This window comes from Anastrepha obliqua, chromosome 2 (assembly GCF_027943255.1).
Source record: "Anastrepha obliqua isolate idAnaObli1 chromosome 2, idAnaObli1_1.0, whole genome shotgun sequence".
Taxonomy (NCBI): domain Eukaryota; kingdom Metazoa; phylum Arthropoda; class Insecta; order Diptera; family Tephritidae; genus Anastrepha; species Anastrepha obliqua.
In genome coordinates this window covers 57,262,541-57,406,719 of record NC_072893.1, presented here as the reverse complement: position 1 = coordinate 57,406,719, position 144,179 = coordinate 57,262,541, and the positions used below count along the sequence as shown (strand labels likewise).

The following is a 144,179-nucleotide window of genomic DNA, read 5'->3' as shown; positions in this document are numbered from 1 at the left end:
TTTTTTTTTAATTTTGCTAAAGTCAAGTCAAAACATGATGTATTAATGGTATGTTTTTATTTTCGTAAAATAAAGCAATTGACTAGAAAAAAAAATTATTGAAAATCATAATTCTTTCGGGTCTCTGACTACCCCTAACACCTTAATACTCTTCGGGCAGATGAAACACTAATATATATTTAAAACTGTTCACTATTTCACCTTTCACTTTTGAAGCAGTTATCTTTGCACCTTTCTTCAGAAGCCTTATAATACAGCGCTTTTCCTTATCTGTTAATTTACAAGGACGTCTTGCTCTTGGCTTTAAGGTTATAATTCCGGTATTTTCCTAGTTTCGAATCACTGATGTCCATGTTCTGTTTATTGTTGTCTTTATTTGTCGATAGTTTTAGCCCGCCGAAGGGCAACCGCTATTAGGAAAAAAAACTTTTTCTTAATTTTGCTGTTGCATGCAGGGTAATTCGAACGCACTCCCGAATGGTAGTCCAGCACCAAGCCATTCGGGTACGGTGGTAATTTATTAGACTAAATAAATATGCAATAAAAAAATATAACATCAGGTTGTTCAATATTCTACAACTCTTCGTAACTGGTTTTTTGTCCCTGTGGCATCACAAAAGGCGAGAAGCTTATTTGTGGCTTACTAAGGACTACTGCTTCAGCCTGCTCTAGCCCATTTCTATGAAGATTTCATTCACAGTGCGCCAGCTCCATTTCTAGTCAAACTATTTACTCAAACGTAATTCTGACTATGACCCAAATCGGTTTTTAAATAAGAATATCCAGAATAGCTACTTTTATAGTCTAGTTCGCAGTAGTCACTTGGTCGATTTGACAGTCTTTAGGTTACGAAGAAATTAAAAAAAAAAGAAATTTTCAAATTGTTTTAATGTATTTCGCTTTTCTTTGCATATTAATTTGTTACATACAAAAGCTGCTCGTATATATTGTAAAAATTACTTTTGTTATTCCACGGAGTACGAAAAAAATATCGGTCCATACAACTTTAATTCTCGTCACTTTTCACCAAAAAATGATGGATGACTAGCAACCAGCTGATCTACGCAGCCGATAACAGCAAACAGTAGAACATCACAAACAACAATGAAAGCCGGCTTTCCAGAGGCTGTGTGAATGTAGACAAAGAAGATTTAGATTCGTTGATATATCGCAGTAATAAATGGAGAATGGCCTGGCATGTAGAAAAAATTTCGCTGCTGGGCAAAAGGAAATAAGCGAAAAAAACAAAAAAAAAAAGAAAACGAAAGAAAACAAATGTGGGGATAGAAAACAAAAGCTCTGAAAAGCGGCAAGAAATGTAAGAATTCATTTTTTTTTCTAAGCTTCAGATAAATAAAAATTGCCATCATTCATCATCACATAAGATGTTTTCTCTTTAAAGCAGGCAATTTGGCGTTAAGACACACACATACATACACAGATATATTGGATTGTATGAATGTGGTGCCTTAACGCTAATCTTGTTAATAACAAGTGCACTAATTCAGACCACAGTAATGGCGTTTAGGGTAGTGGAGGCAGCACTGAAGTGAGCGTCTAGCGGCGGCAATAAGTAGCCCAAGGCCACGAAGTCAACAAAACAAAGTAAAAAAAAAAAACTGAAAGCAGAAAAAAAATCACAAAAGCGCAAAGGCTAAATATTTTTGTGATAAGAATGCAGAACGAAAAACAGCAGTGTTTGAAATAAGTGTATATGGGTGAGCACAACAGTAGGTCCTTCGCGAATTTTTGCGGGTGTGGCTCGAGGCGCCTCTGCAAATGCAACATTCAAATAAATGTATAATACGCACAAATTTCAAAGTTTTGCAAAGTTTTTTTGCGGATTTACTTACAAACATATTTCTTTTATGGCAAACAAAGCTTTACCGTAATATTTTATAGCATTTGTGCAAGACAAATTTATGCTTCAACCTAAAAGTTGTAGTGGGTGCAGGTGTATAAATTTTCTTGTTCATATATTCGTGTTTTCATGGTTTTGTGTTTGGTCCCTTTTTCCCTGGCTACTAAGAAATTTCTTTGCTATACAATTTATTTGCTGACTTTTCAAACTTTTGTACTGCTGTTTTGTATACAACTTTTCTTGCCCCCAATAAAAAGGCGTTGAAAATTAAGTCGAGCTTCAGTGCGTTTGATAACTTGAGCATTCGCAACTGGCGGAAATCTTTGCTGTTTCTCTTAATGATCTTCTTAATATACTTCGCTCCACATTTGTGTGGTGAGCATTCTTCCTTGAAGTGTGAAAGTCAACTTAATTTATGTAAAGCCAAGATTACCGTGTCGTAATTTATGACTGCTAACGTTGGACACTTGATGACCAAACAAATTTATGACTAGCGTTTCTTCAAGGTTGGTTGGTTGGTTGCTTTTACTTGGTGGAAGAATATAAAAGAAAAAGAAAAAAAAATGTCGGTTTAAAATGACATAGTTCGCTTAAGGGAATGGAGATGTTTACTTGAGTGTGCGAGTTCCATTAAACAGTTAGTAGCAATTAGGGCACATATTTTTAAGGAAATAAAAACATTTCACATTTGTTTTGCTATTTAAGTTCCAGATCAGATTCAGCTTGGCTAAGTACTTCGTAAGGGATGTAAGATCCAATTATGTCATATATATATACATATGTATATATGAATTTAGAAATCTAGGACTCTTTAAAGGAATCTGAGGCTCTTTTAAGCTACAAAATAAAAAAGTCAAGTACAACAATTTGACCAGTTTTCATTACTTTTATTTGGTTTTCTTTTAATTTTCAATAATTTTCTATCAAAATATATTTCAATCTACAACATATAACATCTTAGTCAGAGCTTAAAGCTTGGCAGAAGAGTCATAAAAATTCGAAAAATTTTCATTAAAATTTCAAACGTTTTAAACAGAATCTAAAAAATCTGGGTACTCAGTTTTATAGTCCATTTAGTTTTAGTATCTTAAAATGCATGTTTGAAGTAGCTCAAAAATCTTATTAATTTTTCATCATTTTTTTTCGAGATAGTGCTGCTCATTTTCTCAATATAAAAATAACTTCGGTCATTCCTTGTATGGAAAAAATGCGCAACCCCGTATCAAAAATCCAAGCGCGGCTCATGGATTTTAAGGCTTATGCAAAGATATAGGAATTGTAGATATGCAAAACAGGGCGAGGGGGCGTATTGCATGGTTAATTCTTCTTCAAACTGCCCTGGTTGGTTAGAATCCAACTAGCGCTTCCGCACCATTTTGTTGACACATCCTCGTTACCAACTTGTTTAACAGTTATTTACAGCAAGACTATATCCAGTCTGTGCGGTTTAGGAACCTTATTAGGTTGTTGACGTCTAAGTCAGACAGTTGCTCGAGACTCTCGAACAGCGGTTTGCCCAGGGTTTACATTCTGTCCTTCCATAGGGCAGGGCATTCACAGAGGAAATGGGGGATTGTTTCTCTGGTTGTTTACAACTATGACAGTATGTGTTGTGAGGGAAGCTGGCAAGGCTTGTTCTCCGATAGGCCAGAAGCCAGTTATGACTGCCGTTAGTCTACAGGCGTGCCGTCGTTTCATGTTTATCACTGCCGACGATTGCTTATGTGTGAGGTGATAATTTCGAGATTTGTTCAAGATTAATACAATTTTTAAAGTTCTTTTTCGGTGCTTTTTAAAACTTTTTCAATTTTTTAGGATGAAATATACTTTTTAAATTTTTTTTTAAATAATAAAATTTTTTGTCAAATTTGTTTGACGATGTTTTTATTTTTATCAGGCTTGAAAACAATATATTTTTTTCATAGTTTTTTTATAAATTGACGAGAATATGCTGAGTAATCCTTAAAAGTTTGATTACAGGATTTTTGAAGTGAAATATCTTTGGTTTTTTTTAGCATTTTTAAAATTCTTTAGGATAAAATTCTTAGATTTTTTTTATATGTAATTTTTTTTCTTACAAACTCTTGAGACATTGATTTTTAATAATTTAAAAAAAGGGCTCCCTATATATTTTTGTTAGTATGCTTTCCGTTAAAAGGTAATTCCAGAAAGTTTCATAATAGGATTCCGATCATTTTTTGAGTCATATAGCTAACCAGTGAAAAGCTAGTGAAAAATCAGTGCAAAATACTGCTCTAGCGAAGTCTTAGCATTCGTAATTGTATATTGCGCCCATTTGAAATCGAAGCATCACGCATAGTACTCGTAGTAAGCAGATACAGAAAAAATAAGAAAAAAAATCTCAAAAATGCTGAATAAAAAAATTAAGTTTTATGTCAAAAAATTAAACATTTGTTTCTTTAAATGTCAAGAAGCATCGAAGATATTTCACTTTAAAAAACTATATACAAAATTTTCATTACTAAGCAAATCTCAAAATTACAAACTTTTTCGAAAATTTTTTCAGTTTACTTCTTATTATAAATAAGCCAATTAAAAAACCGAATGTTCAAACACGTTTTAAATACTTGGATTACTCGACACTCAATCAATTTCTACCAGAGTGGGCCCGTACTTGAAGATTTATCACTTTCGCAATGATTTTTATATTGTTCAAATCGCGTTAAAGCCAGGGCAATAACGAACATTCAGATTAATGGAGGTAATGTAATTTGAGAATTAAGATATCTTAACGAGACTTTGAGGTGTACATATATACTTTTCATCGGTCGAGTAGAAGGCTATTTTAGTTAGGATTATCCAATTTTTATCAAATATGCGCTATGCGATTGAAGAAGTTCGGCTCCTTATTGATAATAAACTTGATGATCTTTTTTGAGTGCAGATTTGTGCTACCCTTAAAATTTTGCTAATTCGAGAAAATGTGATAGTCGATTGGCGCGATATAGCCTCCTAACCAAACTCTCGGAGCATCTGGCGCGATGTTAAATATTTTTTAATGGCCTGGCGATGTCAAGAGGAATCACAATACTCTTCATATTAACTAATTCTAACAGGTTCTGGTCTTAATTGGGAAAATTTTCCATAGTCGAGATCCAAATTATTGTTTGGTATTTCCAATCCTTTTCAATTCAGATGTATGTAGTAGTAGGCTCATTATCATGAGTGCCGTTACGATAAGCTTCTAAAATTAGTTATATAAATCTTACCTAACTTTGGCTTATAAATTTCTGTTTAGTCCGAAATTAGTTACATATTTACTTGTTTTTATCATTATAAATAATTGAGCCTGCCCTGAAGCAACTCATATAAATGCACAAAAAATTTGTTAATACTCACTTAGCCGCAGCCACATTCGCCGAATGCCAAATACTTTGCTATACAAATTTTTCGTAATACAAAAGCTCTTGAACCAGAAGCTGACAAAACGAAAGACAAATTATTTTTCCTACTTCACAAAATATCCTTTTCCCTATAGCTGGGTCCTTCGGATTGATAAATAGCTATTCTGGCAATTACTGCTGCTTACTTATAAATTCTTTTGTTTTTGCTTATCTTTCAAATGCATAACATTTCGCTTTGTTTTTATATTTTGTCAACTCATTTGCATATTCATTCTTCCAGATTTCCTCGCTTTGACGCTATAATTAAATGCTCGAATTAATTTATTGTTTGTTTGCGCTTTTCACAAAATGCCAGCTTGCGCATTTTTGGTTTTTTGCGTCGTTTTATGAATTTCTCATTGTCTAGCGGGAGTAACCGAGTGTGTGAGGGTGAGTGTGAGTAGATGACAACAGCTTCAACACTTCGGGTGTGGATGCTTCGGAAGCATTGAAGCCTTAAAAATAATCAAATGTTATTAATGATGTTGGTGATGAAAATAGAAAATAGAAAGTCGACAATTTTGTAAGGCGAATGGGAATTAGAGTGGAAATTTTTTCTACATGTATGCATACTTGTATGCACGTAATTAGAAGTATGGCAGTTGATGTTAAATTAATTTTTAATAAACAGGTTTATTTTCGGATGAATATTTGTCTAACGCTAATCACTCTAAAGTAAACAGAACTTTTGTTAAGGAAGTACGTATGTATTTCTAGTAGAGTCTTCGTCTGACAATTCCTTGTGTACGTAAAGTAGATATTTTAGTACAGACATTTTACTAAGGTAAAGTTAAAATTACACGATATTTGAAAAAATTAAAATTGAAGTTGGTGGATCCATATGCAAAGAGTGATGCTTAGAAAAGAACGATGATGGGATAGGAATGGAGTGCAGTACAAATTTCTGATCGTTTTCCATTAGATGCCTTTAGTGGCCCATATTCCACCTTGTGCACTCATATTTGCCCTAACCCCAAGGCATATTAATTCGTACTATTACGATTTCTTCTCATATACTTAGTCTTGCCATAAATTCTGTGACAAATTGTACAATGCAGACAAATTCGTAGAAAAAGGTTCCGATTTTTGCTTTTGTTCGTATGCATTGTCTACGCATAAATTATACTCAGTTTCGTGGCAAATTTCGCTTGTTAACAATGGAGTGGGGAACTAAGGAAAATCGCATAGCAGTGATTGCATTGCAAAAGTGTTATGAATTGCTGAAAAAAAACTTAATATTTCGAGAATGTTTGCACGATCAATCATTTTTCTCAAACGTCCGAAGTAAAAGACAGAGTGGTGGTCCTTGCGTGGCTTAACCCAATGCAACCATAAAAGCCGCTCGATAAACAATTTGTAGAAATCCCCTTCGAAGGCAGAAAATCTTGTCCATTGAAATGAATGCATCGACCAGATCCATGTCAAGACTAAATAGAGATGATCACCACATGAAAACCTTCTCTTGCTCAACTGCTCATTTTTTGACAACGCGTTTGAAGAAAATTAGACTCGACAGATGCAAGAGAAGAGACGGGGGCAGGCGGTCAACGGCTATGCAAATATTCCCTTCACATATGAGAAAATTTTCGCTGTTGAAGAAGTTTTTAATAAGCAAAACGGTGAAATCTATGCTAGAACTTCTAAAGGCGAAAAAACTGTTATCCTAAGAGTTCAGCGTGGACACCATCAAGCCTCCGTAATGGTTTGATGGGGAGTGTCCTGTAAAGGAGTTACATCTCTTAATTTCTGCGGAGGATGTCTTAGAAGGTGTGGTGAAGCAGTTGAGTTGTTCTCTATTTAATGAAGACCTTTGGATCTTCCAGCAAGATTCCGCTCCAGCCCATAAGGCAAAAACCAGTCAGCAGTGGCTAAGAAACAATATTCCTGGGTTCATAGCCGCAGATGATTGACCGCCTGGAAGTCCACATCTGAATCCACTGGACTACAGTTTGTGACCAGAATGGGAGAACATGGTCTGTCGAAGACCTCACAGAAATTTGGAGAGTTTCAAACAATCTTTGGTTCGAGCAGCGGCGTCAATATCCATGGAAACCGTGCGTGTGCTATAGCTGAATGTCCTAATCGTTTGAAGGCTTGTCTAAAAGTAAACGGTGACCATTTCGAATGCGAACTATTTTTTTTTAATATTGCCATGATTAAATAAAACTTACTTCATTAAAAAAGTTGTTATAATTTCATATCTATAACGGACTTAACTTGTAACAGCACTTGTGGCAGAACTAAGTACATATTTCAAACTCATTGTAAGCCTCTTCTTCACAAATATATTCCATAGAATATATAATTCTATGAAGAGTGGTAGAATTAACACCAAGAAAATTAGCATTCCAACTTTACGCAGCTTTTGGGGTTTTATCATTAGTTTTTATGTGTTACTACCTAAAAAACTTTACAAAGAAAGCGATCATAATTAGTACGTACGGCTGGTTTAAATTTAAATAATTATTTAGTATGTCATTCCACCGATAACTGCTTTGCATTAGTTTTTTATTCAAGACACCAGTTTCCCGCACTCTTCGAATGCAATGGAGTTCCTAATTCAATTTTTGCTGGAAAATTGTAATTTTTGCAAATGGCGTCGTATATCAATCATTTTTGACACTTGTGAACTAGACAGCTGTAGTATGCAAATATATAAGCAAGAGATAAATAAAGATTTACATTTCTCAAAATCATTGTTATTTGGTAAAAAAGTTATTCAAACGCAAAATTGGATGATCAATTTGCACCACATTGTATATAAAAATAAATAAAATGAAATAAACTTAGCCTGTGACTATGAAGACTCGATGGAGTCGGGATATGAATTTTTGTTATTTGGTTGTATGTGGCCAGGCACCGTCTTACTGGCAGATATATTTATTCATACGAAGCATTTGTACATACGGACTAAGTTAGTTTTCAATAAATTTGTTATTTATTCAAGCTAAATGAATGAGTGCCGTAGGAGTCGACGACAATACCAAATGCAACGAAGTTGCCCCCATTTCTAGCGATGAAAATTTAGTCACAGCTGAAATAGTGATCCGCTTATTAAGCCCGAACGATCACCAAGCTCTGATTCACGTCTTTGAAGTTTTGTTTGTTTATTTGGTGAGATTGAAAGGGAGTCATTCATCATGATCTGCTCCAATCGAAATAAACACTCCACTCGCAGCTTCAAGAATGATAGATTACAAGAGCGCACCATAGAAAATAAGAAAGGTGTAACTTCACACTGGTTTAGTTGCGTGAGAGAAATGTGAAAATGTCGTCTTGAGTGCAAGAAGGAGAAGAAATTACATAAACAACCCTCGAGCAAATTTCACAAGTGTGCCATCACCCACACCTAGATTCTGCCAAATTCAATGAGAGCGGAACAACTGAAAGGCGGTGTCAATAGACTAGCTGATTTGTTTTTCTTTACAATAGGACGCCAGAACAACATAAAATGAAGGAAAGCCCTTCCATTCGCACCAGCGTCGTATGATTCTAACTTCAATTGCATGTCGGCTGGTCAACGCAGTTAGTCCTTTTCTGTTTTTTTTCGCGACATTCTAATGTACAAAACGTTGGTCTAGTGCCATCACTTTTAATGAATGCTCCGTCCTTGTTTGGATCTCTACTGCCGACCAATGCCCTACTCAATGTCATCAAATATTTGGCTATGTTTGGTATTTTGAAGTCCAAAAAGAACTATTTGTTAAATATAAACTTCTCTTGTAAAATCAAGTGCCTCCTATGTAATTTCCCTTGTCATTGTAATATAAAGTAAAAGCAAAGATAAGAAGCAAAACTAATTTTTTGGTATGAAAAAAAAAACAGAAAACGACAAAAAAAATTCTCAAAAATCAGCTATATGAAATATTGTGGAAGGTTTTTAGACTTCCTCGTTTCAAAATTCAAATCGTGCAAGCGTTTAAATCGAAGGATTAAATTGCGTAAAAATTTCCACGAGTCAATATTACAGCGATAGTTTGGGAGTCCCATAAACACTATCTTTTAGAGTCATTTTCATTTAAATGGAAGTGTAAATAAGAAACAATTGCCGTTATTACTCACCTAAGTACAGAATCCACCAAGCCACTTTGCGTACCCCAAATTTACGATTTGGTGTCCAGTGGACCATATTTTTTTGAAAATCGTCGAGGGCAAACAATTTCTGTAGACAATGCCCCTTAACGGCTCATGATGAACGATTATTTTCTGCCAATAATGAGAGAACATCCTTATTTCCGTATACAAACATGTTTTCAGCAAGATGTCGCCACGTCGCACACGTCTAGAGGGATCATTGCGTTACTGCTTGATTTCTTACCTAACAAACTTATAAGCCGTTTCGGTGACATATGCCGGCCACCTTCCCCCCAATGGACTTTTCCTGTGGGGGACCTCAAAAGTAAAGTCTATGAAGCTAACCCAGCGACCATCTCAGCATAAAAAAAACATCCTTCGCGAGGTTAATGATATCCCGACATCACTTCTTCAGCGAGTGGCGAAGGAATGGAAGGCAGATTCCAAGAGTGTATCCGTCGGTCAATATTTGAGGGAAATAATTCAACAACATTTCTTTCAACAATTTATTTATTTCTTAATTCAACAAAAAAAATCGACTAGTCTTCTTTGTAATAGTTATTGAAATAAACTTTTATCAGTAGTAATTTTTTTCAGTTTGGCTTTTAATTGCTCATTCTGCCACCTGGCACGCTGTATAAACTTTAGATATCCGTGCTAAATAAAAATGTTAGCATTGGCTTAAAAAAGTAAATATCGTACAAATGCTATTGAAAGCGAGACCGAAACTAATCAGTGTACCCATTTTGTTATCATTTTTGGGTAATATTTAATCCTATACGCAGACATTTGATTTTTTTTTTATGTCTAAAAATAAACACTTGGCCAATTTTGGTCAAAATTGCTTGGGTGAGATTGAGCGCAGCCGTGCATAATAAAATTGATATTAAAAATGCGATATCAAATCCGATTTACGTTTAAAATGAGGCAATTTCCTTACTCGGGATGTATTTTGTGCTTCAGAGATTTTTCCCTCGTTTTAAATAACTTGGTTATTTAAGACTTTATTAATATTGCGAGATTTTTCGTTTATTATTCGCATATTTGTTGATTTTATCGCAGACTGACCGCCACATTTTCCAGCTCCCAAAGTTAGCTTCATAAATTATGTGTTTATTTACGGTAAGAAGTCATCGGTAATAAATGGAGTATGCAATACTTATTAGTGTGTGTATGTGTACATATGTTTGAATTTAAGTATAGAAGTATGTGTGTGGGCTAGTGTGTATATGAGAGTGAATCTTTATACATACATATACAATCAATAATATGTATTAAGACGTCTACTTAATCTTTACTGTCCAACAAAATTGCTAACAATACGGCAAATGACCTATTTCCGTTGCAACAACAACGACAATACATTGAAGTCCCTTCGCTAGTGCAACAAACATAATTTTTTGGAGATCTACTATTAAAAATTGCCACACCCACATACACAAACGTCCATGTGTACCAACTGTATACTCGTAGGCCAGTTTCATTTTTGGTTTTTGTTGTCAATTCTCGTTCCCTGGGCCCGGTCATTTGATGGTTTGGATTTTTATTGTTTTGGCTGGCTATGCTCATCGATCATGACTAACAGTGGCAATAATTTGATTTTTTCCCTCAGATTTGTGTTGGTTTTACAACAACTTGCCATGGTCCGTTTGGTATGAAATAAATTGGACATACGTATGTATGTATGGCATGTATATATGCATGTATGCGTGCGAGGCATGAGAGTATGTGCTGTCTGGCTATAAAGTGTATGCGGGGCATTCTTCAACAAACTGAGTACATTTGGATGATAATTATCGATACATTTTTGATTTGAATGTTTAATTTTTTTTATATAACGGAAGAAAGAGATACGAATTCGAGAACTTTCTTATTATGTTTTGGAAACTAGAGAGGTTGAAAACTTTGGAAATATTGTGATTATTGGTAAAAATGTATATTTCGAAATCTCATTTGGGGCTTGAAAATTATTTAATAATAAAATAAATAATATTATAAGGAACTATTACATTAACAAATGCATTACTTAAATCCATTTTTAACAATTGCCGCACTTCGCATTAGGTTTCTAGAATAGTCATAGTATTTCCGATTTTCTATTAAAAACATACTTTTAATTAATCGAAAAGTTTCTGATACCATTGGAAAATAATTACCTTATCTACATAGATAAAGCTTGATTAAAGTTTTTTTAAGTTTATTTAATTTGCAGCTTTTCCAACTTCAAAATATCAAGTGTGTCATAATATACAAAAAAAAAAATTAATAGACAGAAAGTACCACCAGCTCTTCTCTCACGCTACGTAAAAAAATTAACACTTCAGGTATTCACAGTTGTCGTAATATGTCATCAAGCCATTTTTTAATATCTGGGTAAGGCTTTCTCAAGTGGGCCACCAAATTACCAAAGTGAATATTTTGCGACGAAATTCAGCCAGGACTGAGTTCTATCATCCAGAAGCACACTCAGAAAATTTTGTTGTAAAATTCTAAATAGTTTTTTTTATTAACTATCGAATTTTTTTGCAGCAGAATTTCCCATCCGGCATTTTCCAAATAATTTTTGACTGGTCGCCCATTCTGGCCATTTTTCGGCTATTGATTGCTTCAAACGTATCAATTGTTGTCGGTATAGCTCTCCCGTGATCGTCTGGCCCGATTTTAACAGCTCATAGTACAGCACACCCTTCTGATCCCATTAAATACAGAGCATTACCTTCAAACTATGAATATTCGGCTTTGGTGTCGATTTGGCTTATTGGGTTGTCGTAATGAATCCACTTTTCATTTTTCATCGCCAGTGACAATACGTTGCAAAAACGATTTCTTTTTGTGGCGAATAAACAACATTTCAGACGCGCAAAATCGTCTCTCAACGTCTCTCGGCTTCAATTCGTGTGGCACCCAATTTCCTTGTTTGTGAATGTATCCGGCTGCTTATAAACGTTTAGAAATGGCTTGTTGAGTGACGTCCAATATTTTCCAAGTTCTTCTTGATGTTGAAATGGATCTTCATCGAGTAATGCCTCCAATTCTTCGTCTTGAAACTTTTGTTTACTAATATTCTCTGTGATATATCAAATTTGGCGTGCTTTAACATAGAACAGCTGTCACTGTTAAAATATTGACTACATAAATAGATATGAGGTTAGTAACAAATACGAAATGAATTAGTTGTACACCCGATATATTTTCGGTGTAACCATCAGAGGCGTCTTTGATTCTCCCATCATTTCATTTCGGCTGTTAAAACGCCAAAAAAATCACAAGGATCCATATCAGGTAAATTTGATGGCTGTTGGATGGTATTTGTGTCGTTATTGGAGCGACGGTGCGCTATCATGTTGCAAAATCCATTGCTTCATAAACAAGTTCCATAATGACCAAATAATAATCTGACCTTCCGGACAAAATTCCTGCTATACAATACCGTTGTAATTAGAAAAAACCGTGGGCATCGCTTTGTTTTTTGACTGAAAATGTCGAGGTTGTTTTGATCTTGGTTGAATCGTTCAATCGGAGCTCTCCACTCACTTATAACCGCATCGTACTCATAACCCTATTCTAATCCCCACTAATGTTGGGCTTGATGAGTTTTGGGTCGGATTCAGCCTTGAAAATGAAGACTTTAACGATATTAACTCCTTTTTTGACTGATTCTTTGGTAGCAACTTTGCAGCAACACGGCGCAAACCCAAATCATAGACTACAATGTCCTGATCGAGTCCTAAGCAATGTCCAAGTCCTTGGCCAGCTCTCTGATGGCTTAATGGTTAAATTGCAGTGATCGATCAACTTTTCTTTCGCTTTATTGATGTTTTCATCAGTTTCCGATGTCGACGGCTTGCCACAGAACTCAAATCTTGCTCCTGGGTCAAGATGGTATATTTAGGCGGCGAAAAGGCAGCGCTGGCTATAGTTTCTAGTCTCCTAAACATTAATTGAAACGTCAACAACTTACCGGCGCAAGACAATACGACAACGACACCTTGTGACTCAAGTCATAGATGAAAATATACACATAACAGGTGGCGCTAAAGTAATCCTCCTATCAGAAAATGCTATAAATTTTGCGATTGGCCCCTAATGTCAGTTCTGTTTTGACATTTGTGTAGTAAACACATGCGAAATACACGCTAATAAACAATGTTACGCTACACTGCTCCAAAACGCGGAATATTGCTGACTATTTATTTGACCAATAATCGGTCGGTGACTTTGGCACAACGTGAATTTCGTCGGAGATTTCCTCGCCGTCCAACACCTACTGGTGAAACACTGCGACGTTTAGCCACTCGCCTCGAAGAGACTGGCACAACACGGGATGCTGCCAGGCGTGGCAGACCCCAGAGTAGCCGTTCTGGAGAGAATATTGCTGCTGCAGCCGAGGATGTCATGGAAGCGCCGTCGACATCGACCAGACGACGTGCCACGCAAATGGGTATCAGTCGACGGTCTTTACAGCGAATTTTGGTACAAGATTTGAAGATGTTTCCGTACAAAGTCCAGACGATGCATCAGCTGTTAGCTGTTGACCACCAATCGCGTCTAACATACGCTCAAGCCATCCTTAATCACCACCAAGAGGAAGATGATTTTTCATCAAAAATAATCATGAGTGATGAGGCCCATTTCCATCTTAGCGGGTACGTAAATAAGCAAAATTTACGCTTCTGCGGCACTGAAAATCCGCGTATAACCCACGAAGAGCCATTACAACCGTTCAAAGTCACTGTATGGTGTGTTGTTTTCGCTGGAGGAGTCATCGGACCTTTTTTCTTCGAAGACGTCGCGGGCCAAACGGTTACTGTGAATGGTGAGCGCCACAGAGCAATGATCAACGAGTTCTTTTTGCCGCAACTTGATGAATTGGGATTGGAAAACATGTGGTTCTAACAGGACGGTGCAACGGCACACACTGCACGTGCCACAACCGATATGCTGAAGTATGCATTTCCCGGGCGCCTAATCTCCCGTTTTGGCGATTTGCACTGGTCAGCAAGATCACCTGATTTGACCGCTCCAGACTTCTTTTTGTGGGGCTTTTTGAAGTCGTGGGTTTATGTCAACAAGCCTCAGACTCTTGCAGCTCTTAAAGACAATATCCGTCAAGAATGTAAGGACCTATCGCCGGAAGTTTTGGCTAAAGTGATGGAAAATGCCATAAAAAGGGCTCAAATGGCAATCAACTGTGGCGGCGGCCATTTACATGACATCATATTCTCGACTTGATGTAAAAAAAAATTAAAATACCAAATAAAAATAATCCACAAGAAGAATCAAAGTTTTTCATTTTTTTTTTAATTACAGCCGAAAAACATCGCAAGGTTACTTTTGCGCCACCTTGTATATTCTCTACTGAGCGACTTAATGTCAAGTGATCCAGGTATGATATTTTGGATATTGTCGTAAATTTTCCAGAAAATTGGTTCTAATATTTGTAGGCTGAGTATAGTAAGAAAGAAGAAAAGAAACAATTTTGGAAACATTTATAATTTTGAGATTTATTCAATGTAGAAAATTTTGCTACCGAGTTTTTCGAAGTGAAATATAATATTTTCGGTTCTTTTTAACACTTGAAAAATCGAAGTTATTTTACTTTATAGACCTTTCTGCCAAAATTTTCAAAATCACATAAATCTCAAACTAATATTAAAAAAAAAGACTATTTCAGTTTGCTACTTATAATACTCGAGCCTACAAATAAACATATTTTTAGAAGGATTACCGACCATGTTTACAATACTTGGATCATTATCATCATCATTCCTTAGTCTCTCCATTGCGGTTTATAGGGCCAAAGTAAAATTTTTCCATTTTATATGATTCCCGGATAAATTTTTCACTTGCTGCCAGGTCATTGTTTTGTTTACGGCCAAGCCATCTCCATTTTCGTTCTCTTACTTCAGTTGCGATTGGTTTTTGACGACATCGTCGATGCAATTCGGTGTTAGATATCCAGTTGTCTGCCCACCAGATACGTAGAATGCGTCTCAAGCAGTGGTTCACGAACACTTAGATCTTCTGCACAAATTTATCGGGCAAGCAGTAACTCTGTTTTGTAAAAGAATGACCCATGCATGCAAAGTTGCTGGCCTGACTGTTGTTTCCTGCCTATGACTTGTTTGCCTGCTACAGGCTACACTTTCGTTGTTGCTGGAAACAGCTTCTTCTTTGTACGATATGTTATATGTTTTATATCGGCAGCTGGCGCTTACTTGAATATATGTATTGTGTATGTATGTATGCATGAATGACTTTGCATGTATGTATTTGTAAATGGCTGGTCTCCTCATCAACTGCCTGGCTGATTGGCTTTTTGCTTCCAACTTTTTCTTTTGCATTACGGGCAGCATCCACAATTTCTCATGCTGTTATTGTTGCGGACGTTATTGTAATCGTGGCCATAATTTATTATAACAGTAATGATTATGAGTTTTTGAAGTTGTTAAATTTGATGCTTTCCCGACTGCGAAATATAATATCACGTGAATATAGTATATGTGCCTTACGTATGTATGTATGGACGTTTATCTCCAATATACATTTTCTTAGCTTGTCATTTGTGAATGCAGACAGCTGCCTACTTTACTGCTGGTGACATATGTAATTGATTGTACATTAATTTAGTCTTATGCTACCCAATCCATAAAGCAGTTTCAAATGTAACAAAGAGTGCATGTGTTGAGGATAACTTTATTACGATATAAGGGGAGTTAAAGGCTGGTAATGTTAGCAGTTGACTAATCTAAATTCTTACGCAAATTATAGGAATGATGAAGCAGATTGTCGCAAAATGAGATACTTCTTATTTTGTTGTTTGGTTTCCCTCTGGGAGTAGCATCGCCATCAGCGCTGACTTGAGTTCCAGCCTTTGAGGTACAAGTACTTGAAAGAGCAGTTAACCCAACCAGCGCATTGTCAATAAAATCAGCACAAGCGTTGAAGGAATTACGTATACGTTGGCTGTATTTCTAGATATTGCAAATGCATTCGACAGTGTTTGACAAAAATATTTGCTGCGAGAATTGGAATTAGTTCTGCCCCACAGCTATTTTCTCATTCTTAAAGCTATATTGAAAGGAGATTCTATGTTAAAATCTGCTTACATAAAAGAAATGAAAGCTGGAGTATCTCAACACAGTAATCTTGATCCTCTGCAGTATCTGTTGTATATAGCTGATATCCCAACTACAAATAATGTGGTTGCCGTAGCTGAATAATTTGGTACGAGACTACTACTCGGAATTCAGAGAGAACGTATGTTCGAATCTCGGTGAAACACCAAAGTAAAGAAAAAGTGTTTTCTAATAGCCGTCGCCTCTCGGCAGGCAATGAAAAAGCTCCTCATAAAAAAAATATCTGCCGTTCGGAGTCGGCTTTAAACTGTAGGTCCCTCCATTTCTGGAACAACACCAAGACGTACTGCTCTACTAGTTGCCAATAAAAACCTTCAAGAGGCAACTAGAAATCTGCAAATACTTTTAAACTCAATGCTTGAGTAGACAAACAGATGGAAAATTCAAATTAATACAGATAAAACGGTCCAAGTAAATTTGCGGAAATACCGCAAGACTTTTTTGACAACCTTATATAATCTTTTTAGTTACACGGACCAGAAAAAACTTGTAGGAAAAGAGGGGAATTCTCTCTGTTGATAAGATTTAATAAAAAAAATTTCGTCTCACTTTTCGTTTTACACAAGTCTACTTTTGAAATATCTGCTAAGATACAGGTGAATGCCTATGCGTGCAAATGGGCGTCCTTAGTGACCCAAAAAGTAGTGAAATACTTACGTATTCAACTTGACGGCAGGCTTACTTTCTGGGCCCAGATAAGGCAAGCTGCTACCAAAGCAGGAAAGGTCACGGGTATGCTAAGTATATTAATGACAAACATGGGCGGGCCAACATAGAGAAAAATAAAGCTAATTAAGTAGTAAGTAAATAGTGCTAAACTGCAATTGTCTCAGGCGCAGCAATTTTTGTCAGCAGCGGGCAGATACCCGTCGACTTCATGAACCGGGAAGGAATGCATGCGTGGGACTCCATAAACAAACACGCCATTACTAGCGTCGTGGAATGGAGATGTCAAACCATACTGCGGTGGCAAAGCCTATGGAACATTGAACTGAGTGGCAGATGGACGGCGAAACTTATTCCATCAATTGACAAATGGGCCCAAAAGAACCTCGGGAAAGTGAACTACTTCTTAACTCAGTTTCTGTCGGGCCATGGATACTTCCGGAGATACCTATACCGCATAGGCAAGGTAACCGATACCAAATGCATATATTGCAAAGCGCTGAGCGATGACGCTGAACACACGTTTTTTAGTTGTAACAGATGGGTCGCGGAAAGAAATGCTCTGAGGGAGCAGATTGGTGACACCGCCCCGAGCAACATAATCAGCAAAATGCTCGAACGCTGGGACAGCTGGAACGCGGTAAAGAAATATATCGAGAACGCACTACGAAAAAAAAGCATGAAAGCTGACTACAAATATGGTGAACCCAGACGGGGGGGAATAGAATTGGTTTTTTATGGATGTCGTTCTGGGCCCTCGCGAGTAATATAGAAAACAGTCCCAAAAGGGTGTCTCACTAGAAAGAGAGGAGGGATCGTTTTAGTGGCCATACCACACGACGCAATACACGACGATCGCTGTAAGTGCGAAGGTGCTTTGAACCCTACTTCACCCACAAAAAAAATGCCTATGCGTGAGATAAAACCAACTAGTGTCACGCGGTGTCACAAAATTAAATGACTGCGCACGTCAATTATATTTTAAACTTGTAAACTAGACAGTTGCAGTGAACAAATATACAAGCAATAATCTGTAAATTAACTGACTGCTGTCACTCATCAGCAATGTTCTGAGATCAGACCTTTAAGCCGACAATAATTACCCTTACACATTTCAATCACCTAATCTAATGCTAATGGATGTTTAATTAATACGCCAGATTGAGAACTTGTTTAAAAAAAGTTTCCTTTTCAGACTTTTCTCTATAACATTTGGCAAGAAGCCGTGTGCTCTCAACATATAAGGCGTTTGGCTGGAAGATTATAAATACTCGGCTATAATTTGGTCGCCATATGCGAATAAGATGAAGTGAACGAAGTTAAAAGCATGCATAAAAGTCTCTACTACCAGAGCTAGACCTCAACAGAGACTTACCAGCAACCGGGCGCCTGTCAGACATGTGATAAATTCTATCTTAAAACGAACGAACATCTATCTTACCAGTTTAAGCTCTTAATTCTTCTTCTTGATTGGCGCGATGACCGCTTATGCCACTTGTGCCGAGTTTAACAAAGCGCACTAGTAATTTTTTTCTTGTGCTAACCGGAGCCAGTTGGACACATCGTGTGAAGTCAAGTCCTTCTCCACCTGATCTTTCAAATGTAGAGAAGGCCTTTCACCACTACCACCAGCTAGTACCGCATCGAATACTTTCAGAGCCGGAGCGTTTGTATCCATTCGGATGACATGACCCAGCCAACGCAGCCACTGACTTGTTGCTGGCATTACTCACCGTCGTCCACGTGCAAAGGTCCAAAAATCTACCGCAGAATCTCCTAATTAACCAGAATATACACCAATATGCCACGTATATGTACGATATATGGAAAAGAGCAGTTCTAACTACTCCATCTAGAAAAACTCATCTAAAGAACTCTTAATTTTGCCTCCGCCCAGTTAAGGCACCAAGTTTCCTAAGCATGTCACTGCGTGACCTTAATAAACCTAAAAATCTGTTGATTTCTATTAATATATTGATGGCGTCATTATGGTCAAAAACCATTCAGAGTGAGTTTCAGCTCTCCCTTTGAAAAGCCCTCTTTGCGGTAGAAAATGCAGACAAATTTTGCTTCATCGTTTTGAATAAATTTGGCGCATTATGACATCAAGAAACCACCAGAACATTTTTTTACATAATTTAAAATATTATATTAAAATATTCCCGTCCTTCTTCCTTCTTTCTTCAAGGTGAATACATTTTCGAGGTCGATTACAGTAATTGCATCTAACAAAATAATTCGACACAATTTCACATTACGGAACACAATTTCACTTACTTTTAATTTTGAGTCGCAGAGGTATCAAAGGTTGACCGCATTGGTAAGTGATGACTACAAAAATGCATATTACTTCAGGCAAAACCTTTATAAAGGCAACAAAAATTGTAGCAAAATAAGAACACAATTATTATCCCTCACTATTTCTCTTGGCTTTTAGGTTTTTTTTATGTGATTTCTGTCGCTTTTTTGTGTTGATTTTAGAAATTTCCCCTTATCTTTTCCTCCCTTTGAAACGTAAGTAGTGCAGCTGCTTTTCCTCAAAGTGTTGTACAATATCGCTATAGTGCCCTGTAGAAAACTGTTTTGGTCAAAGTCGGCAAAGGAGTGAGAAATTTTAAATTCATAATGATTTAGTGGTGTAGGCAAGGAGGAATTGGAAAGGTAGAAAAGTATCTATGTTTTTTACAAAGACGTATTGGCTAGCATAATTTTGTATTATATAAATGTATGACCCGACACACCTACAATGACATAAGCTTTCGTCTGGCTTATGAATTAGGGTGATATATAATACCTATGTCAGAAGCGTCGACGAAGATCGGAAGCATTGAGGAAGAACTTGTAGAATACAGGATGTCCGGTGACAGAAATAGGAATTAAAAGCTAAATTAAACAAAAGTTGTTACTGATAAACGTTTATTTCAATAATTATTACAGAGAAGACAGAGAAGACGATTTTTTCCCCCTGAATATTTGACTTTTACTTCGTATACACACTCTTCCTGACTATGCCAGCGTGTTCCAGGCAGAACTTTTAGCAATCAGAGACACATGCAAATCACTAAAGCTCTATAAGGAAGTTGGTGCAAGAATAGCTATATTCTCAGACAGTCAAGCAGCTATAAAGGCCTTAGACTCCAACTACATTTCATCCAAACTGGTCTTACAGTGTAGAGAGGAGCTGGAATTGCTTAGCCATTGGCTTAAAATCACTCTATAGGTTCCCGGTCATAGGAACATACGGCGTATTGAGATAGCGGATGAGCTAGCAAGAAAAGGTTCGACACTCGACTTAGCGGAGGCGGTGGTAGTCTCCACCCCACTGAATACATTAAAAGCATCCATTGCTTCACACTATTTTGCTTTAGCCGAAAGAAGATGGAAGCAAATAACTACATGTATTACAACAAAAAACACACGGCCGTCATACAAAATCCAAAGGACGAATCACCTGTTAGGATGTTATCGGCCAAACATATCACGCATCACTGCAACCTTTACAGGTCATTGGAAAGTAGAGAGCATGCAGCCAGACTCAACCTCCCCTTCAACCCCATCTGCAGAAGCTGTATAGCGAAAGGGGCGAAGGAAAGTCTTTTCCAATATTTATGTGAATGTCCGGGGCTAGCCAGGGCCCGACTCCGCTCCTTCACTAATTAGGAGTATTTCAGTGGAAATATTCAACCACTTCAACAACAACAACATTCTTGCATTTCGGCCTCCGTACTCCGTGCCACTCGCTGAAGAAGTTATGTTGGGATGTCATTAACGGGAACCAATGGGCAGAGGTTGCGTCCAATGCCTTGAAATAAAATAGAGCTCATAATTGTTTTCTGGCTAATCTGAAAGCTAGTGCTTGGCGTAGCACGAGTACCTCTATAGTGTGTCCACGTTGAAATATTTCGTAGGACTTGGAAAGGTATTAACTAAGGAAGAAAAAATAATGTCGGCATATAGCCTTAATAGTATGCCGCTAGAGGAAATCCAAGCCAATGGGTAAGAAAGTATCAGCCCCATGAAACGTTTCTAATATTAATTTTGTTTTTCATAGAACACTTTTTGTAATGATTGCCTTTTTTTATGGTAATTGAAAAGATACATTTAAACTAAGACTTCCATCCCAAAGAACTTGTACTCGAATTTTATTATAGAAAAAAAAACCATTAGGTGCCAAAAATCATTCCATCTTTTGAATGCTCGAAAACTCTCTTGCGTGAGCCAATACGTGAGAAATTGCATTGCCTTAGTGCATAATGATTCTTTGTCCAATGTTAGTTTTCCTAACCTCTCCGAAAATTTCTGACAAACTTCTAGGTTGTGTACTGTTTGGGATTGACTGTTTAGGGTTTTTCTAGGTGTGAAGTTGCGAAATAACTAGATTTTCATAAAAACAGGCTGCCTTGAGGTGCCCCTCCACGAACAACTTTTGTTGGATTAAGTTATAAACCACCGCCGTTGCATTGCCTTAATATTTCTTTACCCCAATGGGCTCGAGTTCTTTTTTGGGCAATTATCAAATTATTTGGTATCTACCACAAATGCTCTTCACAACCAAATGCTCTTGCAATCTTGAATATATGCTAATCCCAATTATGCTCAAGATGGCTGTATCTCACGATATGTCACATGACGATCTTACGTTATTAGATGGCGCACAGCATCGATTGTTTCTGGTACCAACCAATCACTTTGGGGTGGTCTTCACGAAGCTCAAGGATCGACGCCCACGTTGCCCCCACGGCTAAGAGGGCTAAGTGTTTCAACACCAAAAGTCGAAGTAAGTTAAACAATCAATCCTGTCTCGATAATCCACATCTAAAATTGCAATAAATCGTCGCACTAAAATTTTCACGAGTGTATTGGATCTATTGAGCGAAATGAATTTTCCAACTCACTGAGAGAAGAAAAAATATAGATCGTAAGTGAAAACATTATTTGCAGATTTATGCTAAAAGATATCAAACTTTTTAATAAAAGAATCGAGTTACTGCTCATCACACGTAGTGTTGCAAAAGCGACGAACGTATTGAAATACTTGATAATTTGACTTGGAATAGCTTTGAACCATTTTCAAAGTTTTTTGACGTGCTAAATCTGAATATGGAGCTTTGTATAGCCCTATCACGTCAGGTTTTTGATATATTCCTAACATATTAGAGGATAATATTATATGGAATATTTTCTTAAGCTCGTTTCAGCGACTCAACGCACAACTTTTTCATTTTAAATCCATTTTGCTAAAAAATGTTTATTTGCCTAAGAGATACGTTTGCTGGTGCTTTCCATTTCAATTTAACCAGGCTATTCGGGTCAGGTTCTTCGATTTCGATGTAACTCAAATATGTTGCTCTCTGGTCAAAATAACGAGACACGTATTTTTTTGTTCGCCCGAAAAATTTTTTTTCAAGATTTATCGGCAATTTTGTTTTTCGGCTCAAAATCGATTTTTTTTAATAATATAAGAAAATTGTTTTTTTAAATGCTCATAACTTAGTCAAAAATGAACCGATTTTAGTGATTCTGGGTTCAAAATGATCGTCATTACTTACACGAATGACTTCCTGTAGAAACTATTGCAAAAAAGTAGTTGAAGAATTTTTATTTTTGCAAAAAACAAAAAGTGCGAAACAGGGTTTTTACTCAAAAATTCATTACTCAAAAACAACTCATTTTAGCTACTGGGCATTCAGCTCAATTGAAGTTTGAGGTGTTCTCTTGGTTTGGAAAAAGTTAAAAAAAAAAAAATACACTTTTTGAAATATTGAATTTCGAAAAAGTTTCGAATCTTTTTTGTGTTTGCAAAATAAAAAATTTTCAACTACGGTTTTGCAATAGTTTCTACAGGAAGTCATTCGTGTAAGTAATGGCGATCATTTTGAACCCAAGTTATGGGCATTTAAAAAAAAAATTTTCTTATACCTATAATTAAAAAAATCGATTTTAAGCCGAAAAACAAAATTGCCGATAAATCTTGGAAAAAAATTTTTTCAGCCGAACAAAAAAATACGTGTCTCATTATTTTGACCAGAGAGCAACATATTTGAGTTACATCGAAATCGAAGAACATGACCCGAATAGCCCGGTTGAATTGAAATGGAAAGCATCTGCTGAATTTACAACACTTTGCTAAGTTGGCAGTATGAGAATCTTATTACTGAGGCGATTTCGAAGAAACTCACGCAACAGAAATTACTCTAAACATGTTTCCTGACGTCAATTATCGATTTATATGGTTATTCGATAATTTGATTCATTATATGATTTATTTTTTCTCAGCAAGAAGTGATAATTGTTTTTTGGTAACGCGTTGCTTCAATTATCTTTGGAGCGACCCACAAGTTTTAATATTTATATCAATGGCGATTTCAGTACAAAGAGTTGTTTTTGAATCGTTGCAGACATCACTACATAAAGCAATGAATCAAGATTTCAATTAAGTGTTATGTAGGAAACTCTGCACAGCTAAATACTATACCCAATGCTTTGGTCGAGTTGTGTTTAGTATCAAAGACGATAATACCCTGACCTTTTTAAGTGTAGGGAGAAGATGGCAGTTTGGCAAAATAAATCGCATATTAAGATTTTTGACTTTACAACACTACAAGCATAGCTCTTTCAGACAAATTTTCAAAATAGTATCTACTGTGCTTTCATAAAACAAAGGCACATAGATATTCCATGAGCTCCTAGAAACTTCACATACAAACTTTTCTAGGACATCACCGTTGGCAATTAAGATAAGACGTTCAGATAAGATGGCGCAAAATTAATAATCAAATTTTGTTTTTAAATACCTTTTTTTTCTCTAAAAAACAAAAAAAACGATTTCGAGTGAAAGAAAACTTTAAGTCGACATTTACGCACTCCACTGCTTCTCTGTTTCTATACTGGAACTATCTAGTTCACAAGTGAGAAATATTATATGATTGACGTTCGACGCCATTTGCAAGAATTATAAATCTTCCCATAGGGTGATTAATTTAGCGCCAACGTACAAATAGTGATATTCTTCTTACGTTGCAACTGGCTTTTCTACTGACTCACTTCTCACTCACTCACATTTCCTACAGATTCACTTAAAATTTTTATCCACTTCTCCACGTATCCGGCTCTCTGTCTAACTAACTTGCCCAGCCGTTTGTCCATCGTCTCACAATCTTCCGTGTGGCAACTTGACAGCTGTAAGTCGTTGTCACTTGACATTAATTCAAAATGCTCGCCACCAACATTATGACGAATGAGTAAATGGAACAGACGGATGCAAGGATGCGCCAAATGCTGAATAAAATTTCTTTGCATAAACGACTGTCACGCCTGGTGAAGGTAAAATTAGAATAAATGTGTATGAATAGCCAAGCATAAGGATTAGTTGAGCAGGTGGCAAAGAGTGGATACATTGTAAGAAAAATAAGCAAAAACAAAAAAAAAAATGGGAAAAAACAGCAACAAATAAAAGTAAAAACTAAATGAAATAAAGAGGTGGGAAATGGTTTTTCTGGGAACTATAGCAGCTGCCAGAAAAGTAAAAGAAAGAAATGAAATCAGAATAGTGGAAAATTCAATTGTGCACAGATAATTGTGTAAGCGTGTGTGTGATAGCTTAGCCGTTAGAGCATAAGATGTGTAATCGTATGTGTAAGGTGAACAGAAGAGAATGAGTAAATGAAAAATGTTGGATTAAAATTAGAAAGCATTAAATATTGTGGCGCTTAAGCATTTGTGAATTTCAAGGACTTTTTTTAATGCAAGATTATTTGCTTAAGCGTATAAATTATGGGACTTATTAAGTTTTGACAGAAAATTTATTATAGCTTATAGTTGGATCAAATAAATGAATAAGCTTTAGCAGCTCTGATAAATTGTTGGCTTGTATTATATATTAGGTGTGGTGGCAGAGAGATGACATAGGGTGATTTTATCAAAGTCACTAGCGGGTTGGAATTATGGAGGCCCACTTTTTTGGGTGGTCAAAAAAATGAGAAATAACGTTTAACTTATCAGTCTGAGTTAATAATAATGTTTAGGAATATGAAATAAAATTTTAGAAAACATAGAACATTTGAACTCATTTTTGTTCCTCATAGTAAACATTTTTGACACTTTATTTGACAAGTACCAGAAATGTGCTGTTATGGAAGGAGTTCTCTCTATGGATTTGTTTAATTTATGGGTTTCAAAAACTTCATGCGTTGATTTTTTTTCCTTTGTTCATATATCCTTTGGCACAAGATGATAATAGCACAATTTCAAGTAAAGCTTCGTTGAAACTGTGACAGTTTTATTGGGAATAACTGAGAATGAAATAGTGCAGGTTGTGTCGCGCGATCTTATTTTGTAAGTTCAGATTTAGCAAAATAACCTGGTCTAGTTAAGCAGAATAATTTAAATAAAGAAGTCTGAGTTGGTGTATCTAAATTTTTTTTAGTGGGAAATATCATAATCACCACGAGCATAAACTTTAAATAGTTTGATCTGTACTTCCAACTTTTTGTTGGAACACGTTAATTTCCGAGGAGGATTAAGCGAATTTGTAAAAACTTTCACTGATAAATAGAGGAACTTACTTGACCAGCAATGTGACCTCTGCATTTTGAAAAAATACCGTTCAGGTGGCGCTGGTCTCGAAGTATATATAAAAATGTTATTAATGCTCCATTTGGTATGATAATTAATACATATAAGGTGCGCAAAATTAGTCATCCATTTTTACTAATTAAAAAAAAAATGATTTTAAGTGATTGAGATCTTTATTTTGACTTTTAAGCACTCCATTGCTTGTCTGTTTGTAAATTATATATGTATATATAATTGGCGCGCACACCCTTTTTGGGTGTTTGGCTGAGCTCCTCCTCCTATTTGTGGTATGCGCGTTGATGTTGTTCCACAAATGGAGGGGCCTACAGTTTCATGAGGAGCTTTTTTTCATGGCAGAATTACACTCGGAGGCTTGCCATTGCCTGCCGAGGGGCGACCGCTATTAGACAAATGTTTTTATTAATTTTGCTTTCACCGAGATTCGAACCAACGATTTCTCTGTGAATTCCGAATGGTAATCACGCATTTTTTCCTAATTGCATATACATATATTTATGGTTTATTTTTGCTCAAATTCCGAATGTATCTAAGCAGCACTTGATGCGTACCATCATCTCGGAGATGAACTGTGTTAAACAAAAATACTAGAGATGGTTAATAGAACCTTCAGATGTATTCGGCAAAGTGATTAAACCATGAAAGGTGTTACGACCCATTTACGTTGAAATTTTAGGCAGATTTTAATATAGGGTTGCCAATATTCGACGGACCCACCTGGCAACCCTGTATCTTTTGACAGAGACGTCAGATCGCTTAATGACATACCGCGTTGGAAGCGTCAGTCCAAGCAAATTTTTACCATGGAACAGTACACGCCACGCGAGCGCTCCTAAACTGTTGAAATTTACATTCAACAAAAGAAGTCAATTGTGAAAACTCAACGTGCGTATAAAAAATTAAATAATGTGAAAAATGCGCCTTCTAAGAACACCATTAAACGTTTTTTTAAAAGGTTTTCGACTGGTAATGCTCTTTCTAATCCAAAGAGGCCAAATCAAAACCGACCAGGGCGTCGCCAAGGACATCCCAAAATCGCCGTTCTCAGCAGTTGGGCATTGCTCGGACCACTTTACAACGAATTATCCGCATTGATTTGCATTATTCCCGTATAAGATTCAGTTGACGCAAAGATTGTTGCCTGCGTACAAACCTCGTCGATTGGAATGGGCCCAAAGAGTCATCGAAATCCGTCGGGTCCGTCGAATATGGGCAATCCTGTAGTTTTACTATGACCAGCAAAGCTGGGTGGGATAAGAGCCTGTCGGGATTCTGGACGTATATGTAAAAATCTCTTCCTCCATGCTTTGAAGTAAAGATGGAAATAAATATTGGTTTGGGGAATAAATTCGTAGCGTTTTGTATCGAATACTTTAACGAAAAATAATAATTATGTTACAATAATTATATCGCCGTTGCTGTTTACAACCTCTTCCTACCTCTCGACCAATTTGTTGTTGCCGTTCCGCCAAACAACGCCTGGTCTGGTGCCAAAGAAGTTGTTGAGCCAGTTTTTAAGCACCTCTTCCTTATCGGAGGTAACACCCTTCATATGGTTTGAGATGCAGAGCGAGAAAGATGGTAATCGGTGGGCGCAAGTCTGGAGAATACGTCGGTTGCTGAAGGACCTCCTATTCGAGCTCTTGTGCAACATGGGACATGGCGTTGCCGTAATGGAGTATGTTTTGACCATGTCGATCGGGTATTTTCAGTCGAACAGCCTCATGTAGGCGGTGGACAATGTAGAGCTGCTTGTTGACCGCGCATTACCCAGTGCACCATGCCGTCGCAGTTCTATCAAACACATTTCATGATCTTCTTTGAAGGAAGATTCGGCTTGACTCCTTTTTCAATTCGTTTTTGCCGAGATATTGTACATTTCTTCCATATAAAAGGCTTTAAAACATAGGCTTAATATTCGTATGGAAGAAAATGCTCAACTTCGCATGCAAAAATAAAAAAAAATTTATATACATATATCAAAAACCAATGTGATTTTTGAGCGACTCCAAACTTTAATCTTAATATTTTGAAAATAAACAGTCAGAATCACATTAATTTCTTGAAGTTTTCTAGAGATTCTAGGATTCTTTTCTAAAGGGCAGAAAATTTTGATGAACATTTTTTAATATAGTGTAGAGTATATTCTTAACATCTAACTTCGGAATCGAATCTAACTTCCATTAAAAAAACGGGGTAGATTATTTTACCTTCATTAGGTACACCCATACTATTTTTTTAGCAGTGACCTCAATTCACAAGAAATCAAAGGTCAGATATTTCTTTTTTAATGAACACAAATGTTGTTGGTATTCACTTAGTTTTACCCGCTCACACATCAAACTAGTACCCCTTAAGTCTCAATCTTCTTTAAGCACTTGATTGCGGAAGCGGAAATTACGACATGTGACCTCATTTACCGCTAGGTCAGGGAAATGACAAGAAAAGTCAAAGCGCACATACTCATACAAACGTATAAATATTCCTCACTGGTTCGTATTTGTACAAGCGTCTATACGTACGTGTGCGTAATGAGCTTTTGTAGCTACATTTCCTGTTTTTCCAGCAACTACAGTTACTACATTTCCAGTTTTCTTTGAACTCGTGAGTAGCTGCATTTCGAGAGGTCTCTAGTTTTGCGTAATTGTTTTTTCTTTTTCCGAGTAACTTCAGTAAGTCAATTTGCACTCTTTGATTAGTTGGCTCAATGGCTGTGCATTCAGCTTAAGTCAAGTTGCTACTTATACTCACATATACAGGGGTACCAGGAAAGTTGTCGTAGATTCTTCAGGACGTTATGATGTAGATAATTTTTGATTAATTTGTTAATAGGCCCTTTTCCATGATATTCGATTTTACAGATTATTAAAAAAATATACATTTTTACTCAATATAATTCATTCTCCATATGACCGCCCTTATTCCTAATACTAATTCTTTTAGTTATATTACCTATATTCAATTATGCCACGTACTAAGCAGAAAGTGATAGGGATCAGTATTTCGTTGAACTATTTGCTGAGTCTATTGAATTACAAGCCTCACTTGGCGGAAAGTTTTCAGGTGAAAGCAACGATAAAGTTATCGAGTAAGATTCCGGTAGCGAGTATGCTTACGACTCATAAAACTGGTACAACTCACTATTTTAACAAACAAATGGTTTTTTGGCAGCTTTTTACCCGCACTACCAAGATATGTTTACTTGCTACTTGCTATCGCTTGGCAAAATGAAGAGTTCTTAAAATTATTCTCCGAATATTATAACATACCCATTTGGGTAGCCAAAAAGGCAGATTGGTTTTTAAAATAATTTGTAGAATAGTTTCCACACAAAGATTTTTTCTTCATAATGTCAAGTAGGAAGTACTTCCTGAAAAATGTTTAATTAAAAAACGCAGTCATTTTTGGTGCTGGGTTTGGTTCGAATTTTATTGATGAGACTGCTTTTACATATTCGACTTTATTGTGAAAGAAAAATAAAGTTTGCTTCAATTGCTGGTTAAGAAACTCTTAGAAGGTACACCCACATTTATTTATCGTTTTCATTGCCTGAAGTGGCCGCCGTGGTTGAATCATTGATGTGCGACTACCATTTGGAAGTGCCTAGGGTTGAATCTCCGTGCATTAACTACCAAATGAACGAAAACGTTTTTTCTAATAGTGGTCGCTCCTTGACAACGGCAAATATCCGAGAGTATTTCTGTCAAGAAAAAGCTCCTTATAAAAAATTTGCCGTTCGGAGGCGGCTTGAAACTGTAGGCCCGTCCATTTGTGGAACATCATCAAGACGCACGCTACAAGTAGGATAATGAGCCTAGCCAAATACCCAAAAAATGGTTAAGCGCCGTTTATACATTCTGTCAAAAAAGTACCGGGAATTGTTCAATAAAACGTAAAATAATTGTTTAATCATCAAAATTTATTTTGACACCTTCAAAATAGGCTCCATTCGAGGGGGCAATACACATATGCCAACGATTAGTACAGGCATCGAAGCACCTGTTAAATGCGTTTGAAGTGATCTTCTTCAGCTCCTTCAGTGAATTCTCCTTAATGGAGAAAGCGGCGTCCGCGGAGTGGCAATTTAAGTTTTGGGAAAAATTCATAGGGTGAATACGATGGTTGTTCGATGATATGAGCCCTGTGAGACGGTGCGTTATCACGGTGCAATATCCGTGAGCTTTCTTTCCACAAGTTAGGCCGTTTCTTACGCTCATTCTCTCTCAAACGTCGCATAACCTCCACATAATTTTCTTTATTTACCGTAGAACCATTTGGAAAGAATTTGGAGTGCATAGCACCATGATAATCAAAGAAAACGAGTAGCATGACTTTCACTGTTGACCGACTTTGACGTGGTTTTTTGGCTTTCGGTTCATGAGGATAACGCCATTTAGCCGCTTGTTGGCTGGTCTGCATGGGTCCGAATTCACTTACTCAAGCATGTCTTCTGCTGCCTTCTCCCGATGAAGCACCATTTTCTTGGCTTTGTCAACGTTTTCATCCGTTGCAGACGTTGATGGGCGACCAGATCGGAGTAAATCTTTCACGACTTCTCAGACCCCTGCAAAAACCTTATACCACTCGTAGACCCGTGATTTTAATAAAGCAGACTAGTCATAGGCTTTCTGCAACATTTTTAACGATTCAGCATACGAAATCCCGTTGAAAAAACAAACTTTAAGACAAATTCTTTGCTCGATATTTTTATCCATAGAGAAAATCGCAGAGCACACCTGCGATTGACTAACTACATGACAAAAACAATATAATTGACAGATCACGCTCAAACTCTGCGACACTATAGAGGACAGTTGTACCAACATTGAAGCAAAAAAAAATGTAACGCGCGATTTTTAAATCAACAATTCGCGATGTTTGTTTGACAGAATATATATATAGAGGATAGATGAAGATGATGAAGATTTCAGTAGGGATGATGAGTTCGAAGACCCGAACTACAACCTGGAAGAAATCTGACCGGTTAAAGAAAAAATAATATTGTAGCATGAATGCGGGAAATAAACGAAAGGTCTGACTTATTTATTCTAACAGCTGATTCGCCAAGAAATATTAGTTTAATTGACTTCGTTCCAAGTTATCGTCCTTGGAAATTGCTAGCCCTTCTGATATCTCTTCTTCTGGTGGATTTTCAGGAGCAAGTATTTCAGGAGCAAGTAAAATCGGACAACTTCCTTTCCATACAAGATAAATGTGATTTGCAGATTTTGAAGCTGTTTCGAATAATGCAAACGAATTTTTCATAATACTATGGCGAAAACAAAATGAAGTATTGCACGTGGGTGAAATAACATTCCGAAGAAATTCTAATCTAGCAGCAGACATCAAGCAGCGTGAAATACCAAGCATCATTAAATTTTCTGTAACTTTTTTAAAAAGGTCATAGTTTCTTTTATTGAGAAAATTTCAACAACCTGTTCAAGGTCGATGATGAGGCCATATACAAGTACATTGGCATTGGCAATATCCCAATTTGGAAAGTTACTGGTAGAAAAATACTTGTAAAAATTTTTTTGCCAATAAAAAGTATTAGTATTTGGTTGATGAAAGTAAGATAATGAAAAAGGTCAATCAGAATGTGATCCACTTTTTCGAATCCAATCAACAAGGGATTTGATTCATTTACGTGAGAGATGTGTTCAGAAAATAAGGTAAATTTTCAAATTTCGCGGCTACGTACATTCGACTTTCGGCACTCATCTCGAAGATATGTTCATTGTTTTACCAATATAGGATGTTTAGTTTGTTTGTGAGAGGCTTAAATAAGATAAGTGTTTTGTGTGTTCGGCGATTTTCTGCTATTGAAAAAACTAGATCAAGGAACTTGCACCAAATTTTGTGTAAAAAATGGAATTAAGTGCTCAAAAATACCTGAAATGCTGACAGTGAGATACGGTGAGAGTACTTTGACTCAAGTGGTACAAGCTTTTCACAGAAGGTCGAGAAGATGTGAATTATGACGCTCGCTCTGGACGCCCCAGCACATCAACAACCGATGCAAATTTTGAGAAAGTGAAGAAAATTGTTGTGGAGAATCGGCGAATCACAATTAGAGAAGTTGCAGAGGAATATCGGAATATCGGTTGGCTCATGCCATGCAATCTTTTCGTAAATTTTGGACGAGAAGCGTTTGGCAGCGAGGTTCGTTCCAAAATTGCTGACTTTTGATTAAAAACTCAACGCTGCCTCGCTCAAGAATTGTTGAATGACGTCAACGATGATCCAGATTTGCTTAAAAGGGTCATAATTGATGACGAATCATAGGTACATATATGATTATGACATCGAAACAAAAGCCCAATCGTAACAATGGGTGAGTCCAGGAGAGCTCAGACCCAAGCTCGATCGAATGTCAAGGTTTTGCTCTCTGTTTTCTTCGAATACCATAGCATAGTGCATCAGGAGTTCTTACCACAAGTTCGTGCGGTAAATAAGGAGTATTACCTTGAAGTTATGCACCGTTTGCGTCAAGCCATACAAAAAAAAAAAAACGCCTGGAATTGTGGAAAAAAATGCATGGTTTGTGAGCGATTATTTGCCAATGTTGTTCTACTTTTAGTCCAAACTATTCCAGATTTTGTGAATCATATACTTTTCCCTGTCAATTTCTACACATCGCTACCTTTATTAGGGTCCTTCCGTGTCAGAGGTAGTAGTAGTGTAGTTTAGGCACGACACGAGCCATTCAAATCCCGAAGGGTAAAATTCCTTTGAATTAAGTCGTCAAGGATAAAGAAAGAGGCTACTAAGTCGAGGACATGGACAACTCTTATGGAGTTAATATGAGCACGGAAGATGAGTTACGGAAGAAAAGTAAAACTGTACAATCGGCATCAACTTATTTTGGAGTTCGGGAGTTTAAAAGAACAAACGAAAACAAGCAGTATGATAAAGTAACACGCTACCATTGAAAAGTAAAACAACAACTAGATTTCGATTTTCCGAAGATTGAAATGGTATGCAACCGGAGATTTTTCGGTCCCTCTTTCACTAAAAAGAAATTATCATGCTTTTCCTTTTCTTCCTTGCTTGTTAAAGGTTAAGTATTTCGAACGACTCTCCTGGTAACTCTGTGCTCTAGTCTCCAACTCATACCTTTGGCTATAAAAGGAGAATTCAATACCTATAATTCCACTTTGATGAAGAAACTTTGAATTCTGTAGCAGCTGCACAAACTTCCGTTGTCATTTTAAAGGCAGCCAATTGTTATACAAACAGACGCATGCTCGATTGGATAGCCATATGTAAATATGTATGAAATGTCTATGTCTACTTTCATATAGACCCCTATATTGATTTGTGTAAGTATACTTAAAGGCTCACCAGCCTGTAGCCGCATAGCCATCAACAAAGTGAATATTTTCTCAAGCGCACGTACGATTGGTAAATTGTCATTTTGATATTTTTGTGAATTGCACTAACAGAAGAAAAATTGCAAAGAATTCTTTCAATCACTTAAAATGTTGGTCTCCACTTTCACATATGTCACATATGTGTGTATGAACGAGTGCATCCCTTACAAAGTAGACACACTTCTACATTGTAATTGCCATAAGCCTCGTTAGTGTGAATTGGTTTATTGCAATCAGTTGCACTTTGAAATGAACATGTGGCAGACAAATGGCCAGAAATGCAGGGAGCACAAATTTTCTCACTTTTTTATATCGGCATCCGACTTTTCGAAGTAAGTGTACTTAAATAAGTTTAACTTTTCCACTTGTCACTTGCATCATTTGGCAATCAGAGATGAGCGGAATTCTGAAGAAAATCTTGTTAACACAGAAATAATATTTTTAGGAACTCTGTATTAGCTTCAAAAAGACAAGGTCTCTTAACAAATTACGGAAGAGGTATTCATGGTCGAAGAGGTTAAACTTAATTTAGCTCTTTCTTATAAGTTACAGTATTTTACAAGATGGTGTCAGTTTCCGGAAATCAAGTTCACTGGTGCATGGTATGCGAGTGACCCTGATACATGAGGTGTGGTTATGTAATAATATAACAAGGCAGGCGCTGTAAAATATTTTATTTGGATTTGATGCTTATTCGTTTGCCCGTCGCTTGCGAAAAAAATATGAGGGTCTTATTTCAACAACACAAAGCAATTTTATCCTCAAAAAATACAACAACGCGATATTTCGGAATTCCTGCCCATACATTTGACACACAATTTGGGTATCAAACGGAAGAGGTTTAAGAAGATTTTCGTTTCAATATATTTTTGGCGAAGGGTGCCTGTTTGACAATTAAATTTGAATGAATTATATCCAAGTGATCTGAAATATTTTAACATTGGTGTCAAAAGTAATAGTTTCAGGAAAGCTGAAGAAATCACTCGTCCGGATAAATCTTACTTTACAATTTGCTTTATTGCTAAAAGTCCTCTCTTGTAACAAATAAAAATTTATGAGTTCAGTAATTTGGTAACCGAAACAATATACTTGTACCTCAGAAATTATATTAGTTGGTACAACGTGTTTAGACATAAAATTTTAACATACGGATGGAATGTAATTAAATTCCTTGTTTGACTAATTAGTAAAATTTTTGTGTTCATTTATTTATATATCTAACAATTTAGAAAGTTCACACAAAAACTTTACAAAATATCGGTTTTCTCATACTCGAGGAATTGGAAGAGTACATTCCAATAAATTTTAAGGACTCATTTGCTATTATCGTTAGGTTCATTAGTTTCATCTCGAACGAAAATAAAACAAGGAAACTAATCATAAATGGGTTTCAATTTAAGTACTAAGCAATACATTCTTGGTTATAACGTATTACATTGAACTCTTTGCATCAAAATGGAGTGGAAGTAACCCATTACACTGCGTTACAAAAACGAACTTTTTTTCTGTCCTATGAACCAAATATACTTTTTCGGAAAGGGAAGAAAAAAAAAAAAATACACGTGTATCGGCGATTTTCACGTACACGTCAGAATTTTTTTTTTATGTATAAAATATAGAGCTCGTAGTCCGCCTGTGTGAAAAACTTTGGATCAATTTTTAACCCTTTTTCCGTGATCCAACCGCGCTGAATTTCTGCAGGCAGACTCGTGGAAATGTTTTTATTATGTAAAATTAAAAAAAAAAAATTGTATCAATTCTCAGATTTTCTTGAATTTTTTTTTTCTAAAAAAAAAATTTTTTTCTAAATTTTCGGCATAACTTGAAGGTACTCCAAATTTTTAAACAACTTATTAACCTTTAATTTATTGTTAAATACAACACACTCTGTGCTGTTTGTGTGTTTGTTACAGTTCCGGAAGTTCCGATCATCTGACAGTTGCGCTACTAGGAGACGTATACTTTGACAATTGTTTTAAGTTCTGTATATTTCATCTTACGAAAAATGCAGTGCCCGACTCGAAATAACTTTTGTTACGTTTGTGGCTTATGCGCACCAAGTAAAAATTTTTAAAGTATTACGAAAACAGTGGTTAATTCGTTTCAGAAAATATTCAAGACTGCTTATGTTCCTTACTTGTGGTATACTCCGGAAGTCGTGTGCGACTATTGCTATAGAAATTTATGCAAGTTTACTGATGGAAGGTCAACAATAAAGTACTCTGTACCAACAATTTGGCTACCACGTACGGAGCGCTGTAGTGAACTGTGCTACTTTTGCGTAACTTTTACTTAAACTAAAGGGTACTAATACTTTCGCCGCAACAAAATTCGCTACGCTAATGTACCTATAACACTGGGGAACAGTCATTTTGCGGCAGGGTTGGTTTAAGTCAATTCTGTGTGAGACTAGTGTGCTGAATACTAGAAAAATTTTAGATTTCTCAAATTGACTCTAGTTTTTGAGATAAAGACTGTTATCTATTTCAGGGATAAAAATCGATTTTTTTTTTTGCATGTTATTGTAGTAAAACATTTCAAAAATACCGTGTTAAAATTTTAAGTCAATCCGAGCAAAACTTTTTAAGTTATAGAGCATAAAGCCGAGCTGCCTCAAACATCTGCCGAGATAACTTAAAACTTTAAACGCGGTTTTCTCGAAGCTTTTTTTTTTAAGTGCGTAGTCATTGGCATTTGAAAACTACTCAATCGATCCTTTTGAAATTTTGCACACATATTTTACTTATAAAAAACCTCCCCCCAACGTTTTTTTTTCGCCATTTTTTTTTTATATTAAGGTGGTTTTACACCTACAAAATGGCGGCATTTTTTCGTCAAAAATCACTTTTTACTTCAAACGACTACCAAATGGCTGAAAATGAAAATAAATCGTCAAAATAAACGTTGGGGGGAAGTTTAACTCATACTTTAACTAAATTATTCGATTTTTTTGATTTCAGATGATTCTACGCTGAGATATGCTGACTACTGCAAAATGTATTTTTGAAAAGACATCTACGTAAATGTGCTCTCATTCGCTCATTTTGCAATATTTTTACATGAAAATTTTATCAAATATTCTTGAAATGTTACTATATAATATGCAACAACTTTTAATAAACTGACTTGAACCGTTTCGCTACAATAAATTCATGAAAAAAGTGTTTTTTTTAGCGTTTATCCCTTACCCCCCCCCTCAGGAGTATGGTAGGTGGTAGGTTGTTTTCACAAACTCTGTGATCTGTTTTCTTTGCTTTTGCGAACAAAATTTGCCACATATATAACAAAAACTGTTGCAATCGTTAACACAAGGTTTTCGTGACGAACTCATATTTTCGAGACAACAATTTCCTTAAAACTGAAAAATGACACTAACTGATAACTTCTGAGTCTAACAGCAAATAATTGAAAGTGTTGTACCTAAATATGCAAACAGATAACGAAACCGTAGTTAGGTTTAATCAAATTAGTGCAAATGTAGGACGGCACTTTAAATTTTTTTAGTAATTTTTAATTTTGCGTTTATCTCAGGAACCAGAGTCAATTCAAAAAATGTAATTTCATACTCAATATATATAATACAAGTGCTAATGAAAACCATTAACAAAATTATTGCCGCAGATTTTTTTTTTTTTTTGTTGCCCTGTGTAATCGGTTATTCCAGAGGTTCTGTACTCACCAGAAGAACGTATAGCGGCTTCAATGGAGATTTTTGATGTAACACCAATAATGCTATCAACATTTCTTGCATCGAATGCGAGATGCGGGGAACCAGAAGTATCGGAATTTGTACCAACACCCAGTGAACTTGGGACTGCAGTGCCGCATTTAGTAACGCAAGCTGACTTCAATGACCTTGTACGAGAAGGAAATTTGTCAAAGAGAACAGCCGAATTCTTTGCATCACGCTTTAAGCAGTGGAATATAGTGGCGGCTGATTTTAAAATAACAGCCGCTCGTGATCGACGTAGCAGTATTCCATATGACGAACTTTTTAAATTGCACGAAGATCGGGGAAAAAACCTGGCTTATTGTTGTGATATTGATTCGATGTTTGAAAAAATTGGTTACCCTCATATTTCAGAGGAGTGGCGACTTTTCATCGATGCATCGGTCAACAGCCTTAAAGTAGTGCTGCTTCATATCGGTAACAAACATCCAGCTGTCCCGATCGCATATGCCACCAACCTCAAAGAAACATACGAAGGCATGGAATTAATATTACAGCTGATAAACTACCAAGAGCATAATTGGAAAATATGCTGCGATCTAAAAGTGGTCGGATTACTCATGGGTGTTAAACGTGGATTTCCAATCCACCAGTGGTTTTTGTGTACATGGGAAGGTCGCAAAAGAGATCAGCGTTACACTGAACTTAAGTGGAAGCCGCGAACATGCTACAAAGTAGGCGTAGAAAGTATAGAAAATCTACCATTAGTGCAGCCATTTCAAATCATTTTGCCATCACTACAAATTAAGCTCGGTGTCGTATCAAATTTTGTTAAAAAACTGGATCGTGAGGTAGAGGCGATTGCAAGTTTGCGCAATATTTTTCCGAAACTGAGCGGCGCAAAGATTCATGTAGGTATTTTTTTTACGAAAGCTTTTAGTAACTTTATTTTTTTAATGATGTGTATAATTTAAGGTGTTTTCAGTGGTCCGCAGATAAAAAAAATAGTTGCAAGTTATGAATTTTCATCAAACTTGAATGCTACCGAACAACGTGCATGGAAAGGCACAGTTGCCGTTATTGAGCAGTTTCTTGGCAACAAACAAGCTGACAATTATAAAAATATTGTTGCAGAAATGATTTCGGCATATGGCGAAATGGGCATATTAATGTTTCTTTAATTCCCTGGTCATTTAGGAGCTTGTAGCGATGCACATGGTGAAAGGTTCCATCAGGACATTGCGGCTATTGAAAAGCGCTTTAAAGGACAAGACATTACGCATATGCTTGGCGAATACTGTTGGTCTTTTTGTCACGATACTGACACAAATGCTTACAAACGCAAAAATAAAAGGCCTAAGTTCCTTTAGAAGCATTAAAATTTTTAATGTAACAATTTTTAATTTTAATATAATAAAATTAATAAAAAAAATCGGGGTTTTATATCTCTATTGCAATGCGGAGTGAAATACCTTTCTTTTGATACCCACATCGGTATATCTCATGCAATTTTTTTTTAAATTTCGAACAGATGGCAACCCTGTGAAACATTGTCAGTGGCAACACCTAGGTGAAAAGTCTAGAAATGTGATACACTATCTGTGTGCCCAATTTCATTCAAATCCGTTAAGCTAATCCTGAGATCGTGTGGCTATACAGATATGCATACAAGAATTGCTCGTTTAAAGTTATAAGATACAAAAAAAAAAAAATTGTGACGTGTACATGAAAATCGCCAATGCACGTGTATTTTTATTTTTTATCCCCTTTCCGAAAAAGTATATTTGGTTCATAGGACAGAATATGTGTAACGCGGTGTTATTTTTAATTTTTATTTTGCGAAATTGACATTTTTGACGACGGGAATGATTTTGTGAGGTGCATTTTTAACATCAAAAATGCTTGAACAGAGTCGACGAAACCAAAATTGCTGTTGTAGTATCGGCCCCATAAACACCATTCACAATTTCAGTGGCGTGGTTTACATTTTCGCCTATATCAAAGAAAAGGAGTAAAATGTACCGAATTTTCTATTTGTTGAGTTTCACTGTTCACATCCTGAAACTCACAACTGAATAGAGTAAAAATGAAAACAACAAAATAATTTTTTAGTGTGAAATGTCACTTTGACAACGAGTATGAACTTTAATTTCTTTTATCCATACTTTACGAGATACCGATCACTACAGCCATCTATCGACAAAATAACGGATTTTTTTTTCCCAAACTAATATCATCAATTAATATTTTCGTTTTATTTTTTAGTTTTAGGAATATTGTTTTGTTCTCTGTAGACTGTTTTATTTATATTTTTTAATATAATTGTACATGCCCATAATAACCTTGTCTTAAAAAGTAAAAGAAATTTGTTTTTTTTTAATTGGTATCCGGTACAGGACAAAACGGAGTATGGAGTCTCAGCACTGTGCGTCTTGTTTGCAGGGTTGATTACTGCCGCTTCATTAGGTAAGCTTCCCGGAACTTCTGCGGGTATTTTTACACAAGACTTTGCTTCAACCACAGGCTTTCTATTACCTCATTTATTGTGTATGTGGACAGGAATCTGTATCTATATTTGCTTTCTAAGAATAATATTATTGACTGTTGAAGTTCCAAGGGACTAAATTTTCAATAAGTAGTTTTAAATACTTATAAACTCTCTAGAGTTTTGAAATAGATAACAAAAAAGTAGATGTACCCGGCAATTAAAAAAAATATTTCTTAATTCTTTGCCAAGACAAATATATTTTACAATAATGTCTTTTGAAAAATGTAGCTTTAAGTATTCATTAAATTTGTTATGAATTTTTTCAAAGAACAAAAAAAAAATGTATGTATTATATATATGGCAAAGCTGTAGATATGTAGCAGTATATACCGAAATTTCATTCTTCTTGATATTTTACAATAAAACAGATAGTTGAAATTCTTCCTCTGAAATAAAGGTGACCGAATTGGTTCCCCTGCTTACGTTTTCCTCTTCGAGATTTTCAAGTTATTTAAAAAATAAAATTGATGAGAAAATGAAAATCTGGGTATACCGCATTACTACATAAAATCAATGTATTCATGTGCGTATGAAATTTTGCCTTGATGCAAAGAAGAAATAATTTTAATCGCACGGTGCTATCAGTCTTGCCTTTCTCTTCACTAGAAATTCGTTATCCTATACACATCATAATTTTATGCATGTGCAGTCAACGAGATTTTTCGTTGAACATTTTATGAAAGTTATCAATTACGACTGACTTGCCCTGCATTTGGTCACTGGTATATGTGCCTAAGGGGTGATTTTTTAAGAGCTATAGGAAAGTTTTTCAAAAAAACACACGTAAAATTCAGAAAAATGCATGAAATTTTTATTTAAATCGATAGTACAGTCCATATAATTTAATGTTTGAAGATTATTTCATGCAAATGTTGACCGCGACTGCGCTTCAAATGGTCCATCCGCTTAGTCCAATTTGGCATACTCTTTCCAATGTTTCGGCCGGTATCTCACATATAAATGCTTTAATGTTGTCTTCCAATGCGTTAATTGAAACAGACTTGTCTGAACGTGAAATAAAATGTTCACCGAACTCGCCTCTCAACAAGTTCATTGTTACGCGTGCTGTGTGGCATGTGGCACCGTCATGTCATACAAGTCAAGCTCTTGCATTTTGGACAAAAAAAAGTTGGATATCATTTCACGGTAGTGCTCACCATACCTCCAGCCCATAAACCGCACCAAAATGTGACCTTTCTGGATACATTTTTTCGATAAGAAAGTGGATTTTCGGCCAACTTTCCAAGAGCCCATTCACCAAAAATTCTGCATTGCAGTAGGTCGTTCGGCTTCAACTCTTGCACCAACTGTATTCTGAAAGGCTACACACCTAAATTTCGCAAAATTTTCGACTTTGTTGAGTAACAGAGGCCCAATTGCTGCGAACGCTGACTAATCGATAATTGATGGTCATCATTAACACTGGCCGATACAGCTGCGATATTTTCTTCAGTTCGCACTCTACGTAAGCGTGTTAGTGGTTTGATGTCCAATAATGTTAATTTGGTTCTAAATTTAGTCACAATAGCTCGAATAGCCTCAGTGGGTCGATCAAACTGACCATAAAATGGAAGAAGCGCGCGATAAACTTTCATAACAGAACACGAACAAAACTGATACACTTTCTCCACTGTAATATAATATTAATATGATTTTCCAACAATCAGTGCCCCATATAACAAAATCAAACTGTGCTAAGAAAAAAAATTTTTTTTTTCCAAATCGTAGTATTTGCGGTTATTTCCTTGAAAAAATATAACATTTAACGCCAAAAAAACTATATGAAAATATTTAAAAAAATGCTCTTTATTTGCAGAAAATTACGAACACACACTTGCACACATGCCCACGAGGGCTTGATGTGTGAATGTGAACTTGATTGCATAAATACCTTTACGGGTATTAAATTTCGTCTCAAGGGATTACAAACAACTTGGCAGGCATGCTGAGCTGCTGACAAATCCCTGCTGCATTACTAGGGCGAATATTCAATGCCTTTTATTGATTGCACCAGGCAGACAAAGCGACAGCACACATCCCGGTGGACTTGTGTCGCAAAACAATCAATTTCAAATGTCAACCGACAAATAGCCGAGTGCAGGTGAACTAATTCAATGATGACCCAAGACTTGGTTGTCACCATTAGTGGTGAAGTGTATTGAACTTTTCGGTTCAGTAAGAAATGCAGTGATACATAATAAATGCCAGCGCTGCGGTAAATCAAAGTCAGGAGCAGAAAGTGCGGTAAATACAAATTGAGGCAAATAGATTTACTATGCAAATGCAGATAGCCTTGTAATTTCATACTAGTTTATTTACAATTCACGTGTGTTTGTGTACATATATAATATATATATACTTGAATATATATACATATGTATACAAATATGATTAATCAAGTTGGCGCTGTTCTCTTACAGCCAAATATATCGTGCGTTCGCTAAGCAAGTTTTACCACATTTATAAAGGCTATGTGATTTACACTATGAAACTCAGGTGTCTAGATTTCTCCATACTTTTAAAAGCAATATACTTTGCTAGGGTTTCTTGTAGTAGTAAGTGTTATTTACTATGAAAATTTATGACAAATGAAGAAATTGATCGACAACGTCAGTGTGCCTTGTGTAATTACCGGATACCAATTTCATTGAAAATAGAGTATATGCATGCAGTAACTTCATGATATATTTCATTCTGCTTTTTGCTGCTTAGTAGTCCCACGCAAGGGCTACGACGCTAGTGCTAACTTAGGTCAGTGTCGTTCGAAACTTTCCCGTAAACGCAACCAAACAAAAATGAGTGAGAAGTATGCTAAGCGTTTTGAGACGGTATTTTTATGCACGCATTCGAAAGGGCCGAAATTATCTTACGCCGCGGCTGCAAAAATTATTAAAAAACCAAAAAAGTTTGTTGTGATTTGGAATCAGCGGTATAAGGTGTACAAAAATGTTGATGACTTTCCCGAGCGCGGCTTGAAGCGAGTGGCGACAAAAAAGCAGGATAAAGTGATCGGCCAACTTTTTAAGCGGGACCCTTCTTGCTAAAAAGCGAATAGATGTGAGTATCAACACCATCGAACATCGACTCAAGGAGGAGAACATATCCTACCGTCCCACATCATCAAAACCACTGCCCTCAGAAAAACACATTAAGAAACAACAAAATAAGAAAATGGCGTCACAGTATTAGACTGGCCTTCCCAGTCCCCAAACGCCAACCCCATTGAAACTGTGTGGGGAATTATGAAAACGTATCTTGCCCAAAGGCCAGTCCACGATTTAAGGCAACTCGTGCGTCAAGTTCGCAAAATCTGTGCCTCTTTGTCGACGAGCTACGCAGAAAAGCTGGTTCAAAGCATGAAGAAGATGCCAGGCTATACTCGACAACGATGAAGCCTACACGGCTTATTGAGGGACTCGTAGTTTTGTACATTCTTTCATGTAACAAAAATGTTATATATATATCTTTTATGCTTCATGAATAATCGCGGTTACTTTTTTGCAACATAGACTTTACAGTAAAGAGTAGTGATAGGATAGCGGAAAGCAATTAGTGACGATAACTGACCAATAGAAATTTGGATGAACGTCACGAGACATACTATTGGGTTGGGGAATAAGTTCGTAGCATTTTTATATTTTCTCTTATTTTACAACTGCTTGTTTAATTTTGGCAAAGGGTAAGTATTCCTTCGACAGAACTGTTTATGCTCTACAAAACTATCTAAATTGTATTTTTGAGTCATTTAATCTTTTATTAGTTTTGAGGCTTGCAAATGCAATACCCTGGAGACAAAAATCAAGATTTTCGACACCAGCTCTTCCTTGCTTTTCATCGAGATCAAAAGGCTGTCGAAGCAGCCAGGGCATTTGCGACGTGTCTGGAGAAAGTGTCATAAACGATACAGCACAGAAGTGGAAAGTTCAAAAGCGGCGACTGAACTGTGCGTTCGTGTCGGAGAACCTGTCGTGAGTTGGTGGAAAAATGAACTGCGATCATAAACGGTTCTCAGTCACCTTCATTCAATGAGATATACAAAAAAATTGGTAACCTGGGTGCCTCTTGAGCTCAATGAATAAAACAAAGAAGGCCGACTTCAAATTGCTTCTCAACATCTCACCCGCCATCGAGCAATACGCGGTCAAAAACAGGGCTTTTTGTACCAAATTGTCACGAGAGATGGGAAACGGTGCCTATACATCAATATTAAGCAAGGGAAGAAGTGGGTGGCTCCAGGACATACGAAAAAGATGAGAGTCAAGCCGGATCTTCATCCAAAGAAAATCATGATATGTGTTTGAAAGAATGTGTTAGAAAAAAAGGTGTTTGCCATTTATTGTTTCAAGTACGGAGATGCGAACCTGCACACTTCCGAATGGTAGGCACCCATCAACTGGCTACGGCAGCCGAAGCAAACTGTGTACATACAATAATAATAATAATAATAATATTTATCATGATTCTCGTTAATTTTGCAATCTCTGTTTCCATGTGGCATGTAATTACATTAAAAATAATTATTTACAAATAGTAATAACAGTAAGAGGTAATAGAATATAAAATACTTGTCTCTGTAAAACAACCACAACTTTGTATTCTCAACATGATTCATAAGCTGCTGCCATTGAGAAATACTCCGCCTGTCGGCCTGTCTTCAAATCTACGTGCAATCACAGCAGTTACCGTCGGTCTGTCATCAACGCAGTATAGTGCTGAGCATAGATGACACGCCTCCTTCAGACGAATTTCAGCACCGCTGTGCAGGCATAAGTTACGTATTCTCCACTGTCCCTTCCGCTTGGTTCCCATTGTAACGGCTGATGTCATTTTGTTGGCTCCAATGTTCGTGTCGACTGCTATTTACATCCTGTTTTGCTTTTTCTTCCTCCTCTCCTCACCCCTTTTCTACACCACACATTGTTGCGTACTGAATATCCTACAACTCTCGTTGCCAGGCTCTGAATAGCACTTCGTGCATTTCAACATTTCCTGGTTAACTACTGCTCCCTCCCCCATTTCTTCCAATGTACTGTTCACAAGAATTGCCTGCATTATTTGTCTTCATATGTTTTGGGTATGTATGGATGTACGCAGTGTATGCAATTCGAAATGCGCTAGAAGGCCAAACTATGTAATAGCCTGTTATTCTTTTTCCCCTCCGCTGCTCTATCATACATTGCAAAAATACAAAAGGCGAAGAAAATTTACCTTACATGCAAAAATTGGACGCTGCATTTTTATTTGTCCAATAACGTAGTGATGGCTAGCTCTTATTGTGGTATGCTATGTTGCTTTTTTGTTGCAAGTTTTCTGCAACAATTCATTGTGTTGTTGTCATGAGCAAATATGCATTTGGAGGTGCTTTGAATGGTAGTTGACAAAGAGTGCATTTAGCAATCTTGGTAACCATAGATATGTCAGTCTCTTTAGCGCGTGTGTATGTATGCATGTGGGTGCACACATAAATATGGTCGTACTATGAATATTCATGCCAATCTTAAATTCAGCGCACACAATCGAGTTTTCATGTCTTTCTAGCACACAAATGCATATTCGAATTTCACTTAAGATATTTTATTGCAAATTAGTAGTAGTACACAGTGAAAGGACACAGAAGGACATAACATAGCAAATATGTATGCCCAAATGCGAAAAGGTCAATGAATAAATCAAGTGTTCGATTGTTTGAGTGTCCTATTATTTGAGTGGTAAAGTGTCGATTTGTTGTTTTTCAAAGGCAAGCCCCTTATTCAACAATGACATTGAAAGCCATTGAATAGATTGAAAAACAAAAAATACATTCTGGTACACACAAATGTACTCGTATACGAAGCAAGGCTTTCAAAGAGAAAGATTATTCGCCTAAAACTTGTTTACGGAGTATGAGGGCAATTTTAAAATGAAATAAAATAATATTAATAAAAATAAAATTAAACAAAAATATAATAAAAAATATTAAATCAAATGAAAAAAGATAAAATAAATATAAATAGGAGATAAACTAAGGTAAAATAAAAAACATTTAATAAAATTATTGTATTATTCATACAAAATTATTGTATTAAAAAGCAAACAAAATTTAATTAAAATAGAACACGATAAAATAATTATAAAATACTATAAATTAAAAACAAAACTAGTTAACAATAAAAAAGTATTCATTAAATAAAATTAAAAAAAACTACAAAAAAATAAAATACAATAGAATGTACTAAACTACGCAACAATAAAACAAACTACTAAGAAAAAAATAAAAAACAAAGCCAATTAAATAAAATAAAACGAAATAAATTAAAATGCGAAAAATTAATAAAAAACAAACATAGTACATAAAATCAAATAATATAAGAAATAAAATGAAAAATTTATTTGTTATAAAATTAAAGGAAAAAAAATAATAGAATTAAATCACATGAAATATTGTAAAATTAAATAATTATAAATAAAATACTATAAAATAATATGTTATTGTATAAAAATAATTAAATAAAACAAAAAAAGTTGAAAATCATAAAAAAGGGTGGTTAAATTTTAAGGGCTGATGTTAAGTGTGAACCACACCTAAACGTCAAGTTTTTTTCTGCATCTCATTTGACATTTTTCAATTTTAGATTAATTCAATTTGAATCATAGAAAGATACATAATCGAGCGACGCGTTAAAGTTATTCAGGCTTATTATGAAAACCATCGTTCAAATCTAAATGCTTATCGCGCACTTCGTGATTTTGTCGGTCAATTTAATCGTCCAAATGTGCGGACAATCGGAAAAATTGTGAAATAGTTTGAGCAAACTGGTTCTGTAGGAGATGTGAAAACACCAGTGCATGCACCTACCGCTCGTCCTGCTGAAAATATTGCTGCTGTTCGAATGTGGACGATATGTGGTTTCAACAGAACGGTGCCACTTGTCACACAGCTAACGAAACAATGGTTCACGTCGCGGCGATGTCAATTGGCGGCCAAGATCATCGTACGTCGATAAGCCAGCAACAATGAAAGAGCTAAAGGATGAGATAATTCGGCACATTAACGACATATAACCTCAATTATGCCTCAGCGTTATCGGATGGAGGAGTGCCGCCGAGGCCGCAGCTGCCATTTGGCCAATATTTTGTTTTATACGTAATTGAGCCATACCAATATTATCATAATAAAGAGAAATGACAATAATTTCCTAAAAAAATTGTATTTTATTCAAAATTAACACCGGCTTTTAAAACTTCACCACCCTTTAGAAAGAACGAAATAAATGTAAAAATATTTAAATAATAAATGAAATAAAATAAAACAAAATACTATAAAAACAATAAAAAAATTAAACGTAATAAAAAATAACTGAAAAATTAAATAAAGTAAAGCAGAATATAAGTTAAAAGTATAGTAAAAGAAAAAAGATGAAAAAATTCTATAAAATAAAGAGAAATATAATAAAATGAAATAAATATAAATTAAAATACTGCAAAGAAATTAAATAATAAATATAATATAATAGTAACACGTTTAAATAATTAAAAGGGTTAAATAAAAAACAAAAAATAAAAACTAAATAAACAATAAAATAAAAAACGAAAAAAAGCATTAAAAAAAATCACACATAAAAACAGGAGCGAAAAAATGCAATGCAGAAATATTCAAAATACCGTAAAATAAATAAATTAATTGAAACCATATAAAAAATTGTTAAAACATAAAAAAATACGATAGAAACAGAACGCTTAAGGTGATGGGAATTCCCCGCCATTCAATTTCCAAACTCATTGCGGTGTTCACTGGTCACTCAATGATCGGTACTCATACAGAGAAACTTGAAATTCCGTACAACCCCTATTGCAGAAATTGTGGGGATCCTATAGAGAAAGAGACTATTGAGCACTTCCTTTGCAAATGTCCGGCTCTGGCGGCTAGGCGTTTGAGATTCCTTAGCGTGCCGTTTGGGGATGGCTTGAGGAAATTCTCCAGCCTAGATCCCTTTTCTCTCCTCCACTACATCAACAGCACTGGATGGCTGTAGATGATTTTCTCTTCTCTAAATTTTTTCGCAGGTAGCGGTCCACATTATGGCATCAGAACGGCACGTAAGTACTACTTGAAGTGTACCTGGGGTACTCTTGCCATCTAATCTACCTAACTACTTATAAAAAAAAATTAAATTAAGTAAAATAAAATCAAACATAGTAAACAGGAATTTATAAAAAACAAGATGCAGTACATAAAATAAATAAAATGCAAAAAAATTTAAAATACCTTAAATAAATTAATAAAATTATGTAATTTAAGAAATTTTTAAAACATATCACAAAAAAAAGCCACGCTTCTCTAATCTACTGTTTTTTTGTTTATATTTTGTTGTGGTTGGTTTTGTTCCATTTTTCCATGATGTACAGTTTGCTTCAAAGTAATTTCCGTGGTTATCTATGCTAGTGCAAGGAAACCTCGCGAGGGTTGACATGAGTCCTCATGGGAGTTTGTGTTCAGAGCCAGAATCAGGCACTAGTCAGAAGTTGTCTCAACTGAGCCTGTACAAATAAACTTATTGGTGACATAGCAGCAAACATACTTGGAGACCTGCCAGGGTTTTAGCGAGACAGAGGCGATTCCGGCATTAGCTTATCAGCCATTTCGGGGAGGTGTCACCCTTCTGTACTGAGGTGACAGACTACTACTTTCACTAGCCCTTAGACTGTTTAATACGAATAATTTTTCCAGTATACGATAATCAGGATCTTACTGGTCTCGATCCTGATGAGCTTTACAGCCCTACCGCTCGAGAATCTTAGGGTATAAGAGGCCTTTTAAGCCGGGCCCCTACTTCTCCGGTCAGATTTTTGTCGCCTCTTACGACAGGCATGCCTTACCGCGGGTGTAATCTTTTAACCGATCCGCAGGGTGGAAGCATAAAGCTGTGGAACAGCACGAAAAAATACACCACAAACATTAGAGGAGCTCGATTAACAACAAAATATGTGATGGCAGTTATAAATACATATTTATATAAAAACTAAAATGAAATTTAATAAACGTAAATAGAGAACAAAATAAAACAAAAAATAAATATATAAAAAGGAAATAACATTTTTTTGTGAGATAAAATAAATTTAAGAACCTAAGAAAAATTATTCAATAAAAGGAAGTATTTCTTAAAATAATGTATTTCTTTAAAGCACTCGTTATAACGGATCTAACACAATTTTTTCTCTTTTTTCTTTCTGAAATAAATTTTTTCTAACACAATTTTGTACACCCTTTCGCATCATGAAGTTTACAGTCTTTGTGAGCAAATAAATAAGTCGACTTCTTTGTAATAACCTTACGTACATTTTCTTTCAGCACATTTTCTTCGTTACTCAAAGAAACATCACATTTTTGCCAGCTTTTTAAATCACTGTTAAATGATGGATTAACAGCTTTGCCCGTTTCAAATGGCAACTTACTTCATACAAGAGTACGACCTGTTGCAATTACAAAACCATTCAGGAACCAGTTTAAATTCTAAGAAAGCTTAAATTTTCCCAAAAAATTTACTCTATTTTATTATCCCTGCTTCTCCTCACCGACAATTCATATATTCTTATACGCCATCACTTCTGTGGCTCAACCAACTATTAACTTCTCATTTCAAATATTCGGATGCCATCCAATGCCAAAGCTCTCAAAACAAACTGCTGCCTACATTTTATCCTGCTGCAACCTTCAACTTTCAAATACTCATTCATTATATGTATTGCAGCACTTGCCTCATTGTTATTGCTATATTTTTAGTCCCTCTTCGTCATAGTTTATTATTCGTTGCGACTGGTCAAGCATGCATTTGACGTATGTCTAAAGAGCCTTAAACGGAATTGGAAATATGTGTTGGTATCTACATAAGGGTGTGTTTGCCAAAAACGACCATCAAATATTGAAGAAATTAAATTTGGATTTGGTTTTCCTCTTAAATACGATTGATCGACCACCCGCCCACTAACGTTAAGCATTAAAGTTAATAAATGAAAACTTATATAGGCTACGAAGATACGTAGTACGTAATCATGCGGCCTTTTATTTTTAAGATTTCCTTATTCTCCATATTTTTGCCTTTTCGTCATTGATGCGTAAAAATGTCAGTAGTGAATAATTGTTGAATTTGAGCTTTTCCTTGAGCAGATGATTGTAAAACTTTGCAATTGGAAAGCTTCGCAGACACGAGAAAATATTATTATAAATGCTTAACTTTAAATCATTTTTAGAAGAAAATCATATGAAATTTATATATTGCTTTTACTTATAAATGTCCGTTTGAATAACTATTTAATAGGCCGGGTCGATTTGTGGGGAGGCAAAAAAAAAGCTCTGTGAAAATCATATTCTAGGGATCAAAATAAGAAACTTTGCCGAAGGAACCATACCTCTAAAACGAACTCTGATGTCCCCCAATTTGGGTCGAACTTTTTAGTTTCTTTTCTCATGTAAGGGCCAAAAATGGTGATATTTTGAAATGATTGTATGGGGAACCCCCCAGAGGAGATCCAGGGGGTATGCCACTGGCATGGGTGGACCGGCCGTCCAAAGTTAGTGGGGATCGGTCATACATTTGGACTCGATTGGAGCACTCTAAATGGGTCAAAGTGGGATTTTTCGTTCGACCCAAATTGGGGCACATCAGAATCCGTTTTAAAGGTATGGTTCCTTCGGCAAAGTTTCTTATTTTGATCCCTAGAATACAATTTTCACAGAGCAATGAGTGATTTTTAAATCGACTCGCCCTACTGTTTATGTAGTATCAGTTTTTCGTATTTTTTTAAGTGCACCTGAATTCCCTCTGACTAAAAGAGGTTATCAAAAATAGTAACATATAGAATATATAAGGTTGGCCAAAAAGTCTTGCGGTATTTCCGCAAGCTTGTCTTTGCAAGCGCTTAGTTCTAGTTGTATTCGTCGCATCGGTTCACGCTAGAGCTTTTTGGAAAGCTCTTTTCACGTGCTAACACGTGTTTGATTAATTGTTGTTTGCTTTTAGTCGCTCGTGAGTTATAGCGTCGCAAACATGGAGCAAAATAAAGAGAAAATACGGCATATTTTACAGTACTACTACGATAAAGGCAAAAATGCATCTCATGCTGCCAATAAAATTTGTGCAGTTTATGGACCCGATACAGTTTCCATTTCCAGTGCACAACGATGGTTCCAACCTTTTCGTTCTGGTGCAGAGGTGATCGAAGATGCGCCCCGGTCCGGAAGGCCTGTCGTCGAAAATTGCGATAAAATCGCTGAATTGATCGAAAGAGACCGGCATAGTAGCATCCGTAGCATCGGCCAAGAGCTGGTCATGAGTCATCAAACCGTTATAAACCATTTGAAGAAGCTTGGATTCAAAAAGAAGCTCGATGTGTGGGTGCCATACGACTTGACGCAAAAAACATTTTTGCCCGTATGGATGCACGCGAATCGCTTCCGAATCGCAACAAAATCGACCCGTTTTTGAAGCGGATGGTGACTGGCGATGAAAAGTGGGTCACTTACGACAACGTGAAGCGCAAACGGTCGTGGTCGAAAAGCGGTGAAGCTGCCCAGACGGTGGCCAAGCCTGGATTGACGGCCAGGAAGGTTCTTATGTGTGTTTGGTGGGATTGGCAGGGAATCATCCACTATGAGCTGCTCCCCTATGGCCAAACGCTCAATTCGGACCTGTACTGCCAACAACTGGACCGCTTGAATGCAGCACTCATGCAGAAGAGGCCATCTTTGATCAACAAAGGCCGAATTGTCTTCTATCAGGACAACGCAAGGCCACACACATCTTTGGTGACGCGCCAGAAGCTCCGGGAGCTCGGATGAGAGGTTCTTTTGCATCCACCGTATAGTTCGTATCTCGCACCAAGTGATTACCACCAATTTCTGTCCATGGCGAACGAGCTTGGTAGTCGGAAGTTGTCCACAAGAGAGTCCTGTGAAAATTGGCTCTCCGAGTTTTTTGACGATAGGGAAGCGAGCTTCTATAAGAGGGGCATTATGAAGTTGGCATCTCGTTGGGAACTCGTCATCGAACAAAACGGCGCATATTTGACTTAAATCGCATTATTATAACTAATTTTATGAACAATTGAAAATTCAATAAAAATACCGCAAGACTTTTTTGACAACCTTATATTTGTAGTCGCTTAGTAAACTTCTTGAATTGTTGCCTATTAGTCTATGCCTCACACCTGTACATATTGACAACATTAAAGTGTCCCTCTGCGAATTTAATAAATCCATTTTAAGGCTGATTTGTTTATACCTACGTATAGAGTCAAAATGTTAACAGGGATTTTTACAGTTTTTATCTGTTTGTTATCCAAGGGTATTTCCCAAATATGGGAGATTACTTTACATTGGATATATTTAAAAAAAATGATATATTATTATAAAAATTATATTTATTTGGAAGCATAAAAAGACTTCTTACTGATGTCGAAATGTCAGGTAAAGTAAAAATTTTGTAATGCTTTCCATTAGATGGCTTTTGTGAGCCATATACGGTATACTTTTTGTGTTATTCATCAATGACAGCAATCGCTATTTCATTTGCTAATTTTTTGTTATATGCTGATGACTTAAGAATATTTTCAGTTATAAATTAAACAACAAGCGTATGCAGATTTGAAGTAGATATAGATTTATTTGTTATATGGTACCAAATATCTCCTCTTTATATAGGTGATCAATTTGTAGGTATCGGATTTTAAATTGAAATAAAACAACAAAAATTTTAATTGATTAGACAATCTTTATCATTTTTGTGTAGAACCATTATGACATTTATTTTTCAAAAATAGTCTCTTTCAAATATTGACCGCAACTGCGCCGTAATTCGGCTATCTGCGCACACCAATTTTGAATGCCTCGCTGGAGGACTTCGGTCGGTATCTCGGGCATAACTTTAGTGATGTGGGCTTCCACTGCATCAATCGAAGCTGGTTCATTCACAAAGGTGGCTTGGACTTTAAATACCTCCACAGCTAAAAGTCAAAAGTTGTGATTTCACACGATGTTGATGGCTAATCCAGGACGAGAGATAAATTGTTCACCGGAACGACGACGCGGTAAATCCATTGCTTCACGGACTGTATGGCAAGTAGCGCCAACGTTTTGGGACCAAATAAGCTCTCGGGTTTAAATTTCTGGAATCAAAAAATCAGAGCGCGATAGCGTTCGCCATTCACTGTTTAAAGAAGTATGGGCCGATGATTCCTCCACCCATAGGCTGCACTAAACGACTGTTTTCACTAAATCTAATGGATGTTCTTGAATGGTTTCGGGCCCAAATATAGCAATTTTGCTAATTGGTGTATCCATTAAACCAAAAATGGGCTTCATCGCTAACGGTTATGTACATCATAAGTCGGCCTGAGCGAAATCCTCGACTGAGGGCGCGATGAACACTTTTTACAGAGGAGATTTTCGTAATAAAATTATACGATTTGTAAACGTTGTTGTGGTGTAAGTCTTTCCATCATGAAATGTCACTGAATACTGAAAAAAATTATTTATTTAGTTTGTCAGTAGTTAGTTTGTTATATCAAAAAATGCTATGATGTTACTATTTCCAAAATCCCTATAATCTTTCATTCTTCTTACAGCATATCTAATATTGTACTTCAATCTCTTGAATAATCTAAATATTTAGGTGCAATTTTCACAGTCGGTTTTCATTTAATAGTTATGCTATTAATTTTATTATATTAAAATCATATTCTCTCTTAGGCTTTGTACGACGGAATAGTTCAAATTTTACCCTTATACTCTGAAATTGCTAAATACTATAGACATATAGGCCACAAAATAAATAAATAATTGGTGCGTACACTTCTGTTAGGCGTTTGGCCGAGCTTTTCCTCCTATTTGTGGCATACGTTTTGATGTTGTTCGTCAAATGGAGGGAGCTACAGTTTTAGCCAACTCCGAGCGGCAGATATTTTTTATCAAAATGCACTCGGAGGTTTGCCATTGCCTACCAAGGGGCGAAAAGTATTAGAAAATACTTTTTCATTTTGTAGTTTCAGGTGCGGTGCTACGCACTCCCAACTTATTTGGCTACGGTCGCCGCCATACTTGAAGGCGATACCATACCTTAATAACCGAAGGTGTACAAAAGGTGTCTCTGAAACCTCTACTAGGACCAGTAAAATTTTCTTACACATTACGTTTGCTATTGATCAACTTGAATCCCTTAGAAAGTATTAAAGGCTACATTGATTAACAATTTTTGCTTTAAAGTAATAATTTTCTTACACCTCCCTTCTTCGTAACGCTCTTTGCTTTTAGGTATTTAAATAAGTTTAATAAAAATTATGGTTGTATTGCTCCTATTGAACCTGTTCTTCGTAATTTTAATGGGATATAAATTGTAGGATTACTCTGAAATTATCTTTTCTTGATTTGTTGAAAAATAAATAGATAAATGGGATTTGATTTGATTTAAAACTAGTGAGCCAGACATGCGTTCCAGTGTTCTAAAATTAAGGGTAGTGGAAAGAAAATTCGTTGCCCATTTCACTATCACAATGGACAAGATAAAAAGTAAGAGCAGGCTAACAAAAATATTTGTTTAATTTATTGGTCCAAAACAATATTGAATGCTACAGCAAAGCGTAGATTCCAACGATCCGGATATGGTGGGCGAATCGTCAAACATTTTGACCAAATTATGAAAATCGTGCAGTTGGACCAGCACCATTATGTTTATTCCATTGGTGAGGAATTGAAAATTAGTTTGCGAAGCATTTGTTGCGAAAAAACGTTGAACAATTTTTACTCTACCCAATACCACAACACAGACTGACTAGAATGATTAGACTGACGAGAACGATTAGAAAAGGAGGACATACATAAAATGAACATAGGGTTCTAGTTAAGCAAAACACAATTAAAAACAAAATTGACTGATTAATTTGCGTCACATCCAATTTTATTTCAGCTAAAATATTATTATATATTTAAAATAAAATTCACTCTGTATTTAACACTTACTATTTTTCTCAAAATTTTTCTCAGATTTATCGCTATTGCTAATACTTCACCTTTGATTGCGGTGAGTAAGAATTGCGACAAATCTGATCTGATGTATCAACCTAAGCGCCTAGAACTGGACCACAAGTTTTATGAACGATCCTTTTTACATGCACACAAAATGGTGTTCGAAAGGTACTTAGAATTGATCGCCTTAAATAGGATTGTCAAAAAAAAAAAAATATATATATATATAGAAGCTAGATGTTCAACATTGTTGGCTCGTTATTGGCAGTTAAAGTAGAAAATTCGTCTATTCTTAATTTTAGACCACGAAAGAAGCCATCACATATGGCTATAATAGTCAGCGAATTTCTGGCGAAGAACTCAACAAATATTACTGAGCAACCATCGATCGCCGTAACCAAATGCGTTGGTGCATGACTAACATGCGGAAGTGCACAGGTGGGAGTGTATTTCTGCCGCGAAAAACCTCCTCATAAAAAACTGTCTGTTATTTGGTAGTTGAGGTATTCGTGATTGGATTACCCGCTTGCTTAAAAAATGGAATTCGTTGCCATACATTAAATAAATAAGAGGGAGCCTACTTTGAAGGCGATGTAATAAATTTGAATGCATAGTTTGTGGTTTAGTTAGCAAGCCCCCCCATGCCTTTTGGGTAGTATGTATGTGTGTAAAATGTTTTTTATAAAATATGTGCACAACACAACTCTAACTTAGATTAAATCAACATTAAATTATTTAGGTATTTAAGTATCCAGTGGATTTAAAATTATTCTAAAAAAAATTATTTTAATTGATTGCGCAAATTCCGGTGGTAATCGCAGAAAATTAAAATATGGGCTTTTGTGGCAAAAAAGTAATTAAATTATGAATTATACATGCACGCACTTAAATATATTTGCGGGGTATTCTTTCACAAACCGAACCTTTTTCTAAGCGATTGATTTGATTAAAAATCTTTTTATGTGTTCCGTAGCGTAAAAGAAAGATACATCTTTTACATTTCTTTTTTTATGATATATTTTAGAAAATAGAGCGGACCCAAATACATAAGTTTCGGCTTGAATATAATTTCAAAGAAATTCATGTACTTGGTCCATTGGAGCTAAAAACTTTTTTATTTCATTTGGAAGCTAACTAGAATAATTTTTGTTTCAAACAAATGTTTTTATTAAATTTTAATAAGGACATTTTTGATTAGTATAAAAAATAGTTTCATTATTATGAACAATTTTTTATTATTATTATCAAATTATATGCTATGTACTCGAGCTTTAAGAAGAGAGATTTTAGTACAACCATCATACTCCTCATCCGATTTTCGATCAAAAACGCACTAATTTTTCATATAAATACATATTTTTTAGGCTAGTTAATATAAAATAAAGTAGCTTTAATATAAAATGAAAATAACTTGGATTTTTTTGAATTTCTGAAAATTAGTCTGTAAGCCAAAAATCCTGAGATTTTCAAAATTTTACAAAATAAATAAAAAATGGGAAATAGGAATGCGCAGAAGTCCAACAAACATTTGACAATGCCTGCTTGCGCAAAATTTTAAAAATCTAGGGCCCTGTGTTATTTCAAAAAGGAGTTGCTAATTCGATCAACGAACTCCCAAAATCGAACTCATCATCAAACTCAGACGATTTGGCTAGATAGACTTCACTTTGCTTAAAGGTGCTGGCGAAGTATGCAAGGCTGCTTTATGGCGGAGTCCGCAAGGTGTAAGCAGCCGTGAAAGACCAATAGCCTCCTAGTGACGAATGGTTGATACGGGCTTATCAAACTCACATACAACCTGGAATTCATTAAAATAACTTGCTCACAATCGAAATGACTTTAATACTTTTATACTTATATGTATAGGTATATGTAAATATATATCATACTTATATATTGGCGGCCGCCGTAGCCGAATGTGTTGATGCGTGACTACCATTCGGAATTCAGAGAGATTGTAGGTTCAAAACTCGGTGAAAGATCAAAATGAAGATACGTTTTTTCTAATAGCGGTCGCCCTTCGGCGGGCAATGGATAACCTCTGCTTCTCATAAAAATATCTGCCGTTCGGAGTCGGCTTGAAATTGAAGGTCTCTCCATTTGCTGCAGCAACATCAAGACGCACGCCACAAATAGGAGGAGGAGCTCGGCCAAACTCTTATATACAGGTATGTCCTACACCTACGAAAAAGGCAAATCCGAACTAACACATTTATTCAGCTCATTTAATAGTCCCTTAAACGAACCCTTTTAGTCATGATTGGAGAGAGTTTTTGGTAAATCGAGAGTAACATCATCAAAACATATCGAAACACTTATCTTGCAGCTCCTGCTGACCCAAATTCTTGGGAATGATATAATTAAAGTCATCAGTTTTGAAAACAGGTTTAACTTTCACATGAATTAGACAACCAAGATAACCATAGCGCATCTCTGTCTTTGAGAGGGATCTGATGATGTAGTGATGAACTTGAAGACAAAGGAAAGGTATCTGTGTTGGCATATTTGGCCGCAAAATAAAGCTGTCGGTGCCGGCGAAAATTTTTCCTAGCATCATCCAAACAGTAGTGTATGCTCATCAGTCTACGTGCGGGGATATATCTGCAGAGTAACTTCTGTAATGAACACATTGTCATGGTTAAGATGCATTCAATACATGCATTACTATTTGAGGTTAAGTTCTAATTAAACTGGACTTGCTTAAAAGAACTAAACTCTCCAAAGGCACGCAATCGTATTCAGCTACTATGAAACTCAAGCCATAAGGGCATGGATGGGAACTAGGTAGCTATTGGTCGCTGTGGGCACCAAAACCCACTTCGCTAGCACGGAATATTGCCTTGTGACTCTTTTAGTTTCTGCATGATGAGAATGTGAATATGTCACATCGATAAGGAGAAGTGAACATCTCGGGCTGGAAGGTTGGGAAAGCTGGTATGAGCAAGATTACATGCTCAGCTCAGCAGAGTCACATCATAGATTGAAAAAATGGGTCTGGCTGAAATACTGTGAGAAGTCGGGGACACAATGTACCTAGAGGACGAAGTGCATTCATCTCCTTCATACTTGTATGTATCCATCTTTCTCTTCTTTTTCATATAGAAAGAGTAAGAATTTCTGCTTATTAAAAATGTGTAGGTAAATTTTCGATGCAAAACTGTGTAGTTAGGAAAAGAATGTCCCACTTACATAACTATGAACTACAGCTTCAATTAAAAACCGCAATAATAAAAGTGAAAGCAACTGCATTAAATGAGTACACCTGGAAAAAAATAGTCTTAGTCAAGTTTATAATAAAAAAAATAAACAACCACTTTCAATGCAGCAAAAATTTAATCTCATGACCGGAATGTAAAAATGTATCCCGTTAGTTTCGGAAATATTGTATTGCTTTGAGTTTTGCTCGCAAATTTAAATTATGTGCTTAATAATTCTTTACCTGTATTCTGGTGCAATTCCCCTTTTTGAATATATTGTTAGCTTGCCTATTTTGCTGACTATTGCCTGCGGTAATCGATGTAATTAATATTATATTTTTCAACACTAAAAAAATAATGCATAAAAACGTATTTGACTGATATTAACATTTTATACGCTAATAAACTTTAAAGTAATTAATGCATTTGCAAGCGTAATGAAGTCCAATTTACATACGCAGATAGTTCTATTTTATTTTTTTCATCACTATCCGCTGAAAAATTTACACAAAAAATGAATAAATTATTAAACCCATACCCACAGCCTACGAAAAAATTATAACACATTAACATTCTGCCCAGCTTTAACTATTACTTTTTCACTTGATTTATTTTTTACAAAAAACACAATACAGTTTTTATCAAACACCATAAAAACCTCAGTTAAAAACTTTGTGGTACATGATGTATAAAAATTCGATAAATTTTCATCAATATTTCAAAATTTTTAACCATATTTTTTCAAATATATTTAGATACGCAGTTTCATGGTTTATTAAATTTTTGTAAATTCTCACTTTTTTTAATTATTTCTCTTTTTTTAATTATTTTTTTATTTAAAAAAATCTGCATCTGTTGTAAGGTGGTATTTGCAACACCGTCTGGAAAAAAAACTATAAAAAATCAACGGGTTTTTTCAGCAACTTCAATTATCACTCCTTACACTAGAATCTAATGAACTTCAAAACTGCATACCAAATATTTATTTTGAGAAATTTTAATTAAAAATCCAGGTATTATGTTATGAAGTTTGTATTAAAAGCAGTAGTTGTTTGAAATTTGGATTTAGATATACAGGGTTTGATTGAAAAGTAATGAGCCTTATTTTTTTAAGCAGTTTTATTAAACCTTTTGGCTTATACAACCAATATTCTTCAAAATAGGACCCTTGAGCGTCAGTACACCGCTGGTAGCGGTCCTTCCACTGCAGGAAACATTTTTTAAACTCATCCGCCGGAATCTCGTTCAATTCGGCTGACACAGTTTTTTGGATCGCCTCGATGGAGTCGAAACGCCTCCCCGTTAGCTTTCTTTTTAGGCACGGGAACAAGAAGAAGTCCGGAGGGGACAGGTCTGGGTTGTAGGAGTGGGGAAGCACCGGCTGAGGGTGGGGGAGCACCGGACCCCCCATCTTGGCCAAAGCAGAGGTGCATTGTCGTGATGAAGGGTCCAATTGTTGACGAGGTCGGGCCGAACCCAGGCGGAGCGGTTTTTCAGCCGAAGGAGCACTTCTTTGTAAAATGCCGCATTTACAGTGCTTTCTGGAGGTACAAACTCCTTGTGGACGATGCCCCGAGAGTCGAAAAAGATGATTAGCATGGTTTTGACCTTGGATTTCGACATGCGCCTCCCGGCCTTCCTTGAACGACTTGTGCCACCGTTTTACCTGGGCATTGGACAGAGATTGGTCCCCGTAAGCCTCCTTGAGTAGCCCAATGGTTTCGGTACTCGTTTTGCTTAGCTTTACGCAAAATTTGATCGAGTAACGTTGCTCCAACGATCGCTGCATTTTCGCCACTGCAAAATCCTAACACACTTTTAAAACAGCTTTCACGCGCGGAGCGATGTTGACTGCACCGCTGTGGTCAGCGAACTAGGACCGGTTTCTAGTGGAAGGGGAAGGTCTAACGATCATTTTCCTCCACCAACTGATTCGGTTGATCGCTTGGCAGACGCTCCGCGTGGGAAGAGAAATATTTCAAACAAGTAGAGAGAATAATGTGTTATAGTTTTCTCGCGGGCTGTAACTGTCTCTCGCTTTTATCATCAGTGTCAGCCAATTCACCGTCTAGGTCATGTGATTTGGCCCATATGAACTACAGGGCCCGGCACTCGAAGTGTAACCAATTAAAAAGCCCATAAATTTAGTTTGAAAAACTACTTTATTTAATTAAAAAAAAAGGGGAAATAATACAAAATTAAGAATCCATTTACTTTTGCTCGATATGACCACCTTTTGTCTTGACTATGGCATTGAGACGGTCCAGAAACGAATTGCAAGCTGCCCGAATGTGACTTGCAGGTACTTTGGCCCACTCGTGGACATTGAATTTTTTCAACGCCTCGACACTGGTGAATTTTTTTACGCGGACCTTGTTCTCCAAAATGGCCTGAAGAGAATAATCCATCGGATTCGCGTCTGGTGAATTTGAGAGAAATTGTGTGGACGTTATGAAGTTAGCAACCATTCTTGGTTTACTCGAGCTCCAAGTCCTGTTGAAACGTCCATGGCTTACGACCGACATGATTGTCTGCCCACAGTTTAAAATCAACCTCCAGAATACTTTCCCGATAATATTTCATGTTTACCTTGACACCAGGTTACCCATCTACGGTTACAGCGGCCCAAACCATTACCTGTGGTGGGTGCTGCCTCCTGGTGGCCAATCAATGACTCAAATTCTCGTATAAATGGTCGGTCAAATGAATCCTATCAAGTTTACGAATTGCTCTACTTGAAAAATTTTCTCGTCAGAAAACACAATGTTCGGAAATTGACCGCTTTTGCCTAAGCGAAGCAACTCCTTCGCTCTCTCAAGTCTGACTTGGTGCTGCTTCGGTGTGAGATCATGCGGTTTTTGGATCTTGTAAGGCTTGACTTGAAGATCATATTTAAGTATGCGGCGGATGCTATGGTCAGATAATTTCAGTTCTTTCGCCATTTGATTGGCACTACGTCGGGGATTTCGCTCAAGTCGCTTATTCACTTTTGAACCATTTCACGTGACGTTGCAGTCTTTTATGACGACCTCCATGACATTTTGCGAGGCTACCAGTATCATTGTAACGAGTGATGGTGCGATAAACAAAAACTTTATTTACCAAGGTGCTCAAGTTTACGAGCAATCGCCGGTTGTGATTTTCTGGCCAAATATAATGCAATTACGTTTGAGTGCCGGACCTTGTACTTTTTGTGGGGTGACTTAGAAACCAATGCTAGGCGCATTAGGCTTATATGACTTTTGAATGTTTTTTATATAAAGTAATCCAGTATTTATGCAAATTAGTAATCTGCAGTATTCCAATTATTCTGATAGGAATTGCCTTATTGGTCAAATTGGTTTATTTGAAGGCCTGGATTATACCCGAGAAGGAAACTAAAAAATTTTAAAAAAGAATTACAATTTTCAGATTTATTCAGTGTGTACACTTTTTTCACGAATGTCAAACAATTATTTTTCCCAAATGTTTTTTCAAAATATTTCCAGTTTAATTCCTTCTATATTCAAACAAAACAATAACAAAACTTATGACCATAATCAAAATATTTTATGAAGAGCTTAACTACTTTGACTATAAAAGCTCACTGGGAGCCCAGAATAAGATGTGCCTCCTTTTTTTTCGTAATTACTCCAATCTGTTTGCTAATAAGCCAATTCTTTGGCCACACTCTCTCTAAGATATCTTGATTTTTGTTCGCCATTTGCAGCTTATTAGACACCCTAAGTCTTGGATCACTCTTCGCTATCAGTTTTTCAAGTTAATCCCTATATCTGTAACTGTCAGGATTATCTGATGGTGGTGTGCATTGTAGCATAACATTATCAAAATTCAATTAGGTTAGGCCTACGCAAGAGCTAGACTCTTGGGCGAGAAAAACAATTTTCGTCCCTTGTGATACATTGATCCTGTAAAGATGCAAGGAAGAATATGGGTGCGGGTTATGCGTGGGCATTGAAAAATGTCCCAACGATTCAAAAGGTGACATTTTTCTGGCGGGCAATATCTGTACCCGGTACATCCGCAGGAGTAAGAAAAATGTGACAACCAAGATATCTGAATTTCAGCCCAGCGAGCCCAGCGAGAGTGGGATAGCCGAAGAAAGTGTTGGGATTAGTCCACCTCATCTTACAGACAATTATTGCAGAAAAGGCTCGAAGTACTGAGGCTGAGTACTTACACAATGCTCGCTGAGTGAACTAGAGGCCTACCTTTCTAAGAGCAAAACTCACGGGATCGCTTTACGGTACTCCATTGCTTTCAGTATGCTGGGAAAGTACCTCGCATATGCAATCCCACAATGTCTTCGTTCAGAAATTCCCGAAATGAGGGTGACGTCAAAGTATTCCGTAATTTCCAGAACCGTAACTAGCACTTGGCATTCAGAGTCTAACAAATATTTATTTTCCTGGCAGTAGTTACACAAATTAGCAATCATAAGTTAGCTCCCTCTTTCATTACGTCTACTTTCGCTTGGAAAACGCTGCAGGGGTCAGGTAACACCAACCCTTCTGCTCAACTTCGCGCCATCCGCGATCATGTTTACCATGGCCCGCCTACAAGTGCTGCACCTCGCCCAATTCAATAAAAAAGAGAATAGTTTTACACTTGAAGTTGTTCGCCACCCAGCCGATTAACCATCCACTGAAATCCACCCAAATCGGAGGCACCAAAGATAATTTATTCGCTAATTGCAAGGAAAACTCATATAGTAATTATAAATTATGTGAACAGCGTAAAATTAAAATTAATTACTGGCTTAATGCTTTCTGGAAAAGCGTGGGAAGAGAAATGTAGGAGAGCCAGAGGATAACAATAAATTCAGTGCGAAAATATTATTTATATCAGCAATTGCTTTGTGAAAACGGTTATGTCGATTTGAAAAAATAAATTTGTTTATAATAAAAATTGTATACAATTGTAACAGCCGTCTATCATAATTGAGTACACATACATACACATGTGTGCATTCTCTTTAGTCACGTCTGCCCTGTGTATTGTTGCTGGTGTAAACGATTCTGGAATTTACTGGCGGCACAATTTATGAGAATTTTATAGAATTTTTATTGGAATTTTAATTATAGAATAAAAACTTAAATTTACTTATATTAATAATAGTAATTGGGATTTACGTGGGCTACATCTGCGACAGAGAAAAATGTTTAAGCTGTAAATAATACTAAGAGACTTAAGTGAGTCCGCCACAGGCTAAAGTTTCATGCAATTAATTTTGTATAACTTTTATTAATTTTATACGAGATATATAAATGTATTGTAGAAATTTATAAGATATGTTAAACTAGTGTAAAGTCTGACAGATAATGATATCTATGACAAATGTATAGTTCCAATAAACAAGGTTTTCAAAAGCGACATTGGCTAGGTTAGATTGAAGCGCTTGTCCACTGTAGGACGCACTCAGGCTCATGTCGCGTGGGGGAACTAGCCCTTATCTCTCCTAAAACCAATGTGTGCTCTTCAAAAATTTTGTAAGATCCTTAATTTTGACAGAGCCGAGGTCTTCTAATTCATTTAAAGGATTGTGCACCCAAAATGGCAAATCTACGCCTCGGTAGAGCCGGACAGCGACACAGAAGGTGCGGGATCGTCTCTTCCTCTTGCTCGTCTAGACAACTTCTGCAGAAGTCATGTGTTTGCACACCCATTCTCTGGGCGTGCCTACCGATTACGCAGTGCCCCGTAATAACTGAGGAACCCATGTTATCATTAAGTGAAATGACTCAGCCATCTCGTTAAGAGATGCACGACATTTCATGGCTACTTTGGAGGTTGTTGACTGTGTTGTGAGGGATTTTATCGCCGCCTGGCTATCAGTGAAAATATGGATAGCATCTCCTTCCAGGTATCGCACCACACTGTACCAGTAGATGCTCAGAATATACACCTCCGCCTACCCTGCCCTCAAGATTTGAGCCATCTGTGTATACATGGAAAGACTCGCCCTGTCTTACCACGTCCCGTTCCTACTCTTCCCTCGAGGGTAGGTGGGTCGTGAACGTTGTAGTAGCAAGTATAGGCGGGACTGTATAGTCCACCTGTCCGGGAAGCCCCAACGTGCCATCCAGGATTTTATCGTGGCCATAGTCTGTATTTGACCACTTACTTAAAGTGCTCAGTCTTATTGCTGCACTGCGTGCAATGTACTTTGTCTGCAGGTTTAAAGCGACAAACTCGTACAGAATTTTGTACGAAAATCAATGCCAAATCTTAAATATCTGTGTGTTCTTGCAGCATGAAACCACCATTGAAGGTTTACGTTTATATCAAAGTAAAATTCATAAATAGGAGCAAAATGTATGGCAGTTTTAGTCGATGGTGATGAATTAATGTTTCCAATTCTTCAATCGGTCAGAGAAATCGTACCACCCGATAGATTACAGCAACTTTTTGCCAAGTTTTTAATATTTAATAGCCTTTTTTTATTTTACTCATTTTTCTTTTACGAAAATATAGTTTATTCGGCTAAAAAAAATTATATAAATTCAAATTTATGTTTAAACTAAAAAAAGCAAATCATTAAATACCCATAAAATTTGCACACTGTTTTATAAGAATTTTTAGGAAAATTTTATCATATATTTTATAAAATATTGTTCATTCTCCTTCAAAAATTATAAAAGTCTAAGTTTCCAATTAAATTAAAAAAAAGCAACTCAACAAATACTCATCAAATTTTCAAGCCCTTTTATAAGAATTTTTGGGAAGGTTTTATATTTTATAAAATATAGTTAATTCTTCTTCAAAATCATACACATCCAAGTTTCTACTTAAATAAAAAAAAAAACAGTAATTCAACAAATTTTCATCAAAATTTCGCACTTTTTATAAGAATTTTTAGGAAAATTTCTGGTACTTAGTTTTATAGCCTATTGAATTTTTATTTAAGAAAAATCCATTTTGAAGGGTCTCAACTGACTTTTGACGACTGCTTTTGTTAACTCTGTTGGGGGGTTTCTTTTACAATAACAAAAAAAAAAATATCAAGCAATCGATATGTGAAGGAAATGCACATTACCATCATTAGAAATCAACGACATTTTTCAGAATCTTTATATATATATTTGGCGCTACACCCTTTTTGGGTGTTTGGTAAAGCTCCTCCTCCTATTTGTGGTGTGCGTCTTGATGTTGTTCCACAAATGGAGGGACCTTCAGTTTCAAGCCGACTCCGAACGGCAGATATTTTTATGAGGAGCTTTTTCATGGCAGAAATACACTCGGAGGTTTGCCATTGCCTGCCGAGAGGCGACCGTTATTAGAAAAATGTTTTTCTTAATTTTGGTGTTTTCACCGATATTCGAGCCACCGTTCTCTCTGTGAATTCCGAAGGTAGTCACGCACCAACCCATTCGGCTACGGCGGCCGAATCTTTATTGTACTAAATTTCAATGAGTTATGAAACTACATACCCGAAATGTTTCTAAAAATTCTGATTAAGGATCAAATTATCTTATATTGGTGTGAAACTGTTTAATCATCATTGGGACGAAAATTAGTTATACAAATCAGTGACGACCAATGTTAGCGACCATTTCTAAGGACCTAAAGAGAGAGGAGGGTGTTTCTACTTTAAGAACTCGTTTAATTCTTGTGCACTGCCTTTTCACTTCGATTGTTTACAATTCTTTATCCATCTAGTTTTATCAATGAAATGGTCAATTATGTATATATGGAAAGTACTCAAGCTTGGCCGCCAAAAAATGATTGTGATGCTTTTGAATGGTATCTGGTATTCAGTATAGTGCTAAATGTCAGAATAAATTGCATCATAATATAAATATACACACGAATTTTCTTAAGGGTACAGCAAAGTAGTACGAGATTTATTAATCATAAGCGAAGTTCTAAACACTCGAGAAGAAAATCCTCCTGTGTAGGTAACCAACAATTTCACTCCACTCAAAATCACTCCAGTGCATAATATAAATAAGTACTCAGCTCAACTGAACACCGCTATTTCGTGATGTGATGCAAGTACCATATGAATATTACACTTTGAATAAAAATATGTTTATATGTATGCACGTATGCCCATAGTAATTTCTTGACTCGCTAACTGATCATCTCCTTCGATATGATTTCACGTTTATACTCAACAACTGCACTGCTCCAGCTGCCGACTTGAGTGAATATACACTTGCGCCTTGCAGCCAAGTGTTTATTTTTCTTGCACTGAGTGGCGTCGCAACAGCAACTGACAGGCATAAGCAATGCAAAGTATGTACGCAAGCATGCAGATGACGATCCGTATACGTACAAGTAGTATTTATGTTTTCATTGGGGCTATACTCGGCAGTCGCAATGTGCACGGCGCAGCCACAGCCACAAACGAAATAATAGCGCAGTGATTAATTCCGGAAAAAAAATAATAATAAAAACAAACACCGAAAACACGAAACACGGAAAATAAATATTTTTCTCTTAACGAAAAAAGAAAAATTAAAACAAATCAGCAAAAAGTAGAATGGAAATTTTAAAAATATGAATTTATATGTATATTTGTCGCTTTCGCATGGAGTTTGCATAAGTTTAGTACAGAAGAAAAGATTACATACTAGCTACGGTTTGCCGGTACAACGTGGCGTATGAGTGCAGAAATTTACAAGTGTTTTCCAAATTTTTAGCGTTCCAAGGTTTTCGCTTTCATTTGGCCTAGTTCGTTGCTACTTCCATTTTCCGCATTTATGCGGATATTTTTGTTTTGTTTTTGTGCTTTTCTTGTTTTCGTTTTCTTTGTATTGGCGGTGTTGTTGTCGTCGTTTGCGTTTGCGGTCGCTTGTCGTCGCGGTCTTAGCGGCGCTATTTTCTATTCTCCACTTTTCAGTTTCAGCGAAACGGATAAATCGTCAACTTGGACCGGTAAAGAGCGGGCGTGCGTACGATTGCAAATTTTAAATTAAATATATTTACATATATATAAGTACATATGTGTATGCAAATATCTATATGTGAATAAGAATAATAATTCGATAATTTGTGTAAGCTCCTATATTTCCGAATTTTCTGCTAAAAAGTGAAAAAAGAGTTTGAGAAAGTGAGTGGAAAATGCAAGGAAAATATTAAAAAAAGAATAATTGGCAAAAAATTTGTTCGCTAGCCATATAAAAACAACAGCACGTATTCATCATGCATTTATACGTGTTTTTTTAATTTTTTTATTTTTTTTCTTGTGCATCTCTCTGTGTTTGCTGGCTTGTTAGCACATTACTGCATTGTTGCATTGTCATTGATTTGGTTGTAAATCAAATTTGATTCACACCCGCTCTTCATTAGTTTGTGTTCGTGAATACAAATATTTACACATGGCTGATACCTATACGCCCGTTTGAAAGTCTGATTGTGAAGTTTGCTTTCGTTGTTGAAATTTAAAATCAATTATCTAAGTGGTTTTTTTTTCTGTCTTTTTTTTTGTTTATCTGCTGAGTACACTTGTGTTGTGGTTTTGCCGATTTGTTTTTCTGTGCTATACAAATTATACGTTGAAGTTTTTGCTGAGTGAATTTTTAATTGAAAAGCCATTTTTCAATGCTTCAAACAGAGTGCGCGGCTACAAATAAGAGCAAGTTTGTTGGTAAGTGGGCATAATTCGTTTTTTCGTTTATTAATAGATTTGTTTATATTCATATTTCTATTAATGAGAGTAGGTTCGGATTTTATTTTGAACTGCTGTTTCTAGAAATGTGCAAAAATATATTATAGAAAATGTGGACCACCTGGCAGGTTTCTTTTAACATCACATGGAAATAGCGGCTGCCATCAGTTATTTTGCGCTCCAAAAAGTTGCAGAATCTCGCTATGAAGACTATATGGCGCGCTAATGGGTCGCTTATTATTATTGAAACATATTTTTAGATATTGAAAACTTACATTCTCTATTCCAAAGAAGTTTCCAAAGCCTTTTGTGAATGCAATGGAAACAACCAGGTGTAAATTTGGTGTGTAATATTTTTGTCAATGGATATATTGATCTTGTGCTTCAAAATATATATTTCTTTCATGTTTTTTTAAGTTACGAGAAAGCTGCATTTCATTATAAAACTATGGCAAATGGACTAAAGGGCAAGTTTTGACAATTTATTTACTTTTCATTTCATTTTAATAATTTTTTATGAAAATTCACTTTATTCTCCTACAAAAACCATACATATTAAAGTTTCAAACTCTGTACAAATTTAACAAAAAAAAAACACAAAGGGAATTTTCACAAAAATTTTGGGTGTGCAGTTTTATAGCACATTGAGTTTTAGTAAAAGGAGGTGAAGTTGGAGTGACTAAAAACGTGTAGCTTTTTCACTATACGTTTTTTACGGGAGGACTTGTGCAATTTCTTCATACAGCAAATGCTCAGTATTTGTTTGGTATGCTTGCAAAAGAAAAGACTGAATACCGCCAGCAAGTCAAATTATAAAGAATCAGCGCGATATTTGAACCACTTCAAACACTCTTTTTGTTATAACAAAATTCATTAGACTATAAAGCTGCGTACTTGAAATTCTTCTGCAAATTCTGAGTAAAATTTAAATTGTGAATACATTAAATTTAAAATGTGAATATTTTATGGAAATTCGTGAACTTTTCCTTAAATTTGCATAATGTTTGAAACCTAGATTTATATGGTTCTTTAGGATAATGAAGTAAATTTTCATGAAAGATTATTAAAAGTAAATAAGGAACGAATAAATAATCAAAACAAAAAACACAATAAGTCACTGTGCTATAGTCTGTGCTATAGTTACTCGATGATGATGCTTCCTTTCATCGCCAAAAGCAGTTTAACCAAATGGTGCCAGATCAGTTGAGTGAAGCGAAAAGTGCAAGAAATAATTGTCTCTTTTTTCAGAGATTCGTTTTGAACTTATGACTCCTAACATGGTTGATTAACACGCAAAAGTTAGCAGCTGCTAATTTCACTAGAACTGAACTTATGTAGTCCTAAGACTAGTAAAGAAATATAATACGATTTATAATTTTTTAAGGGAAACTGTAAGTCTATTTATTTAATTTTTTCAGACGATTTCTTATTGATAAGGAAATTATGCGCGTCATAGTGCTCCGACTGGCGCCAAAAATAGGAAAATATATCGTCAAGAATATCATCAAATTAAGTATTATTTAAAAAGAAATGTATGAAGTATGAAAATTATGTTAATATTCCCTGTTAATAACATTTTGTCTTGAAATGGTTTTAGTTAAAAAAAAAAAAACACTTTGATTTGTAACTGAGAAAAGTTTGTAGGAGAAGTGGTTTATTTCAACCACTTCGACGAGAATTGAATGAAACGCCTCGTATACAATGATATGATTCCGTTCGATTATTTGGATGTCTTATAACCAAAGAAACTCGACTTGGCTGACGAAATCAGACAGTAAGCGTTTGCGGCCGCCGTAGCCATATCGGTTGGTGCGTGACTACCATTCAGAATTCACAGAGTGAACGTAGGTTCGAATCTCGGTGAAACACCAAAATTAAGAAAAACATTTTTCTAAGAGCAGTCGCCCCTCGGCAGGTGATGGGAAACCTCCGAGCGTATTTATGCCATGAAAAAACTCCTTAGGGAAAAATGACTTAAAGTTTTAAATTTTTTTTATTTTTGTCTGCACTGGTATCACAAAGGACGAATTTGAAATTTTTAGCCTTACCTAGTAAAGTTTTTATTTTATTTTTTTAATAGTTTTATTATTTTTTCGGCTGTTCCTCAAGAAAGCATTTTGGGCTCATTGGTTTTCGTTTACTTTATTAACCCTCCGGTGGACTGGCCAGACTGGCTTTTTCATTTTTAATATATTTCTGAATCGAGTTTAACATATATCTACTATAGCTAACGACTTGAACTTGCAGGTATTTTCCTAAAATTTAATTTTCTATTGATTTATAGATATAACCTTTTATAAAGTATCTTCGAACAAGACAAAAAAGGCCAGACCCGGGTGGCTAACCGAAAGTTTTTAAAAAAGTGTTCAACCGACGGTTAACGATGCAAGCCATTATTTTTATTATATGAATTTTTTGCTTTATACTGATGATTTAAAAATCTTTTGTTTCATAAAAATTTGAGCGACAACATAAATTTCAATATTATATCTTAATAAGCTGCGGCTTTAATGCACGAAAAATCATTTTGTTTTGAATATTAAGAAATGCTTCAAAATCTCTTTTGCTAAAATTCATAATTTATTGTTGACTCGTTAAAATATATGTAACTTTGAAACTGTTGATGAAATAAAGATCTGTATATTATCTTTTAATCGAACTTTACATTTAATAGTCATATTGACAATTTTTTATAGGAAATCTTAGGCTACCTTAGGCTATGTTAAGCGGACTTGTGTGCATTTTTCTGAGTCGCTTACCTTAACTTCAATACACGTCTTTCGTACGTTCCAATTTGGAAAGGGTACATTCGTTTCGAGACCATATTGCGTTAATAGTACTAAACGTATTGAGCGCGTTCAGAGAGTTTCTTAAATTAGCTTGGCGATAGTTGAATGTTTCTGAGCCTGCGCTCTTTATAACTATTGCTTCTTTTTAATAAGCCTAAGACCTTGGAAGCCAGGAGATCTGTACTTTCACGGTCTTAAATGCTTGATTTTGCTTGTGGCTCTTTAGGTTGTACTTTTTTATTAGACCGGATCAATTTTAATATTCCTAGAACCTTCGTGTTTTTTGCCTTTTTATCAAGGTAATTGGAAACTTGTATTAAATGAGATCCCGAATTCCATATTAATTGATTTTGTGATAAACAAAGATAAGTTCGATATTATTTTGAACTTTTATTTTTAATTCTTTATTTTTCTAAGGTCAACTTTAGTGCTCAGATAACCGCTTAAGCGATTTTTGGCGGATTGAATAAAACCGACGCCGGTTCGAAATAACAAGTGAAGCTATGTCCTTCTCCATCTGGTATTTCCAACACAGAAAAGATCTCTCTCTTTCTCTGCTATTACCAGCTGGAACCGCATCGAATACTTTCAGAGCCGGAGCGTTTTTATTCGTTAGGACGATGTGACGTAGTCAACGCAGTCGCTGGATCTTTATTCGCTGCACTACGTCTAGAAAGAGGGAATATTTTATAAAAAATCGCAAATTCAAAAATTTATCGAGCAGTCATTTTCAAAAGAATTGATTAAAATTTTAAATATTTTTTTTAAATTTTAAAATCGAATATATCTTGAAGACGCTTAAGTGGTTATATAACCAAATTAATCAGAAGTGACCTAAATAACAATGCCCTGGGATGATATTTTTTTACAAAAAAATGTTTTTTATAAGGGGAATAAAATATATTTATAATAACAAAAAAGTAATAATAAAATTAATAATATATTGCCTTGAGATTTTGAAACACTATCTACAAATACAAATAGTAGTAGCTCAAATATTTAAAATGCGGCGCGCGTGAAATTTTTTTTCTTAAAAATGCATGTGGTAACTCTTTTATGCTACTTGCGAAAGGCAGATGATAAGTACTCCTCACTCCATTACACCCCAACAGCTGAACTTCATTCGAAGGCTGAATATTCGCTACCGATTGCGGGCAGATATTGAAAAAAAAAAAAACATTTCATCAGTCAATTCACATCAGTGGAGCTGTGATGGGGGTCCAACCTCCAGTTTAACAGCGGCCATGAGATTCCTTCCAGCAGCGAGCTTCAATGTACACATACATATGCACATACACACACATGCACATATTTGTATTCATATAATATAAAAAACAAACCACAGACTAATTTTCTGACATAAGGAGGTTGTTGCACAAAATATAATTTCCGTGTATCCATAACATGCATTCAAATGTGAGTGTATTTTTATACACACACATACACCATATTTGTACATGTGTTGCTGTGTACCTTGATCATATGCATTTTTTCTCATCCAACCATTTTTTGCGACATAAAAAATATATAAAAATTTTATATCAATTCTTAATTCATAAGCCACAAAGCAAACAGATGGTAGCAATATGTATGACTTTTTATTTGCATACAAAATATTTAAAAATGAGCTGAAAACCACATGCCTGCAAATATGTTTACCCGCATATGCAGCAAGAAAATAAAGAAAAAAATATAGATTATGCAATGCTTGCGATTCTGGCTGCAGTTGATTGAAAAATAATCATATGAATATTGAGTATTTCACTTCATTCATTTATTGCAATTAATTTATTTTTGAGAAGGTATGTCTACTGGCGTACATAATCCTTCAGGGCCCAGCTTCTTCTTCAAGTTGTGGTGTGCGTTGATTTGGCCGTACATTTTTATGGTTCCCTAGCCTAATGCATTAACACCGATAATAATGCCAGCAAACATAGAATCTCTCTTACCAATAAGTGCCACATTGGACTAAGTAGGCAAATGACTAGTAAAGTCCTCTCTCGACGAACAAAACTAACACTCACAAGACTCTCATCATGCCCGTCCTCACTTATGGCGTAGAAACGTGGAACGATGACAACATCCGATGAAGCGACGCTTGGAGTGTTTGAGAGAAAAAATCTGCGCAAGATTTTTGGACTTTTACGCATTGGCGGCGGCGAATATCGCTGGCGATGGAACAATGAGCTGTATGAGCTTTACGACGTCATAGACATAGCGCAGCGAATAAAGATCCAGCGGTTTCGTTGGTTGGGCCATATCGTCCGAATCGATACAAACGCTCCGGCTCTAAAAGTATTCCAAAAGTTAAAAAAAACAACAATTAAATTTTTTCAACAAACAATTTTTTTTTTTCAAAAATATGTTTTATCCTAAAAAATAAAAATATCATATATTAGTTGTAAATAAATAGATACATGCAATATAGCTTAAGGGTTGGTTCGTGACCACCATTCGGAAGTGCACAGGTTCGAAACCTTGAACGTGAAATACCAATAGAAAAAGGTTTTTTAATAACGGTCACTCCTCGGCTGGTAATGACAAACTTCCGAGCGTATTTCTGCACTGAAAAAGCTTCTTATAAAAATCATCTGCCGGCATAAAACAATAAGCCTCTCCGAGATGCATACCTGAAATAGGAGGAGGAGCTCGGCCAAACATCCAAAATAAGTGTAGTGCGTTCCACCCGAACAATTTGTAAGGCTTTTTCTGGAGAGGAGAATCATTTTCTGTGAGCCGGGGGACATTGCTTTACTAGCAACTAGAGGCATGTGTCAAGCAGGGGGGCCCTTATCCTGGAACTTTAATGTTAACGCATTATTTTTAAACCTACAAAGTACCAGCTATCAGGTAATAGCATTTTCTGGTTCCAGACAGGCTACTTCTGAAAGCTCTCAGCCTCGTGGGTATATGTTCTGAATAAATTGGGCTCAGATGATTAGAACACTAAAACAGAAATGGTATATTACTTTTTACTAATTTTTGCAAAAGTAAAATACCGCTATGTGATTCCTGATAGAAAGCTAATATAGAACCGAAATTTGGAAGATCGTTCCAGAAATGCCGTCTCCATCACACACCTCTATATATCGGTGACATTGCACTCATATCATCGGAAAAACATTTTCTTGTTCCAGATGAGTTACATCTGGATGCCCTCAACTCCGTGGCACATATTGGAAATAAAATGGTCTGAGATGATTGACCTACTAAAACTAAAATTGTACCTTTTACTACCTACATGCCAGTTACCTTACTTAAATGGGTTTCGGGAGAACTCACTACCGATATAAAATACCTTGATGGGTTCTTGATATGAAGTTAAACTGAAAAGGCACGATAGAGTCTGAAGTCACACACAGTAAACTAATTGTAGACATCAGTAGTGAAACTCATTTTCTGAGAGTAACTGATGGCTCAAAGCAAGTTGATAAGCTTGACGGAGAGATCTAAAGGGCTTTCACTGTATCTTGGTTAGTCCACCGTAACTTATTCAGATATTCAGGCGAGTAGAAAAACCCTGTATTGCAATAAATAGTACCTCGTGGAAGGTAGCTATGAAGCGCAGAACTCCTTGAATCAGTTAGTTGTAAAGTATCGCTTGACTGTAATATTATGGGTCCTCGAACAAAGCGATATCCCTTCAAATCGGGCCGCTAACAAGGAGATTGATGGCTGCTTACGGTGAGCTCTGTATAGTAGATTGACTTTCAGTGAACAGGCTAATAGATAAGGCAGGTAATTAACGAGTTGGATGCTAGAGCAAATTTGGTCAAGATTTTATGAAAAAAAATCTAAATCGCTAATCTACAAGCACTGCATTGCTGTCTAATAAGTAATGAGCTTCTCCATGAATTCTTATGTTGCACCAGCAAAGTTAAGGAGGAGGTGGAGAGCGTTGTACACTATCTTTAATTATCTTTCTTATCTACGCTGACGATTTAGCAATCGCGGTTAAAACCAAATATCCGCACGCTCATGAATATTCTGGGCTCTAACATGGCCACGCTTGATAACTGGATAGAGAATAGGGGACCCGGAATAAGAAAACTGAACTAATTCTCTTTACATTCTCTTGCAAAGGAATCTCCACACTCTTGAAAATTATATATATATTTATATTCTCTTGCAAAGGAATCTTTCTTTACAAGAGAATGTTAAATATATACCTAGGAAACTTACGTAGCCATCAACTCAAAAGGAAAGTTATAAGAAATTGCTGAGCAAGGTCCTAATAAAGCGCTCGAGGTGCTAGTCAGCTTACTTATCCTAAACCTGGTAGGAAAATATAATACGTGGCCGCCGCGCTTCGACTTAACAGTGTGGGACTATGGAAGACCCGGCGGTTCGACCATTCTCCTATACTACATACTATGAGTAGTTATACCCAAGAAATCGACTACTCTTTCCCAAAACCAATCTACAACAGCCTCTTCAAGTCTAACATCCCGTCAAGACGAGAATGGTAAAAGGGGAAATTAATTTCTACACGGATGGATACAATCTAGAAAATAAAGTAGGTTATGGAGGTTTTTCAAAAGAATTAAGTTTAGAATCATCGGCCCGACTTCCGGACTACTGTAGCTTATATCAGGCATAAAGGAGCTAACTGTGTACCTTAACACACACACCGTAACAAGAACTACGATGAATATCTTCTCGGACAGCCAGGCGACCATCAAGTCAATAGAGGCATAACTATACTAAGATCAAAGGTTGCTCAGGAATGATAAAAATTAAGAATAAAATATAATATTCTTCAGGAGGCCAATAGGCTATGGAGAGAAGAAAATATGTGTGTTACATCCCGGCTAATTCGGCCGCAAATATATAAGAGAAGCTCAGGATAGTTACTTAACCTCTCAAGAGAAAAAATCTCCAAGGTCGTGGCTTGTGTCACCAGTCATTGGCTGTTAGTTATGCACTCTTCTAGACAAGGAATATTTTCGCAGAAGTTGTAGAGACGAGGAAGAGAAAGAATACCATTTTGACTCTCTTACGGAACTATCCAGTGTTGGGATAAAACCTATCTTACGCTTGCACTTACCATCCAATGGCGACGCGTAAGAGTAGTATTTATTCCGAAACCAGGAAATGATGACTGATATTTTATTTACCGATGGATCCAAGAATGAAATAGAGTCTGGAGTCGGATGGTACTTAAACGATAGTAATAAGTATCACTATGCTATGGGGGAAATGGAAACTGTTTTCCAAACGGACATTTTTGCTATCCTGAAAGTAGCCGAATAGATAATCAAGAGGAGATTGAACGGGAAGCAGGTTGGAGTCTTCAGTAATAGTCAAGTTGCGTTGAAAGCCCCGGAGAACGCGAAGCAAACCTTGAAGATTATTCGAGAATGTAAGAAGAAGTTTAATTCTGTCGCAAAAAAAAAAACTTTATTTTCGGTAAACCAAGACTTTACATATATTGCCGTGTGTTTCGGATCATTATCCTGTTGGAAGACCCAACGCACCGGCATTTCCCACTCAGCATATGGCAGCATTACGTCTTCCAAAATATTTTTGTAGCCATAGCGGTCCATAATTCCATTAATTTTATGTAATGGTCCAACTCCATTTGCAGAAAAGCGGTCCCACACCATTATATTGCCTCCACCATGCTTAACCGTTTTCTTGCAATAACGAGGATCATACCGTTTATTCACTGGTCTTCTCACATAAGACATTCCATCACTACCTATCAAGTTAAATTTTGACTCATCGCTGAAAAGGACTGTTTTCCATTTGCTGATCGGCCAATTTAGATGCTCCTTGGCAAATTTCAAACGCTTTGCCTTGTTCTTCATTGAAATCATAGGTTTGTGTGCCGGACGGCAACCTCGCAGTGAAGCTTTTAAAAGGCGTCTACGCACACTTCTCGTGGATATTTGCAAATTTAAGTCTTTTATTATTTGTCTTCGAACAATTTCAGGATTCTTTTTTGCCAGTTGTACTATCAGGTTGTCTGTCCTTTGGCTGATTTTGCGTGTGCGCCCTCCTCGGTGAATAACAGCAACCTCTTTTCTTGTAACAAACCTTTTAATTATTCGCGAAATCGTACTTTTTTGTATGCTGTATTTTGCAGATATGCCTTTCTGTGTCTTTCCTGTCTGAAAATCTGCAATAATTCTCTTCCGAAGTTCAATTCAAAATTTGTCTCTAGCCATTATCAAAACCGCGAAACTTTATTTAAATAAACACACTAATTTATTTGCAGGAACGGTTGATATTATATTATATGCAGTATACAAGCTATTTTGAGTGACAGATAAACCAAAGACAACGAATAAAGTAATATACCGTTACAATAGTGTTAGTTAAACTATTTTGAAGAGTTGCATTTGTTTTGTCGGTGCTCTTTTAGGATTGATGTAAAAATGGGAGTCTATCTTCTTTAAGGGAACAAATACTTTTCGTTTGAAAACGTAGAATAAAAATATACATTCGAAACTAATATAATTTCCCATTAAATCAACATTCTGCAAATTTTAATGATAAAATATGTACACATTTTCGCAAATAGGATGTTAGTTGCATATGATATGGCTACCACTGTACCTTTGTCTCACTTTCTATTTTTCCTATCTCTTTCTCTGATAATTTTCTCCTTTCCTCTTTGACTATCTACCCTCTTTCTAGAGCTCTAAATATAATGGGCGTTTTAGCCTGAGTATTTTAGGAGCCATCTATGGTGTTCCTTGGCTCGAACTATTCATATTTTAATTTCAATCTTACGCTTGAGGAGTCTAACTGGCTCCAGGCATACTAACAGTAAGGTTTCCGTGTTACATAGTGGCACCACAACGGACCTACATGGTCTAAGTGAGTTTGGTTACTCTGAGCCGACTGCACCGAAAACTTAACCTGACCCTACTTCTTTCTTAAGATACCTCTTACCGTATTTTCTAGGCTTACTAGGTATTACGGGAACTCATAACCCATGTACATATGCTCGAAATCTTTTGTACGAGCAGTCCACTGAGTGATTGCCTTAGTTATCATGATAAGGAATTCGCACAACAAAGATATTTTTTCATTTCTCTTTGCGTGACTAGTCCCATGATCTACTGCATAATCTTTCTTTAAATAATTTACTTTAAACTCTCTTACACATATTTATGCACATATATTCATATATTTATTTATTCTCAGTAGGGACAAACAAATAAAAGAGCTATGAAAGACTCATTACGGTTTCACCATTAAATCAAATTTTCTTTAATTTATTTTCATTCTCTTTTCCTACATATTTTTGCCATTCTACATATGTATGCACATATACATATGTGCATTTCTGCCAATTTCTTTATAAATATTTACACCGCGTTGTCATAAATAATTAAAATTAAATGCGCCAGCTGCAATGAATTCAGCAGCTTATTACTTTAAATAATCATTAATCCTTATGAAACACCAAAGCGAATACAAAACTGTAATACTCGTATATACGCACAAGTACGCATAAATATGCCAGAGTAGGCACGCACTCACATACATATAAGTATACGAGTATACAAATGAATGGCTGACCGAAAAATTACTTTTTTGCCTACATATCGAAGTGTATATTTGGTAATTTTATGAGAATAAATATACAAATAAATATAAAATAAATAATAAAATAATAGAATAAATATACAACTATGCATATAAATATATATGTATACTATGCATACAAAGTAATTAACTTGATCTTGAACTTGAATTGATTGATTTTAAAATAATGACCACCTCATGTGTTTTCGTTTTGGGTTTATTTTTTTATTTGAGATGGTTTAAAGAGGCGAAATTTTTGTAGGTATTTTACGAGGAATGTCTGCAGTATTTTATGTTCAAGTGCTTGGGTTTTCAGCCACTCATCCACTTGTTGCCTCGACCAAATTTTGGTTGAAGTAATTTTGAATATATTTGCTTATATGCAGGTATATAATAAAAATGTTTATTTTATATTTAATGAATGCTTAGAGGAAATAAACTATAATTAAAAACAAAAAAAGAAGAAGTCCTAATTCTATTGGAGCAGAATATTTTATACCCAACGCTTACTTTTGGTAATAACCAAGTGCCGTTTGCTGAGTTTATTCCAAAGGGATTTTTTCACATTCCAGCAAAAAGCCTTTCTTATTTTTTTCATAAATATTTTGCCACCAAATGTTTAAAATTTTGTGATTCAGAAGGTTTCATATTTATTGCGAATTATATCATTTCTCTTTCTTGTGATGATCTATGATGCTGCCCTTACTTTGAAATAAATACAATTACTTGGGATCAGCTAAAAAAAAGTGGAGTTCTCTGGGAAGCAGTCAAAGGTTGAGGTTGGGTAGGAAAAAAAACCAAGACATCGCCTTTTCTGCCAATGGATTTATAAAATCCTAAAATTTACTCAGATACCTTGAAAGTTCCATGAAAATTCCCCAAGTAGTTTATGGAGTTCTGAGTATATAAAGAGACACACAGTCATTCATTTCTCGTAAACCCAACTTTATCCCCTATTACGTACCTAAAAGTGGAACTTTCTTTAACTTTTCACTGAACCAAGTTTTTAATCAATTCAAGCTTTTATTATTAATTCCAATAAAACAGCGCTAGTCTTATTCACTCGACAAACGAAACTGGAAGGTCTTAATCTTCTAGTGCTTTGATGCGTGTACGCAAGTATTTCCGTGGAAGTCAAATATTTAGAGGTAACTCTGTATATGAAGCTGACATGGAAGGCAAATATGAAAGTTGTTTGGACGGTGTCGTAAGAAATGATGTCTGATATCTGCCAGGATTTTCTGGATATACATACCTAGCTTTAACCAGACCAATCGTCATACATTCCGAAGAAAAATGATGGGGCAGATCTATGGTCAAAACCACGATTTCTGTGTTAAACGGACGACAAAGAAGAGTATGGTATGTCTTGGCACTACGGCCGACTTGAGTGAAACTTCAGGATCGGCTCTTAGTTCTGTGTGGGATTTATTAACTCTGAACTTAAGGTAGGGTATTATCAATGAGAACGATGTGCCGACTGCATTTTTATCGATTGTGGTACGACGGTAGGAGCTTTGGACACAGACAGTTGTTTAAAAGGTTGCCGGAGCAGTGCTCTCTATTTTTGGCACCTAACGGCAAACTGATACATTAGAAGAAAATATGTCCTTAATTTGCCTGCAAGCGAGCAATGGAGATATCCGGGCACTTACTTAAGATTGAAAATGCTACTGGAGCGGGAGAGCAATTTTAAAGGCTTACTTGGGAAGCGTGGAAAGAACTTTTCCAGATAGACTTCAGCAAACGGGAAACGGGATGACATTTGGACAGTAACAGTAGATGCTTTGCTGCTTTAAGATTTCTTAATCGGGAGTTTTTGCAATACTTAAAATAGCAGACTGGATAATTGGCGGATAATGGTGGCGAATTTAAACCTGAGTTTGTAGTGAAAGGTCTAGGCAGGTCTAAAGGCCTTAGAAATCGCTTGAACTTCTTCAAAAATAGTTCAGGAATGTAAATAGATACTAAACTGCATTGCAAGTTGGTGTTTAAAGCAACGAATTGGCTGATGAGTTGGCAAATTGCGATTTCTACGAGAATTTGACCGGTGCCAATTTTAGGACCAAGAATGGTGGCAACAATTGGGTATGTTAAAACTCTTAGTAATAAGTCTCATAAGAACCTTTGGTACTGTACTGACATCTTCAAAACAACAAAGTGCTTCGTGATGTGAGGGTGGTAAACTTCCCGATGAAAAGTAAGCTATGAGCCCTAGTAGCCCTACTTATGGGCCAGAATTGATGGTGGCGATACATCGCCACCATAGACATCAACGACAATTCACTGTGTACAGCCGAATTGAAGGATGAAGCTTAGGGCGGGTCGATTTAAAAATCGCTCATTGCTCTGTGAAAATCGTATTCTAGGGATCAAAATAAGAAACTTTGCCGAAAGAACCATACCTCTAAAACGAATTCTGATGTCCCCCAATTTGGGTCGAACGAAAAATCCCACTTTGACCCATTTAGAGTGCTCCAATCGAGTCCAAATGTATGGCCGACCCCCACTAACTTTGGACGGCCGATCCACCCATGCCAGTGGCACACCCCCTGGATCTCCCCTGGGGGGTTCCCCATACAATCATTTCAAAATATCACCATTTTTGGCCTTTACATGAGAAAAGAAACTAAGAAGTTCGACCCAAATTGGGTGACATCAGAATTCGTTTTAGAGGTATGGTTCCTTCGGCAAAGTTTCTTATTGTGATCTCTAGAATATGATTTTGACAGAGCAATGCGCGATTTTTTTGCCTCCCCAAAAATCGACCAGGCCTAATGAAGCTAGTATAAAGCATTTTCTCTGCCGCTGTCCGGGTTTCGCATGAAGTAGAAGTAAATTTTTGAGTCGGATGTAATGAGAATGGACATTCCATTTCGCTCGACGTAATTCTAATATTCATAAAAAGTGTAGGAAGTTTGCTTAAAAATAATGAATTCCCACCTCATCGGTTCCTTGCTTTTCCATTCCACACCTTCGTCAAAATTCTGTGCAGACTAGTTATTGTATATCGGCTAATGATTTGAAGTATGTGATCGACGTATATTTCAATATTCATATTAGCTATGTAAAGTTCTCTGTTGAAGGCTTTGTAAGAAGTAATGCATCAATATTTTTCGATCCGAATGTATCGAAGTTACCGTATGCTTCATTTTCATTCGGTCAAGTCCTGAGTATGCGGTTTTTAGTTGGAGGCTGTATTATCAGATGCCAGAAATAGGATTAAGTGTGTATAAAAAATGTTTTCTTAAGATTGCCGCCCAGAGCCTGCGTACTTAGTGCCTTGTGGTATAACTGGCAAAATTTGGCTAGGATATCAACAAAAGGGTATAATAGTACCACTCGATCACTTTGAGAAATTTGTCTCAGAGTTTTATCAACGATCTCTACAGCAATAGGGAATTCACCTCGTATTGCTTATTAAGTTGCAATTGCGTAGAAGCAGGGCTCTAGCACGTTGCAGGCCCACTTCATCGGATACTAGGACAATTTGGCAACCATCTCATCTAATGATCGGTATAATTAAGAATACGATGAAAAAGGTAATCAAAAAATCTTTAATTTCTACCACAATAGGCCTCGGTGGTCATTTAGAGAAGTCTTTCTTTTTAGGAGAAGGACCCGTTAAGAAGCCTAACTTAACTTGTATTTATGAAGTAATACCAAATATTCGGCATGCGCTACTCTGCTGTTAATGTAAAGTATAAAAGAAAAAGTACTATACAACTCAAAAATCATTAGGTTTAGAAATCAAAGAATATTTTTCATCTCTGCTTTGCCTGCTTATTCCGTTTAGTGAAGTTTAGCACACAGCGAAAATATTAGTGCAATAAGAATTATTTGAGAAATGTTTGTTTGGCTGCAAAATTTTAAGAGGAGTAGGAAATAATTGATAAATTTGATTTATACAGGGTGAGAGTAAACATTTGAAGGACTCGGAGCGAGAAAAAAAGTGTTCCAATTGTTTGAGGAATTTCAGATTTGTTTCAGTTTGGAAATTAATTTTATGATTTTGTAACATATTTTGACTCAAAGACACATCATTTTTGGAAATTTATGCAATTTATGTCCTTTCAGGAGATGCTAGCTTGAAAATGCAAAAAAATCCTATTCAAATCTGAGCATTCTTTGCATAGTAACATACCTAATCGCATTCCCGCACACATATTTTGTGCCTCTATTTGATAAGACGTACAGATGTGTATCTATGTCTATGTATATGATCGGTTGTCTAAATAGCCTAAAACTTTTAAATCTCGTTTTGTTAGTCTGAGAGGTCATCTTCATTTAGTGACAGTCTAAACTGACGAATAAAGCCCATGCCCAAGGCTGGGACGCCTTTCGCTGTACCTTCTACGGCTGACAGCCACGCCAGAACGCTGGCCAGGTAACTGAAGAAACTGCGAGATTCAGTTAAGTTGAAAAGTAGATAGCACCTTCTATACATATAGATGCCCCGTTTTAATGATGCAGCGAAATTTCGTCCTCGGATTTCATGAAATTCGAAGCTTTGCAGGATCACTCCATTGAATTTTTTGCATTGGGTATAAATTTAAATATAAAAATAGTGCATTGTATGGACAGCTGGCAATGTTCCAAAAATATGTCGTGTGTTTGTTTGTGAATCGGTTTGCACATTTTGAATGAATATATAGTCTTCTATAAAACATAGGAATACGAACAACAACACTTGTAAAAATTGAATGCAGAAACACTCAGGAATTTTAACCAGTTGACAAAATTGCTTTAACAAGGGGTCGTAAAAATACTGAGTACAAATAATTTCCAATGAAAACAAGGTATTTGTGCTTTTGGGCATGTATACAATTTTAAAACTAAAGGGTGATTTTTTAAGAGCTATAGCAAAGTTTTTCAAAAAAACACACGTAAAATTCAGAAAAATTCATTTTTTTTTTTATTTTATTGATAGTACAGTCCATATAATTAAATGTTTGAAGATTATTTCATGCAAATGTTGACCGCGACTGCGCTTCAAATGGTCCATCCGCTTAGTCCAATTTTGGCATACTCTTTCCAATGTTTCGGCCGGTATTTCACATATAAATGCTTTAATGTTGTCTTCCAATTCGTTAATTGAAGCAGGCTTGCCTGAATAGACATGAGCCTTAATATGGCCCCACAAAAAATAAGCTAAAATCTAAAATAAAAAAAATAATCTAAAATTATATCGCACGATCTGGGTGGCCAATTCACAGGTCCCGAACGTGAAATAAAATGTTTACCGAACTCGCCTCTCAACAAGTCCATTGTTACGCGTGCTGTGTGGCATGTGGCACCGTCTTGCTGAAACCACATGTCATGCAAGTCAAGCTCTTGCATTTTGGGCAAAAAGAAGTTGGATATCATTTCACGGTAGCGCTCACCATTCACAGTTACGTTACGATTCGCAGCACCTTTGAAGAAGTACGGTCCAATGATACCTCCAGCCCATAAACCGCACCAAACTGTGACCTTTTCTGGATACATTGGTAGCTCTTGCAATTCTTCTGGCTGATCTTCACTCCAAAATCGACAATTCTGCTTATTTACAATACGTACCCATTGATCCAAAAATGAGCTTCGTCGCTGAACACAATTTTTCGATAAAAAAGTGGATCTTCGGCCAACTTTCCAAGAGCCCATTCACCAAAAATTCTGCGTTGCGGTAGGTCGTTCTGCTGCAATTCTTGCAGCAGCTGTATTTTGAAAGGCTTCACACCTAAATCCTTTCGCAAAATTTTCCACGTTGTTGAGTAACAGAGGCCCAATTGCTGCGAACCACGACTAATCGATAATTGAAGGTCATCATTAACACTGGCCGATACAGTTGCGATACTTTTTTCAGTTTGCACTCTACGTAAGCATGTTGGTGGTTTGATGTCCAATAATGTTAATTTGGTTCTAAATTTAGCCAGAATAGCTCGAATAGCCGCTTCAGTGGGTCGATTAAACTGACCATAAAATGGAAGAAGTGGGCGATAAACTTTCTTAACAGAGCACGCATTTTTATTATAAAATTCAATGATTTGCAAGCGTTGTTCGTTTGTAAGACGATTCATGGTTAAATTATAGACCAAACTGAAGATGTTTGACAGTGAAACAAAACACGAAACGTGCGTCAGCTGTTTAAACCAACTGTTTAAAAAGATACTAGCTAAAAAATCACATGTTATTAATAAAATAAATAAAAAGCAAATCTGACGGCAGATCTTTTCAAAATATAGGTGCGCAACTAGGTTATCGCTGTTTTCCTAATGAAAATACAACTTTGTTCTGAGAAAAGAGTTACAAGTGAATCATTTTTTCAAGTGAATCACTTTTTCCATTTTTCTAGTAGATCTTGTACACCGTCGCGGTAAAACTGTTCATATTTTCATCCACGGATCAAGCCATTTTTTGATGTCTTCATATGAATGGAACTGCTGGTAAGCTAGACCATGTGCCATCGATCGGAACAGATGTTAATCGGATGACGCAATATCTGGAAAAAGTGCCGGGTGGGGTAGGATTTCCCATTTCAGTGTTTCCAGGTAGGTTTCAACGGGTTTGGCAGCGTGAGGCAAACGTTGTCTTGCTGTAGAATCAATTTTTCATGCCTCTTTGCGTATTGCGGCCGCTTCTCGTGCAGTGCTCGGCTCGATCGTATCAATTGAAGTCGATACCGATCCCCAGTGATGATTTCGCTTGGTTTTAATAGTTCATAATAAGTAGCCCCAACTTGGTCCCACCAAATACATAGCATAATCTTCGCAGCGTGATCATTCGGCCGAGGTGATGACGTAGAAGAATAACCGGACAGTCCCCATGACTTTCTTTTCTTTGGATTGCTGTAATGAATCCATTTTTCATCACCCATCACGATGCGATGAAGAAAACCCTTCCTTTTTTGCCGCTGGAGCAGTTGTTCACAGGCGAAAAAGCAACGTTCAACATCCATTGGTTTTAAATCATAAGGAACCCAAGTCCCCTGTTCTGAATCATTCCCAAAGCATACAATCGGTTGGAAATAGATTGGTGGGTAACTGTTAATACTGAAGCAACCTCTTCTTGCGTTTGACACAGATCCTCATTGAGCAATGCCTCCAATTCAGCGTCTTTGAAGGTTTTTGGCCCTCCTTCACGCGAACGGTCGTAAACACTAAATTCACCGTCTTTGAAAAGAAAGAATCAATCGCGGCACGTTGTCTCACTTAAAGCAACATCTCCGTAAATTTTTTATAGCTCTAGATGCGCTTCAGCTGCCGTTTTTTTCGAATGAAAGAGGTAAATGAACACTTGCCGCAAATGAAGATTATTCGGCACAAAATCATTTTCACACATCTAAAAGTATGTGATACCAAGACAAAATCACTTATTCAGTTTGTTTACCATATATCTAAGCTTGGTTTATGACGTTTAGGTTATTTTAGAATCGACTAGCAAACACTGCAATAGATGCCCAATTGACAAACTTAGTTGCACACCAATAGGTAAAAAACAAATTCCAAATATAAAAAACAAATAGATAAAAAACAAATTCCAAAAAACGTAACTCTTTCCGAAAAAAACAAAAAAGATTTTGTTTTAGAACAAAATATATTTTGCAAAATTTTCTTTGTTTGGGACAAAAGTACGATTTTGTTGTAAAATATTTTTCCGGAAATAATTTCTTTTTTTGTTCAAAGTGTTTGAAATTATATACCTACATATATTCTACAGGAAAAGAATTAAAAAAACGGAAGATATTTTACAGACTATAAAAAACTCTATGCCAAAATTAACCATTAACAAATAACACTTAAAATAATACCGGGAATATTTTTCCCTGCTAAACTTCTGACCTACAAGTGTTAATTCTGGTCAAATAAATTTTTTTTTAAAAACTGATTTGTGTAAAAATTAAAAAAAAATACTTCAAAAATAATGCATTATAAAAGATTCACATCATTTAATATGCTATTTAGTATATTTTTATTTAATACTAACATTTTGTGCGTTTTCACAATCAGTTCTCAAATTGAATAAAAAACACACAGTTCTTGGTAAATTTTTGGACTTTCAGTCAAAATCGCTTGACCTTTTCACACTACAGATGCACAGATTTTTTAACCATCTTATTTTTCATCCCCAATACATCGAAAATGGGCGTGTAGCGAAAAAATTTAACATTACTGCATTTGTGGATACACAGTAAGATTAGCGGAAAATACAGTAAATTTATAAGCAGGTGTCAAAAAAGAAGCTGAGGGTGACAGAAAAAAAGCCTTTTTTAATTATAATGTGCGTACCCAGTATTACTTTACTACATTAGAATACGTAAACCGTGTGGCAAAAACCTTGTCAATTAGTTTAATTCATGTTGTTGTAAATTTTCTGCAACCTCATTTCTGTGAAGAGTAGTAAGCACTGAAAACCATAATCACTGGTTTGAGAAGAAATTTAATTTCCACCTTTGATTTTACCCATTTGAAATATTTTCTTGGCATTGAGGGCTTAAATTGGTATCCGAAACAAACATAATTTCACTTTTCACACTTCAGTGGATTTCAATTGGGCATACGTACACTTTCACTAATCAATACATTTAGATATTCGTACATAAATATGCTGGAATTTATGGTGGTAATCTCCTTTGAAATATCTAAGATATGTTAATCCAACAAATTGTGGCATGTATGTACGTGTATAACAATTGCGACGAATGCAATGCAGGTAAACAAACACAAAAACAAAAGCTCATTGAACTAATAGTGATAAATTCTATTTTAAAATTTACAGCTCTCCATGGAACAGTGAGTGTGTTGGACTATTAGCTGAAGCTGGTGGTGTGTGCGGCAATTACCAGAGACTATATTTAGCTTTGGCGGCGGATTGTTTAAACAATAGTTGTTGTTGTGGCGTTTTGTTTGGAAAATTGTAGCATTTTCGGTTTTTTGTTATATGGTGGAAAAAGGTATTGAAAATTTACACGATATAAAACAAGGAAATTATAAATTTAATAATACATACCAATATTCTGCGGTAGTCTGAAAGCATGCGCTAGTATGTATGTGCATGTGAAAGCGTATGTTTGTGAGAATTCATCAAAACAGGGTCGGCTGGGGGACTACATTTGGGTAAATACACTTATCCATGAGCCCAATGAACCTTTGGTGTATTTAGTAAAGCGGGCATGTATGTGTGCATTAGGGATGTGAATTTTTAAAGACTTTTTTAATCCCGGGATATGCGGGATCCCGTTACTGTAGTCTCGGGATGCCGGAACCCGTTTCGCGATTATTCATTATTTTGCAACAACTTAATTTCAAAAAAAATGCATCAATATTGTTTGAGAAGCTTCCAACGATATAATAAATAATAAATACCTACTCGTACTTTCCCTTAAGTGGACACGTAAGGGACTGGGAGTCGATTCCCATCGACTTTTTTATTATTTCCATTTCAGCGCAAAGTGCAATCAGGTTAAAGGAGATTGATTCGCCGTGTGCAAGTAACATTCCTCAGATCGGGTTTCAGGACATAGGAACAAAGAGCGATATGAAATTGACCTCCTACCCGATCATCGGCATCCCCTTGATAGTTGTTGAAGGGGAACTGCACAAATTATTTTTAAGGAAAACGCAGAAAAGATGGTGCTCCAGTTCTTCATGTGCTATTTAGAAAACCCTTTGGCCCCAGTACAATATACGAAGGACTCAGAAAGTCCTTTGGACTCTTCGCCATTCAACTTCCAAACTCGTAGCTGTTTTTACCGGTCACTGGTCGATCGGCACACAAGTGGAAAAGCTAGGGTTACCATTTAACACCCCTTTCAGAAGCTGTGGGGACCTTTCAGAGAAGAGACTGTAGAGCACTTTCTTTGTAAATGTCCGGATTTGGTAGCTAGATGATTGAGGTCACTGGACGCTCCTTTCTTCAACAGACTGGGGCAGTGTGCCAACATGAATCCAATCTATCTCCTCCATTATATCAACATCCCTGGCTGGCTGTAGATATCTGTCTGTGGGAGGTCTCATAATAGTATCTAAACAGCGCTTTAGTGCTACTTGAGGAGTGCCACACTGGCACTTCAACCATTTCCCCTACCTACCTACCTACCCATGGGAGGTGTCCATTTATGCGAAATATGCTCTCTTAACGTCAGAAACGAGAGCCAAAGTTTATAATTTCGTCCTCAAATAGTATTTAATGGAATAATGGCTTTGTATATAACCAGATCTTTTAAAAAAAATATTTTGAAAACCTTTTTAAAAAATAAGAATGTGACAGAGGATGAATTTTAAAATTCAACCGAATGTTCGCAAGAATTTCCCTTGAATATTTTCCCAATGTTCTTCATCCACAATGTTAAAAGCGGTGGTAATTTGTGCGTTGTATGGCAACCTGCACCATCTATTTGAAACCAAATGTCATCGATGTTTAGCTGAATAATTTTTAGAAACCAAAATTCAGTGCTCGTCATTCATCGTATCTGCAGCTTTACTCAGCTATCAAACCATAGTTATCGATATCAGGAGCTCTAATTCAGCTAAAAAAAAACATGGGATAAAGGGCTAAGGATTGAACCTTGTGAGAATCGACCTATTATCTCTACGTGCGCTAGATTTTGCCTGTTTGTTTTCTATTCAATAAATAAGCATCAGCAAGATCAGCAAGAGTCTGCCTATCGATCTTATCAATTTCCTTGCGTTTAGTAATATTTTAGCGTGTACATATTATAGAATTTACACATCTCGAAAATCTCAGGAACGTTGACAAAAAAGATTGGTATCCCGGGATTGATATCTTTAGTATGTGTATATATGTATATGCTTGTAATGTTTCTCAAAATTGCCGGCTACAGTCATTAATATTCCAACTATATCAAAATAAATAAAAGCTTAATAAAGTACAGGGTGATCCAAACAGCGCTTGGAACTTAACTTAATTCGATTATAAATAGCAGGTGGTAGTGTCCAGCGCTCTTGTTAAATTAAATGAAATGGTTACTTATAATTATTACTCTTACGAAGGCAAAACAAAATGAAATGAAACGAGCGACGCGTCGTTTTGCCTTTATATTTTCAATCGGTGTTTTTTCAGTTGAGCAGAGAAAACGGAAGAGTTGGCTTTTTTGTTGGCAAACATGGCATTTCGTGACTGAATTAGCATAAGCTCATACTGTCAACCTATTTTTCCAATACATATTCGTAATTCTTGTCATTCATACCGCCAATAACATCTTCGAATCCATAAATACTTATATATGTATTTCGACTCCTAAATCGTCTCATTTAACCTTATCAGTGACTCATAAAATTGGTTTACAAACAACTCATAATTCTTTTACTAAATAATCAGATCCAACTCCATTGTAAAATGGCTCGCTGAGCTCAAAAATCCACATACGTTTAAAGATCCACCTTTTTCCCTTTATCCGTTATTTGGCAATATTTAGAAAAGTCAGGTTAGTATTGTTTTTTTTTGCTGTAAACAAGCTTAATATCGAATGGAGTCAAAGAGCAGGCTCTATGCGGCTCGATGACATCACCGTTGCACGGTAAAACTCGACTGTAACGGCGTTTTTTTACATATTTTCCATATAAATATAACGGAACAATGGTTCATGCTAAAAATGTGTAAAAAATGTCAACCCTTGTCGACTTCCAAATGAGAGCTTTTCTGACGCATCACACATTATTTTAGGAGTCAAAGTCAAATAAAATTGGCGGCTCTAACTCCAAACGTTGATTGAGCCACCCCCTCCTATAGGTCGTAACATTTTCTTTTCCCCTATTTCTTTGCAGTCAAATGAAAAAGATTTTTTTTAAATATTCCGAAAATAATTTCCTTTATATTTACGTAATAGGGTTGTCGCTACACTCGTCTTTAAGAACATTAATTCATCATTAGCTTAAGGACATTATTATTTATGTAATTTGTTATCAATTTGGTTAAATGGCAAGATGTCCAGAACATGAATGTTTCCAAGATATTTTATTATAAATATTAGTAAAACAAATTTTCTTTTGCTTATACCCACTTTTGTTTTAATTTTATTGTAGTTTAAGGGTGAATTAATAAAAATCATTAATATTATTTTAACCAAGACTTGACAGTTAAAAGTGGGCTAATGAAATTTCCTACTTTAAGTAACAACATATCCTAAGATTCACGATTTTCTTATGGAACAAGTCGTCAATTCAAAGCTTGGTGAAAAATTAAAAAAAAAAAATAGTTCTGCCGAGGAAGAAAAAATCAGATGACTGGGATCCAAAAACTGGTCGTTCTGTTTAGAACATTGCTGCTGCAGCGCAATGTGTTGCTGACCAACCTTCAACATCGATCTCTCGGCGTTCTTCACAACTATTTATTTATGAATTGACTGCTTGGCAGATTTTAATCTTTAGACGAGCTCATAGTGAACATTTAACGCAACTAAGTTCCCGATGTTTGTCAATAGATGCCGCCAGCAGTGTGTGCTAGTCGCTTTTTACATAACCTACGCATCATAAACCAAGCCTAGACATATCGCACCCTAAATACAAAAGGGTCACAACTCAAAACAACAAAAAATTTGTTTGCCATATGTCATCCGCGGACCGTTTTATTGATAACTTCTCGTTCATATTTGAGCAGAAGATACATTTTGAGTTGTGACCCTTTTGTATTTAGGGTGCGATATGGTAAGCAAACTGCTTCGACACATTAGTGATTTTGTTTTGGTATCATCTACTTTTGGTTTTGTGAAAATGTCTGATTTTGTGCCGAATAATCGTCATTTGCGGGAAGTGTTGATTTTCCTCTTTCATTCGAAAAAAAGCGGCGGCTGAAGCGCATCGAGAGCTACAAAAAATTTACGGAGATGTTGCTTTAAGTGAAACAACGGGTCAAGATTGGTTCTGTCTTTTCAAAGACGGTGATTTTAATGTTGACGACCGTTCGCGTGAAGGAGGGTCAAAAACCTTCGAAGACGCTGAATTGGTGGAGGCATTGCTCAATGAGGATCCGTGTCAAACGCAAGAAAAGCTTCCTTCAGTATTAGGAGTTACTCGCTAATCCATTTCCAAGCGATTGCATGCTTTGGGAATGATTCAGAAACAGGGGACTTGGGTTCCTTATGATTTAAAACCAAGGGATGTTAAACGTTGCTTTGTCGCCTGTGAACAACTGCTCCAGCGGCAAAAAAGGAAGGGTTTTCTTCATCTCATCGTGACGGGTGATGGAAAATTGATTCATTACAGCAATCCAAAGAAAAGAAAGTCATGGGAATTGCCCGGTCATGATTCTACGTCATCGCCTCGGCCGAATATTCCCGCTGCAAAGATTATGCTATGTATTTGGTGGGACCAAGTTGGTGTTATTTATTATGAACTGTTAAAACCAAGCGATACCATCACTGGGGATCGGTATCGACTTCAATTGATGCGTTTGAGCCGAACACTATGCGAGAAGTGGCCACAATATGCGGAGAGGCATGAAAAAGTGATTCAACAGCATGACAGCGCTCGTCCTCACGTTGCCAAAGCCCTTAAAACCTACTTGGAAACACTGAAATGGAAAATCCTACCCCCCCCCCCCCCCCCGCCATATTCCCCGGGTATTTCGCCGTCCGATTAACATCTGTTCCGATCGATGGTACATGGTCTAGCTGACCAGCAGTTCCATTCATATGAAATCATCAAAAAAGGGCTTGATCCGCGGATAGCCTCAAAAGATGAATAGTTTTACTATAACGGTATACGAGATCTACCAGAAAGATGGGAAAAAGTAGTAGCCAGCGATGGCAATACTTTCAATGATTCACTTGTAACCATTTTTTCAGAATAAAGTTGTATTTTCATCAAAAAAACAGTGATAAAAAGCTTCCGAAAATGAAATTCTCTAAATCTTATGCAAAAAAAAAAAGTCAAAAAGCAAGGCGGTTTGTAGCAGCTGTGAAGCCGTGAACTTAAAATACTAAAATTTAATGAATTACAAAACTGCATACCTAGCAAATTTTCGTTTTTCTATAGGCGTTTGCAGCACTTTCTGTTTTCTATGAAAAAAAAAAAATTACCACTTCACTAGTTTAAATTCAAATATAACGTTAAAAAGTTATGAAACTTTAAACGCGTGTTTCTCGAAAAGCTGATTTCGTTGCCACATTTGCTCATCCTATGAACGAGTAAACGGGAACGGCAAGAAATCAGATGTCAGTACGCGAAATCTTATTATTTTTAAATAAGTCGGATTTTGTTGCATAGTTTAGAAACACAGGTTAATAAAAGAGCGAGCATTCATCAGAAATCAAAAACAGAAAATGCTGTAAGACAATCAGTGGTGTTGATTCTTTCTACTCGCTCCTAAATACTTGGAACACCAAATGCATTTATTTGGAATTCTTCATTATATTTTGCTCTTTTAACTATTAATTTAATTTAGTTACAATTCTCGCAGAGATTCAAGTTCTTGTGGAAAATATCGCAACTCTCTTCAACCAAATCAGCAAAGAGAAATAAAATAATTTATTGGCAAAATTTCTCTCTTAAATTTCAAACAATTCGAAACAGTTTGGCAAGCGCTTTCAATTGGACGCGCAACCAATTTGGCGTACTAAGTTTTGGAAAAAATACATTGACTGTCAAACTGTGTCATTTCGTGTTGGGGGGAAAATGTTGAAATAGCTTTTATTTCGCCATTTGTATGTGACTGCCCGCGAAACAAGTATGTTGCAGACGGGCGCGTTCTTCCACCATATGTACGTTGTAGGAAAAAAGGAAAGAAAAAGATAACAAATAAAAAGTGACAACAAAGTAAAGGAAAAACAAAAATATAAAAACAAAAACAAATAATATAAATTTTACGAGCCGTAACAAGTGGTCGCAAATCTATATTGAAAGTGAAATTTTCGTGCTTCATAAAGTGCTTTGTTGTTAATCAGCTGTTATGCGTGTTTGTTGGGATGTTGATTAAAAAAAAAAAAAGAAAACAAAATAACACATTTGTTAATTTTGTAATGTGCCATTGAAGTTGTGATTTTTTTTTTCGCTCGTCACTGAAGAAATGTCAAGTGCAAATGTTGATGAACAACTGCCTGCCCTTGTACGCGGTTTAAATTTATTGTTTTTGGCAAAACTGATATTTACAATGATCAAAAAGTGTTTATTAATATTATTGTAAATTTATATGAATTCCGATTAACACAGAATTTGTATAGAAATTTAGTGCCTTCAATTTGAAGAAAAAGGTTAAATCTTTTTTTGGCGAAACTGAGATTTCCAATGATCAAAAAGTGTTTACATACTAATATTTTTATAAATTTATGTGAATTCCGATTAGCACCGGATTTGTACAGAAATTTAGCGCCTTAAATTTGAAGTAAAAACAGACGTGATCTAAATAGTCAAAGTATAATTTAATGTATGGGTAGTTGTTCTTGGCCATTTGGCCATGATTCCGATACCTTTTACGAGTTTGCACCTAAAATTAAAAAAACAATTTTTTTTGTAAACTTTTTTGTAAAATAAAAAAAAAGAAATACTTTTTTGAGTTTAATGGGTGCGTTCAAAGTTTGTTTACTCCTACAATTCTTTTGATAGCTTTTATTGCACTCTATAACTCTTTGTCTGTTCATGTTGTTGCTTCTATATACTTTTTTAAGCAAATATCGTTAGTAATTGTGATCATTGCAATACTTTGTTTATTGTCTTTTCCCGTGAAAATTTGCTGCTAAATCGAAGATAAACAGAACAGGTGTAAATGTTTTTTTATTTTGCTTCCTAAAAGTACAATACTTTAACAAGGAAAATTAAACACTGCTAACGAAAAACGCATGTGCTAATGAAAAACAAAAATTAAAAAAAAAAAAAAAATCAATTAAAAATAACAAATAAAAAAGTGTTGTAGTCTCTATTTTCCGAGACTAAATCTGATGCGGCATTAACTAAATTTCAGTTACTGTTCAATACTTCCACCATTCAGTCCAATTGGGAAGACTGAGCTCGTTTCGAACTGTGCAGTTTAATTTGTTTTTCTTAGCGTCATTAAATTTGTTTGTTGAAATACTAATTAGTAAACAACTTTTGTGTTTAACAAAATAAGCAATAAAAAGATTTTCTGTCCATAATTGCAACACATATAAACAAAAAATTTGCATGGTTTTAAATGCAACTGCATGCCAGCGTAAATTTTGTTCACAGAAACAGAAACTATTTTTGTAAGGCTCGACGATTCCATATGTATCAGTGTATTTACAACTACATACACACCCACTTATAAGTGCTCGGTTGACGTGATGAACTGTCCGCGTGCGTGGGCGGTGCTAATTCATATGTGATCGGCGTAAATCCTCAATTACAAAACGCAAAACAAAAAAAAAAGATTTGTCAAAGCCGTTTAACAAAATAAAAAAAAAAACATTTAAATAAAAAAATTATAAGAAAAAAATATATAAAAAAGTTTATGAAGAAAAAAAAAATGTAAAGGTCGAAATAATTTGGTGTTGGTGACAAAATTCGGGTATATAAGCTAAAACTAAATCTCGTGTGGGCTAAAAATAGTATTTAATTAAAAAATCATGGATGTAATACAAGAGCTGAGGGAAATGGGTAAGATTTCTTGCTAGTTATGTCAAATGTAAATTCGTCATTTAAAAACGTTGCTCTCTAGAAGGCTAAATCCTCTGCACTTAAATGAATATTCATGTTGCTTACACGCTTATGGTGATTTCATAAAAAATGAACCGGATTATTCATCTGTGTGAATTGCCAGCTAATATGGGGCATGTCTCAATCAATTTTTAATTGCCATTCTGGCTTGGCAAATTATTAGGCACATTTTCAAAACACTCTTTCCAACCGGGCTATTTGGGACATGTTCTTCGGTTTCGATGTAACTCAAATATGTTGCTCTCTGGTCAAAATAATGAGACACGTTTTTTTTTATCCGAAAAAATTTGTTTTCAAGATTTATCGGCAATTTTGTTTTTCGGCTCAAAATCAATTTTTTTCATTATATAAGACATTTTTTTTTAAATGCTCATAACTTAGTCAAAAATGAACGGATTTTAATGATTATGGGAACAAAATGATCGTCATTTCTTACACAAGCGACTTCATGTACAAACAATGGCAAAAAAGTAGTTGAAATTTTTTTATTTTGCAAAAAACAAAAAGTGTTTTTTGCGGAATGAAAAATTTTCAACAAATTTTTTGCAATGTTTGTACATGAAGACGGTTGTGTGACTATTGACGATCATTTTGAACCCAGAATCATTAAAACCGGTTAATTTTTCACTAAGTTATAACCCGGTTGAATTGAAATGGAAAGCATCGAAATAGTTAAGGGTGCAAATTGGTGCCAAAAGTGCTACTCGAATAAAAGTGCAATAGCCGACCTGTGGAGTAGTTCCAGTTCTCCCTGAAATTATATGTATTTTTTTTTTTTCTATTGCCCTTAAACTTAAATGATGGTTTTCCAGCACCATTTCCTTGACTTTGTCGACGTTTCCATACTGTGAAGACGTTGATGGGCGACCAGATCGGGCCAAATCTTCCACAACTTCTCAGTCCTCTGCAAAAACCTTATACCACTCGTAGACCCGTGTTTGTGTTGCGTTGATAAAGCACACTCGCATAGGCTTTCTGCAACATTTTCGACGATCAAAACACAATATTTAATACAAATTCGTTGTTCGATATTTTTATACCTAGTGAAAATCTCAGAGCACGCGCGCTTTTTAAATGATCAATTCCCAATATTTTTTTTACAGGATGTACGACACAGGGCTTACTGTTGGTCATTGCATGACTCTAGTGGTAGAACATGCAAGTTTTCAAATACTTTCTATTTGAATGAAAACCAATTTTTATTTATTTAAATGTAAAGTCATAGTATTTAGGATATGATCAATTTATATTTTAATAAAGTAAATTTACATGCCAGATGCAGTCCATTTTTTATTTAAAAGGCCAATGACCCTAACGGTACAGAAAAGTTAATATTGTCTCATTAAATGAAAATGCGTATTTCCTTTCACTTAAAAAGGTCTTGAAGTCATTTTTTTCGAATTTTTATTCCAGCAAACTATAGGGTGGGCTATGTAAAATTTGCTTTTTGAATCGGCTATAAAAAAAACGAATCAATATTTTTTCAAAATTTTGTTTTATTTTGAAGATTGATCATCGTCATTTATGAATAAAAAATAATATCGTTCAAATGACTGCCACGACTGGCTTTACAGTAGGCCATTCGATCAACCCAATTTTTAAGCACATTTTCGATTGTGTGGGCTCCAATTTCATGAATGACAACTTCGATTTCGTGTTTTAAAGCATCAATCGTCTCTGGATGGTTCGCATAGCATTTGTCCTTAACGGCTCCCTACAAAAAATAGTCCAACGGGCTTAAATCACAGCTTCGAGGCGCCCAATTGATATCGGAATTCAAAAATGGTAGCCAAAAGTTCGAGTGTAACTTTGGTAGTGTGACTAGTTGCACCGTCTTGTTGAAACCAAATGTCGTCCATGTCATCCTCTTCAATTTTTGGAAACAAAAACTCGTTGAGCATGTCACGGTGACGCTCGCCATTTACTGTAACCGCGGAAGAGAAAGAAGACTCACCACTTTGGAAATAGGTTTTCAATATTTCCCAATTTTGTTCAAGCGTATAGCGTCCCATTTCGTAAATGTCAGACCTTTAAGTAAATTATGAACACATTTGACATGTCATTTGTGTTACCGTTCTCAAAAAAATAGGTGGTTCAGAGAGCAATCGCTATATGGCCCACTATGTAGCAATAAATTGAATTTATCAGGCCGATCAAAATAAAAAATAAATTTTGATAACTTGTATTTGAGATCCCATGTTCCACTTGGGAACCACGGAAGAATACCTAAATATGCGAGTAGATTTGACTTATCAATACACAGTTGAGTGACTTTCACTTATCAAGTTTATGAGACACATATAACTTTGCGTAATTTCTATAATTTGCTAAACTGTTAATTACCTGTATAAGCTGGGGTTGCAATAGAGTCGATGGTTGCGTTTTAGTTGCGACCCTGATATGCGTTAAGCGAACTTGGATTGGACATCTATACGGACGCTTAGGTTTGGTCTTTTACGCAAATTTCTTTTCCAAATTTTATACCCAATATTAGGAAGATAATTGGCACAGATTACTGGATCAATCTTCTTTTGGATTGTGTATCCCTTAAGTCTTAATCATAAAACAAAAATTATTAATGAGGAATATGAAAAATAATGTTCCCAAATTGTTTTCCTGAGTCGACAATATAAGAATTCATTCAAGCCGCCAGATAAATTTTCTACTCCTGAGATTCAACAGGTAATGAATTTGGTATACCTACGCCAGTCTTTTCATCATAACTTGCCGAGGTGCGCTGTAAAGAAATATTAAAAACATTGTATTACTTAAGCAACCGGTTTCAAAGTCGCTCAGATAGAAAATGTGATATGCCCAAAACAAGCATACGTAGCAAATGAAATAAGTTATTTTTCAATGCAGGCACGCTTTTAAGTTTTTTTCTAAAAAAAAAACACAAATCATAAACAGTGTGCTTTGGCCTATTGGCCTATTTCGTAAACACAACCATTAATAGAATAAATATTTATAAATAAAATGTATTTGTATATGACCTTGAAATGTATGAACATCTGCACGAGCGCAGATGAATAAAAAATATATGTATGTACATATGTACATGTATTTCCACCCAACATCTATTGATGAACGTGACAAGCGAAAACACGTTCGAAAGGTGCCAAAATTGACCTAAATTCTAGAATGAATTGCATACTTACAAACACCAACCACCCTGCAGCGAAATGCTAATTATTCAGCAAAATTTTCAGTTCATGAACTAGTTCGAGAGTGACAAGAATTGCACTAGGTGAAAAATATTCAATTAGAGGTTTTATGCAATATGCACTTGTAAGAATGCTTCGACCATTGAGCGGTTGAGCCGTTATTTAAAAGTGTATATTGAATTTATTTTTTTAGAAGGATTAAGGTGGGACAAATTTCTAAATAATTCAGTCTTGAATTCTGGCAAGGCGTCTCTCACTTTTTGCACATTTTTGAAGTGAAATTATGAAAAAGTATTGAATAATATCTCCATATGTAAACATTTTATGCAAAATTTACGGAAAAGTGCATTTCTCCTTTATGAATTCAAAGGTAATCTTCAAAGCGTTCGCGCCACGAGTAAATATTAAGAGCCACTTGAGACTTGTACTTTATTACACAAAAATTCAACGGGCTGAAAATTACATACTCGATTTTTTTCTTAATTCTGCTTAAGAAGCTAACATTTTTGAAGGAAATTTGATGCGTTTTATTTTAATTTGCGCAGGGTTTAGAGCTTGGTTTTATATGGTTTTTTTAGGAACATAAACTATATTATCATCTTGAAATTAATACAATTAATACAATTAAACAAATAAAAAGTAAAACTATGTCAAAAAGCCTCTACACTATATTTTATTTATTGATGGGTATTTCCATGAAGAGTGCTTTTCCGCAGGTTTTTTTTACTACGATACTGTATCACTACTTACATAGTACTATATTTACTGTAGTACTGAATACTGAAATTAAATTATTCAAGGGAAAAATAAAAAAAATCCCTTTAGGTTTTCAATAAATTCTATAAGTTTAAGTTAAACTCATTGAACAATTCCTGAATGACTGAATATATCGATCTCGATAAAATCGTTATCGATTGGCCATGGAGGCTTCGAGAGCTCCGCATTAATTATTCGATATTTCAGAAATTTTTCATTAGACTCACTTGAAAGTTTCATATAAATATATTCAAAACAACGATCAATCGACCTAAAAAGGTTCCTGAACAAGTAACGAAGGTTAAATGCGGACGGGGTTAATATACCCGCGCTTATTTAAGTGAGATTTTATTTAGATCGGCTGTTAATTTTGGAATCAGAAAACCTCATAAGCCATGAGAGTTATTTAGTCTTAACAAATGAAAAGTGGACTGGATTTTTAACCCAAATCTCAAATATTCATTTAAGCTGGATCCAAAAAGAGTGAGGAGAAATATGCTTACCTAGTAAGGGATGTTTTATGAAGTCGCAAGCGAGATACCAGCATCTATTGAAGAGTGGGCGTGGCACATATCATTTTTTAATAATTTTTAATAGTTTTTTAGTCTTATTTGCGTTTGTTCATTTTTATCAAATTTTTAGTAATTTCTCTTCGTCTATAACAAAGATATCACATATATTGCTTTTTTGAAAATTATCGCTATATGAGAGGTGGGCATGGTTATCGACCGGTTTCGTTGATTTTTCATATCAAACTACCTAGAATAAAAGAATGTATAGCAAGTCTAATTCAAATATATTAATTTTTGCTCGAGTCATCGTGCGCACGGCGGACAAACTGTTAAGAATAAATCCACTTCTCTCATCATTCTGAGCTTTTTACCTTATACTTACATTCTGTCAAAATAATATCGCGAATTGTTCACTTAAAAAGCGCGCGTTACACATAGGTCTAACTTTTTTTGCTGGAATGTTGGTACAACTGTCCATTAGTGTCGCAGAGTTTGGGCGTGATCTGTCTATTAGCTTGTTTTTGGCATTTAATTATATCAGTTAATCGCATGTGTGCTCTGCGATTTTCACTATGGATAAAAATATCGAAAAAAGACTTTTTTTAATTTGGTGTTTTGAACGGGATTTCGTGTGTCGAATCATTGAAAATGTTGCAGAAATCCTATGGCGAGTATAAAAAAAAAATAAATAATTGGCGCGTACACTTCTGTTAGGTGTGTGGCCGAGCTCCTCCTATTTGTGATGTGCGTCTTGATGTTGTTCCACAAATGGAGGGACCTACAGTTTCAAGCCGACTCCGAACGGCAGATATTTTTATGAGGAGCTTTTTCATGGCAGAAATACACTCGGAGGTTTGCCATTGCCTGTCGAGGGGCGACCGCTATTAGAAAAATGTTTTTATTAATTTTGCTTTCACCGAGATTCGAACCAACGATCTCTCTGTGAGTTCCGAATGGTAATCACGCACCAACCCATTCGGCTACGGCGGTCGCCCTATGGCGAGTATGCTTTATCAAAAAACAAGGATCTATGAGTGGTATAAGGCTTTTGCAGAGGGCCGATGAACGGATGAAAATGTCCACAAAGTCAAGGAAATGGAAAACTATCACTTAAGGTTGAGTGAGTTGGCTCGTGACTTAAGCTATTTGACTCGTTCCAAGAGAGTTGAATTTCTTTGAAAAAATTCATCGGAAGAAGGTGGCTGAAGACATGCTTGAGCAAGTGAATTCGGACCCAACGTGTATCAAGCGCATCATAATAGATGATGAGACGTGGGTATATGACTTTGACATGCAAACCAGTCCACAGGCGGCTGAATGGCGCTATTCACATGAGAAAAAACCCGAAAACTCACGTCAAAGTCGGTCAAAAGTGGAAGCCATGCTACTCGTTTTCTTTGATTGTCATGGTGTTGTGCACTCGGAATTCATGTTCTACGGTAGACAAAAAATATTATTTGGAAGTTATGCGACTTTTGAGAACAACCACCGTATTCACCGGATTTAGCCCCCTATGACTTTTTTTTCCACTCCGCGGACGCCGTTTTGAGTCGATAGAGGCCATTAGGGAGAATTCACTGAAGAAACTGAAGAAGATCCCTTCAAATTCGTTTAAAAGGTGCTTGGATGCCTGGACTAATCGTTGGCATATGTGTATTGCTTCGGATGGAGCCTATTTGGAAGACCACAAAATAAATTTCCATGATTAGAAAATTATTTTGCGTTTTATTGAACAATTCCCGGTACTTTTTGACAGAATGCATGTGTCTATATTTCTCTTAATTCCTTTGAGCTGTTACATAAAACCGTTTTGTGTAAAAAATTACAAATATTTTTTGGCAAAAGTACGCGGGTATGAAAATTGTGCGTCCTTTTACATCTGAAAGATATTACCAAATTTTGGCCTACGAAGAAATTTTTAGTCTGGCATTTTCGAGACAGCTGCTATATCCTTTATTTACGTGTTTTTGTGCATATGTTGACTGTTTAGCAAATCATCCGTCATCATGTGTTTTGAATAGCCATAATTAAGGGGCAGGAAAATATATTTTGGCAAAACAAAAAAAAAAGCAAAAAAAAAAATTCTTTAAAAGTTTTCAAACTACAACTTATTTTTACTCTGTTCCAAGTAAAAAACGATCTCTTCTCAACACATTTTCAGCAGAAGCGCTAGTTTTTAAACAAAAATGTGTTTCACTTGTTGAGACTTTTCCTATAGGGCTACTTATTCCACATGTGTGATTAATTAATTTGCGAATTTTATATGCACACGTAGATAAAAATCAAGTTGTGTTCGTTTTTCTGCTGATTCATAACTTGAGGCACGCGATGATAGAAAAATACTACAGCAGGTGTGAAAATTCGTATGCATTCGCTTTGTTGTTATGGTCTATCAAATCATTCATATTTTCATTTCCTTAATTGATTACTTCTTTTATTATATATTTATTCATCTCTATTTTAAATGATTTGTTCGAACCTAGTCTACAAGGTTCTTAATAATCATACCTTGAATAAAGATGTAGAAGAAGATAAAGAAGGGGAAGAGGAAGAAGAATACTTTCATTTATAAGTGGAAGGTTAAGGGATTATTTGGAGAATCAGCTTATTACTCGTATTCTGAACTGTTTCAAAACACTTTTATATTAAATTTAAAAATTAACTATGATTCTATTTATGCCAAGACGTCGGTTTGTGTCTAAGATTAAATTTTTCTATTTATATTGTAATAAATCGCTTGCTAGTCAGTAAGAAATTACAATTAAGCTCTTCTATACTTCTAGTTTCAAAAATTTTATAGACCTAATAATAAAGGAATTAAATGAAATGAACTGAATTTCTTTGCTTTTATATCGTTATCAATATAATGTACTCGAATATTATTGTGTAAGTGTATGAATATGACTGTGTATTTATGGTATTTAAATATTTGAGGGGGCTAAGTAAAATCTCTACAGCTAAAAAAAATAATAGTCTTCGTCCGGCCTATCCAGATCTTTCTGTGAATATGCCAACAGACCAAGTGGAGTTCACAATTTCTATAGCTTGTGCATAAATTACTGTGTTTTTTCCTGCTTGAGGCCCATGAGTACTGCTATACCGACATAGCAATATGTACGAATTTCAACCTAACATCTACACATACGGACTAAACACCTTTCCACAAGCTGCCCCTCTCCCGCGGAACTGCCAAAAAGGTATTACCTCATGGGGCTGGTTAGCTCATAGACTGCTTGTTAACATATGGTTAGCGGCTACGAAGTTCTGCGCGTCTCAAATCATTAGGAAGATTTTTTACAAGCGCGCAGATTCCCTTCCATATATCAGCTAATTCCAACATAAAATCTAAAATATATATAATTTCCGTTTAAGATGATTAAGGTATACGCAGCACAGCATGGGTATTGTAACAATACGTGATAAACATCTTTTTCTCTCTATGCAGATTGGGCAGTTTGATGAACTTCCAAGACCAAATCTATAGATATATTTTGAAAATACACCGTATCCAAAAAGGAATTTAGTAGATCCTTACATGTTCTCCCACCTAACTGAATTCGTTAGAATGGGTATTAACTCATGCGGTCAACAACCTTTCTGTGATCTGTTACACCGGTCTTACCAGTGGACGATTGAATGATGCATTTCTTCTGTTGCAATATCTTTACGCTTTAGTTTACTGTCGTGTTCCTATAGTCATATATGTAATTTCTGCATTTATTTTGCCAAAATATCTACCGGGATTAGTCCAGAAAAGATGAGAGTACCGTCATTAGGAACTGTGCGGAAGTTAGTCCGCAAAACGCTTAGCCGATAGTTTTCTTGCGGAGATATTTATAGCCTAGATCCGGGGCGCAATATAAATGGTGAAATTACTGAAAATATCTGACGGTAGCATCCCCCACATACTGAAAAATGATCTCAAAGTGAAGTCCTACAAGATTGAAGGCAGACTTGAGCGAGCGAAGGAGTTGCTTCGCTTGGCCGAAAGCGGTCAATTTCCGAACAATCGTTTTCATCGAGCCTGGCATCAAGGTAAATGCGAAATATTATCAGGACAGTATTCTGGAACTTCCGTTGAACTGGGGTGACAAACATTTCGGTGCAGACTATGGACGTTTCAACAGGGCTCGGCATCGTCTCACAAAGCTCGAGTGAACCAAAATTGCTAAAAAACAACGTTTCGAACTTCATAATGTCCACACAATGGCTCTCAAAGTCACCAAACGCGAACCCGATGGTATGTTCTCTTTAGGCCATTTTGGGGAGCAAGGTCCGAACTTAAAGACTCACCAGTCTCGATGCGCTGAGAAAAGCCATTGTCCACGAGTGGGCCAAAATACCTGCAAGTCACATTCGGGCAGCGTGCGATTCCTTTCTAGACCGTCTCAATGCCATAGTCAAGGCAAAAGGTGGTCATATCGAGCAAAAGTAAACTGATTTTTAATTTTTTGTTATTTTCACACATTTTTTGTTTTTTTTTTTTTCATATTAAATTTATGGGCGTTTTAATTGTGTAACCAATTCGGACTCTGTATTAGGTGACATTTTGAACGATCACTGTGGCGTTTTGGGGCTATGACCATAACGCTTTATCCGACTGAATAGTTTGGGTTGCACCTTTTGTGGCAAGTTCATCTGCTATACAGTTGCCTGCTATGTTTCTATGACCTGACACCGAAATGAGGTTTAGATCGAAATACCAAAATACTGGGATAAGCCGTTTAGAAGTTTATAAAATTCTATGACTGTTTCTGATGAGTACGTTTTGGGCTCGAGCGCTTTTATGTTGTCTGGCGGTCTGAATATGACGATATTCCTGGTGAATAATATTCTTGAATTTATCACTGTAAGTCCTTCCTTAATGAGTGATCGGGTAGGCAGAATGATTGCTTTATCTCTTCAGAGATAAACTACAACTATTTTATTATATAATTTTAAGCCATCTGCATATAATCTTATATTTATTTAAATTAATGTCCATGGTATTACAAAAGTCTGTTTCACAAGGATTGCAGGCGAATTTCTCTAATATGAACGAATGACTCTTATGGATCGTACTGAATAAATTTATTTCCCTTAATCCAAGAGCTGATTTGGCAGCTACTTGTTTACTGAATAGTTTGATTGGTAGTACTTTTAGCATAATATTTAATGTATCTGGAGGGGTAGTTCTGTGGGCTTCACAAATACAAAGACTGGCTATCCTTTCTATATGATCCATAGACTTTTGATCTACCCCTACCTAAAGCAGGCCACCCTAAAAGTACGCCGTAAGTTAGGATTGTCTTACTATTGATGTGTAAAGCCAATGAACAATGTAAAAGGAAAGTCCCCAAGCTGATACTATTAATCTTTTAGTGTCTTCGATATTTGGCTTCCATTTGTGTTCTCTGCCAAGTATTAATCCCAAGAAACGGGCTTCCTCTCTAATCGAGAGTGGGCACAGTGCTCTAGTACACTTTAGTCACAGAGGCCAAAAAATTATTCCACATAAACGCAGAAAAAAAACAGTGAAACTTAATTCAAAAAAGCTAAAATGGTTACACAAAATAGAAATATTAAAGTGCAATATTAACTGCTTTGTCAATTTTTTCCTAAGGGTATTCCTAAAGTAGTTCGTGATTATGGAAAAATTGATACTCATCATTTTTTGTTTTGCTTTTCTATTGCTATTGCTTTCTATTAAATTTTCGTTGAATAACAAAAACAAAATATTAATTGCTTTGCGATTTTTTTCCTAAAGGCATTCCGATACAAGCTTCTTATTTTGGTAAAATTCATATTCAATAATTTTTATAATATTTTTGTTTGCTTTTGTATTGCTTTAATTTTCTATTAAATTTTCATTGAGTATTTTTGCCTTTCAAGCGTGAAACGCAAAACGAAAACAGACTCTGAGATAAACAAACGATGATGGCTGCCAGGCATGATGGACTGCTAGATAGCAAGTTCGAAGAATGGATGGATGGGTGGTTGATCGTTGTGAATTGAAATGAACTCGACTAGACTATGAAAATACTTTCGTACTTTCGTACATACTCACATACATGCAGACATACATACAATTTACAATTTGTGTGTAAACATTGGGATGCACAGCAGTTGCACAGGATGCTTTTGTGTAAACTTACGTTGCTCCAACTCAAAGCAACGGAAGAAATTGCAATCAATGGGTATACATAAGTACATAGTTATAGACAATCATGAAATTATTTACTCAGCTTTGGGTGAAATTGAACATTATATGACTTAAATATACAGTATACTTTTTTATAAATAACAAAATTTACCTTTTGAAAGTTTTTGGAAAAGAGGAGATTTGGTTTTTGAGAGGGGCTTGTTACATCTATTTTCGATAAGTTGTTGGAAATTAATTATTTTTATTATAAGGACGGAGTTTGGCACTACGTCAGACAAAACCTATTGCGTCTTGCATGTATGCAGAGGATTTATCAGTGTCCTATTTTAGTGAGTTTTATTTCCTCCTGTCGTAAAATATATTTACCCATGTGTTTGTTTCGCATGTGTTTGTTAAGCATCAGTGCTGGTACCGATGCCAGCATATTTTCAGTGGTTTCATCTTCTTCAGTACAGAACCCGCAAATTCTGTTCCCAGTAATTCCTATATGTATTGAAATCCATAGGATATGCACCTGGTTGTTCTGATCTATAATATTCAGCTTATCGAGAAACTCCTATACCAATACTTCTGTTGCCGTAGTTGCGTTAAGGGGGGAGCCTGGTTTATAAGGTCAAAAAAATCATTTTTTTTCGTTTTAAACGATTCCTAATATATTTCAGAATATCACACAAAGTTACAGAGCCTAATTCTCAATATTTCCACAGATACAAAGCCAAAGGTAGGCGAGCGTTAGGTAGTTACGCTTTGACCGGACAGCTATAGTACAAACTTTATCTTCTTTTCTCGACTTTTCATTTTTATGATTTCTTTGAATTGGCGTACATGAATGAAAAAAACTAATGAACCTTTTGAAATGAATCATAGTTTGTTCCCTTCAGTATTAAATTCTCTTCTATTTGAACTAACAAAATAGATAAACAAAATTTTTCGAGATTTTTATTCCAAGTTGAAGTGAATTTTTTTTTATAGAAAGGCATTTTTTCTTTAAATGTTCATTAAAAGATAGAAAAAACTTTACAGTGCTAAATTAATTTTTTTCCTTAAAAAAAAAATCGCAAAGAGATGCAATTTTTAGACCTCATAAACCAGGCTCCCCCCTTAAAGGCTGAAGTGGATTGAAGTGAACATGTCTTTCTACTGCGTGCACTTCCGCTTAACAAATATTTGTATTCTCGCCTAGCGCTGCCGAGTATCTTTACCCCTCAGATACTTGCCCCTACTCCAACCCAGGTCATGTAACCGTCCGTGTTCTATGTCTAAGTTAATGGTAGCTTTGTTTATTCTTAGGATAACCTTCATCGCGTGGGGCTGGATATGAATGAAGTGAAGAGTTGTGAGTTCTAGGATAACCTCTATTGAAACCGTCGGATATCTACGCATAACTTCTGTTATGCCTCCACAAGCAAGTATTTGTAGTCTTGTTAGAGTGTTTATTACTATTTTCAAATTGTTTTGTTGTTTTTTGTTGAAACTCTGTTCTTTTAAATAAATTTTAAAATTTTGTTGTGGAGTTGTAGCAAAAATTTGATATTTCATACCGTTTTCTGTAATTTCTGTATTCAATGAAGCCGATTACGAACAATTCGGGCCTTCTAAATATTTATTTAATAGTTGTAAGTACGTGGTAGTGCTGCAGAGAAAAATAAGAGGGACTGTGAAAATCTAAATAAAAAATTTAGTCCATTTCTATGTCGTACCGGAATGACTCTGGGTTTTCTCCACCAATAACTTCCGCTCCAGTAAATTTGACCTGTTTGGTACGCGGAACCCCATCTTTCGTCTGTCGTCGCTGCAGCAAATAAAGGGTGTTTTTTTTAGAGGTTAGGTTTTCAAGATGAAATAAAACGTATATAATTTAATGTTATAGCCAAGAATTTAGCTTTATTATAAAGATAAGGGTTTGCCATTATGTTTTAAAAATGATTTCGGGCAAGTGGCCGCCGCGGCTGGCTCGGATAAATTCCAGCCGAGAGGCCCAATTTTCGACCACTTTTTGCAGCAATTGGGGCCGTATGTCAGCAATAACGCGCCGAATATTCTCTTCCAAGACGTCAATCGTCTCAGGCTTATCTGCGTAGACAAGCGACTTCACATAGCCCCACAAGAATTAGTCCAGCGGTGTTATATCGCACGATCTTGGAGGCCACGCCACAGGTCCACGGCGCGAGATAATGCGCTCACTAAAAGTTTCCTTCAATAAATCGATTGTTGCGTTGGCTGTATGGCATGTAGCGCCGTCTTGTTGGAACCAAAGGTCGTCCACATCAACATCGTCCAATTCAGGCACGAAAAAGTCATTAATCATGGCTCTATAGCGCTCTCCATTGACTGTAACATTATGGCCGGTTTCATTTTTAAAGAAATATGGACCAATGATTCCCTCTGCCCATAGAGCACACCAAACAGTGACTTTTTGAGGATGTAACGGCGTCTCAGCAATGGCTTGTGGATTATGTTCACTCCAAATGCGGCAATTTTGCTTATTGACATACCCATTCAACCAAAAGTGAGCTTCATCGCTGAACAAAATTTTCTTGTGATGCGTCGCGCGAACCGAACCATTATTTTCGTAATAAATTTGCACGATTTGCAAACGTTGTTCAGGTGTAAGTCTATTCATTATGAAATGGCAAACCAAACTGAGTATAAATCAAGTGACAGCTGTCAAAAAGACCATCTACGAAAAAAGTAGTGCCAACTTGAAAACCTAACCTCTAAAAAAAACACCCTTTATATTGCCCAAGTATGTTTCAAACACTTTTCCTCAAGGCTAGCATCGAGATTAACCCAGGGCTCGAAACCTCTTTCTGGTGCTTTTGCTAAAAAAGGCTAAACTAGAACTCAGCTTCGGTCAAATTCATTTCAGGGGTACTGTTCAAGCTTTAAGGCTCATAGGAGGTGGATTGCACGGTTTGGGACACTATATAACTCCCATCACCACCATCGCACAATGCGCCGGTTAGTTCTATTTGTGTGTTTATATGGAGCATCCACGGCCCCACTGAGCTCATCAAGGAACATCACACTTTCCATATCCCATTCCATTCATTAAACAACAAGAATGAGAGCATGCATAGCGATAACCCCACTTGCCACTCACACCCTCAAACGTGATCTTTCTCTTACAAGTTGTAACTTACAACTAAATCGCAGCGGATTTTCGAGCATGATTTTTGAGATGCTATATCCGTGCAAAACATTAATACTATAGCTACGGGCCAAAAAATTAACTGTGGTTTTTCGCTGATGAAACTGTAGTTCTTCGCTGATTACCATGAATAGCTACAATGTGTATCATAAAGATCGGAAGCGAGACGGTGATGGTGGCTTAGCATTCAAAGTTCACATCGTCTGGTTGCAAGGACACCACCGAAGAATGTCAGGATATAGCTGGTCGGTCAGCCGATATCAAGCTGAAAATATTTATCATATATATATCACTTGTCACTAGATGCCCGGCAAAATATCACACTGCAATTAGTGCGCTTATCAGATTGCTAATTGATGACTTCAAGGCGGATCATGATCTTTAACATTCAAACCTTCCAAACGATCACAGGAAATAACTTCTGGCAGAACAAGTAAATAATTCGACACTCAGCACGGTAAACAATGATGATCCCTCCAGGATAGTGGGAAACTGCAGCAGGTCGTCTGATCTAACAATTACTAGCGCTGGTCTGATGGTGTGATAGTATAAATTGGCGATAACGCTACCTTTTGCAACAGACCATTTACCCATTATAGTCTTGATCGATAGGTCTGCCTGATTTATTTCCACGAATCACCGGTTATATAAATATTATTTAACTTTAACAAAGCTGATTGGGTCGGCTCCGCGAAATTCAAAAAGCAAAACTTCGCTGCTTTTTCCATCCCCACTGATACGCACGTTGGCGAACGCTCATTCTGCTGTGGCTCGCTTCATATCCATTAGACAGTTGAATGAAATACGTCCAAATTTCCCAGCGTTAGCAGTTGTTTTAGCAAATGACGGTGACAAGCTACGCCAGACCGATCCCAGGTATCCTCGGTTAAGGAATCTCAATTTAAAGATTCGGCATTTGGTAAATCAACATAAGCGGCAAAATGGGTTAACCATCTGAAGACCTGTAATTTCGCCTCTGGTGTACGTAGGCACTGGTCTCCCGTAAGGTCCCTGTCTAATGCGGCAAATTGATGGAATAGCAACGACATTTAGTGATTGTGTTTCATTAGACTCGAGGCGATGCATGAGCCATTTTAGCTGAGTAGACGATTTTAAAAACTGGCTCACAACTCTGCTTTTATCAAATGTGTATACTAGTTTTCTTTTCTGGAAGAAGAAGAAAAGAAAGCACAATACAAATACTTTCACTTTTACAATCAGGTAAGAATTAGCAGATGACCGGCTTGTACAGACCTGCCTTGCAGATTAAGTTCAGGAAAATTACTTTTAAAAAGGCAACAAAAAAAAAATATATTCCTGTACTGTACTATAACTTGAAGACAAGTAAAACACCTTTATACTTATTTTTTGATGCTCACACTACGTCCATTTGAATTTCATTAGGCTCCTGCAAACAACAATGCAGCGCATTGGGTATAAAGAGAAACCATCCTATAATGCATTGTGCAAAGTAAACAAATGAATTTTGCAACTCTACATTTGAACGACTGTCAGAATCTTTCGAGCGCATTTACATTTCGCCAATGCCGAAATTATTTAAAAACTATTTCGCCTGCAAATAAATTGCCTGGCTATCGTGCTAATGATGCGAACTTTTTTATAGTAAAAGCGCGAAAGAAATTTTAGATTTAATTTTTTTTCTTTTGTGATTGCGCCTGAAAATGAAGTGAAAAAATTCAAAGTAGTCGACTTCGGCGTAATAAATTATCAGAACTGCCGCTTTACAACAAATACTCTTAGAATCGTCGTAAAGGAGCTTAATTGCCAATTAATTAATTGTTTTTGAATTGTATTATATTTTTCTCATACCAGCGAATTTCAAATCGATTCAAGCGTTAACCGCACTGCCTACGCAAAAGAAGTCTAAGGTGCGCAGAAAAAAGCGATGGAATAATCTTTCGAGTGTATAGTAATTATGTATGTACATATGCGTGATATATATGTATGTGTATGTATGTGTATATGCATACACAAATCAATTTATGAAAGTATGCAACGGACACTACTCAACTGACTGCGTGGTAGACTGTATGCCAATAAGAAAAGTTTTGCAGAGGTGTTTTTATACTTTATGGGCAATTATTTTACATAAAGATTTATTTATACAATACAAAAGCTGTAGGATGTATTATTTTGCTGGACTATATACAGGGGCTGTGAAGTATAGGAAATGCTTTGACCAAATATCTTATGAATACTGGGTAAACGTGGCAGACAAAATCCGAATATTCCACATGATGAGGGGTTACATACGTGCGGCAGCGCCAAAAATGCGCTAAAAGAAAAATTTTAGAAGGGATAAAAATAAAAATAAATATAAAAAAATGTTATAAATTATTAATTACTACTTAAACTTTATAAAAAAATTTTTTTCAATTTTTCTTTACAAAAATTAGTATATAAAAAATCACGTGTCCCAAAGTGCAATAAAAAAAGTTGCTCCACGATCTGCATCATTTCTCCTTGAAATGTTGATGGATCTGTAAAAAGTAAAAAAAATCTTGAAAAATTAAGTTGTAGCTATATTTGTCGAGCTGGATTTTTGAGTTATCAAAAAAGTAGTTTCGAGAAAAACGAGTTTAAATTTCAAGTGCATTTCGCTCGAGGTAGCTGCCTCAAACGAAGGGCAGCTACCTGTGTGTATACACCACTCATCGGGCAGTCACATTTTCTACTATAACTTTGTATCTATGGGGAATTTTTTACAATCTACTTCCACAAAAATACACCTGAAACTATAAAGAAAAATAATCTGTAAAAAAAAACAAATATCGAGGCCCCTTAAGGCCTCCTAAACTGTTTTTCACAAAACTGTACCCACAAAGGCTCTATCATTCAAATTTATATTTAATCGTTTTTTTTTTTTTTTTTGAGATGCAAAAATTTGCGATCACCGACGGTTGATCTGTCAACATCCAACTCCTTATTCATACAATAATTTTTGTAGTTGAGTATCTTTGAATTTTTCGGTGCCTCTTACGCGATCTTCATCACTCACGTCAAAATTGCCACTTTGGAAGCATCGAAACCACTCTTTACAAGTTGTATTTGATGGAGCGTGATGACCGTAAACATTGATCAATATTCGACACGTTTCAGCTGCATTTTTTCCGCAAATGCTGTTTTTCCGGGACGAACGAATACAATTTTGACGTAAGATAAAATAGGATTTTGACGCTTCAAACGAATGTCAACTACTGCGATCGAGACCTCATATATACACCTTCAAATCACCAGTATATTACTAGAGCGAACACAAAAATAGTATCAGCAGGGACACCTTTTTTACGAGGGCGGTACCTTATTCCTATACAAAATATCATAGGCCCTTTTACCCATTTGGGTGATGGGAATCTGAAAAATTGATGATATTTGATTATATTAAATTTGTTAAAAAATGGTTTAGTATTTATTGAGTTTACGTTGACATAAGTTTTTATAAAAAATCGCTAATAGTTGGAAAGCCATTTCAGAAAATTTAGCTTTGCTTAAGATAATTTGTCATAGGAAGTATATTTAAAAAGTATGAACGTTGAAAAATCAACCCTGGTGACTTTGTCGAAAAACGCAGTCTTTGAAGAAAAACTGGATACAGAATCAGAAGCATGTTTTATTTGTATTTGAATATACAGAAAATAGCAGGAAAAAAAGAACATTCATCTAGGATATGCTTTACTAAGGATTGTATACAAATATGGACTGTGAAAAGACGAACCAGGACATACCCTTAACTAGATTTTGACGTATTTTGACTTAAGATGTAATAATTAGCGCATTGCCATAGATACAATATATTCCCTCAATTTTTTTTTTTCCATTTTTAATAAAACATAAAAAATAGTTGAACTTTCCTGCAATGAATTAAACTATTCGTAATGGATACCCCTGTTTAAATTTTCTTCTTTAAACTTTTAAACTTCTTTAAAAAAGTAAACTGTGGAAGAAATAATAAACCGAGTAAGCCTCATTATTACAATACATAAAATCTACAGTGCCCCGTGTACATACAATTTTTCCTGGATAACAAAAAAAGTTGATTTTCGTCATACGGTGTAATATGGATGTACATAAGTAGACCCGGGTAGGCCAGTCGTGGAAAATGTTAATGAAATATTGAAAAGTGTAAGATCGGATTGGACTAATTTAATTACTTCAAAGATCTTAAAGGTGCATAGGATTAAATTGGAAAAAAACACGAGAAAAAAACTAATTTGCCTGAAAATGAGGATTAGCCAGAATATTGGTTGAAACCATTTACAGAAAGAGGCAATCCATGTATATGTGCCACACAAATTGACGCGAAATAACCTTGAAACTTTTTTAGTTATGACTTTTTTTGCTAAAACCTGGGTCCCCTATGGGAAGTCCGGCCGAAAAAGACATGGTTAAATCATGCACTGAACACGCCTAAACAAACAGCGAGCAAGGATCAATAGTCGAGAAGATTTTGCTATATATATTGCGATTTTAAAAGGAAATCATCCACTGAAAACTGCTTCATCTTTGTTTTATAGCAAAGCAACTTATGAATGTCGATCGATATCATCGGCCTTAACAACCGCTGTTAGTTCTGCCTTCTCCAAACTGGATAAAGAGGCAAAGCGAATGGGTTTGGTGGTGAACGAGGACAAAACGAAGTACCTCCTGTCTTCAAACAAACAGTCGGCGCACTCGCGTATTGGCACCCACGTCACTGTAGACAGTTTTAATTTCGAGGTTGTAAAAGACTTCATTTATTTAGGAACCAGCATTAACACCGATAACAATGTCAGCCTTGAAATCCAACGTAGAATCTCTCTTGCCAACAAGTGCTACTTTGGACTAAGTAGGCAACTGAGCAGTAAAGTCCTCTCTCGACGAACAAAACTAACACTCTACAAGACTCTCATCATGCCCGTCCTGACGTATGGCGCAGAAGCTTGGACGATGACAACATCCGATGAAGCGACGCTTGGAGTATTCGAGAGAAAGATTCTGCGTAAGATTTTTGGACCTTAGCACGTTGGCAACGGCGAATATCGCAGACGATGGAACGATGAGCTGTATGAGCTTTACGACGACATAGACATAGCGCAGCGAATAAAGATCCAGCGGCTACGTTGGCTGGGTCATGTCGTCCGAATGGATACAAACGCTCCGGCACTGAAAGTATTCGATGCGGTACCAGCTGGTGGTAGTAGAGGAAGAGGAAGGCCTCCTCTGCGTTGGAAAGATCAGGTGGAGAAGGACTTGGCTTCACTTGGTGTGTCCAACTGGCGCCGGTTAGCACGAGAAAGAAACGACTGGCGCGCTTTGTTAAACTCGGCCAAAATCGCGTAAGCGGTTATCGCTCCAATTAAGAAGTAGAACTTATGAATGTTTCACCCTGTACAAAGTGTGCATTCGTGTACGCAATTATATACGACTGTGCATTTTATGTGTATGATTGTGCACCTGCACATTTAAATTCGCAATTAACATAGTTGCCAACATAAGCAGAAAATTCATTATAGGATTTTTATATTACCTACAAACAATTTTCAACAAAATGTGCTATTCACTCACATAAATACAATTATTTACAAAAACATACATACGCATTTGTATGCAGTCGCTTATAAGCAATAAGTACTCACACAAAAGCTGCTCCAGACTTTGCTTGCCATAAGCATTTGCTGTTTGTGTAATATTTTGTTTGTAAATTTTAATGATGCTGATTTTTTTTTTAATTTATGTGAAACGGAAAAATAAAATCTTACACATTTTTAAGAAAGTGTGTCTTCCGTTTATCGTAAAAATAAAAAAAAATTATTATAATATTATAAATTAATGTATGTAAATGTAACACTTTTGTAATGCGGAATAGTTCGCATATGCTTTTCAGCACAAATACGATATTTCTACACAGGAGCGATTTCATGTCAAGTGATACAGATAACAGGTGGCGCTAAAGTAATCCTCCTATCAGAAAATGCTATAAATTTTGCGATTGGCCCCTAATGTCAGTTCTGGTTTGACATTTGTGTAGTAAACACATGCGAAATACACGTTAATAAACAATGTTACGCTACACTGCTCCAGAACGCGGAATATTGCTGACTATTTATTTGACCAATAATCGGTCGGTGACTTTGGCACAACGTGAATTTCGTCGCAGATTTCCTCGCCATCCACCGCCTATTGGTGAAACACTGCGACGTTAAGCCACTCGCCTCGAAGATACTGGCACAATACGGGATGCTGCCAGGCGTGGCAAACCCCGGAGTAGCCGTTCTGCAGAGAATATTGCTGCTGTAGCCGAGGATGTCATGGAAGTGCCGTCGACATTGACCAGACGACATGCCACGCAAATGGGTATCAGTCGATGGTCTGTACAGCGAATTTTGGTACAATATTTGAAGATGTTTCCGTACAAAGTCCAGACGGTGCATCAGCTGTTAGCTGCTGACCGCCAATCGCGTCTAATATACGCTCAAGCCATCCTTAATCACCACCAAGAGGAAAATGATTTTTCATCAAAAATAATCATGAGTGATGAGGCCCATTTCCATCTTAGCGGGTACGTAAATAAGCAAAAATTTACGCTTCTGGGGCATTGAAAATCCGCGTGTAACCCACGAAGAGCCTTTACTCCCGCTCAAAGTCACTGTATGGTGTGCTGTTTTCGCTGGAGGAGTCATCGGACCGTTTTTCTTCGAAGACGTCGCGGACCAAACGGTTACTGTTAATGGTGTGCGCTACAGAGCAATGATCAACGAGTTCTTTTTGCCGAACTTGATGAATTGGGATTGGAAAACATGTGGTTCCAACAGGACGGTGCAACGGCACACACTAATCTCCCGTTTTGGCGATTTGCACTGGCCAGTAAGATCGCCTGATTTGACCGCTCCAGACTCATTTTGGTGGGGCTTTTTGAAGGCGAGCGTTTATGTCAACAAGCCTCAGACTCTTGCAGCTCTTAAAGACAATATCCGTCAAGAATGTGAGGACCTATCGTCGGAAGTTTTGGCCAAAGTGATGGAAAATGCCATAAAAAGGGCTCAAATGGCAATCAACTGTGGCATCGGCCATTTACATGACATCATATTCTAGACTTGATGTAAAAAAAATTAAAAGACCAAATAAAAATAATCCATAAGAAGAATCAACGTTTTTCATTTTTTTTTTAATTACAGCCAAAAAACATCGCAAGGTTACTTTTGCGCCACCTTGTATAAATGTTTTTCTGCGTGCACATATAAATATTATGCAGCGCAGCCCGAAATTTTACTACCAAATACGTAGTATGGAATGAAAATAGCATACGCAGATATAGCAAAAGCAGCAATGAATCCGCAGGTTGAGTTCATATTTTGGGGTCACGGAATATGAAGTTGGAGGCATCTTTAAAGGTTTGTTTGGCTTTTGTGAGAAAAATTTCTAAAAAAGTGCAATACTTATAAGTATTGAGCACAGAAACAACACCAGTAATGCCGTGCACAATTGCGGCTGCCACCTAATTTTTTTTTAATTCAAAGCCTAGTATATAATAAAAACAAAATATATATGTAAAAAATAAAAAAAAATAAAAATTATCAAAAAATATAATTACACTTCATATTCGGAGGTGGGTTTGTGCGTGACTACTTTTCCGTAGTGCATGGGTTTGAAACCCAGAGCATGAAACACCAAATAATAGAAAAAGGGTTTTTCATTAGCGCTCGCCTCTCGGCTGGCAAAGGCAAGCCTCTGAGAAATTTTTGCGTGAAAAATCTTTTCAAAAAACCATTTGCAATTTGGATGCGGCATAAAACTGTGTTTTTCTCTACTAATGGAGGAACATCAAGACGATTACCAACAATTGGAGGAGTAGCTCCATTAAAGGGGGCTTCATATTCCGATTACTTACGGCTGAAACACATACCAGTTTTTTCAAACCGTGAATCTGCTATTGTTTATAGCGCTTATAGTTAGCTCTCGGTTGATTCAGATTGAGTACCCGATCATCAAAATAAATTTGGTGATATTATTTGAGAACTGGATCCCAGCTATCATTCTAATGGCGGCTGAGACATGAACATCCTCAGAAATTCAGAAATATGTAGCAGGCTGCAATATTATGAAACTTGTGCGACGTGGAATATAACCTTCAGATAACACCCGATTTGCATTCAAGAGAAAACTTCTTCGGCATATTTTAGAACCTTTACATATTGGCAAGACATATAATGGTTGAAGGGAGCCCGGTGGAATTTGTCGAAAGCATCTGCTACCTCAGTTGCACAATCACGGCTTAGGGCGGTGCAGATGAAGATGTCAGCTGCAGGCTAAACAAAGCAAGGGCGGCGTTCAAGTGAATGCATGAAGTCAGTATTGTTGTACGGAAATGAAACGGGGCTGGTCTCTAACACTATCACACAAGGGCTACTATCTTTCGACAATAAATGTCTTCGCATCATCTGCAGAATATTCTGGCCGAACACCATCAGCAACGTCGCGAACAAGGAGCCATGGCAAATCAAAAAAGAAAACCAAGAAAGAAAGAAGATAGCATCCCGAGCATAGCACTGGACTGAAATCCGAAAGAGAGCAGGGGTCGCGGTCGGCTAAAGAATACTTGAAACAGGTCGATGTTGCGCGAGTTAGCAGATGCCCATATTACATGGGACGGCGCACAAACACGGTGTTATTGCTTCTTGGCGGTCCAGTGCATAGAAATATTCATATAATTTTCAAACTTTTTTTTTAACAAAACAATATTTAAAGCTTCGATTTTTTACAATAAACTGTTTTCTGTAAGAAAAGAAATTAAGAATTTAAGACAACTGCTATTTGGTAAAAGGAAAAAAACTTGGAAAAAAAGGCAAAAAAAATTTTAAAGCTTCAAGTTTTTAGCAGTAAATTATATTTTATTTTTTTATTATATTATTATTTTTTGAAAATGCTATAGAAAATTTAAAACTTTCATTTTTAATGGCCTGTCTTTTTTCGTAAAAAAAAAATTGGGAACTTTACAAGCTCTGCGTGGTCAGTGGGCTTATTGTTTTTTTTAAACTTGGAGTTATTAACAAAAAATAATTAATTTTAATAATAATAATTCTAAAAAAATAGAAACATTGTTGTTTTAAATTCCGGTATTTTTAAACTGCGTTTTATTCGCAAAAATAATTACAACTTCGATTATTGGGTTTTTGTTGAAAATCCAGAGTACACTTTTTCAACAAAAAAAAAAAATAATAATAATAAAAAACAAATACATCGTATAAGCTTGATGTACTATGAAACTAAATTGCTTGATTGGTTTCATTGATTTTTGCAACTCCAGTATAAATTTATTTATTATAGGGGATTCAACAAGAATGAATTCATTGACATCTTCAGGAAAACTTACCCACAAGACCCTGATTTTTTCAGGTCTGTTACTTTCCCCGAACTTTAAAGAAATGATGCCAGTTTTCTTAGTATTTGCTTTTAAGCGAATTCCAAAACATACTCATTACTTATACAATATAAGTAGAACAAAATGCATTGTTTCTAAGCAAAGATTTTGTGCCTTAGAATTAGGGTCAGCCGGCATATTTTCATAAGTCAAGCAAAATTTAACTTTTGAGTACTGTTTGCAGTGCTTGAGAATTTTTGAGTTTTGTTTTTTTTTTTACAATAGCAAGAAGATTTTTCCCAATACAAATACTATCTTCGCTGCTTAATTTTGAATAGATTTACGTTGAAATTGGAGCGCAGTTTTTTGAGCGTAGAAAATTTGAAACGTTGAAATTCATAGTTTTCACAAACTATCCAGCTAATGTAATGCGCAATTTGCTGGAATATAAAATTTAAAGATTTTATGTTAATTGCTGTCATATTTACTTCGTAGGTGTTGCGCGCTTTAAAAATGAGTTTATTATATTATAATATGTTCAAATATATATTCATAAATATTAAACCAAGGCAAATAGTTATGTTCATCATACGCCACCGCGTACTACTCGTATACATATTTTCATAGCGGCGACAAGTGCAAATTATTATACAATACAGATGTTTCGCATAAAAACTTCATAAAAATATGTATACGTATTACATTTTTTGATTTATTAAATTTTTATATTGTATTTTGCAAGCAATATTTCGACAATAATTATTTTTTAAAGGTATTTAAAGTCTCAGTGGAGCGAAGCAAAGTTTTGCACATCTGGTGGATATGTGAACTAATAACATTTATTTTAATATTCTAATTTTCTTGCTAATGACTTGAAATAATGACTTGTGAAAATCTCAATCCTTTGAAAAAAGTAATATTTATTATACATCTTTTTAGAATTGTTATGAATTATACAATTTTTAATGTATTGCAGCAATAATATATGCATATTAGGGACGTACTTTTTTCGATTTTTACGAACCCCGGATTTTCGAGATCTTGTTATTAGAGTTTTAAGTATTCGTTAATTTGCAAATTTAAAATTAAAAATTATTTCATTAGTAGGAAACTTTTAGCGAAGCCATTCATTTCATTAAAATCAAAATGGAAGTTGTTCAAAGCGGTATGCAGAGCGATACAAACCTAAGCAGCGCAAGTTAGGGGATATGCCTTATTCGATGAGGTAAATAAACTTCAACGTTACTTTATTAAAAGAATCCTCAAACTACCCGCATTCATTCCAAATTATGCAATAACATTAGAAATTAATCTAGAAGATAGCCACATGTACTCTTTGGAAGTATACATAAAGTATACTATATCTGGAAAACTATTTATAAATATAATTGCAAAAGACTCCCATACAAACTAACACAAGGCATCTTAAGTAAAAATGTGTTTTGGCTTATTCATCTGAAGGACATGGGAATGGAGTTCGGACAGAAGTGTGAAGAAAACATCACCGCTACAGACTGGCAAGATCGCTGTGTGCAACTTCTTACCGAAATGAAAATAAAAGATATCAACATGGCTAGGCAAAAAGCACAGTCAAGCACGACGCGAATTTAAAAACATTTAGACTACTCAAAAGGGGAATCATGTATTAAAGAAGATATGCGGCTAGCTGATATTACGCCAATTTTCAAAGCAAGATGCGGTTTACTGAAGCTAAATGCAACTACGCATAGAAATGCTCAGAAAATATGCACCCTCTGCAATTTAAACGAGGAAGACGATATGCAGCACTTCTTAGGAAGATGTCCGGTACTGAAGGAGATCAGAACAAAATACCTAAACGCAGCAAAGCTAAATGAAGCAGAAGTAATAGATATACTTAGTGGCCTTAATTGGAAAAGACTAACTTGATTTATATACTCAGCTTTACGCTATAGAAATTTTCTTATTGCAGAGTTTAATTTTTGATTAATTTTTGAGTTGTGACAGACAACATTGTTATTGCCACAAATTTATTATTTCTTTCTTTACGTATTTATATATTTAAACGAATTATTATAAAAATTATTAAAATCTAAGATGAAATATTTATAAATAAATAAAGAATTACTACTAGTAGGAAAACAAAAGGCAATAGTTAAAATTTTATCTATATATGTGTATTGTTTTCTTTTGGTATTTGGCCGAGCTCTTTTCCTCTTTATGTTATGATGTGGGTCTTGATGCTGTTCCACAAATAGAAAGACTGTTTACGCCGCCTATGATTGGCAGATGGTCTTTTATGAATATCTTTTTCAGGACTGAAACACCCTCGTCAAACACCCTTTATCACTGCCCGCCGAGGACGCTATTCGGAAAAAATTAACTAGAAAGATAGAATTTGTATTAGAAAAAGAAATAAATTCGAAACGAAAGAACTGAAAAAGTAACCAAATTTTAATAGTTTTTGGTGGGAAGAAGTTCATATAATTTTAATCTCGTAAAATTTAATCAAGTAAAAGCAATACATTTACTTTTATGTACAAAAAAAATTATACAAGTTGCTTTTTTCCTATTGCTGCTATTTGGCAGAGAAATCCCCTCCGCCTCCACTTTATATGCCTCGTAAAAAATAACAAATTCTAAAAGGAGACTATTACAAATTAAATAATCCCGAAATTTTTGGTACTTGAAAATACGGAAATTCTGGGACTGACAACCCTACGGAAGAAACATATATTTGAATGTATTTAATGCTTCAGTAGAGCTAAGCCAAATTCTGCGCATCTGGCGGATATGTGAACTAATAATAATATTCTTGTTAACGACTTGAAAAATTTCTCTTGAAAACCTCAAAAGTAATATTTATTTTATGACATATTTTCATATTAGCGCAAGTAATGTGCACTATAAAATACATCCGTGCAATTTTTACACAGGATATGGGCAACAGTTTGTATATTTTGAATATGTAATATGTTTTTAGCACCAGGGTATAATCATGAAATGCTTTTCTTTATATATGCCCAAAAGAATTTTTGCTAATTTGTAACTCTTTCCTGAGTTGGAAAATTTTCTATTTTCTAGTTTTATTACTTTTTATTTTTTAAATTGCATTTTCACTTCAAAAGTATGATCATATATCTTAAAAGTATTTACACCTGTCAAAGTCACCTTAAAAATGATCGTAAAAATTGTTTTTCCAATGGTTTTTAAAATGTGAAATTCGGGGAAGTAATTTTTGAGTGACGCTTTTTCGACATTTTTAAATGTATATTTGTAGAGATGAAAGAGTGCATCATTTTATTAAAAATATAATATATATATTTCTCCAGAATACCACCATTATATTGCTATTAATTTACCTTCGACTTATATTCGTTCATCTATATATATATTAATTATTTATTTGTTTTTTTTAACAAGTCATGTTTATGATTACTCAACTGAGTCATATGAAAAAGTAAAATGGAAATTAAATAAAAACATCAGCTTATAAAAATAAATAAAAAGTGCGAACGCCAATAGTCAACTTCCGCACTGCCTCAGCCCAGCCAATGCCAATGTTACAGACAACATGGCTAATAAAGCCAGCCGACAACCACGGACGCTATTTGTAAAAAAAAAAATCAGATTATTTAAAAATTTATAATACAAAGATAATACAAAATGAAGCAGCTAATTTATTAATTTACTAGACTAAAGCAGAGGTCGCATTGGCCAAAGGCCAGAAATAACAAACAAGACGTCATCGAATGAACAAAAGAGCCTAAATACAATATTATAGTCGAAGCGGCAAATTAACAGCGACAATAAGGCTGAGGGAATACAATAGGCGCATACACTATTTCTGCACGTACACCTATATATAAATATAATATTGACTATTCTGCTGCAAAAGTAGACTTGTGTACAAACATTTGTTGAATAGCTTATCGTACAGCATTTTATAAGTTTAGAAAAAAGGCTGGAAAAAGGCATTGTTAGTTACAACGCTGGTTCAACATTTTATTCCCCCCAACTAAGAGTTGTTGTTTGATGAAGAAATCAGCATACTCACATGCAGGAAGTAAACAAATAAACAAATCGTCATTTGCAATGTTGGGAAAATCTGAACAGTGAATCAAGTAGCTAGTGCGGAACTAGTCCGATTTCACCAATTTCGAACCACTTCGCTACTTAAGGCGTAGTTTTATTGAGAGTTGAACAGTATGAAATTTGAAAGGCAAATAATGCCCTTTGCATGCTTTACAGTCGTTGCATTGTTCGAAAACTATGGCTTCTGAGCAGGGTTTGGACTTTACTGCATTCCCAGAAAAAATTCCTAATCTACTGAAAGTTTGCTACGACAAACTTATTTTATAGATTATATTTGAAACGTAGATATGTGGCCAATAATAAAAAAAACTGACTCCCATACAAATCGATCTTCCTTTCCCTCTATACCAAATGGGCAAAGATTAGGTTGAATAAAGCACTTGCGTACTCCGTTTAATCCGTACGAGTTTTTCATCTTCGGTGATTGACCTACTGTTGTTGTTGTTTTAACGGCCGTCTTCGTCTGGCTCATCTAAAGGTAGGCCCAGGAAGCATGCTGTTTCAACGGGTTGGGTCCAGAGGGAGAGGGGTGTTAGATGAAGAGGTCTTAGAGGTGGTTAGTGTCGTGCGGGGTTTCTTCACATGCCGGACATATGTTTGGTATGTCGGGGTCGGTGATTCCCTGTAAAAATGTCTGCTTAAAATTTCTGTGTAACCCTCTAATTCCAATTTTTAGTGAATTTTTAATACACATGTTTTGAGAGAGGATCAAAAAAGCTCATTTAGGTAGGAGGTAAAGGGTTAAAATGTACAACTAGAAAATTTCTCTTTAAATTCTACTTCAGAAGTCTGAGTGCTGAAATTAAACACGTTTCTGAAAACGAATTAAACCAAAGACTTTACAATTTTTAAGTTTACAAATGAATTCACATTAACACATATATTAGTTTTGTGATAAAGAATATAGAACTATTATTGTAACATATGCAGTGGTATTTGAAATTATTTTAGTTTTGGAGTCATGGATATTTAGCACCACAAATAAGGGGATTTTTTTTTTTCAAGTTATAATTTTATTAGATCTGCTGTGAAATCGTTCAATCTATGGCAATTATTTCTCACATCTACTGCGAAATGAAAATTATTTTCCATTTTTTCTCCGAAATACAAATTAGATGGAAAAGTAGTCAAAAAATCTATTTTGAATAACATTTTGGAGTACCTTTGCTTTGATATTCATTCTGCAATATTTAATTCGGTTTCTAAATAAATCGGTGGCAACTCTTTGATAAACAGAGTGATGTAGAAATAATATCTACAATCTAAAACCTTCATTTAAAGCAAAAAGAATGAAAAGTTTTGAAAAGCTTTCAAATAAAATAAAAAATTCTAAAATCCTTCATATAATTTTTGAGTGAGACTCGGAAAATTCCTATATTCTTAGTAAATATATGAAAAAATTGTATCATATCAAATTGTATCATGTATTCTAAGGAAATGTAGGTCAATTAAAATAATAGTTAAAAGAATATAAACTTACCTCTAAAACAAGATCTTTAAGCCTTAGATTGTCAATCAGTTGGAAGGTGTTTCGAAAATTTTGGAGTATCATTCCAGATGCAGATTATTTACAAAGCTTAGTAGTAGTTTAAAAGGTGGGATGTACCATACTGTATAGTCGAGTTTTACTTTTAGATGCTTCACGAAATGCTATGAATCAGGTCCGTCCATAAGTTCTTACGTTTTTTAAAGGTGGTTTTAAAATTAATAAAAAAGATGGTTAAAGTATTTATTAATCAATAATATATTTTCCTTCATTATTTACAATGTCTTCCCAACGTTTAGGTAAATTTTTAATTCCCTGCTCAAAAAATTTTGTGTCCTGGAGCCAAAATACGCTTCGATATCGCTATAGCTTCTTTTGAGGAGTAGTTCTTGCTTCTAGTTCTCATCCGAGCTCGTTCAGCTTGCCTAATATTTGCCTTGCTTTATGAGGTCTTGCGTTGTCGTGGTGAAGCAAAACTTTGCGTCTATTCACTAAAGACGGTCGCTTTTTTTAAAATACCAAATTAAGGGTTGATAGCTGATGGGAATAATAATCAGCAGTTATCGTCTGGTTTGATTCCAGAAGTTCATAATAAACAATACCGGTCATATCCCACCAAATAGGCAGGAGAATCTTTTTGAGGTGAAGGCCATCTCTAGGCGTCGCTTCTGGTGTTTCACCTTTATCTATCCATTGGCGTTTGCGAACAGAATCATTGTAAAGGACCCATTTTTCATCACCAGTAACGATACAATTCAAAAAACTTTCATTTTCAAGCCGTTGCAGCAGCTGAGAACACACATTCACTCTCTGCTGAAGGTTGGCGACGGAAAGTCTATGCGGAATCCATTTTCCCAGCTTTGAAACCTTTCCCAACTGAACCAGGGGCCTGTGAGCTGTTCCATGCGATGAATTTAACCTCTGAGCTATCATATCGACTGTGAAATTTGGCGCAGCTTCCACGAGTTCGAGCAAGGCGTCGGAGTAAAAGACTTCAGGACGACCAACGCGCGGGGCATCCTCCACGTCGCCGTTACCCCTTCAGAATTTTGAAAACCACTTTTGCGCAGTGGTTACACTCACGGTATCCTCTCTGTGAAGAGTGTTTATATCTGCAGCAGCAGTTGTTGCATTTTTACCACTTTTATAAAAAAATACAAAACATATCTCTTACACGCGTTCGAAAATTCCATTTTATTTTTTAACAGACGTGCTTCTATCCGCGATTAAAATCACTTGATGAATGCACAATATATCGAAGAAAATATAAATAGTTCCGTTATATTCCGCGAATAAATTTTTGTATGCAGAAGTCGTACAAAAGTGAAATTATGGGTGACATACGCACGAACTTATGGACTGACCTGATACCTTGCAGGTATAATTGAGCCTTGGGCTTTCCAATATTGCGATATTGTTTTTCCTTGTCTTCAAGCTCTTTTTGCGCTAGCTTGGTTCAGAATGGTTTTATAGTCATACGGAAGCCTAATTGTCCTTTTATATGAGGCCTTTAAAGCACATTCACAATATGAATTGTCCTTCTTTGAAAACAATCCTAATTAAATATATCAACTGCGAAAATCTATGCAAAACACCTGCTTGAAAATGCTGATAGCATTCTACCACCAAGCTAGAATAGGCAGCTAGCAACCTACTTGCCTGATATTTACCTGCTAACGACGCCCTATGCTCCAGATAGGAGTTGAAGGAACCTATATAATATAATATATTATTTCTCTTACATAGACTGAGTTTATTGAATCTTACACTAGCTCGGAACTATCGAATATGACTCTAGTATATTTTACATACAACTCAACTATCATATTTAGTATTAGATTCGAACTATCACGAAACCAGTATAAGTAGGGTTTTCTAGCATATATTTAACATAGCAGCAACAAACTTACGAATGCGTTATATGGAAAATAGAACATGTATTGGCTCCACGAAATTGTATTGTCTCTAAATGCAATGCGATTTCTCTACAAGACGCCTGCTAGCACATAATCCCGGAGGTTGTTTCCAAATGCTGACTATTTGTTTGTTATTTCGAATTGAATTTGTTTTCGATACAAGCGAGAGGGATTCGAAAGTTTTATTTCGCCAACAGTGCTGCTAATTACAGCATTGCCTTTGTCACTATTGATTATTCAGTGTGCTAATCTAAAATTAAGTTCAACTAATAAAAATGCGTGCTACTTTTATCGTAATGAATTGGGAGTAAAATTTAAAACGATACCTACTTTAATGTTTTCAGTTCTGAATTAGTTAAGATCAACATAAATAGGGAAACAGTAATAAAAAAAAAAACAAAAACATTTAAAATGTTTTGAGATTAAAATACTTAAATTAATAGATAAGAAGTCCAGAGTTCAGAGTTCATTCTTATTTATCTAAATCAATGTACGAATTTTCTTTATATTTTTTTGTATGTCGAGCGATTCCATGTCAAATAATATAGGTATTTTCTCAAAATTTCTGAAAGTTGGTTTATTTGTAGGCTGCAATAAGAAATAAGCTGAAATTGTTTCTAAATTTTTTTATAATTTCGAGATAATTTTTTTTAAATTTATTATGATAAAATATAATACAAACAAACCAAAATTAGGGAAGTCTATCATTTTTTGGCCAACATTTTTGGGAAAATAATTTTTTTTGTCACTCAGGATTTATTTTTAAATTTAGTTATGTAATTCTATAAATTACAGATTAGGTGTTTACCGTTGGATTAAATAAACAAATAAATATCTTGCGCAGGTCAGTGCCAAACACCTCTGAAAAGTGCTATCATAATTATTCATATATCATAAACTAGTAATCCAATCCTATTTTTGAACAACTTTTGTACTAAATACAAAAATGATTTTGAGTGATGAAAATCTGTTTGTTTTATGCGCTCTATTACTTATCTGTTTGTATGCTGCAGCTGCTTAGTTAATTTACAAAAATTATAAATCTTCCGATGAGGCGATTTATTTTGTACCACCTATTTTTACGCTCGTTTTCAAATCGACTGAAACGTCGCTACTTACATTAGTAAAAAAATACACTAATTTGTATTTCAATTTCTTCGTACATATTTGCAACAATCTCAGCTATTAATAAAAATATATGAAGAAAAAAGGGGACGCTTTTTTTTATTTTGAATAAAGAAATATAATTTCTTCTCCGAACATTTTTTTAAAAAGTATTTATCCTAAAAAAATAAAACAAAAATATTAAAATGTTAAAAAGAACCGAAGACATTTCACAGTAAAAAACTTTATACTAAAATTCTCCACACTGAGAAATCTAATGTCTACAAATAAACAAATATCTTAAATATTATATAGCACTTAGGTAAAAAAAATATATTATGTTTTCTCGAATTAGGATTATTGGTATAAATGAATTTGAATATTTTGATCGATGTGATAATTATTTGAGGCCGTAGTTCAGAGGCCTGGAAAATAGATTAAAAATATTGTTGTTTTTGCTGTAGCAACATAAACATCCGCCAGAAATGTACGGGGAATACTGCTGAAGTGACAGTCCTTGTCCGAATATACACCCAGGTCGTTCCATTAACATAAAACCGACTGTTGTTTCAATGTAAGAATTAGAGAGGTCATCGCAAATACTGTCAACTCGTATTTCAAAACATTCAAAGGGGAGTGAATACTTAGGGTAATTCACCAAATATTGCAAGTTCCGATTGCTGGTTGTTTGAAACGATGCCTTTCTCTCAAGTAAATTGAGAATTACACACTTCCTGAATTACCTCAAGAGCTAAATTGTTTAGAAGCTGTAGTCCCGAAATAAAAACCTCCAAACTTGTATTTTCTTCATAACTTTTTTTATTTATAATCAATTTGATTCCTTTTGGAAAAATGTATTTAATTATAATAATTCTTATATAAGTTACTTTGAGTTCAAATACCTTCTTCGGTCAGTAAACTCAATCATATTTATTTCTTGCTCATAAAATTCTATTTTAGCTCCCATAAAATTAAAAATATTTGTAAATTATAATTTTTCCCACGAAAATCATAAAAAATATATATATGTGTTTATCAAAATATAAAGGACTATAAAACTGCACACCTGAAATTTTTCCAGAAATTCTGACTAAAAAGTTATAAATTTTGATGAAAATTTGCCGAATTTTAAGAACTTTTTTACAAAGTTTGAAATTGTTCGTTATATTGCCTTTGTTGCTGAATGAACTATATTTTTAAAAGGAATATTTTTTTATATTTGCATCCATTATTAATTAAGTAATTCTTTATACAGCTTCGATTTTATAACATTAATCATTATCAATATTACATTTTTTTGGTTTATGTGAGTTTACAAGTGTATGTACATAGTTTTAAATATTCTAGTTATCAGCTGAGTTGTGGTTGGCCGTTTGAGCCGCCTGGAGTTTGCCCTTTCTGCTGATGGGAGTTGTCGCATGTCAGTATTCGTATGGTTCATTAAACGGACAATATGATTTGTGCTGCGTTTGCAAGTGTATCGATGTTGAGGTCGCGATGAATATCTTCGTTTGGGACGTACCAAGGCGCACCGGTTATAGTTCTGAGTATTTCTGCTTGTAGTCGTTGAATAATGTTAATGTTACTTTTACTTGCAGTTCCCCACATTTCTATGCCGTATGCCCAGATTGGCACAATTACAGTTTTGTATATAAGGGTTTTATTCAGCAATGATAGTTTTGAGAGCCTGCCAAGTAGCCAAAATAGTTGTCGGAATCTATTTCTTACCTCATTTATTTTCAACGTGATATATTCTTACCAGAGAAGGAGTCAATAATCATTCCAAGTTATCTTGCTTTGGTGTCTAACCCCCTTTTTGGGTGTTTGGCCGAGCTCCTCCTCCTATTTGTGGTGTGCGTCTTGATGTTGTTCCACAAGTGGAGGGACCTACAGTTTTAAGCCGACTCCGAACGGCAGATATTTTTATGAGGAGCTTTTTCATGGCAGAAATACACTCGCAGGTTTGCCATTGCCTGCCGAGGGGCGACCGCTATTAGAAAAATGTTTTTCTTAATTTGGGTGTTTCATCGAGATTCGAACCGACGTTCTCTCTGTGAATTGCGAATGGTATTCACGCACAACCCAGCGGCGGCCGCTATTGATTTGTATACCCCAAGCATTAAACCACGTTAGTGTTTTGTTCAAAATCAGTTGTAACTTGCTTGTTGCTGCTTCTAAGATTTTGTGAGTTGCCAATAGGACGGTGTCATCTGCAAAAGTTGCTATTATGTCGATACTTGCAGGCAAGGCAATATCAGCTGCGTACAGCACATACCTATAGTACAGGCCCTAGTACACTGCCCTGAGGTACACCGGCTTCCATGAGTTCAATGTTAGAGTATTTGTTTCTATATTTCACATAAAAGAATCTGTTTGCTAAATAGCTTTTCATTAACAAATAATACACGTCGCTACATCAAGATGTATTTCTTTTATCAAATTCTGAAAATATTTTATTTTGTTTTCTACGAAATCCGAATTGGTGTGAAGGAAATAAGTTTCGCGCCTGTAGCATGTGGTCAAGGCGGTCAAGTATAAGCTTCTCAAAAATTTGGATAATGATGGTAATAAACTAATTGGTCTGTTTGAAGAAGCTTCAAAGGCGTCTTTATTAGGTTTGGGTATTGCAATGACTTCAGCAACTTTCCAAGGTAGTGGAAAAAATCTTTATTTGTACTGCTGAGTTAAATATATTTCTTAAGTAGAGCGTGGCTTTCTCAGGTAACTCCCTTAGAATCCTTCCTGTTATTCCGTCATATCCTGGGGATTTATTTACGTTAATTTTTGTCTCAACTGCTATTCGTATTCCTTTCGAAGTTATTTTCTTAATTGGTATATTTATGCTATTTGTGAGTTGAGCATGAAATTCAGAGTTGTCAATGTCTTGGTTATTATGTTAATTTGTAAATGTTTTTTTTAAATGATCAGCGAGTATTTTTGTCATTTTTTTTTGGTGTTTTTGCCCAAGAATTTGTTCTTGTCCTTAGAGGAGAATATAGAAGGAATATTAACAAGACTAAAAAACATTAATTAAATCGTCAAATCTCGTCAATATGTGGAGTACACTTTCTTTTGACGTAGATTGTATATATGTATGCACGTGCATGTGCTCGTAGTTCTATAATGAACAAGATATGTAAGGAACTCACAACTTTAGTTCACTATTAATTTATTTCACATCTATTCCACTCCCATTTTTTACCGTTCTTCTTCTACTTCTTCCCCAGATCACCACCAATCGTCCAGTAGGAGTGTTGCCATAGCTGCATCTGCCACATCCTCATCGGCAGCCAGCACCTTCGTTGTCAATCATAGCAGTAGCAGCAGTAATATTTTAAGTTCCAGTGTATTGCAAACAAAAGCAAGTAGCAGCAGCCTTACCAGCAACATTAGCAAAACTTATTGCAATACAACAACAAACGTAGTGACGCGCAAACGTGGCGGTTTGGCTATTGCTATAAAGCGGCAGGATAGCATTGATGCTTATGGTAGCAATTACAACAACAGCGGCCGTAATATTACGCCATTAAGTTCTCGCCAGTCGTCTTATTCCGTGCCTCCCACACCACTAACACCCACAGTGCCTACACTCAGGCGCGGCATATCGGTGCGCGAAGTTGAGGCTGCAACAGAGATTTGCATTGGAAACGGCGATAACGCGACGAATTCGCGTAGCACAGCAACACAGCATCGTGAGTTGTCGTGTTTGGAGCGTTTTCGGGAGAATTTATACAGACGTAAGTCGACAACGTAATTATTTGAAGTTAATTTGTATTTTTATATTGATATAGTAAGTAGTGGACTAAATTGTATTTTATCATCTTTTTTATAGTTTTTGGAAAAATCATGGGAAGTAGAACACCTAGCGAGGCAGATGGATATGATTATTATGACTGTGAGTAGTATAATTCTAAAGCGATTATTGATTTTGATAGAACATACAAAGAAGGATATAAAAAAAATATTTAACTTGCCAATTTTATTTTTAATTTTTATATTTTTATATTTTAATTTTTAATTGTTTTTAGGAAAACGTTAACATAAAAAAAAACATTGTAAGCAAAGAAAAAATAATCTGTACGGTTTTCTATGGAATTCACTGTATATGTCATTGAAGGATGAAATTGTGCTGTATTAAAATTTTTTTAAGTCCATACTCAGGCACCTTTGGAATATAATGTCAATGTTTTTTGTTAGAACAGAAAGTGTTTTTTATTGGAATACAAAAATTTTACATAAAAACAAAAAAAAATGTAAAACATGTACAGTGAGTGTCACTCAAAATGGCCCTCATGTAAACGTGGTATAATTTCAAAAACGTATATTTTCTTTTTCAACTTTTTTATTTTTCTTAAATTATAGATAATAGCCAACAAAACAACGTAATCATATTTCATTAATAAAATAAAGTTTTCAAAATTTACGAGAAAGGAACAAAACACATGAAAAATGACGCGCCACTTAAAATGACTCAGTTATTTAAATTTAGTTATATATTGTACATAAAAAAATCGTAAATTTCCTTTAAACTAGTATTTTGTCGGATAACCTCTTCGATTTTTTACCGATTTCAACCTATTAGAGATGGATTCCACCAATTTTTTTGTACAGTCTGGAGATATTTTCTCCATTAGGGCAGTCTTGAGGTCGTTTATATTTGATATTGCTCGCTTCCGAATTTCAACTTCCACTTTTTGCCATAAATTCTTTATTATATATAAATTGGGCGACTGTGGAGGTGTTTTCAAGACTTTAGGGCAATTATACAATAACCATTCTTTGACCATGTGGCAGAATGCTTTGGGTCGTTATCTTGATACAAGTGAAATGTATTCTCTATTCCCAGCTTTTGTGCACTTTGTTTCAGATTTTCTCGCAAAATTAGCAAATTTATCCATATTCCCTAGCACGAAGCACAAATTTCCAACCCCTGAAGCCGAACAAACAGCCCACACCATCACGTTTCCACCACCATGTTTTACTGTAGGTCGAAGACGTTTTGGATCCAGCTCTTCATTCGGTTTTCGCCACACGTTTACCCTCCCGTCTGATCCGGATAAGTTGAATTTGGATTCGTCAACAAAATTAATTTTTTCCAGAATTCGAAAGTTTTCATATAGTAGGTGTGAGCGTATTCCAAACGATTTTTCCTATCTTTTTCACTTACAAATGGTTTCTTTTTCGGGCAATTCTTCCATGTAAACCAGCTCTATGAAGAACTTTCTGACGGTTGTTGCAATGCATTTCATATTAAATGCATATCTCGAAGAATTAGAGCATTTCATCGTGGATTTACTTTGACTTTTTGTAGAATCCAACCCTCTTCACGTTCAGTCAGCACTTTCTTACTAGGATGTTTTGGCTTGTTTGCGATTCGTTTCTCGTCATTATAACGTTTTATTATATTTTTTATAGTGCTGCGTGACCTATTAACCATAACAGCTACTTATCTTTGGCTTTTACCACTTTTATAAAGCTGTATTATCAAATTTCGTATTTCTATTGCGGTTTGAGGAGCCATTTTAGGAAAGTACGCAATATCTAACACTCTTCAACTCGCACGCGGAACTAGTAAGTCGATCACATGAGCAATGTATTCAAACCATTATTTTATTAAGGAAATATGTTTACGTTTTTTTGTTGGCTATTATCTATAATTTAAGAGAAATAAAAAAGTTGAAAAAGAAAATATACGTTTTTGGAATTATACCACGTTGTGTAAACTTTTGACATGTGGGCCATTTTGAGTGGCACTCACTGTATATAAGAATTTTGTTGGCTCTCACTGTATGTGTCAATGTTTGAAGTGTCGATGGAGTTTTTCCATTTCTCTCCATCTCCAGATTTTTTTTTTTAGTTTTCGCTTTCCTTTTGAAGCCTAAAAAGTTAAAAGAAAGAAAATACAAAACAAAAAAATCGTGGTAAAATTTCTTCTGGCACTCTCTGTATATGTTGTAAAAGTGTTAAATTTGTATTGAATTTAAAATTTTGTTTTTTTTTTAGTACTCTTCATACCTTTCAACTTTCTAAATTCAAAGCTCATATACAGAAAGCACATTTTTACAAAAATTAAACATATCAAATACGAAAACAAAAATGCAATTCATAGTAAGATTTGCTGTGACACCCCCTTTCTACTATATCATTGAAGTGTGAAATCTGGATTAACTTTGTCCAGCTTTTTTTTAAATTTCTTTTGTACTTCTGAACCCTCAAAACTCAAAAATTAGACACAGTAGTTTTTGTTACAATAGGCTGTATAGTTTGCAACAACAAAAAAAAAAATTAAAAATCAAAGTGTGATTTTCTATGACATTCACTGTATGGTCACTGAAGTCAGAATTTTGTATTGAATTTTTCCAACTTTTTTTTTAATTTTTTTATGCACTGAGGGTCTTTGATTTATGAATATTGGTCTTGTTTGATTAATTTAAAAATATTTATAATAAATTAACTTAAGGCAGGAAAGTTTGAAATAATTGCGAACATGGAAAAAAATCAATTGTATCGTACTCGCTGTCTATTTTAACTTACATGTTTGCATTGATATTGGATATAGTTTAAGTTATATTTTTCTAAACTACCTGAAGTTTGAAGTCACAACTTTACGCTCATATCAAAGTGCTGGAGTTGGTTCTTCTCTGAAAAGATGTACAGCCATAAACTAAAAAAAAACCAAATAACAAAATCATAGAGTATAATAAGAAAAAAATCGTTCCCACGACAGTCGGTTCTACGTTACCGGAATGACCCGGATTTATATCCGGTCAAGGACTGTCACTTCAGCAGCATTCCCCATATGTATATGTATGGGGAATATTTATGCTGCTACAACAACAAAAACATAAGAAAAAAAATAGTAATAAAAGTTCTGGAAAGGCGCTGAATTCTAATTGAAACTAACTAAAAAAAATCAAAAAGTAAATAAATTTTTACCGTTTTCCGCCTGATTTCTTAAGTGCATCGCATCTCACTATGTATACATTGCACTATGCGGTACTGTGCGTTGATGTAAATGTGGTTTCGAAAAAAGTTTTTTAACACTTGTTTGCTTAGTAAAGGCAGTTCTGGGAAAAATTAATGATGTAGGATAAAGCCTTAGCAAGTGATGAGCTACATTTCCTGAAAAAAGATGACTTCAGGGAAGAGATACCGATAATGGCATCCAATTCTGTGACAGACATTACTCCAGTTAAGCAGCAGCGCAGTGTGACTTCATAAATATTCAGAAAGAAAAGTCCGCAGAAGGAAAAGCAGTTATGCATATATATGTATGTCTCTGTTGTAAGACGTAGCGCTGACTTAATTTTCTATTTCCACATATAAAGGGTTTTTCAATAAGGGCGGGTAGATGTTGAAATGGAATAAAATGGCGTTTGCTGTGTGGCACGTAGCGCCGTCCTGCTGGAACCACATGTCGTCTAGGTCCATATGGTTCAATATGGGCCATAAGAAATTGGAAGGGCCACCACGTCTACCGAAAATTCGGGTATTTGTTATTTATTCTTCTTATTTAGGCTTCTCATACAACATTTGTGCCGTTTTTTCGATTTAAGTTATTGAAAAATAATGTATAAAGATCTAAAACCTGGAACTAATACCATAATTCCTAGGTTTGGTTGAGGTTAACGAGATCCCGAAAATACCGGGATTATAAAAATCGAAAAAAATCGCATCCCTAATGTTGTATAGATAAATGTAAGGAGTTGTGTCAACGCAAGCACTTTGTTTCTGAAGTATACCTATTTGCCTTATAAGATCTAGAGGTTACGTGCACAAACAGCTGTGGCAAATTGTGTCGTTGATTTCTTTAAATTTCACACTGGCAAAGTACAAACTCGTATAAGTACTGTGATAAGTAAACATTTGAAACTTTTCCAAAAATAATAAAAGAAATGGCTTTAATGAATTTCTTATGTATATTTGCTTGTTTATGTGGTCGCGGTATCATTTTCGAAATGGCTTGGCTATAATAAAACACGAAAACAAACAAAGTATGCAGCCAGACGCTGCAAAACTAGTGATCCGCTGTTACTCCAGCAGGGAGGCTGTTAACTTCCAAATACGTTATTTATCCACAAAACATATATATACACGTACATGCACATATTTACATACTTATTTATGTTTACAAACATTTATTTATTTACATACACAGATGAGCCCTTTGCTTCACAAAGAGCTCAGAGGAGAGAAAAATTAAGCTGAAAAAAAGGAGAAAAAATTAGGCGTTAAAACTAAACAGACTCCAGACGCATGTGGCACGTAATGAGTTGTTGTACACATGAAAACATATGCGCAAGTGTACAAATGCACAAATACTCACACATTTGTATATTGTACAATACATTCATACATATTTTGTGTTTCTATGTTGCGTTTTCATACTTGGCCTACACTCTAATTACTCATTACAAAAATAATGGATTTTACGCTTGAATATTTTCATATCTCAACTTCTACTTCATACTCCAATAGTACTTGTACACATATCTACATAAACTTATACGTTTTGTTGCTCAAATAACTAGCTGTCGCTTACAGCTTTTCAGTGCGCTAAGCAATTGCTTCAAATAAAATTTTTACATCCTCCATCACCATGTCTTTGGCTCCGACTTCAACTTCGGTTTTGGCTCCAGCGTTGAATTGAAGTCGGCAGCAGTATGACGTTGTTAACGTTGGGAACTGAGAAATTCGACCCGCCACCCTTTGCGACAGCTACCCAGCCAAATTATGTGAGTCTCAGTGCGAGCCAAGCAGCAGCCATTCACGAGGTAACCAAGCGACCGCAGCAACAGCCCATCCATCCATTGCCAGGGTCGCTGCCAAGAGTATTCGTATATGTACATACATACGTATATTTGGCGGTCCCTGCGCACAGCTGAGCAGGAGCTGTGTATGTATGTAGCAGTTGCTAAGCAACAGGTAGGCCTCGGTCTGGTTTGTAGAGCTAAATTTTAGATGGCGTCCGGCGCCAACACAGTAATAAGAGACGGAGCTGCTACTGCTGCTATGTTGACGTCTGTCTACTATATCAAGCCAATTGCTTAGCTAAAGCTGTACAACAACAGCGAGAGCAACAACTACATATACACGCATACATACACATGTAAGGTAATATATCTTTCAAAGCTTTTTCCATCGCTTTGCCGCTGTGCGAAGTTTTGTGAAGCAGAGCGAGTATGATTTTTTTGGGATAAAAGTTGGGATAACAAAAACAAAGGCAAATAGGCTAATACTTGCAGCTGGGAAATTTATGGGATGGCAAGTGCGTGAGTGCCTTATAAGTGGACACAATTTATCTGCAATGAGCGTGTATAGGTGCGAGAAAGAAAGAGAGAGAGAAAACGCAACTCGACACAGTAGAGCGTAAAATATGACTTTAGGTGCGAAAAGTTTGAGTTATTTGAAATGAGCGAATATTTTGTAAACAAAGCATTTGTTTTGGGGTTTTCATTACTGCAGCCAGATGGTTTTAGTGTATGAGCCAAAAGTGCTCAGAAAGCTTTTCCGATGATATGCATGAGCTAAATGTGTACCAGAGAGCGAAATAGTCAGCTTCGTGTGAGTTCTTGTTTAAATAAATAAAATTATTTACATGCATTTGAGACATTAAAAAAAAATTATTAAAAGATTTTTCTTAATAAAAAATTGCGCGACTTTTGTGTAGAGTGAGATTTTATCAATTAAAATGAAATTTTTTTTATTAATTGTCGATTTTATCGGTTCTGATAAGATGTTGTGATGTGATAGTAAAATATGAATCGCAAAAGATTTGAAAGAAAAAAATCATTAAATACAAATAAAACTAATTATGACTATTTGAAGTTGGGCCTGGTCAGACCTTTTGCGAATTTGGACGTGAATTTATCATATTTCCATTATAACTAACGACTTGAAATTCCAGCTAGCTGCCTAATTTAATTTTCCAACGATTTATGGATATAACCTTTCTAAAAAGAGTCCTTGAATAGGACGAAAAAAGAACAGACCCTGGTGGTTTCAAAAAAAGTGTGAAACGGAGGGTTAAAAGAAACAAAAAAACAATGTTGAATGACGATTGATGAATTTAATTGAAACTCTTTCGAAAGTGAATTATAGAACCTGCTTGAATTATTCTGTCAGGAAAGAATTTTGTAAAACATACTTGAACAACCGATAAACAAAAAAAGTAGTGCCCTCCAAAGCGGTGGTATTCTTTGGGCGCTAAGAAAGCTAAGAAGATTGCTTCACTTAGCGAAATATGCTACTAATACCAATACCTTCCCTTTGCATTTATGATGCATCATGTCCCAAATGTTATGATGGAGTCTACTACTTTGGGAGTAACAGCTGACTTGCCATAGCTGCGAAAAGTACGCATCCTTGTCACGGAATATGCCTAATTTTGGATACTCCAGATTCTTCGATTGGCGCCGTGCTTACATATCATAATTGGTGCTGAAAATGTAGTTACGAGGAGGACTGCTCGTAACAAATAATTTTATTTTTATTTTTTAAATAAATTTAAAAGCTTATAACCAGGCTTTTTATTCAATTTTATAGTTATTTGTAATGTTTTTTGAAAATATAATATTTTGGCCCACTTTACCATTTTCCATTGGTTGAACCTTGTAATTTTCAAAAAAGAAGAATTTAGTGTACAATGGAATTGCACAACCCCATTTAAAGTTACTTCAATCAGTGCTGCAAAATTTTTTGAAGAGTGCCACTTTTTAGCCTGTCTATAGTACTCGTATGCTGGTGAGTGAGTGTATCGTAATTATAATATGTGCACTATAACCTGACAATAAATATGCGTGTCTTTTAAAATACCTCTTTCTGGTGGCATATTTGGGAACTTAAGTGTCAAGTTAGTTGTTAGGTATTGGCAATTACTGCAGTCTGTATACTGAGGTTCGAGATGTAGGCCCTTTATGATACTATAGTTTGACTAACTACTCCCTCTTGAATTATTCAATATCCCTGCTAAGTCTCATTAACTTCCTTAATTCAATATTCTTCGCCTGATATGCATGACGGGCTGAAGTGGTTGCAGAGAAGATGAAAAATCGTTTATTTTTTCTCACCATTTTTACAGCTTCTGTAGCGTCCTTGGCAAAGCATGCACAACATTTCTGCATAATTGCCTAGTAAGCAGTGCCATATGAACCCTCCGCTAACTGTAAAAATATCTTATATTGCTTGAGAGTCACGCTACGTTTCCGGCCCTGTTTAGACCATAGTGCTATGCGCCGCTTTTGAGAAGTGCATGCGAATGTCCAAGGGTTTCATGATCCTACTGGGATGTTTTTTCTAAGCTTAGGACAGCCAGGGCTGTTATGTGACATCTCGTATGGCATACAGATTTTTAGTCATCTATAGTGCTTCGCTCGGTATAATATAAAAGGGGCATGCTAAAAGCACTTTCCTCACTCCTTGAAATTCGAGTATGTTTCGTTTTTTTAGCGTTTCAATAGTTTACTTATTATTTTTAATTTTTTTTTTTTTGTTTTATCCTTCCGATTTTAGATATTATATATATATTAACTATAAGAATATACATATAAACCAATTTTAAATTTCACTAAATCTTTAATTTATTCAGACAAAAAAGCATAAAAACCACCTTTCTGCCACTTTATTGACAAACTGTAAGTCCGATCAGTAAAACTACCTGTTAGTAGGAAAACTTTTTAAGAAATTATCCCATGCGATATTTCTGCACAACTCAGTGCTTTTACACTTCTCCAATCAGCTGATGTGTGCCCACTTACTCAATGGAGCGCACTTTGTCATTTTGTTTGCTCTCTTTCTCTCTTTACCGATTCTGATTTGCGCTCACTCCCAACTGCACAATTGCGTTCGTTGCGCCTTGATGTAAGCAAAACGCATTGCGGAAATTTCCTTGCGATAAAATATTCTAGTATATTTGATGCGTCGGGTTACTTTTCGTGTAAACTAGCAGCAGCAAACTACGATGCGAGCAATGCTAACGACAACAACTATGATTCCCACTGCGACAGAGAGTTGAAGAGGAATTATATGGATGCAAGTGTATGCGAACGCATGTGACGACGACGACTGCACAGCTACGTCGTTTGCCTCTGGGGCTGATGACGGCGACTGCAGCCACTACGGCGACGACGACAACGACGCCAACGACAACGAAGAGGATACAAGCAAAGGCAAATTAATTTCCCAGCAGTTTTCGCGTAGCTTTTCTCTCGGACGAATGTGTTGCGGGTGAAATGGAAATCGAAAATTCAGAATATTATACTTTAATTAAAGTAAAGTTAAAAGTGTACATTCATAAAATTATTAAAAAAAATATATAAAAAAAAAATGTTATTGTAAATTAGTAAGTGAAATAAAGATAGAAATATAAAGTATAATAATATTTGTGCTAAAATTTATACACAAGTGTGCACAAATACATATTTTACTTGTAAATATGAGCGATGTGTGAAAAGTGCTGAAGCAGCAAATGGTTGGTGTATCAAACAAAAAAAAGAAAACAAAAAAATGCAATTTAAATAAAATTGCAGGAATTAATCTAAAAAGTTCAAATTAAAGCAACAGCTGTTTACAAATTGTTTGGGTGCAAAAACAAATAACAAATAACAAAAAAAAATACATATATATTTAACGGCACCTGCAGGGCTTGCATGCCTATGACATATCCTACTGGCATTGGCTTAAGTCGAATGTCAAGGCAATTTAGTGATACCGAGTAAACATTCAGGCAACTCAATTGCGGCTTAGCCGCACTTAAGCCAAGCTAAGAGCACATCCATTCCCATCATCAGCCGCACAAACGAATATGCGAAAACCCCATTTCTACTGAGCTAGCGTCGCCTGTGTTGCTCAGCTTTGCTAATAGTAAAGCTTCATGCGCCTAAGTGTATGTAGCAATTAATTTAGGCCCTTAGCAGCCATGCCAGTTAATTTGATATTGGCATACAACACCGCAAACTCTTTATACGTCATATTATTTTACGAGCAAATTGACACCTAACTCTAGCAATATAGGCTGTACAATGCCAGTACCCACCCCAACACTACCACCATCACCAACATCACCGTCAACGTCACCTAACTGCCATATTAGGCTCTTAGAACTACGATGTAGCATTGTATGTAAACAGGAAAAAGCAAGAAAAAGAAGAAACAAAAATGGCAAATAAGTAGCAGAGCTAGTAGCGCATGCTTCCCCAGACGCCTGGCGGCTGATGGTTGATGGGTGATGGCTGGTGGCGGTCATGAGGCAGCAACATTTTTTATGTTTTCCTTATGCCCACATTTATTTATGTGCGAATATGTGAGCGTGTAAAAACCGCGACGTAAAAGTGAAAATAATCATAAGAAATGTCGTGAATGTTTAATTACAGATTGTGCTTGCGTTTGGGAACCGCAATGTGTGCTGCTGGTCTCAGTTCATTTTTTATTCGTTATTTATTATACATATAATATAATTTTGTGTGCTTTAAGCATTTTGGTGTGCATGTTTGTAATTATTCACGCAAATATATACAAGGAGTGTTCCAATGTAAAAAGGACCTTTGAAAGGGCATATTTACCAGTGGCATCAGTTACTCATGTGTGTGACCAAATGCATTCAAAAGGCATATGATTTTTGGACTTGCAATTAAAGTTACATGACATTTTGTGAAGAGAAAGCGGAGGTTTGGCACCACAAGTGATGGTAGCTGTGTGTCATTTGTATAAAAATCAGCTAAAAAAAATCTATGTTAGTTTTGTATTTTTGTTTTGGTAAAATTTTTATCGCAAGTTTATAGCAGAAGAACTAACTTGATGTGAGTGAATATTTCATGCATAGTAGAGTTGTATATGCGGCTTAAACCGTGCCTGAGCATACAAGTAATGCACGAAGATGTTGGTCAACTGAAATTCGTGGAATTTTACATTACTTATAAAAAAATTTTCATATATCGCCTTACCCCCTTTTCGTCGATCATTTGTCAGAATATCACCCACAATGGTCTAAAGTGCGTAAAGGAGTCACTCCATGTGACGCCCGGGTTTTTTTAGAACATTTAGGAGTTTTTTTACTTGACTAAAAATACGTTGAACTAATGTGTCAAATAAACTATAATATATAAAAAATAAATGAAAATTAAAAATAAAAATGAAAAGTAGTTCAAATCGTGTTCTAAATTTATGACCTTGGGTGTATATACATTTGGCTGCATCACTGTTCAGACCAGAAAATTAAAAAAAAAAAAGACAAAAAAAAAGCAAACAAATATCAGTACTGACTAGCATTTACAACTTATTATTTTCTAAGACTTCTATGAAAATATTTAGGAAAAATATTACGACTTAAGTGAGCAGCATCGATTTGAAAATATCTCCAAAAATCGAGTTTTTAATAATTAGTTTTAAAAATTAGTTTTTAAGAACACCTCTTCAAAAAAAAAAAAAACACCTCAGATCATAGAAGAACTTAAGCTTAAAAGGTGTTCAGAATTTTTTTTCTAATCAAATATGAAATATGCGAAAAACTTTTTAAGTAGTGAATGGGATAATTTTCTAAAAACTAGAAAGCGTGAGAAAATACTTCTTTAACCGTACCTTCGGAGTTTAATCGGTCTAAATTTGGCAACAAGCATTGCTTAAACATATGCGATTAAAACCTTAAACCAATTAATCAGGGTTTCAATGTGGTTCACTGCATGTATGTATGTAATAAATTTTGTAAGTTTGATAGCTCCTTCCATATCAAATTAAGATCACAACGGCACACGACTCAGGACACAACCAGTGAGCTACCAATCAAGCTAATCAGCAAACGCTGACGATTTGATTAGATAGGTAAACCTTAACATGAAAGTTCGTTGAAGTTTGCAGAGCAGCTGTTTGGTGGAATACAAAGGGATATAAAAACTACGCACGACAGAAGTTCTTATGGTAGCGAATGGTGAATGTTGATCTAAAGGGCTTCAACGCTAACTAGAATAGTTTGCCACAATTTGTAAATTATCAGATACATTTTATTACTTTCATTTTAGTCGTAGGCTCCAATAAGAGTAAAAATAAATTCATGCACAGTGCAAACTTTTCTAACAGGTACTTTTATTGGAACAACACTTACCTTGGACGTATATTTCTTTTTATACCAAGCCTTAGATATCGGACCAAATTATACTCCCTGGAGCCTTCTCCACGCTTGCGCAAACAAAAGTTGACCGACGGTGAGTGTCTGCGCACCGGAGGTTTACTGTTTGTATTTTATTATTGTCGATCAAAACTTTTGAGAGATTTTTCGATAGTCGGTTCCCACTACTTTGCAGCATTCCCATAAAATGTAATGCAAATGTTTTATGCTTTTATAACAACAGTTGATTTTTAGCTAAAAATCAAATTTTAGCTGTTTATCACTTCCTATATTTGACTGTTTTTGCGCCATAGGATTTGTATCTTTTCTAAAATATGCTTTTGCTGTTGGACAGAAAGCATTTTGTGGGCGTAGAAGTCATCGAAAAAGCTTGTACCGACAGGTTGAAGGGAACGCTTTCGACAATGTAGTCCCATATTTCGATATCCGCTTTGCGTACGTCGATGTTTCCAATCTCAAGACCACTTTGAATAAAGTAAGTCTATTTGAATGAACTTTTTCACTGATATTATTTTTAAAAATTCTTGTTTACTTTGGAACTCACCTTGCATATGAGCACAATTACTCTTTATTTCTTTCTATTTTACTTGCTTCCTTAGTGCGTGCGTTTGCTTTGAAATCACTGTCGACAGCTGCCCATTATCCTGCTATACGCCTTTACTTTTATTACCTTACATTTTTTATTTAATTGCACGTATTCGTATAAATAAATTTTCATACTCTTCTATTTTTGCACCATAAATAATCGCTGGCAGGCAATTCACAAGTGCATTCAATTTGCAGCAAGTGCTCAAACTCTTCAATTAGTGTGAATTCACATACTCTCCCCCGTTCAACTATTTAATACAGTAGACCAAATTAGAGGTTGCCTAATAATAAATAAGAATAGTAAAGTTGGAGTGATCTCGAAGAATATTGGTAAACTTTTTAATAGTGGCAATAAAGAGCTAGTTTGAAGTTGCTGAAAAATCCCGTTGATTTGTTTTTTTCTTGATGATGCTCTGCATTTTCTCCACATTCAAAACAAGTCGCGCTGTATGTGATTGGTGGTGTTTACATCAGCTAATACTAGGTTGCTCAATAAGTTGAGTGGTTCGATAAGAAAGTGCGTTGCTACATGTTATGTTGGCACACTCTGCATATGAACGTATGTGAACTTTCATTTCAATATGACAATTCATTATTTGTTTAAAAGCTATTTAGTACCGTCGTATTGCAGTATTTTGTACAATGGGAAAAATGAGTATCGTGCAGAAACTGAACTTTTTGGAAGGTTTAAAAGCAAAGGAAATTTAGGAACGAATGTTGAAAGTGTGTAAGGACTTTACGAAATCAATGAATACAGTAGAAAGACGGGTTACTGAATTCAAACGTCGTACAAGCGTTGAAGACAAGCGCCGCCAAAGACGTCCAAAAACAGCAAAAACTCCAGAAATTGTAGAAAAAATAGAGGTTATCGTATGAGAAAGTCGTCAAGTTACTGAAATAAATTTAGTAGAAGCTCTAAGTATAACACTAGGCATTCTAAGCAATTTTTTGGCTTAAGTATTGGGTTTCAGAAAGGTGTGTGCGCAATTGGTGCCGCATTCGCTAGAAACGGAACAAAACCACATTCGAATGCGACTTTCTCAGCAATATTAGAGCGTTTTCGAATGGATAAAGTGGATTTTGTGCGTGAATTCATAAATATGGATGACACTTGGATCTCGAAATCAAAACAAGAGGCTAAAGAGTGATACGAACTTGGTTCTTCCGCTCCGAAACGAGTTCGTGTCCAGAAATCGGCCAACATGGCATCCGTTTTTTTGCAGTCGTGAGAAATTTTGTTGGTGGATTACTTGAAAACTGGTAAAACAATAAATTCTATATCATTATTGCAACCTTTTAGACTACTTGACGGTAAAAATGCGTGAAAAATACCCAGCTTGTAAAAGAAAATTTTTTTTTAGGGCAATGCATCGTGTCACAAGAGGACTTTGACAATGACCAAAATCATTGAGTTTAAATGTTGAAACATACACCGTACTCCCCAGATTTGCTTTTAGCAACATCCATCTGCTTTCAGATCTAAAAAAAATGCATGCGAGGGAATCGTTTTCCATTAAAATGATGAGGTCAATACAGCTGTGGAAACGTATTTGAAGCCCTTCCAGATTCTCACTTCAAGAATCGAATACATAAATTGAAGTCTCATTATAATAAATGCATTGACGTTCAGGGAGACTATACTGAATAATAGAATGTACTTCTCTCATCGAACCACAAAACTTATTGAATAATCTTATATATACTTCTATATAAAACATAAAGGGTCTTTCAAAAGACACGCCTAGATGATAGTTTAAAAAAGGGCATGTAAAAATTCGGGCTCCTTCAGGTTTCGCTATTTTTATTCCAAATTCGGCTGTTAATAAATAATTAAATTTGAAAAATCACATCATTTAAATGTGCACCATGCGAACGCCTACAGTTAAAATTCGCCAAACAGTCAATTCATGAATGCCGAAATTTTGAGAGCTTTGAGATATCTATGTTGAAGGTTGTTCAGCAACATTTTGCTCTACAGCAGCAATATTCTTAACCGAATGTACAGTTTTTGGTTTGCCAGTCCTTTTTCTATCCTCGACTGAACCAGAACTAGTTTCTTGAAATTTTTTCACCAACTCTTGAATTGTTTACTCATTCCGCCAAAAGTACGAATTTTGTATTATGTTTTTCTAAAGATCGGACAATTCCATTATAAGTTTCTACAGTTTTAACGCGTTGCTATATCACGTAAAATTGCACATCTGTTTGCTTGACAAAAGGCAAAGACGACATAAAAAAGTAACGTCTAGGAATTACTCACTACTGACATCTAGGCGTCACTTTTAGAAGACTGACCTTTTAACTTTATGCTTAATATACTTTGCAATTATTGTATTACCTATTTTAAACGTCCATAGTTTTCTAGCAATAATTGTCTAAAAATTGTTAAAGAATAATATTTCCATATATCGCAAAGTCTTGCGTTAAATTTTCAAAGCAAACGGTAAACAATTTTTTGAGTTACGACTTTGGTAGGTTTGAAAGTGAAGCGCCGATCAAACTATCGCACGTATAATAATACAGAGGAGACGGAGCGGGAAACAGATTGGAGTCTTCAGTGACAGTCAGGCTACATTGAAGGCCCTGGAGAACGCGAAGCAAACCTCAAAGATTGTTCAAGAATGTAAGAAGAAGCTTAATTCTGTCGCAAGACAAAAAAGGCTTGTACTTATATGGGTTCCAGGACACTCCGGTGTTCAAGCAAACGAAATTGGCGATGAATTGGCGAAGCGTGGATAAGCGA

The 144,179-nt window shown here is 35.7% G+C and overlaps 1 protein-coding gene across 1 annotated transcript; it reads left to right on the top strand.

Moving 5' to 3' along the window:
• Positions 1 to 67,025: 67,025 nt before the first annotated feature.
• On the top strand, positions 67,026 to 129,484 carry LOC129238166 (uncharacterized). The gene is made up of 2 exons (XM_054873201.1): positions 67,026 to 67,111; positions 128,958 to 129,484. Exons 1-2 carry the CDS (start codon positions 67,066 to 67,068, stop codon positions 129,482 to 129,484), a joined length of 573 nt encoding a protein of 190 aa, XP_054729176.1. The 5' UTR covers positions 67,026 to 67,065.
• Positions 129,485 to 144,179: the final 14,695 nt, after the last annotated feature.

Bases quoted from the DNA above. Each gene is read 5' to 3' on its own strand.
- LOC129238166 (XM_054873201.1), top strand. From the start codon at position 67,066: ATGCTTCAAACAGAGTGCGCGGCTACAAATAAGAGCAAGTTTGTTG. The intron at 67,112-128,957 runs GTAAGTGGGCAT...CTTCTTCCCCAG, and splicing joins AAATAAGAGCAAGTTTGTTG to ATCACCACCAATCGTCCAGT.